Source organism: Crinia signifera, chromosome 1, assembly GCF_055691185.1.
Source record: "Crinia signifera chromosome 1, ASM5569118v1, whole genome shotgun sequence".
Taxonomy (NCBI): domain Eukaryota; kingdom Metazoa; phylum Chordata; class Amphibia; order Anura; family Myobatrachidae; genus Crinia; species Crinia signifera.
The window spans coordinates 251,941,241-252,083,219 of NC_139217.1; the positions used below are offsets into that span (position 1 = coordinate 251,941,241).

Consider the following 141,979-nt stretch of genomic DNA (forward strand, 5'->3'; position numbering starts at 1 on the left):
AGCGGCGCGCGTCCTCCGACCTTTTCATTCCCCTACTATCCACGTCGGCGTGGAGTTGAGAATAGAATAGTGTGGCGAGCGCAGCGAGCCACCGAGCCCGAAGCGTGGCGAGCGCACGCGTATACCTGTGAAGTTATACGCGTCCCCTCGCGGGGGACCTCGCGCGGATTTTAAGATCGGGTCGGAAAATTGCATTCAATTGCATGCGAGATCGCATGCAATCCGATGCGATTCGATGCGATTTTTCATAGGATTCAATGTTAAGGTCCTGTTCTTTTCCCCACTATCCAAGTGGCCATAGAGTTGATTTTATATAGTGTGGCGAGCGGCCGCGGATTACTTAAAATGTTTTCCGCTGCGCTCGCCACGCTTCGGGCTCGGTGGCTCGCTGCGCTCGCCACACTATATAAAATCAACTCTATGCCTACTTGGATAGTGGGGAAATGAACAGGACCTTGTTAACATTGAATCCTATGAAAAATTGCATCGGATTGCATGCGATCTCGCATGCAATTTCGATGCGATTTTGCTGAAAAATCGCGTCGAATCGCATCTGATTGTATGCTTTAAGGTAAGGCATACAATCAGGGCCGGTGCTAGGGTGTCCAGCGCCCTCCTGCCAAACTCTATATTTGCGTCCTCCCTCTCAAAGGGGGGAACAGTCACTGTGAGGGGCAGATGGGTATTTGCTGGGCAGAAAGAGGGGAACAGATGTGGGGAGAGGGGAGATAGATCCTGAGAAGTGAGCATGGGGCAGAGGGTGGTACAGATGTTGGGCAGGAAGAGGGGTCAGGTGATGGGAAGAGAGGGAGAGAGATGCTGGGCATAGAGAGGGGAAGAGGATGGGCAGAGAGAGGGGGACAGATGGTGGCAGAGAGAGGGGGACAGATGGTGGCAGAGAGAGGGGGACAGATGGTGGCAGAGAGAGGGTGGACAGATGCTGGCAGAGAGAGGGTGGACAGATGCTGGGGATGGGAGGGACAGACGTTGGGCAGAGAGAGGAGGACAGGTGCTGGGAAGAGGGAGGGGGGGATGAATGGTGGGCAGGGAGTGGGGGGGACGGATGGTTGACAGGGACAGGGGGATGGATAGTTGGCAGGGGGAACGGATGGTGGGCAGGGAGAGGGGAGGACAGATGCTGGGCAGGGAGAGAGTGGGGATGGATGGTGTGCAGACAGAAGGGGGATGGACGGTTGGCATGGAGAGGGGGGACAGGTGCTGGGCATGGATAGTGGGGAGGCAGATTATTGCTAGTCAGCGGAAGATACTTGAAAGGGCGAAGGGGTCAGATACTGGGCAGGTAGTGGGGGTACTGGGATGGAATGAAGGACTCGGGGGCAGGCATAGATGGACTACCTCATACATACATACATACATACATACATACACTGCCTCCACTATACATACAGTACATACATACATACACTGTGTCCCTCATACATACAATACATACATCCATACACTGCCTCCCTTATACATACATACATACATACATACATACATACATACACTGCCTCCCTCATAGAAACATACATACGTCCCCAAAATGACATCCATACATATATATCCCCAAGGTATTATTAATAATGTCAACATACCACTGGTGCTGGGTGGGGGGCTTGCCAGCAGCAGGAGAAGCACTGCGGTGACCAGCAGCAGGTCTTTGCCAGGTCCAGGGTAAGAGGAGGAAGCAGCTCAGGCTCTGGGAATGCAGAATCAGTGCTAGCGCCGGAGGCCTCTACTCAGGCGGGCTCAGCACTGCAGCGTGTAAAGGAAAGGGACTTCCCCCGCTGCTGCCCTCCTGTAAGCCCCGGCTTCTGCTGCTGCTGCTTTAATCCTGGCCGGCACTGCTGCGTGCTGCCTATCACACACTATGATGTGACAGACGCACCGCACATCCCTCCCTGCACACAGTGGCAGAGCCGCAGAGCAGGGAGCGCCTATACAGCATGGCACCGCTGAGCGGGTAGCGTCGGCCCTGCATACAATCACAAAATCGGGCGCCCAGATACTACATAAGTACCGACATTTTTTAGTCTTTCTGGGAAAGATTTGTGATTGGCAGCATGTATGACTTTGCAGATGAATGGACAGAAGCCTATCCCTGCAATGCATCATAAGGTAGAGATAGACATGTGTGGTCAGCCAGACTGCAGAGCCCGGGTGACCAATCCCTGGTTCAACGAGATCCTGGGATTTGGCCCCAAAATTGGCAGGATTTGAATCCAGGGATTGGAGTTTACAATCCTGGTATTTCAGGATTAGACATGTGCATGCATAGTCTAATGCTGGGCAGCATCTGAGCAATTGACCGGCTGTGCAGCTCTGCTGTGCATCACACTGCGCAGCCAGCCAACCATGCGCAACGCACCGCCACTCTCTACTCCCAGATGCCAATTCCTGGAACTTCTCGCCACTCTCGGACACTATGCCACTCTCACCCGCCCTGTTCCCGGTGCACTACCCGAGTAAATGAATGTGTGAGGGTGGGGCTTTTTTTTAATTAGGGAGACCAATCCCAGGATTGAGCATTTCTCAATCCCAAATCCCGGGATTGAAAAAAATGCCCCGAGATTGTGCATAGGGCACAGCACAGTGGTCACTTCTGGGTGGGGGTTCTTAGGGAACCCTCTACCCAGCTATTTACACAGTTCTTTTTTTCCTGTATGGTACTAAAAGCCTTAACTTGGTAGCACCTCTCATTATGTTTAAAAATATGGTGTGCAGTCCAGTCCCCCCCTCTTTCCCACAGTTCGTAGTCCATCAGCTTCTGGGTGGGATGCGCTAAACCAAAAATGCGGTAACAACACAGTTGTGGGGGTTTTATCGCACTTTCGAATGCAATAAAGCCCATACGTATATATTCACTGACGGCGAGCAGTGCCTATTGCTCGCCGTCAAAGTTTGCAGGTCAGTATTCAACTGACCCCCCTGCACTTACCGATTCCACCTCCAGCGAGGTGGAAACAGAGAGTGTGGCTGTCAAAACGGTGAGGGTCGCCACTATATGCAGCGAGATTGTTACATTAGCGGCGTCCCTCGCTGTTCGGGGGAATCCTCGCTGTCTCTGAAGGTGACAATTCCCCCAGAACATAGAATAGGGTGAGCGGACGGCAAGGGGGTTAGTCACAAGGATGGCTTGTTTTTCGTCAATCCCTGCCAAAAATATGCCACCCTCGCCGCAGAAACCCCCTTGCCAACGCCATTGAATACTGCCCATAGGGGTATACGGTCATTAGGTCGACAAGCATTGGGTCAACACCACTAGGTCGACAGGCAACAATGTCGACATGGGTTTGGGTCTGCATGGGTCTAGGTCATTAGGTCGACGCAAGCATTAAGCAGAATGATCATTTGCTTTAAGAAGTCAGAAGGACACAGATAAAAAAAATGCACTGTGTGTTATGTAGAATAAGTAGCATAACATATTACACATTTCCCTGACTACACACAATATAAACTGCCACAGGCAGTACAACCACCTCTACCCGGTGGTGAGCACCGTACATGAAGCAGTGTGCCACAGTGCCAGTTAGCAGGGCAGAGCTCTGGCCGTGTCACTGCCCCCCGGCACTCCCCTCTACCTTTTGCTCTCGGACTCGGAAGTAGTGAAGTCACGGAAGGTGCGGGGTGGAGCGCACGGTGCCAGGCAGCATTGTTTACTTTTATTTACGTGTACATCGAGTCTTCGTACATAGCGCAGGCCCCAGCACCACGCAGCTCCGCCAGTTGGACCAAGTTTCAGGCTGAGCAGCGCATGGAAGCACTAGAGCAGTGTGCGCGGTGCTAGCGGTCACTGCGGGACGATGTCTTCCCTTCAGGGAATCGGTCTGGCAGCAGCTCTCCTAGCGGCCTCCGGAGGGGTGGCCATTGCTTCATGGAGCTACATCTCTTCTAGGAGACAAAGGAGAGCAGCAGCCGCGGACATCGCACCGGTGCAGCAGGGGGACAACAGGGAACAGCTACTCCCGGATGGGGACAGTGGGGAAGACCCGGTCCTGGACATTGCACCCGTGCAGCAGCAGCAGGGGAACAAGAGGGAATATCTAGTCCCTGATGGGGACAGGAGGGGGGAAGACCCGGTCCCGGACATTGCACCTGTGCAGCAGCAGCAGGGGGACAAGAGGGAACATCTAGTCCCTGATGGGGACAGGAGGGGGGAAGACCCGGTCCCGGACATTGCACCTGTGCAGCAGCAGGGGGACAAGAGAGAAGAGCCAGTCTGTATACCTGTCTCGGATGGGGACGAGGTGGAAGACCCAGACGTTGCACCAGTGCAAATGGGGGACAAGGAAGAAGAATTGGGCCACACACCTGCTATGGATGGAGGGAGAGGGGCAGAGGTACACCAGGACATTACACCGGTGCAGGAGGAGGGCCAGGTGACTACCGATAACAGCGAATTGGTCTCTATACCAGTATTGCAGGAAGACGAACCTGCAGCCCCAGGTGCCGCACACCTGTATGGGGAAAACAGGAGGACAAACCAAGACTTCAGCCCAGAGCAGAAGGAAGGAGAGAGAACAGGCCCCACACCACTACTACATACGGGAGACCAGAGAACAGCACCTGTAGAGTCTCCTGTGGAAAGGGAAATTATTGTCAATAAATCATCTGATGAAATACAGCTTAAGGTAAGAATACTCTGACATCAGAATAGTCACAATGAGGGGTATGGGCCATTGGGTCGACTCTATTTAGGTCGACATGCACTGGGTCCACCACTGAAGGTTGACAACTGAAATAGGTCGATATGGCTGAGGTTGACACAAGCATTAGGTTGACAAAAGAAAAGTCGACAGTTAGAAGGTCGACGTGAGTTTTGTTTTTTACTTTTTTCCCCTGAAAGTCGACATGGATAATTAAAGTGTACCACGGACCCTCTGATGGCTCGCCATGCTGTGGGCATGCTATTTTATACTCCCATCTCACCACATTGGATGGCAGGGCATGATATACCGCCTGTCAGCATATGTTGCCTCCTGTACGGGGGCAGCCATTTTGTCGTGTCATTTTTCATTACTGCAGGAGACGGAGCCCGGAGGCTATCTGTGGGGGCGGCGGCATGCGGAGGGGTAAGGTAATTTTTTGGCGGGGGGGGGGGGGGCGCCACAATATTAGTTATGCCTCTGTTATCAAAGCTTGGAGAGAGAAAAAAGTACCAATCAATTTTGAAAGCCTGTAACATGACCATTAGGAGCTGATTGGATGGTACTTTGTTTCTCTTTACCTTTGATAAATCTGCTTGCTTCCCTTGTGTCATGTAGGGTTGGCCATCGATGGTTTAATTCCGGTATTAGTTTTGCCATCTGTGGCAGAGAACCATTATTGTTGATTCACTATTCATTCGCCATCCTATCTGTTCTTAAACTGTTCCTTGATATTTGCAAGACAGTCACAATTTTCTGTGACTGTTTCACTTGCAGGCAGCAGTGTCCCTTGGTGTGGGTTGGGGGCATGGCCAGCAGCGAAAAAACGGGTGCGTGGGAAGTGTAGACATTGTAACATGTGTCCAGTAACTTTGAGGCCACGCCCCTTAATTTAACTTGTCCAAATTGTGCAGAATCAAATGTTGGAAGGTATGAAGGCCACTTCTTGAACTTACTGATATAACCATGCAGTGACTTAGTTACAGCAAAGCTGGGGCTGCAAGTGTGCCAAGAGGGAGGGACTGGACTGCACACCATATTTTTAAACATAATGGGGGTTATTCTAGTCCATTCTTTCTGACAAAATCCTTCTTAGATGGACAAAACCATGTGCACTGCGGGTGGGGCAGATGTAACTTGTGCAGAGAGAATTAGATTTGGGTGGGGTTTTTCTTCAAAGTGAGATCTATATTGAAGTGTAAAATCATGCAGTCAGTATTTTCCCTGCACAGAAACAAAATAACTCACCCAAATCTAATTCTCTCTGCACATGTTACATCTGTCCCCTGCAGTGAACATGGTTTTGTCCATCTAAGAAGGATTTTGTCAGAAAGAATGAACTAGAATAAACCCCAATGTGAGGTGCTACCAAGTTAAGGCTTCTAGTACCATACAGGAAAACAGAGAACAATACTGATGCACACTCTAGGTGTTAAGACTGATAGTAAAAATTATTTTGATAAACTCTAACAATTAACATAAGTATTCAGGTTTTTTAGTGCTGCGCTCTGCCTAAGTACTAGGGTGTGTGTAGTCTAAATAACAGTCTGTCATTAAATTGAAAAAACACACTTTACTTGTAAATTGGAAATCAAGGTACAAATATACATAAACATGCAGGATATAAAATAAAAGGTAAATATCAAACTTAAGCATAAACATAGACTGCAAGAAATGTTACGGAGCTGCTGTTTTTTGTGGTAAATTTCACGTCAGAGATTAGGTATATCCTTAAGTTGTTAACCCCTTCCCGACATTTGACGTACATTTACGTCATGGCCGGGATGTACTTCCCGACACATGGCGTAAATGTACGTCATGGCTTTAAACTGTCACCGCGTCTATAGACGCGGTGACAGTTTAAACATGTCTGCTGTCCCTGACAGCAGACATGTCCCTGCATGCCCAGGGGGGGCTGCGATGCCGCCCCCCCGTCGGCGATCGCTGTGATTGGCTGTTCAGTGTGAACAGCCAATTACAGCGTTTTCTGTGTCACCGGCGAATAACGTTCGCCGGTGACACAGGGATCGGTGGTGATTGGTGCTGTAAAGTACAGCACCAATCACCACGGGGTGTAAGGGTGACACTGGTGTCACCCCACCTCACCCAACCCGCCCCCAAAGGCCGTGATTGGTTCGTCGGACCGACGGACCAATCACAGCCATGGAGGGGGATTTAAACTAACGGTGACTGCACTGCAGACGCCATTCCGGTCTGGAATTGCGTGCAGTGCGGTCACCGTGCCAATCTGCCGTTTTACTGACCTGATCCTTGCAAAATACTTACCTGATCACAGCTTGTAGCGTTCCTGGAGCTTGTGACTTCCTGTGTTGTGCTGTGCTGTGTTGTGCTGCTGTGCTGCTGCAGTGTGTTCCAGTTATAGATAGAGAGAGAGAGATAGAGAGAGATAGAGAGGGCTAGTGACAGAGAGTGCTACATTTTGTGCTGCTGCAGTGTGATAGTTATAGATAGAGAGAGATAGAGAGATAGTGACAGATTGTGCTATATATTTTTTATATATATATACAGCTGTACTGCGTGTGCAACTGACTGCTGCCCCCCCCTTTTGTGCTGATCAGTATAAATTAACTGATCAGCAACTTTTTGGGGGCACAGGTTTTTTTTTTATATATATACCAGTGCTGCTGCAGTGTCATAGAGTGGTAGATAGTGAGAGATAGAGAGAGATAGTGATAGAAAGTGCTATATTTTGTGTCTGCTGCCCCCTTTTTGTGCACCCCCAGCAACTTTTTGGGGGTGCAGGGGTTATTTTTTATATATATAACTGTCAGTGCTGCTGCTGCAGTGTCATAGAGTGAGAGATAGTGAGAGATAGTGAGAGATAGTGAGAGATAGAGAGAGACAGAGAGTGATAGAGAGTGCTATATTTTGTGTCTGCTGCCCCCCCCCCTTTTGTGCTGATCACTATATCTGAGGTGATCAGCAACTTTTTGGGGGTGCAGAGGTTTTTTTTTTATATATACCTGCCAGTTGCACTGTCAGTTGCACCAAAGGTTGTGCACCTGCTGCCCCTCACTGGTAATCAGTGTCGCATCACTGATCACCTTTTTTTTTTTTTTGTGAGGGTGCTGTGGGGTCTTTTTTTAATTTTTTTTTATCAAATTTTTTTGATCAAATTCCTGTTGCCTTTGAGCGCTGTTCAGTGACGGACGTTACTGACCAACATCTGTGCTCAATTTTTGGCGCAGGACCTTTTTTTTTTTTTTTTTTTTTTTTTCTGCACTACATACACACTACACACTACATACTACATTGAAATAAAGTTTGTACCCCCCCTACACTATACACGTGTTGAAACATTTCACTACCAGAAACACAAAAATAAAAATGGCATCCCAAATGTCATCCCAAATGTCATCCCAGTCATCCAGAAGAATGTATTCAGCGGAGGAGGCATATGCCATGCTTGCCTCTGACTCTGACACAGCCAGTGAGGCAAGCGGGGAATTTGAAGGATTCATCTTAAGCTCCTCTTCCTCCTCTAGTGATGAGGGACGCCCCCGTAGAGCAGCTGAGACCCCCCCCCCCCAATAATTGATCTCGTATGGACCCCACCACCAGACAATTTTGAGCCCCAGGTTCCTGAGTTTTTGGCCATCCCAGGAATCCAATTTGATTCAACAGGTCTCAGAGAAATTGACTTTTTCAAATTATTTTTCTCTGATGATTTTATAAATTTAATGGTGGACCAAACTAATTTATATGCCCAGCAGTTTATTGCTCAAAACCCCACGTCATCATTTGCTAGGTGGATGCCTGTAGATGCAGTAGAGATGATGACGTTTTGGGGTCTGGTGTTTCATATGGGCATAGTAAAAAAGCCAGAAATTAGGCAATATTGGAGTACAGATGTTCTGTACAGCACCCCACTTTACCGTATGGCCATGACCCGGAATCGTTTTGAGTTAATCCTTAAATTTTTGCATTACAACGATAATGCACAGTGCCCACCCAGAGATGATCCCACCTTTGACCGGCTATTCAAAGTCAGGACGGTCATTGATCACTTCAGTGCCAAATTTGAAGAGATGTACATCCCAGATAAATTCATTTGCATAGACGCGTCCCTTATACATTTTAAAGGAAGGGTTAAATTCCGCCAGTACCTTCCCAGTAAGAGGGCAAGGTATGGCATAAAAATGTATAAGCTGTGTGAAAGCACCTCAGGGTACACCCACAGGTTTAGGGTATATGAAGGGAAGGATTCAAGAATTGAACCGCCAGAATGCCCCCCCTCCCTCGTAGGTGTTAGTGGAAAAATTGTCTGGGATTTAGTGCACCCCTTCCTGGATAAAGGTTATCACCTCTATGTGGATAACTTTTACACTAGCATCCCCCTGTTTAAGGCCCTTGGTTCAAGAGGTACAGCAGCTTGCGGTACTGTGCGCAAGAACCAAAGAGGCCTCCCAAAAACGCACATTGCCCAAGTAATGAGAAGGGGTGAAAGCAGGGGAATATGCACCGAAAATATGTTGTTGGTCAAATATAAGGACAAGAGGGATGTCCTTATACTGACAACAATTCACGGAGACAGTACCACCTCCATCCCTGTACGAGGTACCAGTACCCACACCTCAAAACCTAATTGTATCCTGGATTACAATAGGTACATGGGCGGAGTGGATCTTTCAGATCAGGTACTGAAGCCGTACAGTGCCCTGCGGAAAACAAAAATCTGGTACAAGAAGCTGGCCGTGTATATCATCCAGATGGCACTGTATAACGCTTACGTGCTATTCCGTTCTCCCAGCCAGAGGGGGACATTTATGCACTTTCAAGAGGAAGTCATAAAGGGCCTAATATTTGGGAACCAGCAGGCAGAGGGCCCCAGTACTTCTAGTACTGGCCCCCGTATTGTACCAGGGCAGCATTTTCCTGATGAAATCCCCTCCACTGGAAAAAAGGGCAGGACACAAAAAAAGGTGCAAAGTTTGCTATAAAAAGGGAATAAGAAAGCAAACTATTTTCCAGTGTGACACTTGCCCCGACAAACCCGGCCTATGTATAAAGGAGTGTTTTAAAATATACCACACATCTATGGATTATTAGGTTCATCATTTCACCGTGCTTCGGGGGTATTGCTAATGCCACATAGCACCCACCATTCATTCCACCAGAATCTGAGCCGCAAAATCCAAAAATCACTACTTCCCTTCTGAGTCCTGCCATGCACCCAACTGGTATTTTTTGGTCACATGTGAGGCATTGCCGTACTCGGGAGAAATTGGGGCACAGATTTTAGGGTGCTTTTTCTCCTTCATACCTTATGAAAATGAAAAATTTTGAGCCAGAACTGCATTTTTGTGTAAAAAAATGTAACTTTTCATTTTCACTGCCCAGTTGTATCAAAATTGGTGAAACCCCTAGGGGTTTGAAATGTACACTATACCCCTAGATGAATTCCCTGAGGGGTGTAGTTTGCAAAATGGGGTCACTTGTGGGGGGGTTCCACTGTATTGGTGCTTCGGGGGTCTTGCTAATGCGACATAGCACCCACCAAAATTCCACCAGAATCTGAGCTGCAAAATCCAAATATCACTCCTTCCCTTCTGAGTCCTGCCATTTTTTGGTCACACATGAAGCATTGCCGTACTCGGGAGAAATTGGGGCACAGATTTTGGGGTGCTTTTTCTCCTTCATACCTTCTGAAAATGAAAAATTTTGAGCCAGAACTGCATTTTTGTGTAAAAATTTTAATTTTTCATTTTCACTGCCCAGTTGTACCACAATTGGTGAAACCCCTGGGGGTTTGAAATGTACATTATACCCTAGATGAATTCCCAGAGGGGTGTAGTTTGCAAAATGGGGTCACTTGTGGGGGGGTTCCACTGTATTGGTGCTTCGGGGGTCTTGCTAATGCGACATAGCACCCACCAACATTCCACCAGAATCTGAGCTGCAAAATCCAAAAATCACTCCTTCCCTTCTGAGTCCTGCCATGCACCCAACTGGTATTTTTTGGTCACATGTGAGGCATTGCCGTACTCGGGAGAAATCGGGGCACAGATTTTGGGGTGCTTTGTCTCCTTCATTCCTTGTGAAAATGAAAAATTTTGAGCCAGAACTGCATTTTTGTGTAAAAAATGTAATTTTTCAGTTGCACAGCCCAGTTGTATCAAAATTGGTGAAACCCCTGGGGGTTTGAAATGTACACTATACCCCTAGATGAATTCCCTGAGGGGTGTAGTTTGCAAAATGGGGTCACTTGTGGGGGGGTTCCACTGTATTGGTGCTTCGGGGGTCTTGCTAATGCGACATAGCACCCACCAACATTCCACCAGAATCTGAGCTGCAAAATCCAAAAATCACTCCTTCCCTTCTGAGTCCTGCCATGCACCCAACTGGTATTTTTTGGTCACATGTGAGGCATTGCCGTACTCGGGAGAAATCGGGGCACAGATTTTGGGGTGCTTTGTCTCCTTCATTCCTTGTGAAAATGAAAAATTTTGAGCCAGAACTGCATTTTTGTGTAAAAAATGTAATTTTTCAGTTGCACAGCACAGTTGTATCAAAATTGGTGAAACCCCTGGAGATTTGAAATGTACACTATACCCCTAGATGAATTCCCTGAGGGGTGTAGTTTGCAAAATGGGGTCACTTGTGGGGGGGTTCCACTGTATTGGTGCTTCGGGGGTCTTGCTAATGCGACATAGCACCCACCAACATTCCACCAGAATCTGAGCTGCAAAATCCAAAAATCACTCCTTCCCTTCTGAGTCCTGCCATGCACCCAACTGGTATTTTTTGGTCACATGTGAGGCATTGCCGTACTCGGGAGAAATTGGGGCACAGATTTTGGGGTGCTTTGTCTCCTTCATTCCTTGTGAAAATGAAAAATTTTGAGCCAGAACTGCATTTTTGTGTAAAAAATTTAATTTTTCAGTTGCACAGCCCAGTTGTATCAAAATTGGTGAAACCCCTGGGGGTTTGAAATGTACACTATACCCCTAGATGAATTCCCTGAGGGGTGTAGTTTGCAAAATGGGGTCACTTGTGGGGGGGTTCCACTGTATTGGTGCTTCGGGGGTCTTGCTAATGCGACATAGCACCCACCAACATTCCACCAGAATCTGAGCTGCAAAATCCAAAAATCACTCCTTCCCTTCTGAGTCCTGCCATGCACCCAACTGGTATTTTTTGGTCACATGTGAGGCATTGCCGTACTCGGGAGAAATCGGGGCACAGATTTTGGGGTGCTTTGTCTCCTTCATTCCTTGTGAAAATGACAAATTTGGAGCCAGAACTGCATTTTTGTGTAAAAAAATGTAATTTTTCATTTTCACTGCCCAGTTGTATCAAAATTGGTGAAACCCCTGGGGGTTTGAAATGTACACTATACCCCTAGATGAATTCCCTGAGGGGTGTAGTTTGCAAAATGGGGTCACTTGTGGGGGGGTTCCACTGTATTGGTGCTTCGGGGGTCTTGCTAATGCGACATAGCACCCACCAACATTCCACCAAAATCTGTGCTGCAAAATCCAAATATCACTCCTTCCCTTCTGAGTCCTGCTATGCACCCAACTGGTATTTTTTGGTCACATGTGAGGCATTGCCATACTCGGGAGAAATTGGGGCACAGATTTTGGGGTGCTTTGTCTCCTTCATTCCTTGTGAAAATGAAAAATTTTGAGCCAGAACTGCATTTTTGTGTAAAAAATGTAAATTTTTCATTTGCACAGCCCAGTTGTATCAAAATTGGTGAAACCCCTGGGGGTTTGAAATGTACACTATACCCCTAGATGAATTCCCTGAGGGGTGTAGTTTGCAAAATGGGGTCACTTGTGGGGGGTTCCACTGTATTGGTGCTTCGGGGGTCTTGCTAATGCGACATAGCACCCACCAACATTCCACCAGAATCTGAGCTGCAAAATCCAAAAATCACTCCTTCCCTTCCGAGTCCTGCCATGCACCCAACTGGTATTTTTTGGTCACATGTGAGGCATTGCCGTACTCGGGAGAAATTGGGGCACAGATTTTGGGGTGCTTTGTCTCCTTCATTCCTTGTGAAAATGACAAATTTTGAGCCAGAACTGCATTTTTGTGTAAAAAAATTAATTTTTCATTTTCACTGCCCAGTTGTACCACAATTGGGGAAACCCCTGGGGGTTTGAAATGTACACTATACCCCTAGATGAATTCCCTGAGGGGTGTAGTTTGCAAAATGGGGTCACTTGTGGGGGGGTTCCTAACTTTTAGCATCTTATGGTGCCTAGAAACCTACATGGTGCCTAAAAAATAATCTCATAAAAAGGAGGCTCCAAAATCAAGTAGGTGCTCCTTCTATTATGAAGCCTGTGGTTTGGTCAACGTGCACACTAGGGCCACATATAGGATATTTATGAAAACAAAAGAATTGGGGGAATCAATTTTTAGTCACATTTCTCTAGTAAAATGTACTGTGTTCCTTAGAAAAATGTATTAAAATTGCAAATCTGCAAAAAAAATGAAATTTTGAAATTTCACCTACACTTTGTTTTAATTCCTGTGAAACACCTAAAGGGTTAACAAACTTCCAAAATGCTGTTTTGAATACTGTGAGGGGTGCAGTTTTTGAAATGGCATCATTTATGGGGGTGTCTCACATACAAGTCCCTCAAAGTCACATCAGAACTGAACTGGTCCCTAAAAAAATCAGTGTTTGAAATTTTCTTGAAAATTTGAAAATTTGCTATTCATATTGTAAGCCTCCTAGTGTCCAAAAAAATTAAAAGGAAGTTGAAATAATGATGGAAACATAAAGTAGACATATGGTCTATGTTAGTTATTAACTATTTTGAGTGGTATGATTATTTGTCTCACAAGCAGAAAATTTAACATTTTGCAAATTGCTAAATTTTCCATTTTTTTACGACATTTTGGTATTTTTCACAAAAAAACACAGACTGTATCGACGAAAATTTACCACTAACTTGAAGTACAATGTGTCACGAAAAAACAATCTCAAAATCACTGGGATAAGTAAAAGCAAAAAAAAGTTATCCCCACTTAAGTGATACATGTCAGATTTGAAAAAAAGGGCTCTGTCAGGAAGGCAAAAACATGCTGTGTCAGGAAGGGGTTAATAACAACGGGGGATGGTGGGTTGCAGGTGGAAAATATGCAGTCTCGGGTTGGCAGTGAGCGCGGCGTCCCGCTAACTCAGATGTATTGGACAGATCTTCAGGTACCCCTTTTACTGTTGTGAGTGTGTTGGTAGTGGTTTTCGGAGGAGCTGTGGATGGTGCATGTAGGTACGCCAGGTGAGCTAGTGCACCCACCGATGGCTGCTGTGCGTGTGTGGAGACACAGCGCTCAGCACCTTGGTCCTCTGGTGACTGCGTGTTCCAAGTTCCTTCGGTAACTTGTGCGCCGCGTTCCGACCTCCTTGCCTGGGAGCCCTCCTGCCTCTCGTCGCACTAAACTGCCTCCTACTTACCCGTCCTCACAGCTCCTCCGAAAACCACTACCAACACACTCACAACAGTAAAAGGGGTACCTGAAGATCTGTCCAATACATCTGAGTTAGCGGGACGCCGCGCTCACTGCCAACCCGAGACTGCATATTTTCCACCTGCAACCCACCATCCCCCGTTGTTATTAACAACTTAAGGATATACCTAATCTCTGACGTGAAATTTACCACAAAAAACAGCAGCTCCGTAAGAGCATACACACTGCCCAACCAGGACAGACCACCAATCTGACTCCTTGGGAGTTTGTACACACATCGGCAACTGTTGTACATTTAAACAATCTATTCATTTGTGCTGCAACATTTGTTGCAGTCTAGGTTTATGCTTAAATTTGATATTTACCTTTTATTTTAAATCCTGCATGTTTATGTATATTTGTACCTTGGGTACTTATGTAGTATCTGGGCGCCCGATTTTTTGATTGTATGCCTTAAGTTAAGGCATACAATCAGATGCGATGCGATTTTTCCATAGGAATCAATGTGGTACTCTTTACCTAGCACGGCGCCCACGATGTCCATCGCGGTCATCGGGGGCAAAAAATCGCGGCCATCGCATGCACTAAAAAAACGGGTGCGACGCGATGCCCGCAATTTCCCGTAGGGATCAATGTTAAAAGTGTGATTGGACGCGATTTTACTGTTCAACGCCTCAATGCCCGCGATTTTTCCATAGGAAACAATGTTAAATGGGCCACAGAGCCCTAATAGTCCCCCTGAAGTCTTAAATGGCCCACACAATTGTTAACGCCACCCCACGATTAACGTGAACCCGAAGCGTGGCGAGCGGCGGCGGTACGCGTCCTCCGACCTTTTCATACCCCCACTATCCACGTCGGCGTGGAGTTGAGAATAGAATAGTGTGGCGAGCGCAGCGAGCCACCGAGCCCGAAGCGTGGCGAGCGGACGCGGATACCTGTGAAGCCCGCGAAGGGACGCGTTTACCTGTGAAGGTATCCGCGGCCCCTCGCAGGGCTCGCTGCGCTCGCCACGCTTCGGGCTCGGTGGCTCGCTGCGCTCGCCACACTATTCTATTCTCAACTCCACGCCGACGTGGATAGTGGGGGTATGAAAAGGTCGGAGGACGCGTACCGCCGCCCCTCGCGGGCTCGCTGCGCTCGCCACGCTTCGGGTTCACGTTGATCGTGGGGTGGCGTTAACAATTGTGGGGGCCATTTCAGACTTCAGGGGGACTATTTGGGCTCTGTGGCCCATTTAACATTGTTTCCTATGGAAAAATCGCGGGCATTGAGGCATTGAACAGTAAAATCGCGTCCAATCACACTTTTAACATTGTTCCCTATGGGAAATCGCGGGCATCGCGTCGCACCCGTTTTTTAGTGCATTTGATGGCCGCGATGCCCGCGATGGGCGCCGTGCTAGGTAAAGAGTACCATCAATGTTAAAATGGACTGAGTCCATTTTAACATGGAATTTAATGGGAAAAAGGGGTCCTTTTCATACCCCTACTATCCAAGTGGGCATGGAGTTGGCTATAAACCTGTAGCGAGCCACCGAGCCCGAAGCGTGGCGAGCGGACGGTATTCTGTGTCCCCTCGCGGGGCTCGCCACGCTCGCCACGCACGCTATGAAAAGGACCCCTTTTTCCCATTGAATTCCATGTTAAAATGGACTCAGTCCATTTTAACATTGATTCCTATGGAAAAATCGGGTCATCGCATCGCATCCGATGGTCGCATGCGATGCAATGTGCCCGACACAATTTCTAAATTGGACGCCCAGATACTACATAAGTACCGTACCTTGATTTCCAATTTACCAGTAAAGTGTGTTTTTTCAATTTAATGACAGACTTATTTAGACTACACACACCCTAGTACTTAGGCAGAGCGCAGCACTAAAAAACCTGAATACTTTTGTACAACCAAAGGACTAGTCATCCTTAAGTGCAGCTGCTAGCCGAACACGATTCGGTGCGCTGATAACAAACCCATTTTTTTCTAACAATTAACATGGAGTATAATTGAAGTTCTTAGCACACATTTGCACAAATATAAATGTATCTAGGTCTTACCTTCAAATAGAGCCCATATTAACATGTAGTCAGCTATGTAGGAACCTGTGCTAATTAAAACACCTGAGGGTAGATGGGAGGGGTGCCAGTGCCAGAATGAAGGAGCTTTACCTTCAAGTGTACAATATACACACAAATATTGGGGAAAGAGGGAGGGGACTGGATGTGTGCCCACAGACTGACACGAGCACCATAGGAATACATGGCCATAGGAATACATGGGGCTGCAACTAGTATTAAGTCACACCCATGGCAACCAGTGTGTGCCTGCCACATGTGCGACGAATGTGGCTACATCTATATCTTTGACTCCGGCCTCTCCTTCAAACCCGACATTCTGTTACTCTCATATGGGCCCATTTATCAAAGATTGCATATTTAATGCATTTTGAATGTGATATTAGCACCAAGGATTGCATTGCAATATGTGATATTCTCACCTGAGCTCCCACCGGGACAGGGGTTCCGAAAGGAGCCCATCCCTGCGATGTGAGCTGTGGGGTGATCTGTGCATACACAATAAGCCAGACCGCACTGCACAGTGGTCACTTCCAGGGAGGGTTCCGGGGAACCCTCTGCCCATCCAGCTATGTGATGTGTAACCCATAGGCTACAATGGATTTCCACTATTTTCAGATGGCGGTATTGGTAAATCGGGCAGCACCTTCATAAATTCAGGAAACACTTCATATTTGTGTCAAACTATAAAAACACATGTGAAATAGCCAAAAATATACAATTATAGAGAGGCCCCACATTCTCTTCCACTATCCACATATATCCAGGATCAGACCCTTAGGCATGGACCATCATCGACTTATTGGTCATCTTTATATTGAACTACTGTAACCTACTACTCCTATCTGGGTGTGGTTTATTACATCAACTCAAAGTCCAACTTGCACAAGGTCGGGGGTGAGGCTGCGAGGTCACCCCCTTTTTTTAGTAGCACATGCATGGAATATTTTCCCTGCACCTGATGTCACCAACCTTAGTGACGCCCCTGTCTGTCCCCACTCCATTATGTTCTGAATGCTGCTGAATCTTCCAAATGAACTGCTTCTAATGCTGTGTACACGCGCTGCAATTCAGGGTAATTTTCCACTTGATTTGGACTGTATAGTCCAAATCGAATTTAAAATGACCCTGAATCAAACAGTGTTTAGCTGCGTATGATGCAGATTTGATCCTGATGCACGGCAAGTCTATTTCTGCTTTGGTGTAGCAGATCGAACGCAGTCCCATGCTCCTCAATGCAGCATCCCGCTGTCCTCGACCTGTCTGTTCCTTCTTGTTGATGTTGGCACCCAGCGGCCACCGGATCGAAGCGTGTGTACATGCCTTAGGTCCCCTTCTGATGAAACCGCTACCGATTCACAGCGGAGAAACGCGTCAAGGATAACCACAAGGCACAGACTACCCTGCCAGTTCTCTGCCCGGACTGCCTGTCACCATTTGCGAGCAGCCGCTCTGAAACCTCACTACCGTGATCCAGTGTAGTTGGACCTCCCACCTGCCAATTTGGAAGCCACAACAACGGAGCACCTGAAACCACATCTCAGGTCAGTGCGGGCTCACTCCCTGCTCAATCTCCATCGGCGGCCCGCCGTTCACGGCTGACCGCCTAGCGGGTTGTAGTTTGAGCCGCACGGAAGAATTAACATCCTCCTGGCGACCGCAGGCTAACGAGAGTAAATCCAGCTTAACTACAGAGGTAGTATAAACAAATCTTTTGAGGGTCCCTCACTACATAATATCATTATTGAAAAACCCCTTTGTCATTGGACTGACACTTATTTGAAGGAACTCATTCAACTTGATGTCACTTTATAGAGATTTTTCTCTTCAATAATTCAGGCATTCATTCGGAGCTGAGTCTGGCCTTTCAACAAAAAATCTTGATTATCCCCCTTTCTCACATGGAGCTTAATATAGTATATTGTTGTTATTGTTGATATTGTTTTTATATGTACTGCATTTTTTATATTCTAGTAAAAAAGATTTTTTTATTAATCAAAAATTCCTCAGGTGTGTGGCGCTCTCTCTTTTTCACTTATATATATACATGAATATAGATTTGTTTTATTCAAATAATTACTGTGAAACATTCTCTTCCCTCATGCCTTTGGTCCCCTTTAGAACATTGGGGCAGATGTATGACAGATCGTTATGGGGGAGAAGGGGTATCAGCGCACGTTATGTGCACTGATACCATTTCTCCCCCATGTATGATGGAGCCAGCTTGCGGTAAAGGACAGGGGTAGGGTCAACAGCCAAAAGATCAACCTGAGCTTTTCTCTTGTGTTTTTTTGTTTTTTTTATCCGACATGTGCCGTCAGGCGGTATTTCATGCCCTACCATCCACTAGGGCGTGGTGGGAGAAAAAAATAGTGTGCCGAGCTCAGCGAGACATCTTACCTGAAACATGGTGAATGCAATGGTACACTTTGACGGTGTCCATGTCGACTATTATTTTTAGTTGTACAACATAGTTATGTATGCTTTTCTTCAAATATTTATATTCTAACTAGAATAATATTGGCACTTTTATGGATAAGCAGCAATAATTATCATTCTTGTGTGCTTAAGTGACCATGGAGAACCTGGAATGAGGAAAGAGGCAGGGTAGGGGAAGTACAGCTAGCCAAGGAGGAGCAGACACAAACTAGAATGTGGATGACCTTGCTTTAGACACAAACCTCTAGTGTTATGGAAATTAAGGGGTCAAAGGGCAGAAATACAAGTTAGGTAATTTTCAGAATTGTAACTATGTATTAAATTGAAATACCTTACATTTCTTATATTTACTGTTCTACAGACCTGTTCTTCTGTATTCATTCTGAAAAAGTAGGCCACATTACAGAAACTACTTGTGGCATCATAATAGCTATGCTCTGCAGACGTTTTTGTGTCATCCAGAATTGTTAGAATACCATTTCCCTGTAAGCCTGGACTTCCACTTCCTTCAGCATGCCAACACAACCAACATGGCAGCTCCTACTTATAATTGATTTGTTATGGCAAATGATTAGTGAATGAGACTGAAATGTCGGCACATAATATTTGTAGCTGGTTTTCTGTACAGTAGTGTTGATCAGATATATATATTTTTTTATTTCTTTAGGTGCGAAACATTCAAAACTAAAATTCTCTGAACAATCTCGAGTTCCACCACAATGGCAACATATACACTGATCAGCCATAACAATAAAACCACTGGCATAATATAGTGTGCATTCATCTGATGCCAGAATAATAGCTATGACCCTTTGCGGTATTGGAGGTTCTTTATGAAGAGCCAGGTTGAAAAACCCTTCACTTTGGTTTGTGTTTCTGCCCAATGCTTAAAAGGGCAATGCATCTACTAGACATATCTTGCTAGTAGAAGCATTGCCTTTTTAAAATGTTGATCTGAAACCCGATCCGAAGTGACAGGTTTTTAAACTGACTCTTCATAAAATAACCCCTCCCCCCTCAAGACTTTTGAAGGTGTCCTGTAGCATAAGCCCCATACGTTGTGAGGTGGGGTCTTTATGGCTGGGTCTTGTTTTTCTATCACAGCTCTCAGATGCTCTGTTGGAATTAGATCTTGGGAATTGGGAGGTCTACACCGTAAACTTTGTCTTGTTCCTCAAACCTTTCTTGAACAATGTTGACAGTGTGACAGGACACATTATCCTGCAGAAAGATGACACTGCCATCAGGGAATACCACCATAAGGGGATGTACTTGGTCCGCTCCATTTTTAGATGGTGGTACATTTCAAAGTAACATCCATCTGAATGGCAGGACCTAAGATTTCCCAGCAGAACATTGGGGGTTATTCAGACCTGATCATTTCTCTGCTAAATTGCAGAGCCCTGCAATCAGGTATACGCCTCCCTGCCGAGTGAAATCCCATCCCTTGCAAGCCTGCACGTTGCTTAGCATGACTTGTGAAAATTGCTTGGGTTGGCGATTAGCTGCAAATCTATTTGCAAGCTGCTCACCATCTAATGACTTTCCCACTGTGTGCAGTATTTGTGTAGCCCAGGACTTACTCGCCCAGTGTGATAGAATCAGGCTAATCATAGCCAGAGCCTCCCTTCAAATTCTTCCTGACACTCCCAGAAAATGTTCGGGTTACCACCCACAAACACCAATAAAAATCTGCAGGATTTTATTGCAGGACAGCCTTGCACATGCATACTATGGGCCGTAAGCGTGAGCAGTTTATCGATTATTTTCCAGCATGTGAAATCACAGCCATGCTGTCAGGTCTGAACGACCCTCATTGCCCAGAAGATGCCATCTTACCTTCTTTTTACAGTGCAGTGGTTCCTCAACTCTGTGCATAGGCACCCCGAGGTGCCTCAGGACAGTTGCAGTGCCAATTCAAATGATGTATGGTCAATATAATTACGCAAAACCAGTGATTGTGGCTGCCAATCATAACATATTTGGACAAATCCTTTCCCTCCCCATAAGACACCACGTGACATTAAAACACATTTAATATTTGCTTCAGAATTTCTCAATAAGAAACATGTTGCCTTGGGGCATCTTAAGAAAATGTTGATGCTCTAGGGCATGGGTCTTCAACCTGTGGCCCTCCAGATGTTGTAAAACTACAGGTACTTGTTTCCTAGCACGGCCACAATCTTAAGTAATCGTGTCCCTTAATTAAGGGACACGATTACCCCCGATGGACCCGATTTCTTTTGAAATCAGGTCCATTTTGCCGGCTAGGAGACAATATCGGGGGCATCGCGTCGGTCGGGACCATTAACATTGGTCCCGACGCGACCGACGCGATGCCCCCGATATTTCCATAGGCTTCAATGTTAACCCCTTCCCGACATATGACGTACATTTACGTCATATGTCGGGTGCGGGGGAATCAAGCCAGCTCACGGAGTGAGCTGGCTTGACAGAGAGCAGGTAATGGCTGTATATTACAGCCAGGTCCCTGCTCTCACGGCCACGAGCGGCGAGTTCGCCGATCGTGGCCGTTTAACCCTTTAAGCACCGCGGGCAAAGCGACCGCAGTGCTTAAATAGCTGATCGGAGGGGGGGCGCCCCCCTCCGGCGCCGATCGGGGCCCCCCGCAGCGAGATCGGAGGGTGCCGATCGGTTGCCATGGTAGCCAGGGGTCTAATGTAGACCCCTGTGCTGGCCGTGTATGCATACCTATTACATCCTGCCTCAGGCAGGATGTAATAGGAAGTGCATAAAATCACTACGTTCAGCCATAGAGCTCTATGGCTGAACCTAGTACAGGCGATCGCGCCCCCTAGTGGTCAAGTACACTAGGGGGCCTTGTAGTAAAAGTAAAAAAAAAAAAAAAAAAAGTTTAAAAATAAAAAAAAAAATAAAAAAATATTAAAAGTTCAAATCACCCCCCTTTCCCCATTTCACAAATAAAAATAAATAAAAAATAAAAAAAAAAAACATATTTGGTATCGCCGCGTTCCTAAAAGTCCGATCTATTAAAATATAACATTAGTTATCCCGCACGGTTAAAGGCGTAAACGGAAAATAATTCCAAACGCCAAAACTACGTTTTTTGGTCGCATCGCGTACCCAAAAAAAAATAACTAAAAGAGATCAGAAAGTCGCCCATATCCCATAATTAAATTAATTAAAAAGTACACTTCAGCCCGCAAAAAATGAGCCCTCACCCAGGTCCGTAGGTGGAAAAATAAAAAAGTTATAAGCCGCAGAACATGGCGACGCAACGCAAATTAGAAAAACCGTAAAAGTTGCGATTTTTTTTTTTTAGTGGTAAAACATAACGAAAACTATATAAGTTTGGTATCACCAGAATCGTAACGACCCATAGAATAAAGATAATCCATCATTTTAAACGAACTATGAACTCCAAAAAAACCGTAACCAGCGCAAAATTGTGGAATGGCGTTTTTTTTTTTTTTTACCCCACATTGAATTATTTCCTGATTCCCCAGAATATTATACGGTATAGTAAATGGTACCATTACAAAGTACAACTTGTCCCGCAAAAAAAAAGCCCTCATGTGTCTATATAGCCGGAAAATTAAAAAAGTTACGCTTATTTGAACGCAAGGAGGAAAAAAAAAAAAAAATTTGCATAAAAGGCAATGTCGGGAAGGGGTTAAAAAATATTTTAACATTGAAATCTTGTCGGGAAAGGTAAAATATCGGGGGCATCGCGTCGGTCGGGACCATTAACATTGGTCCCGACGCGATGCGACGCGATGCACCCGATTTTTGCATAGGCTTAAATGTTAAAAAAAATTTTAACATTGAAATGCTGTAAAAATGTGAAATGGGCCAATATGACCCATTTCACATTATAGATGTCCCCGTCGTCACCCCACGATAGACGCCAACCCGAAGCGTGGCGAGCGGCGGCGGTACGCGTCCTCCGACCTTTTCATGCCCTACTATCCACGTCGGCGTGGAGTGAGAATAGAATAGTGTGGCGAGCGCAGCGAGCCACCGAGCCCGAAGCGTGGCGAGCGGACGCGGATACCTTCACAGTTATACGCGTCCCCTTGCGGGCTTCACAGGTGTCCGTGGCGACGCGGACACCTGTGAAGCCCGCAAAGGGACGCGTTTACCTGTGAAGGTATCCGCGGGGCTCGCTGCGCTCGCCACGCTTCGGGCTCGGTGGCTCGCTGCGCTCGCCACACTATTCTTTTCTCACTCCACGCCGACGTGGATAGTAGGGCATGAAAATGTCGGGGGACGCGTACCGCTGCGCTCGCCACGCTTCGGGTTGGCGTCTATCGTGGCCTGGGGTTAACGCGCTTAAATTTGGGGGGGTTGGGAATTTTTTTCATTGAATCCAATGTAAAATTGGGTCCCAGGGACCCAATTTACATTGGATTCAATGAAAAAAATCGGGTCAAAAATCGGTCGGTCGCGTCGATCGCATCGCATGCGACCAAATCGCATGCGATGCGATCGACCCGATTTTTCCGACACGACCACCCCGATCTGAATCGGTGTGGCCGTGCTAGGAAACAAGTACCAAACTACATGTTCCAACATGCATTGCCACATTCTTTCCTATAAGAGCATGCCAAAACTGTCAGGGCATGCTGGGACATGTAGTTCCACAACATCTGGAGGGCCACAGGTTGAAGACCTGTGCTCTAGGGTGCCATTATTAAAAGATTATTTTAAACTCAGCTATAGTGCATCCTGGTTCCATATCCTCCCCAGGTAAATCACGCAAATCCATTGGGCCCCATTGTAAGCACTATTAATGGTGGACATGAGTCAGCATGGGCACTCTTACCAGCAGTGGCGTAACTATAAAACGTCCCCGTCCCCCCAACCCTGCCTTACCACTCAAATCTGCCGCCGGGACCTGCAAAGCTCCTTTCCTATGGTATCGGCGCTCCTCCTGGCTGCTGGTAATAAAAGTGACCATCACAAAATGGCTGTCCCCTTACAACAGACACTTTTTGAGGATGCTATGAGGTTTGCGGGTCCCGGCGGGACCTGCACATTGTACAAGGAGTTTTGCGGGTCCCGGCAGCATATTTGAGGGGTAAGGCAGGGTGGTTCTGAAGGGATTCAGTATTGAATCCCGGCGGTCGGGATCCCGGCGTTCAGAATCCCGACGCCGGAATCCCGACAGCCGAAATGCTGACAAGGGGGGGACGTGGATCGCCCCCCCTTGCGGGCTCGCTGCGCTCGCCACGCAGCGGGCCCGGTGCCTCGCTACGCTCGGCACGCTAATTTATTCTCCCTCCAGGGGTGTCGTGGACACCCCAGGAGGGAGAATGTGTCGGTATTTCGGCGGTCGGGATTCCGGCGTCGGGATTCTGAACGCCGGGATCCCGACCGCCGGGATTTTAACTGCATCCCGTTCTGAAGTGCTGCTTATCCATTGCCCCGCCGATCGCCGGCGCCCACACAACTTAGCGCCTCCCCGTGACTGCGGGGTCTGAGGGGCTATTGTTACGCCACTGCTTACCAGTCTGTAGATGCACACGGACTAGCCTTCACTCCCCACATGCATCTATAACTCATTATTCCCCATGTGCCAGGCACTCTTCCAAATCATTTGTCTCTGAGATTGATCACTTTGCAAGAGTAGAAACCAAAAAGAGTTGTGGAAAATGACAAAAAAAGGAAAAAGGTGCAAAGTTGTATTGTCTCTGTCAGACTGATCTGTGTGACTGTAAGTAACACATGTTATTATGCTAATGTTTGAAGTAGTACAGTGCATGCCAACAGAGGCGTAACTCTGGGAGGCAATGTAGTCATCTGCCGCCGGGCTCCTGCTCCCAAGGGGGCACCTCTCTTCCCCTGCAAATTTAAATCCGTTAATTGAAAGCCTAAAATATCGCTTCTGTGGCTGACTTCCCCTCCTAGTAGGACCATAGATATCACAATCTCTTTATTTTAAACATAACATACATACATAATTACACACATGTATGCATATATTTATATAAGTTGCTGTGTGTGTTGAGGGGGGCACCAATATTTATCTTGCCTCCAGGCAACTGGGGCGAACTTACGTCACTGCATGCCAAGGATAGATTAGGAGTACTAAAGTAATGTTGGTACAGCAGGAGTAGTGGCATATCTAGAATGGGTGCAGGTTGTGCAGTGCTTATGAATCCAGGAGGGTTCATGACACTCACCCTGCACTCAGAAAATAGCTAGTGTCATGTGGCTGCCTCTTCCTTATTCTATTTCACATTGGTTCTGCTGTCTATCTATGTATGTATCTGGAAAAATGGCACTGCACAGCAATTCCCCTGGAAAGATGGCTGCTCTGTCACTGTCAGCTTGAATAGAGAAGGGTCAGTCAGGTGTGCTTAACCACCCCCCAGTCGCTACTACCACAGGTATGGGAAGAGGGGTCTTACTTCATGGTGAAGCGGTGCACTGCATTTCAATCCCCATTTCTTAAAATACCTTTGAGCAGGAGTGCTGATTAGCAGCATTGCACATTATTTATTGGAGAATAGATCAGATGAACTCATATATTGCTTTTATTTAATTACAATTCTGTCCTATACAGTACTGTACACAGTAACTAAAAAGAAAGTAATCAATTACCTTTACCAACAATTATTCGGCGGAGGTGGTCGTTATAATTTTTTACAAGGAATGAAACTGTTCCTCTTAACATCTTAAAGGCTACCGATGTTCACAGAAAAATAATACTATTTTTTAGAAGCACCACAACAGAGGGGGACACCCCAGGCAGGAAAGAGGTAGTGCACAGGTTTTTGAAAGATGCAGGGGGCTAGAATGAACTGTTATATATATTTATTATGCAAGAAGGGGATATGTCTTTACAGTGCCACAGAAAACAACAAAGCATCTACAGTTAGGTGTTGTATATTAGGCCGGCAATGTGTAGGTTGACCCCTAAAAAATAGCAGGTGAGATGAGGCAGTGGACGACTTTCCATAGCATCCTGCTATGGGAAGTCATCCACCCAGGGGTAAATTGCAGGGAAGGGCAAAAACCGCTCAGTGTATATACACTGTGGGTTGGAGCTTGTTTGACATATAATTTCCTTAGAGTACAGTATCTTGGGAAAATTACATGTTATTGGATTATTTCAGCCATGATACTCTGCTTCTGCACTTTTGCTGACACGTGACGCCCAGTTTACGTCAAGCTACGTAAAGGTGTTGCTTTTAGGTCAAAGCTGGATTAGATTTAACTGCCTTAGACAAATCTTATTAATAACGGCTCCAATTAAATTCATGGTCACATATATTCACTGCCTGTTTCTGCTTGAGGATCATTCCAAACACAAATATATACCAAAGACAGTAAGCATATTTGCTGATGAATGCCTATGAAGAATGGATAAAAGAATAAAGAAGGTAATGTTTTTTTTTCCCCTGGTATAATTAGTGATGACTGTGTAGTTTTAGTGTCTTGCACAGTTTTGGTTTTATACTGTACGTGTTTGTATATACTGAAGAGTAGCGCTTTAGTGACAATAACTGGAGGTCTCTTTTGTTGCCTACACTATACTTCAGCTAGCATGCTACCATCACATCGACCAATCATTTCCAAGTAATCGTTGCTCGAGTCAGTGCTGACAAGTTTCCACAATAGTTTTGTAGCTACTGAAATGCAAGTACACCAAACAGTTATCACTTTTTACATAAGTATTATTGGGAAAAAGTGATTAGAATTGTCTATTACTTTGGCAAAATGCCAGTTTTTTAGCCATTCTGAATCTTCTAAAGTGGACATTGAATGGTAGGAGAGACGGGTGCCAAATGGGGGCTTTGTTGCGCTCGCCATGCTGTCTGGGTCCGGCCAGTCGGGATCCCGACATTGGTATAATGACTGTCGGGATCCCAACTGTCGGACCCCTATACCACACCCGGAGAGACAGTGGTGCGTCGGTGCAGCAGACAGACTGAGATGACATGGCTTTGACATATACCTGGTTCTTTACTAGAAAATAAATTGATTAATTGGTTATTTTATTTTCATTGCAATCTAATGTGTATTGAACCTAGCAAAAGATGTATTCAATATAGGCCCTTATTACTTATGACTTTGGCTAATAATCCATGGTGTGATGAAAGTGTCAGGTTGAGCAGCAGAACAGTCTAATATGAGACCGAGATACAGTAGGATGCCAGGAAAGCAAATACTTGCTGACAGTCGTTCATTTTACATATATGTGTGTTGTGTAATATTATTTTTATGTAAACTAATTTGATGGTGATAGTTTTCACATTTTGATAATTGTGGGTGTAGTTTATAATATTATTTTCTAGATCCATATATTCAACTTCTGTGTATCAACATCTGAAGCAAAACATTTAAAGTTCTTTTCATATGTTCAGGTATATTGATTGTATTCCACCTAGTTGGGTGCAGCTGCCTGGTAACACACTGCAAACGCAACTGCAATATTGGTGCAATAGATGGTGGTAGGTGAAGTTTTAGTTTCTCTAAAGAAGGATTTCTCTGAGACGGACTGCTTTATGCCTATGCACAGGGCTATTTCTATGGGCCGACGAGCTGAAAGGCACACGGCTCTTCGACCCCTGCTGGCTGCTAGTGCTCAGAGTTCCCAAAACAATATCATGTTCCAGAGCTGCAAAGTATATAGGGCCGCTGGGACGCCAATGAGGATGTACTGTACAAAGCACAATGTACAGTTTCTCAGTTCACTGAGGGGTAGATTTATTATCAGCTATTTTTCGTTCTTTACGTCCCCTGTTCAGCTTCACCACTTTATCGTGGTGCAGCGGCCCCGCACATCTCCTGAATGTATTAACTGTAAACTATACGTTATGGGAGTGCACTATACTCACCCGACGGGGATACGCATCCTCCCATAATGATTGTGCACTCCTCCCCGGCTGTGTGTTCTATGTTCGGCGCCGCTTGTTGATCTTCGTCGTCTTCAAATTTAAAACTGCGCATGTGCCGGCTAATGTTAGCAGGGGATGCTGGGATGCTCTATACCCGGCGCATGCGTAGTTTTAATTTGAAGAAGTCCGAAACCAACAATCCGCGCTGAACATCACAAACAGGAGACACACAGCACCAGAAAATTATGGCGATATGAACAGGGGAAAAGAGAAGGCGCGCGTGGCCACAAGGATAAATAATACATAAGGTAGGAGGAAGGCACACACACATAAAATAACGCACGTGCGTTAACCCTCCTGCCCCGCACCGCCGCCCGTTGAACACCCGCATCATGGGTGTGATAGATTAAGGAAGCGCTATCCCCTTCCTTAACGCACGGGGATAGCGCATATTCCCCTTAATGACTGATAATAAATCTACCCCTGAGGGTTAGATTTATTTAGCTCTGTGAATTGATAAGGTGTCTGGTTTTTATCACCAGCCAATCAGCTCCTACCTGTCATTTTTTTCAAACCAAGCCTGTAACTTCACAGTTAGGAGCTGATTGGCCGGTGATAAAAACCAGACACAATGGGGCAGATGTATTAAGCCTGGCGAAGAGATAAACTGGAGATAAAGTGGAAGGAGTTAACGCACCAGCCAATCAGCAGTGTTTGAAATATGACAGTTGGAAGTTGATTGGCTGGTGCGTTATCTCCTACCACTTTTTCTCCAGTTTATCTCCAGTTTATCTCTTCGCCAGGTTTAATACATCTGCCCAAATCACTTCACCGAGCTTAATAAATCTGCTCCTGACTCCCTGAGAGAAGGTATAAACGGAAGAGGGAACAGACAATGCTGCAGTCTGCACTCCTCCTATTGGGACTGATGGACTGCCAGGTCCTAGGTGAGTCCATGGCTTCGCCCACACCAAAGCCACCTGGCAGCAATTACTTATTTTTTTTATTAGACATGTGTAAAGTTCAGCAAGTCAGATTGCAGTGTATTTGCTATAGAGCACAAGTTGGGTATAAGGTATATCTTTTCCCATCAGGCCACACCCCTTTTAGGGTGGGATGTACTAACGGGAAAATGCGGTAAAACACCCGTTTTACCGCATTTCCCTATGTATTAAAACCCCGCCGCCCTGTCAATGCATTGTAGAAGCGTATGGGCTTCTTTCGCCGTCCGCGAACCCCCCCCCCGTCCTCCTTTGATCTCCTCCTCCCCCAGGTGTCACAGCCGGCAGGACATCCGGCTTCAGGGGGGAGGAGGAGACGCTGGCAGCCGCCAGGAGGTGACAGAGACCCCCGCAGACCACATCACAGGTATAGCGGGGGTCTCCGTTACCGCAGCCCGATGCTAGCCGCATATGTTAGTACGAATGCGGCAGCTGTTACGCGAAGGGTGGCGATGTATATTAATACATCCCGCCCTTAGTGAGGAGCCATATTGCGTAGAAACAGCCCCGCCTAAGCAACACTTTGATGACAGAGCGTTTGAAGGCTAGATTACAGGGTTAAAGTACATGCTGTATATGTAATACACATACTAAATGTTTTGGATGACACTGAATGATTAACCTGTTCTACTACTTTCACAAAATTAATAGGACATTGCTTCCAGTAATAATTCTGTTTTCTGGCAATGCTATATCTTGGCCTCCTTACACACTGCATTACATTTCAAGTATAAGTGGTCATAAATATAACTTCAATTTATATTGTCCAAAGGGGTTCCATTGTGAAATACATAGTGGATACACAAAATCTTAAAAATATATAATGTGCTAACTTTTTATGATATAATTACAGGCTGTAAATTACATAGGACCTGATTTTAAAATGGACACAGCTCACTTAGGGGGGGGGGGGGATGCTCTAACATCCGTGCCCCCTTACCACCCCCTATCGCCGGCTACCGCATTCATAATTATCGCATATGCACTAACATATGCGATAATTATGGCAAAGGAAAGGTCTTGCGTTAAGAGCTGTCCTTTGCGGTGGGTGACAGCGGTGCTGCTGCTGCTGCGCCGGGCTCTCCTCCCTGCACCCGGAAGAGGATCATAGTGCAGGGAGGAGGAGGTCACAGCTCTGTGCTGCCAGGACACAGGTGAGGGGGGGGTTGGTGCGGGGCGGCGGGGGTTCGCATTAGAAGCCCATAGGCTCCATTGTTCTGGCGATGCCCACCGCCGCGGTAACCCGCCGGGGATGCTTAGAGCATCCCAAAATGCCGTAAAAACCCAGATAATGAGGTTTTTACTGCATTTTTAGTTTACAGAATCTCCCCCATAGCCACATCATCTCTGATCCGGAACCAGATCATACAGCTATTCCATCTTCTCTGATCCACTGCTGCATTCCAAGATGCAGCATCAGATCATCTGTGAGCACAATGGATATCTTAGTAACCCGCAGGTTGCTCAGGAAACGCAATCACACTGAAGAGTCAAGTAAATCTCTGCCAGAAAATAGGACTGAGAAGCCCCCTTTTGACCTACGCTCCTTATTGTCGTCCCCATGAACATTTCAGAATCAAGCTGAGTACACACTATGTGATGTAACATACTACAGTATGGACTTGCAATAAATCCCAGAACACAACATTGTGTGCTATATTATGTCGAACCATTGAATTACAATTATTTCTTCTGTACAGTATGTGGGCATGCGTGTATTCACTAAACGATATGCTCAACATCGATCATTCCATCGTCTCAGTTTTCAGCATGCTGATTGGTGGGTGACTGGACTAATACTGACAGCCATTCACTGTATAAAATAATGTAATGAGATGGGTCAGGAGGGGCAAGTTTTAATGATTTTTTTATTATTATTTCTCCTGTATATTAATATGCATCCTACTTTTTAATTTTTCAATAGGCGAAAACTTCACAAGTTTTGGTTTTGGGACTCGATGGATCTGGAAAGACTAGCGTCCTAAATTCCATTGCAGCTAACAGAGGGAAGATCATTACAACACCTACAGAAGGAGTTAATGCAATGTGTCTCAGCAATGGGAGTTATAAAATGGAGTTTTTGGAAAGTAAGTTTGTAGTGTTTTGTTTTTAACAGTTTATTGTTATATTTCTTGCATGCATTAAAGACCATTTTATAAATAATCCAGTAATCGAAAAAATAATAATAAAACCGTTCTACATTGTCCTTTTCCCTGTTGTTTTGACATAAAATCATCTAAAGTATCGATTTCCAACATGGGGTATGTGTACCCCTGGGGGTACACTGCAGACCATTCGTGGGCACTTTAAAGTAATATTGGTAATGGTGAAAGAAGTCTCAGGGTGGCAGAAAAAGTCTCTATATTCCATCAGCAGCGTCATCAGCTTCCCCTTGTGCTTTTGCCCGACCAGCAATCCACTGGGAGATACACGCATTGACACGGGTAAAGGAAAAAGCAGCATTAATCCTACAGGCGTTAGTGGAAACCTCGTTACACTTTCAGTGGCAGCGGCCAGACACCGGGGGAAGCGATTCTTGACCGCACACTGCTCCTCCACTACTCCTTAATATAAGGACACGCATACTGCTCACTTTCCCTTTTCTACTCGTAAGTCCTGTGGATATTTCAAATTAAAAAGGAGGGGGTACTCATAAATTAAAAGCCTACTCAAGGGGTACGGGAGGTAAAAAAAAGTTGGGAAGCGCTGATCTAAAGCTTACGTTACAATTGGCTATTTTTTTGTCCATTTATCGTATTAGGTCCTGTGCATAGTGTTGTATAGAAGACTTAGGGAGGGAATTCAATTAAATGTGATATTGAATGAGTGCCCAAAGCTTTCAATTAATCTGCATCTCCCAACTTAAGTTGCAAGATGCAGGTTAATGCTGCAGAAGAATGCCATTTAGTAATGATAAATGGTATTCTCTGTCAGGTGCATATTGTGGCACTAGTTTTGTCAGATGTCGATCGCACCTGAGAAGGGTACCAGCAGAAATCCTCTAGTCGTGACTTTAATAGAATAGCTCCAGGCACTGATTCCCAGTGCTATTCAGTATCATATTTAATTGAATTCCCTCATATAACTCAATGATTCCAAAAGTATCTGGTTGCCTTCTAAATTTAGGCTGTGCCAAATGCCAGGCTGAACTTATTTTATTTTATTTTTTCAAATGGCAATCACTTAAAAGGCATGGTTTTCCCTTGTAAGTGATGGCCCCTTTAAAAAACATCAGAGTTCGTCCGGCATCCTGCATGGCCACAAAACTCGGGCATCATTACATCTGGCCCCTAATGTGTTTCAGCCCAAGTGGGCAATATCTTATAGAGCTTTACAAAATTATATCATCTTGTTAGCAAGGGACTGATTTTTGATGTTATAAATTATAAAATACAGCACTCCAATTGCGTTTGTTGTAAATCTTTCATTCTGAGGACCAGCACCTCAGCGTTTTGGATAACATTTCAATTGAGTCACCTTCTTTGTTTGTTTGTTTTTTTGTTTGTTGTTAAAATATAAGGATGAGACAGTGGCAGGGTGCAGGTACTTAGAGCTATAAGGAGTAAAGTGAAAATAATTACAAAGAGTGTATAGTGAATTCTGAGAAAACAGAAAGGAGGATATAAATAATGTTAAAACCATCAATGATTTTAACAAATCAAGTATAAGAAGTATAGACATTTTCTTGGCAAATGGCTGTTGTTGTTGTTGTTGTAATTATTATTTATATTTTTTTATTATTTAAACAATTATTCACACCATGTATATGTAGTGCTACACACTCCACCTGTCAGTCTGCTTCCAACTTCACCCTCTTTTTAGGAAGGACCCTTTCCTTCAGCTCTGGTAACCCTATGATCAGTAACTTTTTATTGTGTATAAACTTCATATATTAGGGATTCCATTCAACAGATCAAACTTGACTATGTTTCTTTTTTGCCTACAGTTGGTGGCAGCGAGCAGCTACGTCCCTATTGGAAAATGTACCTCCCCAGGGCATTTGCAGTTATTTTTGTTGTGGATGCTGCAGATCACAGTCGCCTTCCTTTGGCTAAAAGACACCTTCATCAGTTGATTCACCAAGACTCTGTCCTTCCACTTATAGTCCTTGCTAATAAACAGGTATTGTCAATGATTGATCTTGTAGATCTATTTAAAGGTGAGGTAAGTTGGCATAGAGGCAGGCAAAGACAATAGCTTTTTGAGGCACTGTATTTTGAAACCCCCCCCCCCCCCCCCCCCCCCCCAAAAAAAAATCATTGAAGCTAAGAGCAGCACCAACCCACACACCGCCAATACCAGGAAATGTAGAACAAATATTGGTCTTAATTATCTCATTTCTTGCGATTATTGAAGTCTGTACAAATCCACCTTCTATTTCTTTGAATTAAGATTTATTTAAAGGAGGCTAATGCATGCATTTTTACAAAATTTACTTTTATCACTCTCTGGGGGGGATTCTCTAAAACTAAACTAAAAATGCGGTAAAAACCCTGTTATCGGCGGCAGCAGCGCCAGGTAAGGGAGGGAGGGGAGAGCTGCCGGATCCCGGCGGGACCCGCTGACTCTCACTGCAAAGGACAGCTCTTAACGCAAGAGCTGTCCTTTACCATAATTATCGCATATGTTAGAGCATATGCGATGAATGGCGAAGGGGGGCGGAGCTGGGCTGCGGATGTTTGAACATCCTGGCCTCTATCACTCTCCTCTATTAATGTTACACCTTACTTGTACAGAAAAACAACATTCGTGAACTCACAGCTTAACCTTATATGGGCCACATGTTGCTCCTGTTGCCGCTTACCCAGTTAAAGACCAAAAGGAAGAAAAGGGGGTTGTTTGGGTGCAAGGGAAGATAACCCCAGGACCCTGCACATGGAGTTCTACAGTGATAGGATAGCACTTACAAACCATGCAATGCTATTGTATTGCTGCAGGAGTCCATCTGAGTAGTTTGGTTGCACCGTTGCCTTGTTACATTCTACCTCTGCCAGTCTTCCTGATATACAATAAGTGGAGTGGCCAGCTGTAAAATCTTGAATGGCTGGTTGAGCAGAAGATAGTGAAGGTCTGAAATTCTGGGTCCTTGTTTAGATGGGATATCAAATGCAATTTGAGATCTTGGGCGGGATGTACTAAAGGGAAAATGCGGTAAAACGGGGGTTTTACCGCATTTTCCCATTTACCATCACCCGTCCGCCCCGTTTTTGCTTGGCAGGGTATCGCCACCCAGAGGGTAGCGATACCCTATAGAAGCCTATGGGCTTCTATCGCCGACCGCTGTCCGCGCCCCCTCCCGTCCTCCTGATCTCCTCCTCCCCCAGCAGGTGTCACAGCCGGCAGGACATCCGGCTTCAGGGGGGAGGAGGAGACGCAGGGGGACGCTGGCAGCCGCCGGGAGGTGACGGAGACCCCCGCAGACCACATCACAGGTATCGCGGGGGGTCTCCGTCACCGCAACCCGATGCTAGCCACATACGTTAGTACATATGCGGCAGCATCGCGGCGGCTGCCATGCGAAGGGTGGCGATGTATATTAATACATCCCGCCCCTTATCTCAAGTTGCAACTTTTCGCAATCCAGCCTTAAGCTTAGGTATTACATAGGAGCCAAGACTAGGATGGGAATGGCTTGCAGTCTCTGGAAGTGGATGAACCCATGTTTACTGTGAGCCTGCAGCCAAAGTACTCCTAAGGGTGCCCAAAGTACTCCTAAGGGTGTGGAGTCACGAAGTGCAGCTAAAATGGTAATCAGACCCTTCAGGAGATTACATTTGAGACTCCAAGTGTAGTCTACAGGGTTTTCCTAAATTATCTGGTTATAATTTATTAGGGCCGGATGTGTCAAGTTGCAAATAGTGATAAAGGGAAGAGTGATTAACAACCAACCAACTTTTACCTGTCATTTTTCAAACCCAGACTATAACCTAACAAATAGGAGCTGATTGGCTGGCTGTTTATCACTCTCCACTTTTTCAATTTTGAAGATTGATACATCGCCGCCCTTAGTGTTTTATAGAATAGAGATGGATTTGGTTTCCATAAAGGTGATTAAGGAACAAAAGTAAAATATTGTATGTGTAGTGGACACATGAGTGTATGAGTAAAGACTTATCCTGTAAACGTGTGGATAGATCAATGTTATCACGCAAAACATATCTCAGTTTTCAGTGTGTCTTTCTAATTCTAAACAAGAGTTTTGCTTTTTCTTGCTGACTTCACAGTTTTGCATGTTGTGGATACATTTGCCCCTTTCTCAGGTTTCTCTCTTATAAATGATCGTAGGTACTTGTCTAGTTTCACGGCGCTACTTCCGGGTTGCGCTCGCCACACTTTTTAAAGGAAACTCCATGCCAACGTGGATAGTTCATATCCCCACTATCCACGTTGGCATGGAGTTGATTTTAGATAGTGTAGCGAGCCACCGTGCCCGCAGCGTGGGCGAGCGCAGCGTGGGCGAACGCAGCGAGACCCGGAAGTAGTGCGCTGCCATGCTGCCGCCGTGAAACTAAACAAGTACCTGATCATAAAATAAACATTCTTCCACAAATGCTTTAAATGATAAAGTCAATTTGATATGCTCCCTATACACTTAGCAATGTTGCCAATATGTTTTCTACTGGAAAATAAGGTTTTGTGGTTTGCTGTAATGTGGTACCATGCTTTTGTCCTTCCAAACTTTTAGAGCTTGTAAGCAATGTATTCTTTTATTTCACAGTGTCACTAGTCCGACCGTTATTCCTGAAGGATGTTATTTGGATCAAAATTTGGCATCTGTTCCTTCCACAGTGGCATTTTGGGGTTGTATGGGAGTGATGTACTCTAGAGCCAAATACAGCCTATATTTACAATTGATACAGGGCCCTTTATTTTTAATAAGATCTAAGATTTTAGAATAAATTAAAGAATAAATATACTGTATCCACAACCTTGTTGTTTTGCCATGTAAATGATGGGTATATATAAAATTGAACATTATCCAGTACAAATGTTACCATATATACTCGAGTATAAGCCTACTTTTTCGGGAATATTTTTTATGCTGAAAAGGCCCCCCTCGGCTTATACTCGAGTGAGGGTCCCACTTGAGTCAATAAGTTTTTCCAGTTTTTTGTTGTAAAATTAGGTGCCTCGGCTTATATTCGGGTCGACTTATACTCGAGTATATACGGTAAGTGTTAACCTTCGTACTTAGGTGTTGGACATGTTGAGCTACTCACTCTGCTTTTTTCGACAGGATCTGAAAGATGCGTACCACATCCCTGAAATCCACGATGCCCTGGCATTGTCAGAGATTTGTGAAAATAGGAAGCTGTTTCTAATTGGGACCCATGTGACAAAGGATGGTCATGAGATTTCTTCTGGGATCCAAGATGCAAAGGAATTCCTTGCACAGCTGCTCTCCGAAAAGTCTTCTACAATAACATAATTCTGTTTGTCCTAAGCTATAGACTGCATAATGATTTTACTGAGAAAATTGTCTAGCTTTAAAAAGCGCTGACTTATTTTGCATAAGCAAGCCACTATTTCTGTATGCTAATAGGCGAGGTCTGTTGGAATGGAGCCTTGAAATAATTGTTCTACATAGTATATTTTTAAAGGTCATGGGTGTACTATTTATTTGATGTTTGCAACCTGTTCTTGGGGAAACTGTAAATCTTTTTTACACAATATACATTTGACAGAACTTGAACTTGAATTAAACTTGAGCTATTTAGTTCTGCTACCAGTAAGTACGGTTTAAAAATATACGGTAGGTTTTTCAGTTCTGATTGAAGTCACAGTACTTACAGTATATGTAACTACCTGTATAAATGTCATAAACATTTATAAAGTGCAATTAGTTTTATTTTAGATTGTCTTTTTCCTTGCACTGCAACATAATGTACAAATATTATGTTACATTTACAAATATTTTTTATTGTTGAAGTCATTTAGACCTTCCCAGCATTTCGGTGTGATTTATCAAAGGTTGGAGAGAGTTAAAATGCCAACCAATCCGCTTCTGTGTTTGAAAAATGATACTGAAAGCTGATTGGTTGGTACTTTCTGTCTCTCCACTTTACTGTATCTCTCTCCAAGCTGAGGTTTTAAATTTGAAAGGTATTCAATTATCCACAGTGCTATTGACCCCCCTCTGGGACGTTTAATTGTCCCCAATGTCAGTAGTTATCCCGGAGGGTTAGGTGTGTGTGTGGGGGGGGGGGGGGTGTTTAAGGTTAGGCTGCAGTATGGGAGTATTAGGGTTTTGGGGGTACAGGTATATAGGGAGAGGGTTAGGGTACTTACAGGGCACCTGTTGTGATCAGTCTTTTTGAATGGTGCTATTACAACCTCTGGCCAAGCATATGTTTTTTGAAGCAAATGTACATTTCTACCCTTGTACATTTGGGGTTATAGGATGTAATGCATCTGGAAAGTTTACATACTACAGTATAGCAGGTCTCATTACTGATGACAACAATACCACTCTGGGAGAAAGACATAACATTATGTAAATAAGGTACACTCGTCACCTTCCTCCTTTCACCAAGTAAGTGCGGGTAAGTTTGGATAATCACATCCGTTTCAGGCATTCTGAAATTTTGACTGTAGTTAGCAACTAAAGTGTGTATTTTATTTTATTAAACCGAATAATAAGAGGTAAATGTAATCAAGTCTGCCTTCTGGGATTTCAGCCGAGAATGGCTGTATTTTTAAAACGGCAATCATTTACAAGGCAACACCAGGTTAGGTTTACTTTGTAAATGATTGCTGCTTTAAAAATACAGCTATTTTCAAGACAAAATCCCTAACCTCTGTCAACTCGGACCCTATTCCATTTACCCCTTAAACTCAATAATACAGTAGGTCAATGCTTTTTTAGCCCGTATAGCACCTTTTACATCAAATAAATATCATCTATATTTTGTATCTTAACTATTGTATGACTTTATATTATTTCTCTTTTCCTTACTGTAACATATTTTATATGAGCTTATATTTAAACCCCTTAATGCAATAAGTTAAAGGTAGTTGTGGGGGGGGGGGGGGGGGGGGGATTTGTATAGTTTACTGCCTAAGATTTTATTATAGTATACCTTTTTAAAAGCGGCACTGTAAAAGACCTTTATTTTAGTTGTAATTTCTCATGGGATTTGAATACATAATTAATAACATCACAGCCTACAGGCTATAAATGTTTGGCAAGTTTGTTGAAATTGCCTCCAGTAGTATAAACATTGCAAACAAATGTTATTCCTATTCATAGCACCTCACGCAATGTACTGACTGTGGGAAATAGCTGGATGCCAAATACATCGCTGCATTACACTGGGATTTCCTAACAAAAATCACCATGTGGAGTGTCTCTCAGCAGCATCCAGAATATATACTATGAATGCACCTTACAGCTTGTTTTATAAAAAATTAACTCTGATATCAAGTATGTCCTAATCAGAAAAAGATAACGAGAGGCACTGAAAATAAAGCACATTGCACTGTTATTTCATCTTATTGTAAACCCCCAGAGTGGAGGGTTTTGCTGGGGCAGGACAAACCTATCAGGGCAGGTTTGTCCTGCCACAGCAAAACCAACCGCAGAGCGGTGGTTCACCCCCCCCCCCCCCATTTGAAATATAATTCCGTCTTAGTAAATTTACCCCTATGTTTGCATGATAACACCCCCCCCCCCCCTTTTTCAGCATCATACCACTGGGATATTCAATTTGATAGCATAGGTAAAATTAGACAAACTATGTTTGTTCCATAGGGTTATTCCTACATTTGCTATTTTCTCTATTTCAATTACTTCTGCCATAATAGAAAAGGCTATTTAATTGACTAAAAATTTTATTGAGAGTTTCGGAGTGATGTTTCTAATTTTTTACTGCGTTATTTAAAAATAAGTTCTCTTTTTTTATGGATTTTATTTACAACAAAAAAGTCCACTACAAAATGTAAGTGAAGCAGAGAAAAACACATGAAAATATAGATGGAATTAAATTAAAAACTTAATGTAAAAAATTTAAACCAATAGAAGTATTGTGAACAGAGGCAGAGATGTGGTAGAAGAGGGGCAATAGACAGAACTGCCTCTACCATTAGGCAGCTTTAGGTAGCTGCCAAAGGCAGTGGTTCCCAACCCTGGTCCTCAAGTACCCCCAACAGTGCACGTTTTCCAGGTCACCAGCAGGTGCACAGATTATTCAGGCACATTTTAAAAGATCCTCAGGTGGAGCTAATTATGTCACTTGTGATTCTGTGTGGAAACCTGGAAAACGTGCATTGTTGGGGGTACTTGAGGACCAGGGTTGGGAACCACTGGTCTAAGGCATCGGGATCTAGAGGGGCGCAAATAAGTATATTTATGACAAAATGAAGGATGTGTATGAGCGAAATATCCTTTTTGTAGTGTTCACTCTAGGAGTGACACCGGGCAGGGCGCTGGGGGGCGGACCGGGCACACCGACGTCACAGCTGGGGGCGTACCCGGGCCGCCGCGTCACCAGAGGAGGCGTGCCCGGGCCGCCGCATCACCAAAGCGGGCGTGCCCGGGCTTCCTCCGTAGTCCGTGAGCTGCCGGGGAAGCCTAGCGCCGCCGAGATTGCGGTGCCTGGAGCTTCCCCGGGCACAACATTAGACAGGCAGCAGGCTCTTTTAGCGGGGCGCTGCTGGAGGGGCAGGGTGCATTTTGCCCTTAAGAAATCGGGCAGGACGCAGCGCCCCGCTAAAACAGCCTAGCGGGAACACTATTTTTCTAATTAATGCAGGTGGCGGTTGTGGAGCTTCTAAGACTCCACCGCCACACTTTCACTTGTGGGGTTGGAAAATGGGTATTGATGGCAGTGTGGGGTTGAGGAGATGGCAGTAGTTTGAAGTTTTGCCTAGGGTGCTAAGAAGCCTTCCACTGTCCCTTAAGTCAGGATCCTTAGGCTGGACTTATGAGGCCATCAAGAGCATGGGAGGTTGTTTATTGTTAAAGGAACAATTCCTTCCTTCTTAAATGCATTGCAAAGTTCAATGAAATGCACCAAAAAAACTTTTACATTTGACAGTGTGCACTTTATTTCCCTAGTTTTTATATTTTTCAGCATTAGGCAAAGAAATTTCTCTTGCCACATTTTATGAAGTCCTTACCTTAAGCTGTGTCTGCTATAACAGTTTTCTATTAGACTGTTTTTTTTTATACTGCTTAATTTTAGTTTAGTTTAGTTTTATTTTTCTGTTTTCTGCACCATGTATATGGTACCACCAGTTTATTTGGTAGTTACTTTAAGGCTTGGTGCACACCAGAACCATGGCCTGTCTGTACACTGGAAACAACAACTTCCCTTCATCCTGGACAAAGCAAGATTAACTGTACATACTCAATTCTATGAATGACGGAACATAATCTCATTCTGCCCTTCATTAACTGCATCAATTACAGTAGTACACAGTTTACTGTGCACAGTGTGTCCAAACAATATGCCAATTAATTTTGCCCAGAGCTTACCTCTTGTGCCAGTACCCAGCGCCATCTGTACCAAAAAGCCTTGTGTGCCGAGATCTGAAGGGTGTCACTGAGTCTGCCTTTTTACAAAATGAAGAATGTCTATTAGGGTTATAGCATAGGGGTCTGACAAGGTCTTGGTCGACAGCCACTAGGTTGCCAGCGACTAGGTCGACAACTAAAAATGATCGACATACCAACGGTCGACACAAACTTAAGGTCACACTCAAAAGGTCGACATGGGTTTTTCACATTTATTGGTATCTATGTTGCAATGGACACCATATAAGTGTCCAGCGTCCTTTAGCCATGCGCTGCACACGCCATGCTTTGGGAACGGTGTCTCGCTGAGCTCAGACCACTATTGCTGCCATCTTGATGCCAATGGGCAGCGTATTGTGCAGAGATATGAGGGTCCATTTTTGAAGGCAGACCTGTCAGAGAGAACATTTGCAGCAATGATAGAAAGCATATGGGCAACTGGAAACCCCTGTTGTGTGTCCTAAAGCAATCCATTCAACTCAATTGGTAATTAAGCACATTCAGCTGCAGATATAAATCCACTAACAGAAATTAGTAGCAGAAAATAATTATGTGTGTTTTATTCTGTTTTTGAGAACAATATTAAATCATGATGATAAAATCAATGTGTTGATAGTCAGCAAAGCATTTTTTTAGCCCAGATAAATGTAATTTACATTTTTGCTTTAACATTTGTATGAATTTAGTGGCAGATGACTTTTTCTTTTCTGTAACATTTTATATGATTGAGATTTTAAAACTATATCTTGTGGATTTTGGGTCATAGGTAATAGGGCAGCCAATTAGAAGCATCTAGCTTAATGCAGCTGTCCATCATCATAATCAATAAGGACCACTCCTTGCAAGAGAGATGCCTATGCATTTATGATACACAACCATTACTGTAAGTGGCCTTTGTTTGCACTCAACTACCCCAGTCCCAACCCCCATGTACAGGAAGACCGAGATTTTAAGGTAGGTACACACTTATACAATCTTATATTGGATGCAATTCTACTTTAGATTTTACTTATGTTTAGAAGACCTGATCAAAGTACACACCTTTACCAGCTAAATTGTGAACTGTGAAACCTGGGAAACTCTATCTTTGCTGCAGACACACTGCTGCTGAGGCACATGGGCAGAAGAATCAGACAGAATGTTCAGTGTCCAGTATTGTACCTATAAAATCAGTTCTTCATATGTGCCCAGTGTGTTTCAGGTAAAACAAAATCGAAGTTGGCGTCTTAAGATATCTAATAAATGGTTCAGTTATTGAAACAACTGTCCAGCCATTGTAAATGTGTGTACTAAGCATAGCGGTGTAATAGTGCTGTATGCTGGCCCTGGCACCTCAGCGCATGATGTTGTGCAAACAGAGGGTTGCTGCCAGCACTGGGAAGTTCAGCATGGCTCTATAGACATTAGTCTGCCTGGCTTTCAACAGATGCTTCAGTGTAAGGGTGGCTACCATTGTAGCCACCCTATTAGCCAAAAGCAAGGGCTGTTGGGCAGTGAGTGTGGCAACGACACAGCCCTGCCATCTGTGTGATGGAACTGCTTGCACATTAATAGTTACGACCCTGACCTAGCTTAAGATGAATGGACACGTGCATCTTTTTGATTTTCTGTATATACATATATGCAGGGCTATTTTTGTGCAGGCTCTAGCAGGAACTGTGGCCCTTATTCTAGTTCACTCTTTCTGACAAAATATTTGTTAGATGGACAAAACCATGTGCACTGCAGGTGAGGCAGGTGTTACTTGTGCAGAAATAATTAGATTTGGGTGGGGTTTTACACTTGCCTCACCTGCAGTGCAAATGGTTTTGTCCATCTAACAAATATTTTGTCAGAAAGAGTGAACTAGAATAAGGGCCACAGTTCCTGCTGGAGCCTGCACAAAAATAGCCCTGCATATATGATTGTGAGTACTCTGCACAAAGGGAAAATATATATCCAACTCTTCAAGAACCAAAATGTGCTTTTAGTAAGAGGTGCAGGAGGCATGTACTGTATGAGAATATAAATTATTTTAAGATATAATGATCGTATAAAAAATTTGAATAGGTCTACTATCTACTGCAGAGGTTCTCAAACTATTTTGCTCTGGCACCTCTTCAGACAATACTTATGATTACAGGACCCCAGAAAGTTACAGCAGAATAGTTGTGACACAAGTGTGGTCAGCCGACAGCACACACATGGCAGCAGTGTGGAGGCACAAAATTATGCAAGGAGTCTGAAGTAACACATCGCAACTGATTTTCACTCCTTTGATCACTGACTGAGTTGTCAGCCTGATAGAAAGCATCATGAATTCGTAACCCCATGCTGAGATGGATGCGACCCACTTTGGGGTTAGAACCCACAGCTTGAGAGCCGCTTATCTACTGTATGTATTTATTTTTTTCCATTCATTTGTTCTAGGTGTTATATAATATATGTTCAAATTAAGTAGTGTCCTTTCTGTTTAATACTAATAAACAAGGATATAGATCAGGGTCATGCAAGACCCGCCATCTGGGGCGGACCATTGGTACTTTTGACATGGACCCTAGCAGACAGGGGGCCTGGGTGACAGCCTTGTTCATATGTGTTGGTAGCATTTAAAATGTGGTGCTGCCTGCCAGCAAATTAGACCAGAAGCCATTCAAGGAAGCCTAGGCTTGCCGCTAACGACCAGGTCCCCAGCATTGCCAGACCCAGTAGGAGCACACCGCTGGCCAGCGTACAGTGACATCCTGCAGTAGATAGTGAGTATACATATATGTAGTTGGCTGGTGGGGGAAGGGGTGGTCCTGCTTATTTTACTATTTCTAGACCCCATCATTTCTGAAAATAGCCCTTGATAGAATATACCTAAAATGTTGCGTTACAAATTGGCACAAAGGGGAAATGCTTATGAAATGTGCCAAATATCAAAAATGTTGCCTTAACCCCTTCCCGACATTTGACGTACATTTACGTCATGGTCGGGAAGCACTTCCCGACACATGGCGTAAATGTACGTCATGGATTTAAACTGTCACCGCGTCTATAGACGCGGTGACAGTTTCAACATGTCTGCTGTCCCTGACAGCAGACATGTCCGTGCATGCCCAGGGGGGGCTGCGATGCCGCCCCCCCGTCGGCGATCGCTGTGATTGGCTGTTCAGTGTGAACAGCCATTCACAGCGTTTTCCTGTGTCACCGGCGAATAACGTTCGCCGGTGACACGGGATCAGAGGTGATTGGTGCTGTAAAGTACAGCACCAATCACCGCGGGGTGTAAGGGTGACACTGGTGTCACCCCACCTCACCCCGCCCGCCCCCAAAGGCCGTGATTGGTCCGTCGGACCGACGGACCAATCACAGCCAAGGAGGGGGATTTAAACTAACGGTGACTGCACTGCAGACGCCATTCCGGTCTGGAATAGCGTGCAGTGCGGTCACCGTACCCCCCTGCCGCCATACTGACCAGAACCTTGCTCCATACTTGCTCCATACTTACCTGATCGCTGCTTCATCACTGCTTCCTGGATCCTGTTGCTACTTGTGCCTTCCTGTGAAATTGTGCTGCTGCAGTGTACTAGCTAGATAGAGAGATAGATAGAGAGATAGAGAGAGATAGAGAGAGAGATAGTGTCAGAGAGTGCTATATTTTGTGCTGCTGCAGTGTGATATAGTTATAGATAGAGAGAGAGAGATAGAGAGAGAGAGATAGATAGAGAGGCCTAGTGACAGAGTGCTATATTTTGTGCTGCTGCAGTGTGATAGTTATAGAGAGATAGAGAGAGATAGAGAGAGAGAGATAGAGAGAGATAGTGACAGATTGTGCTATATATTTTTTATATAACTGACTGCTGCCCCCTCCTTTTGTGCTGATCAGTATAAATTAACTGATCAGCAACTTTTTGGGGGCGCAGGTTTTTTTTTATATATAGATATACCTGTCAGTGCTGCTGCTGCAGTGTCATAGAGTGATAGATAGTGAGAGATAGAGAGATAGTGACAGAGAGTGATAGAGAGTGCTAAATTTTGTGTCTGCTGCCCCCGCCTTTTGTGCTGATCACTATATCTGAGGTGATCAGCAACTTTTTTGGGGGTACAGAGGTTTTTTTTTTTTTATATATACCTGTCAGTTGCACCAAAGGTTGTGCACCTGCTGCACCTCACTGGTAATCAGTGTCGCATCACTGATCACCTTTTTTTTTTGTGTGTGTGCTGTGGGGTCTTTTTTTAATTTTTTTTTTACACACACTGTGATTTTGTGGGTGTCCTGTGGCCGCTGTGCGCTGATCAGTGACGTACATCACTGATCATCTTTTTCGGCACAGGGTTGATCTATTATTTTTTTTTTTTGATCAAATTCCTGTTGCCTTTGAGCGCTGTTCAGTGACAGACGTTACTGACCAACATCTGTGCTCAATTTTTGGCGCAGGACCTTTTTTTTTTTTTTTAACCCCTTAAATTTTTTATTTTTAACCCCTTCATTTTTTTTTTTTTTATTGGTATAAAGTATTTTTTTTTTCTGCACCACATACACACTACACACTACATACCCCCCGGATTGAAATAAAATTTGTACCCCCCCCTACACTATACACGTGTTGAAACATTTCACTACCAGTAACACAAAAATAAAAATGGCATCCCAAATGTCCTCCCAAATGTCCTCCCAGTCATCCAGGAGAATGTATTCAGTGGAGGAGGCATATGCCATGCTTGCTTCTGACTCTGACACAGCCAGTGATGCAAGCGGGGAATTTGAAGGATTCGCCTTAAGCTCCTCTTCCTCCTCTGGTGATGAGGGACCCCCTCAAAGACGCCCCCGTAGAGCAGCTGAGACCCCCCCCCCAATAATTGATCTCGTATGGACCCCACCACCAGACAATTTTGAGCCCCAGGTTCCTGAGTTTTTGGCCATGCCAGGAATCCAATTTGATTCCACAGGTCTCAGAGAAATTGACTTTTTCAAATTATTTTTCTCTGATGATTTTATAAATTTAATGGTGGACCAAACTAATTTATATGCCCAGCAGTTTATTGCTCAAAACCCCACGTCATCATTTGCTAGGTGGACCCCTGTAGATGCAGTAGAGATGATGACGTTTTGGGGTCTGGTGTTTCATATGGGCATAGTAAAAAAGCCAGAAATTAGGCAATATTGGAGTACAGATGTTCTGTACAGTACTCCATTTTACCGTATGGCCATGACCCGGACTCGATTTGAGACAATTCTTAAATTTATACATTACACCGATAATGCACAGTGCCCACCCAGAGATGATCCCACCTTTGACCGGCTATTCAAAGTCAGGCCGGTCATTGATCATTTCAGTGCCAAATTTGAAGAGGTGTACATCCCTGAAAAATTTATTTGTATCGACGAGTCCCTTATACATTTTAAAGGAAGGGTTAAATTCCGCCAGTACCTTCCCAGTAAGAGGGCAAGGTATGGCATAAAAATGTATAAACTGTGTGAAAGCACCTCAGGGTACACCCACAGGTTTAGGGTTTATGAAGGGAAGGATTCAAGAATTGAACCGCCAGAATGCCCCCCCTCCCTCGTAGGTGTTAGTGGGAAAATTGTCTGGGATTTAGTGCACCCCTTCCTGGATAAAGGTTATCACCTCTATGTGGATAACTTTTACACCAGCATCCCCCTGTTTAAGGCCCTTGGTTCAAGAGGTACAGCAGCTTGCGGTACTGTGCGCAAGAACCAAAGAGGCCTCCCAAAAACGCACATTGCCCAAGTAATGAGAAGGGGTGAAAGCAGGGGAATATGCAACGAAAATATGTTGTTGGTCAAATATAAGGACAAGAGGGATGTCCTTATACTGACAACAATTCACGGAGACAGTACCACCTCCGTCCCTGTACGAGGTACCAGTACCCACACCTCAAAACCTAATTGTATCCTGGATTACAATAGGTACATGGGCGGAGTGGATCTTTCAGATCAGGTACTGAAGCCGTACAGTGCCCTGCGGAAAACAAAAATCTGGTACAAGAAGGTGGCCGTGTATATCATCCAGATGGCACTGTATAACGCTTACGTGCTATTCCGTTCTACCGGCCAGAGGGGGACATTTATGCACTTTCAAGAGGAAGTCATAAAGGGCCTAATATTTGGGAACCAGCAGGCAGAGGGCCCCAGTACTTCTAGTACTGGCCCCCGTATTGTACCAGGGCAGCATTTTCCTGATGAAATCCCCTCCACTGGAAAAAAGGGCAGGACACAAAAAAGGTGCAAAGTTTGCTATAAAAAGGGAATAAGAAAGCAAACTATTTTCCAGTGTGACACTTGCCCCGACAAACCCGGCCTATGTATAAAGGAGTGTTTTAAAATATACCACACATCTATGGAATATTAGGTTCATAATTTCACCGTGCTTCGGGGGTCTTGCTAATGCCACATAGCACCCACCATTCATTCCACCAGAATCTGAGCCGCAAAATCCAAAAATCACTCCTTCCCTTCTGAGTCCTGCCATGCACCCAACTGGTATTTTTTGGTCACATGTGAGGCATTGCCGTACTCGGGAGAAATTGGGGCACAGATTTTGGGGTGCTTTGTCTCCTTCATTCCTTCTGAAAATGAAAAATTTTGAGCCAGAACTGCATTTTTGTGTAAAAAAATGTAATTTTTCATGTTCACTGCCCACTTGTATCAAAATTGGTGAAACCCCTGGGGGTTTGAAATGTACACTATACCCCTAGATGAATTCCCTGAGGGGTGTAGTTTGCAAAATGGGGTCACTTGTGGGGGGGTTCCACTGTATTGGTGCTTTGGGGGTCTTGCTAATGCGACATAGCACCCACCATCATTCCACCAGAATTTGTGCTGCAAAATCCAAATATCACTCCTTCCCTTCTGAGTCCTGCCACTTTTTGGTCACACATGAGGCATTGCCGTACTCGGGAGAAATTGGGGCACAGATTTTGGGGTGCTTTGTCTCCTTCATTCCTTCTGAAAATGAAAAATTTTGAGCCAGAACTGCATTTTTGTGTAAAAAAATGTAATTTTTCATTTTCACTGCCCACTTGTATCAAAATTGGTGAAACCCCTGGGGGTTTGAAATGTACACTATACCCCTAGATGAATTCCCTGAGGGGTGTAGTTTGCAAAATGGGGTGACTTGTGGGGGGGTTCCACTGTATTGGTGCAACATAGCACCCACCATTCATTCCACCAGAATCTGTGCTGCAAAATCCAAAAATCACTCCTTCCCTTCTGAGTCCTGCCATGCACCCAACTGGTATTTTTTGGTCACATGTGAGGCATTGCCGTACTCGGGAGAAATTGGGGCACAGATTTTGGGGTGCTTTTTCTCCTTCATACCTTCTGAAAATGAAAAATTTTGAGCCAGAACTGCATTTTTGTGTAAAAAATGTAATTTTTCTTTTTCACTGCCCACTTGTATCAAAATTGGTGAAACCCCTGGGGGTTTTAAATGTACACTATACCCCTAGATGAATTCCCTGAGGGGTGTAGTTTGCAAAATGGGGTCACTTGTGGGGGGGTTCCACTGTATTGGTGCTTGGGGGGTCTTGCTAATGCGACATAGCACCCACCAAAATTCCACCAGAATCTGAGCTGCAAAATCCAAAAATCACTCCTTCCCTTTTGAGTCCTGCCATGCACCCAACTGGTATTTTTTGGTCACATATGAGGCATTGCCGTACTCGGGAGAAATTAGGGCACAGATTTTGGGGTGCTTTTTCTCCTTCATACCTTCTGAAAATGAAAAATTTTGAGCCAGAACTGCATTTTTGTGTAAAAAATGTAATTTTTCATGTTCACTGCCCACTTGTATCAAAATTGGTGAAACCCCTGGGGGTTTGAAATGTACACTATACCCCTAGATGAATTCCCTGAGGGGTGTAGTTTGCAAAATGGGGTCACTTGTGGGGGGGTTCCACTGTATTGGTGCTTGGGGGGTCTTGCTAATGCAACATAGCACCCACCAAAATTCCACCAGAATCTGAGCTGCAAAATCCAAAAATCACTCCTTCCCTTCTGAGTCCTGCCATGCACCCAACTGGTATTTTTTGGTCACATGTGAGGCATTGCCGTACTCGGGAGAAATTGGGGCACAGATTTTGGGGTGCTTTGTCTCCTTCATACCTTCTGAAAATGAAAAATTTTGAGCCAGAACTGCATTTTTGTGTAAAAAAATGTAATTTTTCATTTTCACTGCCCACTTGTATCAAAATTGGTGAAACCCCTGGGGGTTTGAAATGTACACTATACCCCTAGATGAATTCCCTGAGGGGTGTACTTTGCAAAATGGGGTGACTTGTGGGGGGGTTCCACTGTATTGGTGCAACATAGCACCCACCATTCATTCCACCAAAATCTGTGCTGCAAAATCCAAAAATCACTCCTTCCGTTCTGAGTCCTGCCATGCACCCAACTGGTATTTTTTGGTCACATGTGAGGCATTGCCGTACTCGGGAGAAATTGGGGCACAGATTTTGGGGTGCTTTTTCTCCTTCATACCTTCTGAAAATGAAAAATTTTGAGCCAGAACTGCATTTTTGTGTAAAAAAATGTAATTTTTCATTTTCACTGCCCAGTTGTATCAAAATTGGTGAAACCCCTGGGGGTTTGAAATGTACACTATACCCCTAGATGAATTCCCTGAGGGGTGTAGTTTTCAAAATGGGGTGACTTGTGGGGGGGTTCCACTGTATTGGTGCTTGGGGGGTCTTGCTAATGCGACATAGCACCCACCAAAATTCCACCAGAATCTGAGCTGCAAAATCCAAAAATCACTCCTTCCGTTCTGAGTCCTGCCATGCACCCAACTGGTATTTTTTGGTCACATGTGAGGCATTGCCGTACTCGGGAGAAATTGGGGCACAGATTTTGGGGTGCTTTTTCTCCTTCATACCTTCTGAAAATGAAAAATTTTGAGCCAGAACTGCATTTTTGTGTAAAAAATGTAATTTTTCTTTTTCACTGCCCACTTGTATCAAAATTGGTGAAACCCCTGGGGGTTTTAAATGTACACTATACCCCTAGATGAATTCCCTGAGGGGTGTAGTTTGCAAAATGGGGTCACTTGTGGGGGGGTTCCACTGTATTGGTGCTTGGGGGGTCTTGCTAATGCGACATAGCACCCACCAAAATTCCACCAGAATCTGAGCTGCAAAATCCAAAAATCACTCCTTCCCTTTTGAGTCCTGCCATGCACCCAACTGGTATTTTTTGGTCACATGTGAGGCATTGCCGTACTCGGGAGAAATTGGGGCACAGATTTTGGGGTGCTTTTTCTCCTTCATACCTTCTGAAAATGAAAAATTTTGAGCCAGAACTGCATTTTTGTGTAAAAAATGTAATTTTTCATGTTCACTGCCCACTTGTATCAAAATTGGTGAAACCCCTGGGGGTTTGAAATGTACACTATACCCCTAGATGAATTCCCTGAGGGGTGTAGTTTTCAAAATGGGGTGACTTGTGGGGGGGTTCCACTGTATTGGTGCTTGGGGGGTCTTGCTAATGCGACATAGCACCCACCAAAATTCCACCAGAATCTGAGCCGCAAAATCCAAAAATCACTCCTTCCGTTCTGAGTCCTGCCATGCACCCAACTGGTATTTTTTGGTCACATGTGAGGCATTTCCGTACTCGGGAGAAATTGGGGCACATATTTTGGGGTGCTTTTTCTCCTTCATACCTTCTGAAAATGAAAAATTTTGAGCCAGAACTGCATTTTTGTGTAAAAAAATGTAATTTTTCATTTTCACTGCCCACTTGTATCAAAATTGGTGAAACCCCTGGGGGTTTGAAATGTACACTATACCCCTAGATGAATTCCCTGAGGGGTGTACTTTGCAAAATGGGGTGACTTGTGGGGGGGTTCCACTGTATTGGTGCAACATAGCACCCACCATTCATTCCACCAGAATCTGTGCTGCAAAATCCAAAAATCACTCCTTCCCTTCTGAGTCCTGCCATGCACCCAACTGGTATTTTTTGGTCACATGTGAGGCATTGCCGTACTCGGGAGAAATTGGGGCACAGATTTTGGGGTGCTTTTTCTCCTTCATACCTTCTGAAAATGAAAAATTTTGAGCCAGAACTGCATTTTTGTGTAAAAAAATGTAATTTTTCATTTTCACTGCCCAGTTGTATCAAAATTGGTGAAACCCCTGGGGGTTTGAAATGTACACTATACCCCTAGATGAATTCCCTGAGGGGTGTAGTTTGCAAAATGGGGTGACTTGTGGGGGGGTTCCACTGTATTGGTGCTTGGGGGGTCTTGCTAATGCGACATAGCACCCACCAAAATTCCACCAGAATCTGAGCTGCAAAATCCAAAAATCACTCCTTCCCTTCTGAGTCCTGCCATGCACCCAACTGGTATTTTTTGGTCACATGTGAGGCATTGCCGTACTCGGGAGAAATTGGGGCACAGATTTTGGGGTGCTTTTTCTCCTTCATACCTTCTGAAAATGAAAAATTTCGAGCCAGAACTGCATTTTTGTGTAAAAAATGTAATTTTTCATTTTCACTGCCCACTTGTATCAAAATTGGTGAAACCCCTGGGGGTTTGAAATGTACACTATACCCCTAGATGAATTCCCTGAGGGGTGTAGTTTTCAAAATGGGGTGACTTGTGGGGGGGTTCCACTGTATTGGTGCTTGGGGGGTCTTGCTAATGCGACATAGCACCCACCAAAATTCCACCAGAATCTGAGCCGCAAAATCCAAAAATCACTCCTTCCGTTCTGAGTCCTGCCATGCACCCAACTGGTATTTTTTGGTCACATGTGAGGCATTTCCGTACTCGGGAGAAATTGGGGCACATATTTTGGGGTGCTTTTTCTCCTTCATACCTTCTGAAAATGAAAAATTTTGAGCCAGAACTGCATTTTTGTGTAAAAAAATGTAATTTTTCATTTTCACTGCCCACTTGTATCAAAATTGGTGAAACCCCTGGGGGTTTGAAATGTACACTATACCCCTAGATGAATTCCCTGAGGGGTGTACTTTGCAAAATGGGGTGACTTGTGGGGGGGTTCCACTGTATTGGTGCAACATAGCACCCACCATTCATTCCACCAGAATCTGTGCTGCAAAATCCAAAAATCACTCCTTCCCTTCTGAGTCCTGCCATGCACCCAACTGGTATTTTTTGGTCACATGTGAGGCATTGCCGTACTCGGGAGAAATTGGGGCACAGATTTTGGGGTGCTTTTTCTCCTTCATACCTTCTGAAAATGAAAAATTTTGAGCCAGAACTGCATTTTTGTGTAAAAAAATGTAATTTTTCATTTTCACTGCCCACTTGTATCAAAATTGGTGAAACCCCTGGGGGTTTGAAATGTACACTATACCCCTAGATGAATTCCCTGAGGGGTGTAGTTTGCAAAATGGGGTGACTTGTGGGGGGGTTCCACTGTATTGGTGCTTGGGGGGTCTTGCTAATGCGACATAGCACCCACCAAAATTCCACCAGAATCTGAGCTGCAAAATCCAAAAATCACTCCTTCCCTTCTGAGTCCTGCCATGCACCCAACTGGTATTTTTTGGTCACATGTGAGGCATTGCCGTACTCGGGAGAAATTGGGGCACAGATTTTGGGGTGCTTTGTCTCCTTCATACCTTCTGAAAATGACAAATTTGGAGCCAGAACTGCATTTTTGTGTAAAAAAAATAATTTTTCATTTTCACTGCCCAGTTGTACCACAATTGGTGAAACCCCTGGGGGTTTGAAATGTACACTATACCCCTAGATGAATTCCCTGAGGGGTGTAGTTTGCAAAATGGGGTCACTTGTGGGGGGGTTCCTAACTTTTAGCATCTTATGGTGCCTTGAAACCTACATGGTGCCTAAAAAATAATCTCATAAAAAGGAGGCTCCAAAATCAAGTAGGTGCTCCTTCTATTATGAAGCCTGTGGTTTGGTCACCGTGCACACTAGGGCCACATATAGGATATTTATGAAAACAAAAGAATTGGGGGAATCAATTTTTAGTCACATTTCTCTAGTAAAATGTACTGTGTTCCTTATAAAAATGTATTAAAATTGCAAATCTGCAAAAAAAAAGAAATTTTGAAATTTCACCTACACTTTGTTTTAATTCCTGTGAAACACCTAAAGGGTTAACAAACTTCCAAAATGCTGTTTTGAATACTGTGAGGGGTGCAGTTTTTGAAATGGCATCATTTATGGGGGTGTCTCACATACAAGTCCCTCAAAGTCACATCAGAACTGAACTGGTCCCTAAAAAAATCAGTGTTTGAAATTTTCTTGAAAATTTGAGAATTTGCTATTCATATTGTAAGCCTCCTAGTGTCCCAAAAAATTAAAAGGAAGTTGAAATAATGATGTCAACATAAAGTAGACATATGGTCTATGTTAGTTATTCACTATTTTGAGTGGTAAGATTATTTGTCTCACAAGCAGAAAATTTAACATTTTGCAAATCGCTAAATTTTCCATTTTTTCACGATATTTTGGTATTTTTCACAAAAAAACACAGACTGTATCGACCCAAATTTACCACTAATTTGAAGTACAATGTGTCACGAAAAAACAATCTCAAAACCACTGGGATAAGTAAAAGCAAAAAAAAGTTATCCCCACTTACTGTAAGTGAGACATGTCAGATTTGAAAAAAAGGGCTCTGTCAGGAACGCAAAAACTGGCTCTGTCAGGAAGGGGTTAATACCAAAAAAAAAACATTTTTAAGATCTAATGTAGAAAAACAATCCTGGAGTGCTGTGTCTAGTTTGAAATAAACCAATTATTTGAACTCATTTGTTGTATGTTTTTCCACAATGAGAAGTAAAAGTTTTTTTGGTGTTTAAAAAAAAAAAACATTAAGTTGTGTTTTCACATCTTCAACACATTTCAGCAATAAGAAATGTCACAAGCAATTCCCCCAAAGCAACTAAAATAGTATACAGTAGATATCAATTTGAGATACAAACTCCACCCAAATCTAACTCTCCCTGCACATGTTACATCAGCCCCACCTGCAGTGCATATGGTTTTGTCCATTAAAGAGGAAATATGCTTTTGTGAGTGAACCAGAATAGACCCTTTGTGCCTTGTCCTACTCCAGTAATTTTAATATCCCATAGTGAGCTCAGTGCATGCATACAGAAGGTTAGTCTGTGATTGGATAGAGAAATCAACTCACCAGTGTACTCCGCAATAGGTGTCCCTAATGAAACATAGAAAAACATAGAATGTGATGGCCGATCAGGACTGTTTGGCCCATCTAGTCTGTTTTATCCATATTGTTACCTCAAACCTTATTTCTTGCTAAAAATATAATAATAATGCTTAAATGGATAAACCGTTTATGCCTCTGTTCTCTCATCTGTGCGGGTTCCATTGGTCCTTTATGTCCATGTGGGAGACACCTATTACCCTTGGATTTTCTAGTCTGGATTTACTGTTAAATTCTTCAAGGAATATAATGTTAAAATAGCAGTCAAATAAAGTGTTAATGTTTCTGATGTGTTCTAAATATAAATATAGACAAATGTTATGCAGATTTTTTTTATTTTTGTTTGTTTGGGGGTTTTTTTTTTTGGTGGTAGGGTTTGACTATAGGGAATACAACCTTAATGACACCAGGATATATATATATATATTTTTCCTATCTGCTCTATGTATAATTTTTTATGTTTGCTAACTTGTCTTTTTTTTTTCCAAATGTAATGCTCATGAAAACTTATATGTAAACTAATAGTGTCTTACTGTTATAGTCTGGTGTAATTAGCTTGGAAGACTGGTGTAGATGCTTAAAACAGGGTCACACAGCTTTTCAGGTTCAAACAACACAAATGGAACTTTTATTAGAAATCAGCATTACAATCATGAAAATGGTGGTGAAGTCCTGACCTTATTACCTCTAGTTGAGCATCTACTCCAACATACCTCTCATTCAGACCTATTTGCCAGGCTGCAAATTCGAAGCCCAAGTGGGGATCGAAAGACCGTGCACTTGCGTGTGCCGTTCGACCAAAGGCAGCGAGCGAAAGCTAGCATGCACTCTCTGCTCGTGAGTGATTGACACCTTGCTGACGTTTGAGGGCATGCCACTGGTGTTTTCTGGGCGTCCCCTAGTAAAAGCAGGCGTTCCAGGCCATTGAGAGGAAGAGCCGCTGATGCGAAATTAGCAGGTTTGCATGTCATCTATGTGACGCCAGCACGAATGCCCTCCCCACCCCCCGCATGTACATGAATAGAATATAGGACATAAATGCAGGCTTCAATGCAAGTTGGACGTAATTACACCCGCATCATGTGCACAATACTAAATGGAGATTTGCTCGTACTGTATGCTGAGTTCCATGTGTACATCTGTCCACACCACCTATATCTATATGCTTAATTCCTAGCCGTCATCATCAGACTAAGGGGTTTCAGGCTTAGATCAGCTTGAATTCCCCCATTGCAGCATTGCTGAGGGCCGTCAACACCCCTAAGTGTGAAAATTGTTTTGGAGATGTGGCCATGACGCCGCCGGTTTGGCCTATGCGCCCTGGTAGTCACTTCAACATATAAAAGAAAAGCCCCTGTAAAATGAATTGCCCCCCTGGAGAGAAGAGAAAAGGAAGCAATGTAAATTAGGGTCGTAAGTAGAAGGAATACTACCCAATGTATCGGCTAACCAGTCTGCAGTGAGAGAGACACCCCCCCCCCTCCCCCCATTGCACTGGGGGGAGTGTTATTTGGCTGCCGCAGTGAGGGAGGAGTTTGCAGTGGGGCTTCTGTACAGTGTGGACCTGATTCTTGTTCACTCGCAAAAGCTAATTTTCTCTCTAATGGACAAAACCATGTGCACTGCAGGTGGGGCAGATGTAATATGTGAAAAGAGAGTTGGGTGGGGTTCATACTTCAAACTATATCTATATTACAGTGTAAAAATAAAGCCGCCAGTATTTACTCTGCACCAAAACAAAATAACTCACCCAAATCTAAAGGTGCCCATACACGCACCGATCCCGGCGTGCATTCTGGGCTAAAATAGCATTGCATCGCATTGAATGCGTTGTGCATGCAATGCGATGAAAAGCAAGTACAAAAAGTATGTGCAGCACATACTTTTTGTACTGTGCGATGAGATACCACGGGAGCGCGCCGCTCAAAGCACAGATCGCACCGCCGGGATCGGTGTGTGTATGGGCACCTTTACACTCTGCACATGTTACATCTGCCTCACCTGCAGTGCACATGGTTTTGTCCATTAGAGAGAGAGAGATTGCTTTTGTGAGTGAACCAGAATCAGGCCATATGACCTTTGTAGCAGACCAGTGGAGGAACCCTGTTACCACAGTGGAAGATTAGTGAGAGATCTCCTTTTGAAGAGACACCCATGTGAGAGGATGAGGGCCTTCAGGTGATGTATATTGCTGTACCCCTGTATGGTAGAAGTGCTCCTACAGTGATGGAGTAATTGTTGCAACATGATAGTGTAACTAGAGGGGAGTCCTGTTAAAGTGTTCTGAATGCTAAAAGACAATAGTGGGATATAAGCATCAGAGTTCCTGAACATAGAGAGAATTGGGATGTCTGTCTGAATAAGGTGTCTGTGGGGTGATGGAAGGATAGAGCACATAAGGGGTGAGATTTAATAGGATGAGAGATTCAGAAAGTGAGAGATTTGGTGAGAAATCTCCAGGGTTTTTTTAAAGCAGCAATCATTTACACTGCAAAATCATATTGGTTTTGCAGTGTAAGTGATTGCCGCTTTAAAAAAACCTGGAGATTTCTCACCAAATCTCTCACTTTCTGAATCTCTCATCCTATTAAATCTCACCCTAGGAGTCTACCAAAGAGCTGAGACAAAGTGCAATGAACTCTGAACAAATATAAATACATATAAATCGTTATGCTATATAGTGTAGTTGATGGACTGGCATGCAGTAGAACAGCTGTGCCAAGTAAACACTGAGTATTTGCAGTACAAATCTTATTATGTGCATCCAATTCTAAATATACAAATATAAATAATAATAATAAATGAACTCCTTATTAACCAATCTATAATTTATCAGAATATTTGATGTGTACAGGTTTCATTTGTCCAGTACAAGAGTATACATTTTAAATATATTATATTTGCATTTATATACAAAATGTTTAGATTATTATTTTTACACCTAGTGCATAGACCAAAAAATAGACTATGTTAAGCTTAAAGTGAGTTTTCTTCTAAATTTAACATAATGCTCATATCTGTATAAAAGAGATACTGTGAAACAGGTTTAAATGTAAAGCATTGCGTAAAATCTGCTTGGTGACATATGAAGAAAACTCCTCTAGTCCATGACTGATCCACATTCTGAAGGTAGTCCCTCTGACCTTCTCCATTTGGATAATCGAAATCTGAACCATTTCTAGGAGAAAACAACACAAAATGAAATGTCAAACATAGTACAGTTGTTTTAAAAGAAGCAAATAAACATATATGCACTAATGCAGCATGGGTACATAGAGGGTAACTCGGAGCTGATCGTATGGCCACAAAATTCACAGAGTGGACTATTATCAATACACTGCGCATTCATACGGCCTGTAGTATGCATGCTCAAGACCTGCTACAATGATTAACAGGAAGTAGGCGACTGAGGGTGCAAAACCAGCCTTTTAGTCGGAGTGGTCAGAAAAATGCAGACGTGCCTAGGCTAGGAGTCGTCCGGAAAATGCTAGGCGTGCCTGGGCATTTTAGAGGAGGGTATGCCAGGTCAGCTGTAGAACGAATATGCCCATCACACCACCAAGTAAGTCTCTGGCTACTCTGCGAGTAACAAGTGTAATCATTGTTAGATAGTGAGCCTGTTGTGAAGGGTTTTTGACATATTTGCTCGCCTGCAAATAGATTAGTAGCCGTACACCTTCCATTTGCACAGCAATCACATTGGCTGTATTTCACTCTAGCCGAGTGGTGGCTTGACTGAACGCTGGGTGCTGCAAATACGATTGGCCCCATAGTTGGCATATTGTATTTTGCGTGAATTCATACCGCTGTTTGCCAGAACAGGGGGCACACACATGTGTCATGCGGATTCTGTAAGTTATGCCTGCCTGCACCTGGATTGGTATAATGGACATACTAGCATACAATGGTATTTCCAGCAGATAACAATGGCTACTGGTTACCACTGCTTTCCGATTGACTGGTTGACCAGCTATACTATTAGGCAGTTTTAGGTAGCTGCCTAGGGCACTGGGAGTGGGAGGGCACCACAGAGTCTGCCTATCACAAAAGGATGTCTATTTTTTTTAATAAATCTTTTTATTATACATATACACGTTTAAAGACAATACATTAAAGAAAAATTCACATTAAAATTAACAAAAATAGACAGACACAAAGTAACAATGTCATGTTATGAGCCATGAATATAACAGTAAAACACTAGAAAAACTTTAGTACATAGATAAAGAAACACTCAACCTATAGAGTAACATGTATACAGGGCATGGCGAGATAGATTCAGGTCCCTCCTAAAATAAGGTTACTATTTTAGATTTTTCCCTTATTAATCTCTCTTCACTTGGCTGACATTTATCAATAGGTACGCTTAAAGGTGGCCATACACACGCAGATTTATCTGCAGATCTGTCTGGTTGGAACAAGAACATGGTTATGGATGAGAGCAAATGACAGTTGACCATTTGCTTGGAAATGCTGGAAAACTGTCACTCAGCTATTACCATGTTTTTGTTCCAACCAGCCAGATCTGAAGATAAATCTTACTAGTGTATGGGCACCTTATCCCAATATTTAATTCACAGCTAATCCCATCTCCTTTTGCTTCCATTCTACAAGAGAAAAAGACAATGGACTAGGTCTGCTCCACTAATTACACATTTCAGGCAATTGCTGTTGTTTGATAACCCCATCTTGTTCCTCCTGTTTGCGGAGAGATACGCTCTAACTCTGTATAAGTTGGCATAGGCAACATCTTACATATACTGTCCAACTGAGTGTATAGATCTTCTCCTTCACCCCTGGGAATAACTCCAACCATCTTCTCATACCCGTTTTTGCTACGTTACCATCAGGTATAGTTCTAAAAAAGTTACAGTGCGGGCTTTTTTTGAAGAGTAGGTCTGTAAAGCTCTGCGGAATATGTATGCGCTATATAAGAAACTGTTAATAAATAAATAAATAGCAGAAGCCTGTCTAAGTCATTAACCCAATCCTCTTCATTGAAGATCTGGGTTACCCGATATACATAATGTTGGGCTTGGATAAATGCAAGATCTAATGGAAAAGTCACCCCGTATTTCTCAACACACTGTCTATAGGTCATAGGCTATCTGTTCACAACATCCATTAATTGGCCAACTCTTGATATGCCCTTATCTTTTCCAGTGATTAAATAGGTGTTAGCTTTCCCTTCTTGGAAATCCAGGTTATCAAGAAAGTTTAGTGATATAGAGACTTTGGAGCTGATTCACAGTCTGTGACGGACAAATACCACGCTCTTCTTGTGGACATTAATAGAGGATTCTTTTTCTTTGTAGAACTACAAGTCCTACGACGATAGCACCTCTTGATGCATGTGTGTGTAATTAGGGTGTGCATTCCAAGACTCTTTACCCCCTTAAACTTTTTGTCTATGTTGACCTAGACACTGTCACACTATCATCCAGTAGATACTATAAACAGGGTGGTGGTGGCAGTAAAATTGGACTGGAAAGCTCAGAGTCCAAATCTTAGCCCCGTTGAAAACATCTTTGAAGAAGTACAGCGACAAGTGCATTTGAGGCCAACTCATCCTTCTCCTGTGTCACTGTACTTAAGGCAGAATGGCAAAACATGCCACCTGCTGCTGTACAGGAAACTGTGGACAGTTTGACAAGAAGGGTGTCTGCAGTAATCACTGCATGGTATACAGTCACTATGTCGACAGTCAAAAGGTTCACATGCATTAAGTCGACCTCTCAAGGTTGACAGGCCTTGGGTCGACAGGGCATTATATCGGCATTGGGAATGTCAACAGTCAAAAGGTTGACATGTTTTTCACAGGTTTTTTTTTTTTAACCGACATATGCCGACAGGCAGTATTTCATGCCATACCATCCACTAGGGCATGGAGGGAGGGAACCTGAAGCATGGTGAGAGTAGAGAGCCATGGGAGGGGACACGGTGCACTCCTTCTGTGTCCATGTCCACTGTGTCAACATTCAGGACAAATAAAAGACCTTTTGACTGCCGACCTTCCCAATGTCGTCCTAATGTTTGTGTCAACCTAATGACCCTGTCGACCTAAGGCCTGTTGACCTTCAGTGGTCGACCCATTGCATATGGGGGCCCTTCAAAGTAATGATATCAATACACTCTTGATGATCTATTTGCTACATGGTGTATAATATCTACCAAGTTTGAAGATGAGATTTACGCATTCAATATTTATTATAACTTTATTATATTGCAATTGACAAACTAAATATACCAAAAAAGCACCTGCAATATTGGACAAAGAGGAAAGTATATCAGAAATGTCCACTAGAGGTCAGCAGAGTATGAAATATCATCCAGTTTTTATGAACTCTATGGGTGAGATTTAATAGGATGAGAGATTCAGAAAGTTAGAGATTTGGTTAGAAATCTCCAGTTTTTTAAAACGGCAATCATTTACACTGCAAAATCAAACCGGTTTTGTAGTGTAAATGATTGCAGCTTTAAAAAAACTGGAGATTTCTTACCAAATCTCTAACTTTCTGAATCTTTCATCCTATTAAATCTCACCCTAGATGTATTGCTCTCCTTTATGGGGACCCAAAGCAAATGCAGCATACTACAGCGTACTAACAAAGCAAGTCATTAAGCTATGTACCAAGTGGATCGAAAGGTAAAACATAATTGTATATTCCAAAACGTAACAAAGCTGCACAAGCCAATGGTGGTTCAGAGAGCAACTGGTCAAATGGCTGTAAATCTCTGTATAGAGATCACTTTATCTGCAGATATATCTATAGGTGTATACCCAGCCTTATTTCCTGATTGGGATACAGGGTTATCTTTTTGTATGGGCTCAATGGTCAGTTAGGCCCAATGATTCTAGGGGCCCATGCTGCAAAAGTGAATGACAGGCAGCTGACACAGTTGTCATCCCCACCCTTGATCAGCACTAGCAGGGCACCTGGTGGCATGATCTGGTCAGGATATTTCAGGGAATTGGTATGGAATTCCAGCGGTCAAAATCCGACGCTGGAATCCCGACCGCCGAAATCCCGACAAGGGGGGGGGGGGCGTGGATCGCCCCCCCTTGCGGGCTCACTGCGCTTGCCACTAATTTACTCTCCCTCTATGGGTGGCGTGGACACCCACAGAGGGACAAAGTGCCGGGATTTCGTCAGTTGGGATTCCGGCGTCAGGATTTTGATCATCGGGATTCCGACCGCCGGGAAAGTGACTGCATACCTATTTCAGCATCTACAGCACTGCCCCAGGCCACAGGTGGATTGGGCCTAGGGGATACTTCTTTGATCGCTCACCCGAAAGTACGCATGTGCACTTTCTCCGCTCCAAGGACATCTAGCCACCGGCAACCAGTAGTCAGGAGCAGAGTGGAGCGGGTGAGGATGGACACACCATACAGAATCTGCAAGATGCAAACATGTCTTTGGCTGCCAGGACAGACCTGATGCACTACATTAAGCTTATTTTAACAATATTTTTTATTACGCTTCACATTAGAAATATAAAGGGGAGGATAATGGGGAATAAGTTATGTCATATCCAGTGGCGGCTCCTGCTATAGGGATACAGAACTGCAGCCCCTCCAGTTAAAATCACAACACTAGAGACACAGACAGACAGCACCAGAGTTCTGGCTGTCTGTGTCTCTGACACGCTGGTAACCTCCTCTCACCAGGCTCCATGAAGCAGAAGGGCAGGCCAGCCCAACAGCATGTACAGATGGGGCAGGTCCCATCTTGGCAGGGGATGGCGCTGGCGTCACCAGCCGCCATCCCCCGCCAGCGCCATGGCGATGGTGAGAAGGGGACACGCGCGCACGAGAGGCGCGCGCGTCCCCTTCCGACGGCGCTTCCATCCGTGAGACGCACGCGCGTCTCAGTATATTCGCTGGCGAGGCTGCTGGCGGGTCGCCAGCGGGGACGTTCTGGCGATCCGCCAGCCAGGATGGGAAGTGCCCCATCTGTAGTAGATTCCTATCGGATGCTGCTACTGCTCATCATACACAGAGCTGGAAACTCCTGCCCCTCTTGGTCTGCCAGTTCATGGAGCGATGACAGCAATAGCTTCCAACAGGAAGCCATTCTGAGCAAATCGGCAGAGCTACAGTGCTTTTATGGGCTGCTGTCTGTTCAGCCCAGAAGCAATTCCTCTGCAGTGAGCATGCCCAGACTGCAGTGAGTCACTCAGTGTAATGCAGCTGAAGGAAGGTATGCATTGCACCAGAGAGGTACATGGAAGTTTATTTTATTTTAATAATATTTGTGTGTAGATCTTTATTAAGAGAATAATTTTGTGTACTTTAATTAATATTAATGTTAGTAAAAGTGTGTATTTTGCTTTGTAACTGTGTTTGTGTGCATATGAGTACATCATTTATTTACAGTAAATGCATACAAACACAGGTACAGCGCAAATCAAACTAAATAACTAACCTGCAAATAATTAATGACTATTTGCAACGAGCAGTACCCAGGAAAGCTCCCCTTAAGTCTAAAGGCAGGAGCCGCCACTGCAGGGACGTGCAGTCAGGGGAGGCAGTGCCTCCCCTGTCATTAATGATTAAAATAATACAAAGAAGATACATATGACACATTTTCTGTGTCATAAGTATCTTATTTATATTATTCTAATCATTCTAATTGTTTTAATTGTTGAAAATTGATTTTGGAGGCACCAAAAACGGTGCCTCCATCTTCCCCTTGGAAAACGCTTGAAGCAGGGAGCTGGCAGGGGGCAGGGACATACAGAGGGCTGTAATAACCCATTTAAAAAACTAGTGAAAGCGGCACCTTTACAAGTGCCTCTGTGACAGGGGCGTGCTTTCAACCACTATGAAAGCATGCCCCTGTCACTGAAGCCATTGGAAAGGCCAATCCGCCTTCCCCCCTGCTGTCGGCGCCCGCCCTGCACTCTCACCTAACTCTAGCAGCCGGCACCAGAAGCCGAGTCCCGGATGGAAGGGGGAGTGCATCGGTACTAGCGGGCCCGGAGTGTAAGGGTCCGGAAGCGGCTACCTATGACCAGAGACCTCACGATCGCCGGGCTCCTGGGCGCCGGGAAGCTGCGGCAAGTGCTGGAGAAGTGTGCCCTCTCCTTCCTTAACGCGCTCATCAATGAGTCCTGGCTGGGGCACAACAGCCTGCAGAGAGGCTGTTCAAGTGCATGCGGAGCTCCCGCTGAGTGGTGGAGGAGAGTAGTCTGAGCACCAGTATCAGCGTTGTCCTGAAGCCCTTTCCTCGCCTGGCCCGCTTCTTGGCTGTCCTGAGGGACATGATGGAGGTCGCATTCCGGGCTCCTTTGGAAGGTCTTTTATCAACCTGTCTGTCAGAGCCATGTCGGAGGAGCTGCAGGCTGAGGAGGACAGGGAAAGTGAGCACCCATGCCCCTTGTCATCCTACTCTACTTAGGCAGCCATAACCCCTGTGGCAACAAGCATGTAAACCCCAAGGTAGTGATCAAGTAACCCCCATGGCAATGTGCATATAACCCCCATGGCAATGTGCATGTAACCCCCATAGCAATGTACAGGTAACCCTTATGACATTGAGCATGTAACCCCCATAGCAATGTACAGGTAACCCCCATGACATTGAGCATGTAACCCCTATAGCAATGTGCAGGTAATCGCCATTACATTGAGCATATAACCCCATTGCAACAAGCCTGTGAACCCCCATGGTAATTAGCATATAACCCCCATGGCAACGTACATGTAACCCCCATGGCAAGAAGCATGTAACCCCATGGAAAGAAGCATGTAACCCCCATGGAAACAAGCATGTAGAATGGTAATTCCTACTAGAGTCATTCTTTTTAAGCAATACTAGTGGGTGCATTATGCGTCTGCGCCACACTGCTGGGGACATTATGCTTTTAAGCGACACTAAAATTCCATGAAGGGGCCCAAAATGTATTATTACACCTGTGTGTGTATAGCAATACCCGGAAGTGCCGGAGAGTTGGCGCCACTGCTGGGAGAAGATACACAAAGCTGCCTATTTTGCCAAGAAACCCCTGGCAGTGAGTAATTAGAAGCCTATTGTGGGGTTGTTAACTGGGCCCACGCACCCAGGCTGGCCGATTTCCCCATGGGAATGCTGGGCGTTCCCATGCATATCGTCCAGTGTCATGGGTGGAGGGGTGGGCAGCTGACATTACCGGATGTCAGCTGCCCACTCAATTCCTCCCGAGGGTGCACCTGAGAGTCACTTAGATTATGCGTTCACCTTCACCATCATTCGATTTTCGTCGGCCATCAAATGATGGGTATGGTTTCTCCCTTGCCTGCGAATGGATTTTTATGTTAAACGTCTATTCGCAGACAGTTTTGGGCGAACCCGGGCTGCGAGGGGAGGGGGGCAGACAGACCGGTATTCGACGGGCGGGGTTTGGTGGACTCGCAAAGCTGCGAATTCGCAGCCTTGCGTATCAACCAGAATAACCCCCCATACAGTATGTAATGGCCATTATGTTGCATTGTATAATACAGTATGTAATGAACATTACAGTTTATGGCCAATGTAACTACACCTCAATTGTTATGTAGCCACTCCCCAAGTTGCATGTGACCACACCAACTCATGGCACTTGACCACGACCATTTTTGGTACCTTGTAAGAATTTTTTTTTTTTGCTTGTACCACTTCGTGCAAACCAGTGCCTCACCAGCAACTGACCTCACCGCACGTCACTGTGCCACTGGTCATATCACAACTGCGTGGCTGCAGGAGGGGAAGTATTGATTGATTTCCTCACACAACAGCTATAATCTAGATAGCTTTCCAACACTGAAGTTTTTTTTTTATTCTATCCATTTGCATCCACTTAAAATGTTTAGGGCAGAAACAACTGTAATAAACATCTCACTAGGGGCCAGAATCACTAAGCTTCAAAAGTGATAAAATGGAGAGTGATAAACAGCCTACCGGACATTCTTCAAACACAGTCTGTGACATGTCAGGTAGAAGCTCATTGGCTGGCTGTTTATCACTCTCCGTTTTATCACTTTTGAAGCTTAGTGCATCTGGCCCATAGACCCATAATCATGCACTAATATGAATCATAAAGCTAATGGACAGTAGGATCCATATAGTGTATTATTATGCATCACTAATGGACCTTGATATAATGCTTTTAGCTACTTTACTGTAACATGACTCAATTTGATATCTTCTGATGTTCAATGCAGATAAAACTACTTTATGCTGTTAAATATTTATTTTCTGCACTAATAAATAATGACACATGGAAAAGTATTAGTTCAAATATATTATAATTAATCTAATTGGACAAATCATATAAAATGAAATAATTTGACTTTTACATTTAAGAAATCAGTATATAATCACAGTAGTATATTTTTTATATATTTATTTACCCTTCAAACACTTTATGGACCCTATCACACGCTCCGGCTCCTGCTGGGCGGTGAAACACCACACGGCCAAGAAGCTGTGCTGCACACAGAAGTTTAGAATGGTGGGATGGCCACGGGCCAGCAGCCGTCCCTTCCAGTGGTGACATTCGGCTGCAACCGGACGGCCGGGCCGTGGCCGTCCCATGTGAATGGACACAATCATGTCCATGATTAACTGCTGTGTGCGGCAGTGCTTTTGGCCGTGCAGGGTTTTGCCGCCTGGCAGGAGTCGGAGCGTGTGAAAGGGAGCAATCAGGAAAAAAAAATACAGTATATAAAGTTTTCCATTAAATAAACATTTGGTCCACTACTAACATGTAACATTCTGTCTTCATGCTTTGAACAAAGTCTGCTCTTGATAATTACTTTTACACCAAACTAGTAGCATTAACCCAGTGGCGTAACTATAAATTTAGCTTCCCCCTGCCAAAAAAAATGTGGTGCCCCCCCCCCCCCTCTTTAGTAAAACATGACAATGGTGCAGGCTGTTCACCTGGGCCACTGTGCTTTACCATATGTAGTGCTGCAGCTCCCCAGGAGTGACGTGTGCCCATGCGGCGTAACAGCGAGGACATCCCGTTCACTGACATACTGTAGCCTTCCGTCACCAGCCTCAGCTTCTAAGGACTGACCGGGGATACTAGTGTAAGTGTGTGCGGGTAATGACACTGGTCACCCCCAGGTGCAGAGGAGACTGGGGAGGGGGGGTGGGCTATCACCTAATTTACGCAGCTACAGTACACAGCCACCACCACCCACTACTACTGACAGCAAACTGTGTATTCGTACAGGATAGCAGGTATTTTTCATTGCACCCCGAAACCGCTGGCTCCCCCAAGCCACAGCTGGGGCTGCCACACCATAGTTACGCCACTGCATTAACCTCATTTAGCTGAAAGATATACAGTATGGAGGAATAATAACAGAGAGTGAGAGTTTGGTGGAAGGAGACAAGATAATAGCAGATCACTAAATAATTTATTTTTGCTACAGAAGGAGAGGGAAAGAGTCCACAGCTAACTTGCAAGACATTCATAAAAATAAGGTAGATGAAAATACATTTACAGAGGAGAATTTACTCTGAACAGAACTCAAACTTTAAAAACTGAAGGTAAATAAATCAATGGGGCCAGATGGGATAAATCCAAGGACATGAAAAGAGCTTAAATATGTTTTGGTAGCAACATTAATAGACTTATTTAGCCAGTCAGCAGCTCAGTAGCTACAGGAGCAATTCAAGAGGACTGGAAATGATTGAATGTGATACCACTTAACAAAACTGGAAGCAAGGAAGAGGCAAATAAATACAGAACAATTAGCCTATAGATTGTAAGCTTGTCTTCCTACCTCCAAGTCTGTCTGTTGTTACCCAGTTTGTTTTATCACTGTCTACTATTGTGAAGCGCAACGGAATCTGCTGCGCTATATAAGAAACTAAATGGGATTGGTACGAAATCCCGGCGGTCGGAATCCCGGCGGTCAAAATCCTGACACCAGAATCCCGACCGCCTAAATCCTGACAAGGGGGGGGGGGGGGGCGTGGATCGCTCGCCATGCAGCGGGCCCGGTGCCTCACTACGCTCAGCACACTAATTTGTTCTCCCTCTACTATGGGTGGCGTGGACATCCATAGAAGGAGAAAGTGTCGGGATTTCAGTGATCGGGATTCCAGCGTCGGGATTTTGACCGCCGGGATTCTAACTGCATCCCAAATAAATAACTAAATTAGCCTTGTATCAGTAGTAGGGACAGTAATGGAGAAACTATTAGAATAAAGAGTTTTGGAATATCTTAAATCAAACAACTTACAGGCTCCCAAACAGCATAGATTTACCGTGGGAGATCATGCCATTCAACTCTTATTGACTTTTTGGACTAAATAATAAATCAAGGGGCCATAGATGTATTATATAGGCTTTAGTAAAGCATTTGACACTACTAATAAAGTGAAAAGCGATGATGGTTTATAAATCAGTTAATTTTAAAAGACCTTGGTTGCAGGAGAGGAAATATTTGTAGCAAATTGAGTGTATTTTATTTGCGGAAATGTTACCATTGGATTATTCAATTGATCTGTGCATACTCCAGTGCTCTTTAATATCTCTGTTGGTGACATTGCAAATGGTATGGAAGGGAAAAAGGAAATAGTCTTGAGGAATGGTAAAGAATGCAGCACCTACAGTTTAATGCTATGACATGGTAAATCTTGCTCTTGGGTCTTAACCCCTTCCCGACATTTGACGTACATTTACGTCATGGTCGGGAAGTACTTCCCGACACATGGCGTAAATGTACGTCATGGCATTTAACTGTCACCGCGTCTATAGATGCGGTGACAGTTTCAACATGTCTGCTGTCCCTGACAGCAGACATGTCCGTGCATGCCCAGGGGGGGCTGCGATGCCGCCCCCCCGTCGGCGATCGCTGTGATTGGCTGTTCAGTGTGAACAGCCAATTACAGCGTTTTCCTGTGTCACCGGCGAATAACGTTCGCCGGTGACACGGGATCAGAGGTGATTGGTGCTGTAAAGTACAGCACCAATCACCGCGGGGTGTAAGGGTGACACTGGTGTCACCCCACCGCACCCCGCCCGCCCCCAAAGGCCGTGATTGGTTCGTCGGACCGACGGACCAATCACAGCCAAGGAGGGGGATTTAAACTAACGGTGACTGCACTGCAGACGCCATTCCGGTCTGGAATAGCGTGCAGTGCTGTCACCGTACCTCCCTGCCGCCATACTGACCAGAACCTTGCTCCATAGCTTGCTCCATACTTACCTGATCGCTGCTTCATCACTGCTTCCTGGATCCTGTTACTACTTGTGCCTTCCTGTGAAATTGTGCTGCTGCAGTGTACTAGCTAGATAGAGAGATAGATAGAGAGATAGAGAGAGATAGAGAGAGATAGAGAGAGAGATAGTGTCAGAGAGTGCTATATTTTGTGCTGCTGCAGTGTGATATAGTTATAGATAGAGAGAGAAAGATAGAGAGAGAGAGATAGATAGAGAGGCCTAGTGACAGAGTGCTATATTTTGTGCTGCTGCAGTGTGATAGTTATAGAGAGATAGAGAGAGATAGAGAGAGATAGTGTCAGAGAGTGCTATATTTTGTGCTGCTGCAGTGTGATATAGTTATAGATAGAGAGAGATAGAGAGAGAGAGATAGATAGAGAGGCCTAGTGACAGAGTGCTATATTTTGTGCTGCTGCAGTGTGATAGTTATAGAGAGATAGAGAGAGAGAGATAGAGAGAGATAGTGACAGATTGTGCTATATATTTTTGATATAACTGACTGCTGCCCCCTCCTTTTGTGCTGATCAGTATAAATTAACTGATCAGCAACTTTTTGGGGGCGCAGGTTTTTTTTTATATATAGATATACCTGTCAGTGCTGCTGCTGCAGTGTCATAGAGTGATAGATAGTGAGAGATAGAGAGATAGAGAGAGATAGTGACAGAGAGTGATAGAGAGTGCTAAATTTTTTGTCTGCTGCCCCCGCCTTTTGTGCTGATCACTATATCTGAGGTGATCAGCAACTTTTTTGGGGGTACAGAGGTTTTTTTTTTTTTATATATACCTGTCAGTTGCACCAAAGGTTGTGCACCTGCTGCACCTCACTGGTAATCAGTGTCGCATCACTGATCACCTTTTTTTTTTGTGTGTGTGTGCTGTGGGGTCTTTTTTTAATTTTTTTTTTACACACACTGTGATTTTGTGGGTGTCCTGTGGCCGCTGTGCGCTGATCAGTGACGTACATCACTGATCATCTTTTTCGGTACAGGGTTGATCTATATATTTTTTTTTTTGATCAAATTCCTGTTGCCTTTGAGCGCTGTTCAGTGACAGACGTTACTGACCAACATCTGTGCTCAATTTTTGGCGCAGGACCTTTTTTTTTTTTTAACCCCTTAAATTTTTTATTTTTAACCCCTTCATTTTAATTTTTTTTATTGGTATAAAGTATTTTTTTTTTTTCTGCACCACATACACACTACACACTACATACCCCCCGGATTGAAATAAAGTTTGTACCCCCCCCTACACTATACACGTGTTGAAACATTTCACTACCAGTAACACAAAAATAAAAATGGCATCCCAAATGTCCTCCCAAATGTCCTCCCAAATGTCCTCCCAGTCATCCAGGAGAATGTATTCAGCGGAGGAGGCATATGCCCTGCTTGCTTCTGACTCTGACACAGCCAGTGATGCAAGCGGGGAATTTGAAGGATTCGCCTTAAGCTCCTCTTCCTCCTCTGGTGATGAGGGACCCCCTCAAAGACGCCCCCGTAGAGCAGCTGAGACCCCCCCCCCAATAATTGATCTCGTATGGACCCCACCACCAGACAATTTTGAGCCCCAGGTTCCTGAGTTTTTGGCCATGCCAGGAATCCAATTTGATTCCACAGGTCTCAGAGAAATTGACTTTTTCAAATTATTTTTCTCTGATGATTTTATAAATTTAATGGTGGACCAAACTAATTTATATGCCCAGCAGTTTATTGCTCAAAACCCCACGTCATCATTTGCTAGGTGGACCCCTGTAGATGCAGTAGAGATGATGACGTTTTGGGGTCTGGTGTTTCATATGGGCATAGTAAAAAAGCCAGAAATTAGGCAATATTGGAGTACAGATGTTCTGTACAGTACTCCATTTTACCGTATGGCCATGCCCCGGACTCGATTTGAGACAATTCTTAAATTTATACATTACACCGATAATGCACAGTGCCCACCCAGAGATGATCCCACCTTTGACCGGCTATTCAAAGTCAGGCCGGTCATTGATCATTTCAGTGCCAAATTTGAAGAGGTGTACATCCCTGAAAAATTTATTTGTATCGACGAGTCCCTTATACATTTTAAAGGAAGGGTTAAATTCCGCCAGTACCTTCCCAGTAAGAGGGCAAGGTATGGCATAAAAATGTACAAACTGTGTGAAAGCACCTCAGGGTACACCCACAGGTTTAGGGTTTATGAAGGGAAGGATTCAAGAATTGAACCGCCAGAATGCCCCCCCTCCCTCGTAGGTGTTAGTGGGAAAATTGTCTGGGATTTAGTGCACCCCTTCCTGGATAAAGGTTATCACCTCTATGTGGATAACTTTTACACCAGCATCCCCCTGTTTAAGGCCCTTGGTTCAAGAGGTACAGCAGCTTGCGGTACTGTGCGCAAGAACCAAAGAGGCCTCCCAAAAACGCACATTGCCCAAGTAATGAGAAGGGGTGAAAGCAGGGGAATATGCACCGAAAATATGTTGTTGGTCAAATATAAGGACAAGAGGGATGTCCTTATACTGACAACAATTCACGGAGACAGTACCACCTCCGTCCCTGTACGAGGTACCAGTACCCACACCTCCAAACCTAATTGTATCCTGGATTACAATAGGTACATGGGCGGAGTGGATCTTTCAGATCAGGTACTGAAGCCGTACAGTGCCCTGCGGAAAACAAAAATCTGGTACAAGAAGGTGGCCGTGTATATCATCCAGATGGCACTGTATAACGCTTACGTGCTATTCCGTTCTACCGGCCAGAGGGGGACATTTATGCACTTTCAAGAGGAAGTCATAAAGGGCCTAATATTTGGGAACCAGCAGGCAGAGGGCCCCAGTACTTCTAGTACTGGCCCCCGTATTGTACCAGGGCAGCATTTTCCTGATGAAATCCCCTCCACTGGAAAAAAGGGCAGGACACAAAAAAGGTGCAAAGTTTGCTATAAAAAGGGAATAAGAAAGCAAACTATTTTCCAGTGTGACACTTGCCCCGACAAACCCGGCCTATGTATAAAGGAGTGTTTTAAAATATACCACACATCTATGGAATATTAGGTTCATAATTTCACCGTGCTTCGGGGGTCTTGCTAATGCCACATAGCACCCACCATTCATTCCACCAGAATCTGAGCCGCAAAATCCAAAAATCACTCCTTCCCTTCTGAGTCCTGCCATGCACCCAACTGGTATTTTTTGGTCACATGTGAGGCATTGCCGTACTCGGGAGAAATTGAGGCACATATTTTGGGGTGCTTTGTCTCCTTCATTACTTGTGAAAATGAAAAATTTTGAGCCAGAACTGCATTTTTGTGTAAAAAAATGTAATTTTTCATGTTCACTGCCCACTTGTATCAAAATTGGTGAAACCCCTGGGGGTTTGAAATGTACACTATACCCCTAGATGAATTCCCTGAGGGGTGTAGTTTGCAAAATGGGGTCACTTGTGGGGGGGTTCCACTGTATTGGTGCTTTGGGGGTCTTGCTAATGCGACATAGCACCCACCATCATTCCACCAGAATTTGTGCTGCAAAATCCAAATATCACTCCTTCCCTTCTGAGTCCTGCCACTTTTTGGTCACACATGAGGCATTGCCGTACTCGGGAGAAATTGGGGCACAGATTTTGGGGTGCTTTGTCTCCTTCATTCCTTCTGAAAATGAAAAATTTTGAGCCAGAACTGCATTTTTGTGTAAAAAAATGTAATTTTTCATTTTCACTGCCCACTTGTATCAAAATTGGTGAAACCCCTGGGGGTTTTAAATGTACACTATACCCCTAGATGAATTCCCTGAGGGGTGTAGTTTGCAAAATGGGGTGACTTGTGGGGGGGTTCCACTGTATTGGTGCAACATAGCACCCACCATTCATTCCACCAGAATATGTGCTGCAAAATCCAAAAATCACTCCTTCCCTTCTGAGTCCTGCCATGCACCCAACTGGTATTTTTTGGTCACATGTGAGGCATTGCCGTACTCGGGAGAAATTGGGGCACAGATTTTGGGGTGCTTTTTCTCCTTCATACCTTCTGAAAATGAAAAATTTTGAGCCAGAACTGCATTTTTGTGTAAAAAATGTAATTTTTCTTTTTCACTGCCCACTTGTATCAAAATTGGTGAAACCCCTGGGGGTTTGAAATGTACACTATACCCCTAGATGAATTCCCTGAGGGGTGTAGTTTGCAAAATGGGGTCACTTGTGGGGGGGTTCCACTGTATTGGTGCTTGGGGGGTCTTGCTAATGCGACATAGCACCCACCAAAATTCCACCAGAATCTGAGCTGCAAAATCCAAAAATCACTCCTTCCCTTTTGAGTCCTGCCATGCACCCAACTGGTATTTTTTGGTCACATGTGAGGCATTGCCGTACTCGGGAGAAATTGGGGCACAGATTTTGGGGTGCTTTTTCTCCTTCATACCTTCTGAAAATGAAAAATTTTGAGCCAGAACTGCATTTTTGTGTAAAAAATGTAATTTTTCTTTTTCACTGCCCACTTGTATCAAAATTGGTGAAACCCCTGGGGGTTTGAAATCTACACTATACCCCTAGATGAATTCCCTGAGGGGTGTAGTTTGCAAAATGGGGTCACTTGTGGGGGGGTTCCACTGTATTGGTGCTTGGGGGGTCTTGCTAATGCGACATAGCACCCACCAAAATTCCACCAGAATCTGAGCTGCAAAATCCAAAAATCACTCCTTCCCTTTTGAGTCCTGCCATGCACCCAACTGGTATTTTTTGGTCACATGTGAGGCATTGCCGTACTCGGGAGAAATTGGGGCACAGATTTTGGGGTGCTTTTTCTCCTTCATACCTTCTGAAAATGAAAAATTTTGAGCCAGAACTGCATTTTTGTGTAAAAAATGTAATTTTTCATGTTCACTGCCCACTTGTATCAAAATTGGTGAAACCCCTGGGGGTTTGAAATGTACACTATACCCCTAGATGAATTCCCTGAGGGGTGTAGTTTTCAAAATGGGGTGACTTGTGGGGGGGTTCCACTGTATTGGTGCTTGGGGGGTCTTGCTAATGCGACATAGCACCCACCAAAATTCCACCAGAATCTGAGCCGCAAAATCCAAAAATCACTCCTTCCGTTCTGAGTCCTGCCATGCACCCAACTGGTATTTTTTGGTCACATGTGAGGCATTGCCGTACTCAGGAGAAATTGGGGCACATATTTTGGGGTGCTTTTTCTCCTTCATACCTTCTGAAAATGAAAAATTTTGAGCCAGAACTGCATTTTTGTGTAAAAAAATGTAATTTTTCATTTTCACTGCCCGCTTGTATCAAAATTGGTGAAACCCCTGGGGGTTTGAAATGTACACTATACCCCTAGATGAATTCCCTGAGGGGTGTACTTTGCAAAATGGGGTGACTTGTGGGGGGGTTCCACTGTATTGGTGCAACATAGCACCCACCATTCATTCCACCAGAATCTGTGCTGCAAAATCCAAAAATCACTCCTTCCCTTCTGAGTCCTGCCATGCACCCAACTGGTATTTTTTGGTCACATGTGAGGCATTGCCGTACTCGGGAGAAATTGGGGCACAGATTTTGGGGTGCTTTTTCTCCTTCATACCTTCTGAAAATGAAAAATTTTGAGCCAGAACTGCATTTTTGTGTAAAAAAATGTAATTTTTCATTTTCACTGCCCACTTGTATCAAAATTGGTGAAACCCCTGGGGGTTTGAAATGTACACTATACCCCTAGATGAATTCCCTGAGGGGTGTAGTTTTCAAAATGGGGTGACTTGTGGGGGGGTTCCACTGTATTGGTGCTTGGGGGGTCTTGCTAATGCGACATAGCACCCACCAAAATTCCACCAGAATCTGAGCCGCAAAATCCAAAAATCACTCCTTCCGTTCTGAGTCCTGCCATGCACCCAACTGGTATTTTTTGGTCACATGTGAGGCATTGCCGTACTCGGGAGAAATTGGGGCACATATTTTGGGGTGCTTTTTCTCCTTCATACCTTCTGAAAATGAAAAATTTTGAGCCAGAACTGCATTTTTGTGTAAAAAAATTTAATTTTTCATTTTCACTGCCCACTTGTATCAAAATTGGTGAAACCCCTGGGGGTTTGAAATGTACACTATACCCCTAGATGAATTCCCTGAGGGGTGTAGTTTTCAAAATGGGGTGACTTGTGGGGGGGTTCCACTGTATTGGTGCTTGGGGGGTCTTGCTAATGCGACATAGCACCCACCAAAATTCCACCAGAATCTGAGCCGCAAAATCCAAAAATCACTCCTTCCGTTCTGAGTCCTGCCATGCACCCAACTGGTATTTTTTGGTCACATGTGAGGCATTGCCGTACTCGGGAGAAATTGGGGCACAGATTTTGGGGTGCTTTTTCTCCTTCATACCTTCTGAAAATGAAAAATTTTGAGCCAGAACTGCATTTTTGTGTAAAAAAATTTAATTTTTCATTTTCACTGCCCACTTGTATCAAAATTGGTGAAACCCCTGGGGGTTTGAAATGTACACTATACCCCTAGATGAATTCCCTGAGGGGTGTAGTTTTCAAAATGGGGTGACTTGTGGGGGGGTTCCACTGTATTGGTGCTTGGGGGGTCTTGCTAATGCGACATAGCACCCACCAAAATTCCACCAGAATCTGAGCTGCAAAATCCAAAAATCACTCCTTCCCTTCTGAGTCCTGCCATGCACCCAACTGGTATTTTTTGGTCACATGTGAGGCATTGCCGTACTCGGGAGAAATTGGGGCACAGATTTTGGGGTGCTTTGTCTCCTTCATACCTTCTGAAAATGACAAATTTGGAGCCAGAACTGCATTTTTGTGTAAAAAAAATAATTTTTCATTTTCACTGCCCAGTTGTACCACAATTGGTGAAACCCCTGGGGGTTTGAAATGTACACTATACCCCTAGATGAATTCCCTGAGGGGTGTAGTTTGCAAAATGGGGTCACTTGTGGGGGGGTTCCTAACTTTTAGCATCTTATGGTGCCTTGAAACCTACATGGTGCCTAAAAAATAATCTCATAAAAAGGAGGCTCCAAAATCAAGTAGGTGCTCCTTCTATTATGAAGCCTGTGGTTTGGTCACCGTGCACACTAGGGCCACATATAGGATATTTATGAAAACAAAAGAATTGGGGGAATCAATTTTTAGTCACATTTCTCTAGTAAAATGTACTGTGTTCCTTATAAAAATGTATTAAAATTGCAAATCTGCAAAAAAAAAGAAATTTTGAAATTTCACCTACACTTTGTTTTAATTCCTGTGAAACACCTAAAGGGTTAACAAACTTCCAAAATGCTGTTTTGAATACTGTGAGGGGTGCAGTTTTTGAAATGGCATCATTTATGGGGGTGTCTCACATACAAGTCCCTCAAAGTTACATCAGAACTGAACTGGTCCCTAAAAAAATCAGTGTTTGAAATTTTCTTGAAAATTTGAGAATTTGCTATTCATATTGTAAGCCTCCTAGTGTCCCAAAAAATTAAAAGGAAGTTGAAATAATGATGTCAACATAAAGTAGACATATGGCCTATGTTAGTTATTCACTATTTTGAGTGGTAAGATTATTTGTCTCACAAGCAGAAAATTTAACATTTTGCAAATCGCTAAATTTTCCATTTTTTCACGATATTTTGGTATTTTTCACAAAAAAACACAGACTGTATCGACCCAAATTTACCACTAATTTGAAGTACAATGTGTCACGAAAAAACAATCTCAAAATCACTGGGATAAGTAAAAGCAAAAAAAAGTTATCCCCACTTAAGTGAGACATGTCAGATTTGAAAAAAAGGGCTCTGTCAGGAACGCAAAAACTGGCTCTGTCAGGAAGGGGTTAAAAACACAAAGGCTAAAAACAGTATTAAGGGTACTATAATGGAAACTAATGAGGAAGAAAGAAATGTAAGTGTTATTATTTCAAGTGAATTAAAGGCTATGCAGCAAAGCTATGAGAAAGGCAAGTTAGATACTTGGTTGCATAGGGAGAGAAATCAATAACAGGGAAAAATAAGTATTAATTACACAGTATAGGTCATTGGTAGAGCCTAATATACTACTGACCTAATACTGTGCCCAGTTCTGCAGGCCATAGCTTATCCCTTTGAGTGCCAAGTGAATCTGTCAAAATTGGTGTGACAATTGCCATGCTAACATTTGTATTCATCATAATGACCTGTAATGTTTACCTTGTTTTTCGTACAACAAATGTATATTTGAATTTATATAACAAATATGAACAATGCTGGCTTTTTAGTGGAGATGTTGTGCATATCTCACAGAGATGTTGGCACTCAAAGGGTTAAAAAGGATATAAATACATTAGAGAGTTTACAAAGGTGGTCAAATATAATGGAGCATGGCCTACAGCACAAAATGTACCCAGAAAGACTAAACCTTTTTAACATGTATAGTCTGGAGCAGAGAAGGGAAAGAGGGCATGATAGAAGTATTATAACACAAGGACATGCACTGAAACTGGAGGGAGGTAGGTTCAGGGAAAATACTTCACCAAAAGGGTAGTAGATAAGTGGAATAGCCTCCCCTCAGAGGTGCTAGAGGCTTATGGTGTGTACACATGGTGACACCGGGTTTTCGATTCGATTTGGCCTATTTGATTTGTACTATTTGATTTCTCTAGTGCTTTTTCGATTTTCACTTTTTGACATTAGATTTTTACTATGTAGTCTTGCCTGCCAAGTCTACCTTTCTATTCGATTTACACAACACATGAGCACGCATTGATAGCGAATCTGCATTGAATGTTGTAAAAAAAACATTGTTGAATCAAGTTGAACTATATAGTCAAAATCAAAGGAAAAGTCTCACCGTGTGTACACACTATAAGACAGTAGCTCATTTTAAACATGCATTGGGATAGGCATGTGCATATCCTTAAAAGTAACTAAGAATCAAAAATGTTGGGGCGTGGCCTGGAGTAGCTGGTGGCTGGACGTGTTTGCCAGCTCTCCCACAGAAATCCTTATAAATGATGCTGTTTGAGGCACAGTTCGGGGTATAAAACTGGACAGGACTCTGGGGAAATCACTCCTGCAGCCCCCAGTCTATCCTGGCAACTTCTATTCTGGATGTGCACGTACTTGCAGCTCCTGAAGATCGTGCTCAACCTGAGGCCTATACTCCGGACTGCTGACGCGGTGATCCTGTCTCTGCGGGCTGCGGCACTCCAGTATGTCCGGTGGCGGTTCTCCTCTCCGGCTCCTGTCTTCATCCTACTGGTGCCTGGCGGTGATCCATCGGGTTCCGAATTGATCCCCCATCGGCTGCTGGCTGGTGATGCAGCTGATTTGCTCCGGCGGGCTTAGTGAGGTCACAGGGGAGTGATTCCTTTGCTCTTTATGCTACTGATGAGCTTATTGCTGGAAATATGAAAATCCTATCTCCTTTGACACCTGCAGCACCTGTACTTGCCTACACTTTAATGGGGCTTCCCATTATGGATTTCTTTGGTTGTGATTGTGCAGATCCTTTGGCTCCTAAGACAGCTGTTTATGTGGACTTATACTTTTCTGCGACTATGTCTGCAAATGTGGCCCCTATTACTTCTTGGCCTGGCTACCTCGTTGACAATGCCCTTTATTCGTTTACTCTAATGTGCCTCGCATATATGATTTATACCTATTGCTATACTGGATCGCACATGCTAGACGATATCCTGGCTATCTCCGTATGATACGGGCTGTGAATACTGATACCTGGGTGACATTCCTGGAACTTGAGATATGGCCGGACTGATGGTCCAAGATTCAAATCCTATTGCCGTTTGACATGCCACCTCTGATATGTTTTGTATCTATATATTTTGTTTTGCATTTTATTTCTTTATCCTGACTTATTTTCCTTGAGTGACATATACTATGTTAATTGCTATATTACTACATTCTATACAAATATGTTCACACTGGATCAATCACTTATAATATAATTGTGTATACAGGTTGCCTAATATCCTAACCCGATGGTTATATATACTTGCTTGTTGTGGGAGAGCTGGGGTTCACCTAGCTCAGGCCATTAGTCTTTTGCCTCCATTCCTATGGGGGGTGGGTTTGGGGGGGTAGTTTTAGTGGGATAGAATTAAAAGTTTAGGGAAGTATACCGAGGTTGGGGTAGGTTATTCAGGGTGGGGGTTATAGGGTAGGGTTGTTTTGGGGATAATTTTCCTTTTTTTTTCTTTATTTGGTGGTTCAATATACAATCTGAAGGACAGAATTATTTAGCTATTATAGTTGTTATTGGTATATAACTACTATACTACAAACCACATAGAAGAATGTGTTTTTTTGTTTTGTGTATCATTTCATTATTCACTCTGTGTTGTTTTACATAACGTTACCCGATTGGCGCCATCGGGTACCTAAACATTCTGTACTGCCTTACAGGTATTCGATCTCCTATATGTCATCTTGCTCAGTATCTCGTCTCTTAAACATCACTATATTGTACATGCCTTATTTTGTGTCTCTGTCCGATTTACTGTCCACCTATGTTATATGTGTGGGGTGTTTTTTGTTGTTTGTTATGCAAAAAACTAATAAAAACTATTGCATTTAAAAAAAAAAAAAAGAATCAAAAATGTTGGAAATCATACCTAAAGGATACAAAATAAAAACACAGACTAGATGGACCAAGTGGTTGTTATCTGTCTTCAATTTCTATGTTTCTAGAAGAAATAAAAAAATCCATACTGTGTGTCTTCTCCAATCAGCCCATTGAAATTATGCAAATTGCATCCTTATCCGTCATTTTAGCCACGCCCCGACTCGTGAATCACAGTGTTTGCTTGGATTGGGGGTGGGGTTTTGAGTCGTCAGCCCTGTTCCCGCCCCCGACCAGGAGATTCGTTTGTCCTCTCCAGAGCCCATTCAAAAGTCGGCAAGTATGATGTGGAGGGGTGTGGCCTAACACAGTAACTCTCTTTTTCATCATTTTGGGGGCATGCCTAACACTCTTCGAGCAGCTGGGCAGCCCCCAGCTTGCACAAGTGCACAGCATCTGTCCAATGATCAACGCTGTTTTACAGAGCAGCAATTTCACAGACTCCACCATCTGCCCACGGGATACTTCAGCACATGGGGGTATGACAGTGTGACAGTGTCCAATTAGCGGGACTGTCCCTGTAATCAGGGCAGTTGAGAGGCATGTGCATGACTGCAAAGTCACTATTTGTTCTGGAAAGTCACATGTGTCACAAATGCAAAAGTGCAACAACTGCACAAATGTGATTAGCCTTTGCTGCACTGTGATGTAGCTGAATCATAGCTGCCTACCCTCCTGCATTCTGCAGGAGACTCCCTGAAATAGCAGCAATCTCCCTCTCTCCTGCATTAGTCTAGCAATCTCCCTCTCTCCCGCATTAGTCTAGCAATCTCCCTCATTTCACCTAGCCTACATTACACTGTTACATTTTGGGGGAAAAAAGGAATGAGAGATAGATACATTTACATTGAATCATCAGCACCATTTCCCAGCACTTTACCAAGTATAGTAGCTCTTACTAACTGCTTTGGGGCTCATCTACATTTGGATATAAGTCATTTTAAAAGATTCTTCTCAGATGTAGTAGTACACACCCACGATTCTAAGTGCCACGTTTACAATCTCTTTTCACAATCTCTCCATATATTGAACTAGACACGCCCTTTGGGTGGAGCATGACACGTCCCCTCAATGGGGCACTGTGCAAAATTCTATTTCCAACCATAATCTCCCTGAAACTAGTTTTCAAAAGTAGGCAAGTATGAGCTGAATACAATATGGTGAAACCTATATATATTTTAACAGCTCTGCACCATGTGATTACCAGTTAGGTCTGGTTTTATATTGTATTAATTTGTTGTAGAAATGTTAAAGCCAGACACAGACTTTAACAGAGACATTTTCGATCAGCATGAGAACAAACAGCTCAGTGGCCCTTATTCTGATTGATGCGGACTTTACCGCGTTCTTACGGATAGCGTCTTTACGGCGTCTGCGCATGCGTGGAGAACGCTACGCGCATGTGCCACGCCTTGACTCGGTACCAGTTCGGACAAAGCCCGTCCAAAACTGGTCCCCGCAATCAGTCGGGAAATAGGGGCGTATTATGGGCGTCATGCGGAATGACACATGGGCGTAGTTTCAAAGTGGGCAAAACGGGGCGGAAACATGGGCGGACACGGGGGAGTACACTTATGTTGGGGGGCGTACATTCGGAAACCACTCCGAATGCACGCGAGCAAAAAGGGCTGAAATGTGCGGTGTCCACAAGTGTACTATTGCTTTGCGGACACCACTCGTTCATGCGGTAGGCGAACGTACGCCTAATGACTACAACCATTAACACCTGAACCCAATACAATCTACTCCTTTACTCATTACTCACTAATAGGACGCTTGTCAGTGCTTTAATTGAAACCATTGCTGCTTCAAGGAAACCTTAGTAATCCCCCACATATGCTGTACTTGTCCCACACTTAAAAACTGCTAACAATTGACATGACAGAATATTAATCTTTTACACAGGGTGTAATACAAAGCATTGCACTTACATTGCTGTAAGGGTTAATGTGTGCAATGCATGTGTTAGGCATGCTTGTAAGGATATATTGGAATCTAATTGATTCCATTTCCAAATAAGCAGTTTTTTATGAGGATAGGTAATTGAATAAGTGGGTCATGTGATGTCTTGCAGAAGATACTTCATAGTGGGTTGTTTGGCGTAAATACTCCGCTTACGTGCGGTAGCACCGCTTGGCTCCCGGTCGGATGCGGTATTCCCGAGCATACTCTGTAATACTCTGTAATACCGTGCCGAATCGGAGTGTTTCTCCCGCACACGCATGGTTTGTATGTCGTCCGTAAACACGCCCTGTTCTTAAAGAGTGAGTCCGTCCGAATGCGGAGGACACGTGGGCGTTTCTACGGACGATGGCCGCACGCGGCAAAACACCGTGGCGTGCGGACCGCTCCGTAAGAATGCGGGAATTTCCGCACAGATCAGAATAAGGGCCAGTGTGAGGACAGACAAGGTTGATGTTCTGCATTACCCATTAATGTATCAGTTTCACATGCTACTGTGAGAATAGGCACAATTGATGCCATTCTGTACCACAAGGTCAGTCTGGGAAAAGCAGGAGGAACTAACAGCAGGCTGATAATACAACCAAACAAAGACTGTTTAGTTTGACTGTAAATTTACTGTTTATCTGAGTTTGTCATCTGTTTATGCATTTTATGTAGCCCCTTTGATGAACAGGATATTACCAGTGGGTCATATGACAAACTAAAACAAGTGTCATAAAATAGTTATTTATAAAACCAGTGAATGTTAGTGTCATATCGCTTTCTTCTAGAGCGCCTGCAATGAGACACATTTTACTTTTGCAACATTTTATGAGATACACTATAGTAGAGGAATGTAATAACAGGCCTAAAAATAATAATTAGAAGAAAAAAACAAGTAATGTAATTGTTCATACAGTATATTAGAATTAGGTATTTTCTAGTAATACCAGATGGGCGCTTAAATCACCCTAAATCTAGGGTCCAACCCATGTTCTACCTCTTTTCCATCCAAATCACAGGTCAGACCCAGGTTTTGGAACATGGACCTCGGTTGGAGTCAGAGCTCGTTTCCACTGCACCTACCATCTGGGTTATTCCCGGGTTTGTCCATTTCACATATTCATTTCATATTGCCCACGTGTGCAATGTTTCTGTTTTGCATGCCTTTGGAGATGACATTGTCTTCAAGCATCGGAGATCCAGGTCTACCTATGCTGTTCGCTACCCAGGTCAGATTTTTGGGTTATTAGAGCCAGGCAGTGGCAGCTCCTACTTATGTTGGCAGGCCGTCTACAAACTTCCTCGGGTCCCAGCACCTGTGGGACCCAATGGGACTGCTTTGTGTTTCTGTGAATGACAGGTGGGACATCCAGTCAAACTGCACCTGCCTTCACTGGTACTGAGCTGGGTAGTGGAGTTTACCTGGAAACCACTGGGGCCAATCAGTTATTAGCATCATCAGCAAATAACAGCCTGGGAAATATATTATGTAACTATTGGGAGCCCTGGGTGGTTAATGGGATCCCTGGGTGGCAAGAGAGAGACATCAGTGGGTGCTCCGGCCAGCAGCAGAGGATGCGGTCAGTATCCCGGTGGTCAGAATGCCAGCGTTTAGTATACTGATGCCAGCATCCTGACTGCCGTCAGAACACTGACACTGGAACTCCAAAAATATCAGGATGCAATGCCAGAATACCAACAGTTGACATCCCAAATGTAAGTATGCCAGGGTGAATTAGGCTATGGGGAGAGGGGTTAGGATTAGGAACATACAAGCTTAGGGTCAGGCTGTAGAAGGGGGGGGGGTTTAGGCTGTTGCAAGAGGGGGTAGGGGGAGAGGGTTAAGGTATGTATGGAAGGAGCTCATATCGGGATTATACGTATCAGGATCCTGGGTTAGTATTTTGACCGCTGGCATCTCCACCATTGGGATATCATGACACAGCCAGTGTCAACAGTGACCTTATACAGTAGATATATATATAGAGAGAGCTATCAGCAGGAATTCTGGCCAGCAGGAGACTGTGACATTGAGCCCCTCATAGTGGGAGCTATGATCTGTGGGAGCCAAAGCCAGCATGTGCCCTGAGTGGTTTTTCCTTGTGCTAGTAATAAACTTTATCTCCTCAGAATCATGAAGGATTATGAGAGATCGATGGCAAGATATATTATAAATGGTGCTTCTACCAATATTTGTGTGGACCTGCATGGCGAACCAGGTCCATACACCCGCAGCATTTGATATTGGCAGTTTTGATAAAGAGGGAGAACGTTAACTAACCCCTTTTCTGAAGTGTACTCTGCCCTCCGGCTGCTATGACTGGCACTGGCATAGATTAAGCGCATGTGCCGATCAGAGTACCCCAGCGGCTCCTGCAGTCATATTGAACAAATATTGTTTTTGTGAGTACAATCTATGAATATTAGAGTAAACAGCCAGGGATAGCGTTGTGCGCTGGGCAACAACAGCTACTGAAAACGATGTGCAGTCGTTGGAATGGTGAGTGCTACTGTCATTCGTACATGGGCCTAATTCAGCATGGCAACTGCGCAAGCATTCTGTATGCATTGCACATGCATGAGGGAATTAGAAACTAAAAATGCAAATGGATGGTAAACACAATGTGGCTGGAGCTTGACTGACCGGAAGGCGACTTTTGGAGGTAGAAATCTGACATTTTCTGGGTGTAATTGAAAAAAATGCCTGAGAAATTTCGGCCTGTCTCAGTCACACATTATTGAAGGCCTTAGAGTTACTCACATTTGTACAGGTAGCAAAAACTCTTCAATGATTCAAGTATTGCGTATGAATTTGTGAATGGATCGCTGTTAAGGATCCTTTCGCAATTCTCTCACAGTTTAGCAAGGGGTGTCTTCTCTTTCTGTCTGGGCGGCACTGCACTGAGAATTCTCACATTAGCAAGCCATACTGAATTAGGCCCATTAGCTGACACATTGGCAAAATAGCAGCACTGATAATCACAGGGTTGCATAGTGCCCCTGGGCCCTGCCATTTATCACAAAACCCCACATTAATACATGGTGGAGAAACTGTAACTCCTGCATATAGTGTGTACAATTACTAGAACACCCCATAGCACCCGGTGGTAAATGGGTTGACCTGCAGATAAATCTTTCAGGCGTGTACCCAGCTTTACTGTGAATGCTGGATAGGGGAGAGGGGGGTGTAGTCTTTAGGTGGACAATGACAACATCAATATGCATAACTGTAGTCAGTTATGATGTTATCATTGCACACTAGGTAATTTGGGAGTAGAAAACAATAAGGCAGATGTATTAAGCCTTAACAAGAGATAAATTCAAGTGTGATAAGGAGAGATAAACATCCAGCCAATCACCTGCTAACTGACTTTTTTCAAACACAGCCTGTAACATGGTAGTTTGGAGATGATTGGCTGGACGTTTATGTCTCTTTATCACACTTGCATTTATCTCTTGTTAAGGTTTAATACATCTGCCCCAATGAATTTGATGTTTTTAGTGACATGGTGTCAAAAATTATTTGGTGATTATTTTGCCCTATTGTACTTAGATGGCCACCATATGCCTGGGCTTGCAGAATATAGATAGCAGCATCTTATTGAACAACAGGCATTTTAGCAGCCTGGTGGAGGAGTTTGGTGGAGTGAGAACATCCCTTGGTACTTATGTAGTTTCACGGCGGCAGTTACATAGTCAGCGTAGTGTCCATGTTAGAATAAGGGTAGTGTTCCCGCTGCCAGTGTAGTTAGCATAGTCAGCGTCCCTGTCAGAATCAGCGTAGTGTTCCCGTGGCCAGCGTAGTTATCGTCGTCAGCGTCCCTGTCAGTATCAGCATCATGTTCCCACAGCCAGTGTAGTCAGTACGTTCGCGGCTAGCCGGAGCTTACGTAGTTAGTGTAGTCAATCAGCGCTACGCAGTTAGTGTGTAGTCAGCATAGTCAGTATGTTCGAGGCTAGCCGGAGCATACGTAGTTAGCGTAGTCAGTCAGCGTTACGCAGTTAGCGTGTAGTCAGCATAGTCAGTACTGTTTCAGATGGATGATATGCCAGGTGTGAATGTTTTCTTTAAACACCCCCACTATCCACAACAGCCCGAAGCGTGTTGAGTGGACGCGTTATGCATCCTCACAATCTGTTCATACCTCCACGTCAGCGTGGAGTTGATTTTATAAAGTGTGGCGAGCGCGGCAAGCCCCCAAGCCTGAAGTGTGGCAAGCCCAAGTGTATAGAGTTTCAATCCTGGTCATAAGCTGCCAAACTGTCGAGTCTACTTGGTTTTGTTTTGCTTGCCTGTTGAGTCTTAACTCAACAGTCAAGTCTTCGCCCTATTCACAGTTTGAAACTGCCATAATGCTGTCGAGTTTGGACCATGTGGTGAAAAATATGGATTCCTAACTTGCCTTTTCGCCTGAACAGTTTCCATATAAATCCCTGCTTCATATGGTTTGGTGCCATTTTGTCTAACTGCAGAGCTGTAATATGATCTATGGGAGGACCAGAACCGGGACTAGAACTGGGACCAAATCCTGGACCAGAACCAGATTCAGAACCAGTAGCAGAAACAGATTCAGAACTAGTACCAGAAACAGATTCAGGATCAGAACCAGGACCAGAACTGGGACCAGGTTTGGGATCCGGGGTAGGACTGTGGAGAGGTCGGAGAATACAAATCAATCAACATTTTGACATTTGCTCCTGACAGAAGACAAACTGTATAGTTAAAATTGTCGTAAAAATGACTAAAAACTGTCACATGTAGTCAAATTTTGACTATATCACCAAAAACTTGACGTTACTAAAATATATCTTCTAGGAGCTCCACCAATATCATTAACAGTATTGGCGGTAGAAAGTATTGGATAGTGTATACCCAGCTGTACAGTGCAGAGTAATTGTTTAGCTTTATATGCATTTGGATTTCCTTCTAGGCATGATATGTTACATAAAAATGATTTGCAGTGCCCACACAATACAGTAAACAAGGTCCAAGTAAATTGTATGTACTAAGGAAAATTCATTGAAGACTGATGTTCTGGATTATGATAGCTCTAATTAGACTCTACATTAAGTATACACAGTGAGTATTACTCACCATTGTCTCCTGCTCTGTAAGTCCGGCCTCAGCAGCAATTAACATCACATCGGCCCAGTCAGGCTGCTTGCACTTTTTAAAATTACTTTCCAGAATCTCTATCTGGTCTTGGGTCAGGTTTTCTTCTTCATTTTGATAGATTTCCTTTTTACATGAACTCATTTTTACCACCACTGTTTATGTCCTAACCGAGCTGTAATACAAATTGACACAAAGATGTTGTTTTTAACGTATTTTCAAGCATTTTATGCTAAACTACTTTTTTCCAATTCATTGAAGGTTTACACATATTAAATCATACAGCAAACAATTTCCACTGACATAAATAACAACTACAAGGTACTTTTATTTACAGCATACAGTAGTTTTTACAAAACACTTACATAGTACTTACATAGTAAGGTTGAAAATAAGATTAATAATAAGGTCAACAAATGTCAGCATTCAGTAAGTTTAATACACCAGTTGTCCGTTTAACCTCACAGAGTAAGAATAAATTCTCCTGACCCCAGATTCAATCAATAACATGGTGCGGCAGCCATTTTCTTCCAGCAAATTACACAGTGTTGCTGCTATCATTGAGGGACTCTGGAGGGGTAAGTATGCAGCATGTGTGCCACTGCCACTGACGCAATGTGTACTATGTCATTGCTTTATAAATACCCTGTTGCAATAAAGTACAATGTCATGATAATGATGAAATGATGGAGTCCCTGATGATGGAGTCCCTGAATCTACGTGTTCTTGGATTGTGGACTTTCTGACTGATAGAAAACAAGTTCTGAAAGCGGGGAAATTCACCTCTCAAGTGCGGTCCATCAGCACAGGAGCCCCCCAGGACTGTGTACTCTCATCCCTGCTCTTCTCCCTGTACACCAATTACTGCACCTCAGAGGCGCAATCAGTAAAGATAATCACATTCGCAGATGACACTACTGTCATTGGCCTTTTCAAGGACAGGGATGAACCGGCCTACAGACAAGAAGTGGACCTATTGGCCCAGTGGTGCAGCAGCAACCATCTAGAGCTCAACCCACTGATACTATTGTTGAAGAAGCGCAGCAGAGCCTTAGGCTACTGAGGAAGTTCAACATCCCACAGAAGCTTCTGCTCCTCTTCTACTCTGCAATTGTGGAGTCTGTACTGTGCTCCTCAATACTGGTCTGGTATGGCTCCGCCAGCGGGAGAGACAAATGCAGACTCCAAAAGGTAGTCAGAACTGCAGAGAAGATAATCGGGACGGACCTTCCCTCTGTCCATGACCTGTAACTGTCCAGAGCAAAAAAGCAGGCAACAAAGATAGTCAAGGACCAACTGCTTTCTGGCCATGGCTTGTTTAACCTGCTGCCATCAGGCAGACGCTACAGGGCTATTCCCACCTGGTCCACCAGAAGCCTAAAAAGTTTATTCCCTCAAGCGGTTCACCAGTTGACACATGAACACCTCACTGTCTAGTCGCGCCATAACCCTTTGCACATAATCTAACACGGTGTCCCCTCGGAATAACTTTCTGTATGACTAACCATGTTCCCCCACCTGTTTATATTGTTTATTGTTTATACTGTATCCTGTTTACTTGTTACCCACCTGGCTGCTGCACAGCAAACCGAAAACAAATTCCTAGTATACGCAAGTATACCTGGCCAATAAAGCTGATTCTGATTCTGAAATCTTACATTTACAACTGATAACATCTTGTCATTTCAAAGTATGAACTGTATATTGGCTAGCACTACTGCCACAGAGCATTGAGTTCATTCATGGGTTTGATTCCCACCATGACCTTAACTTGATGGAGTTTGAATATTGTCCGCATGCGTGCGTGTTTTTTTTTTTTTTATTGGGACACTCCATTTCCTCCCACACTCCAAAAATATACTGGTAGGTTAATTGACTCAAAAGTTAACCCTAGTCTGTAATTTAGTGTACCTAGGCAGACTAGATGGACCAAGTGGTTCTTGCCATCAGATTCTGGGCCAGATGTATCAAGCTTCAAAAAAGTGATAAAGTGGAGAGTGATAAACAGCCAGCCAATCAGCTCCTAACTGTCATATTACAGGCTGGGTTTGACAGGTAGGAGCTGATTGGCAGGTTGTTTATCACTCTCCACTTTATCACTTTTTGAAGCTTGATACATCTGTCCCTCTATGTTTTTATGTTAAATTGCTGTGGGGTGTTACTATTTGACTATAAATAACCCTAAATTAGGAAATACAGTATGTCAATATATCTGGGCAAACCATACGCATGTCCCCATATCTATTTCATTAACCATAAGAACAATGGTTCTGAAGACTTTGGAGTACATTTTAACTTTCACTCTGTGTCCATCGCCTATCTTATATGTCCAAACGTACTAAACCTTGGAGATTAACAAAGTGGAGAGAGATAAAGTGCCAAACAATCAGCTCTTAACTGATACACTATAGACTATTCGGTACTTGTTTCCTAGCACGGCGCCCATCGCATAGCATACTTAGTGGTATGCGATGTGATGCAATGCAATATTCATGCTAAATTAACAGGAGTGCTTGTACAATGAAATATCGCATAGCATTGTATGCCAGCAAATGGCATGCAATGCGATGCGATTTTTTATTTTACAAGCTTACAATGTTAAATGCACCCCCATTGTCAACGCCACCCCCAATATCAACGCCAGCCCGAAGCATGGAGAGCGCAGCGAGCCCGCAAAGGGTGGCGGTACGCGTCCTCCGACATTTTCATGCCCTCGCGGGGCTCGTTGCGCTCGCTACGCTTCGGGCTTGGTGGCTTGCTGCGCTCGCCACACTATGTAAAGTCAACTCCACGCCGACGTGGATAGTGGGGGTATGAAAAGGTCAGAGGACGCGTACCACCGCCCCTCGGGGGCTCGCTGCGCTCGCCACACTTCGGGTTGCCGTTGATAGTGGGGGTGGCGTTACCAATGGGGGTGCATTTAACATTAAAAGCAGCCATCAGGGTGCTTGTACAATAAAAAATCGGATCGCATTGCCAGAATTATGCTTGATAGTCAAATTGCATGTGTTACTGTGTGCCAAGCAGACCATAAAAAGGCACTATAGGCTGACAATGTGAGCCTTACCCTGACCAACCCGTGAATTTACCCTTCTAAATTTATTAATAAAAAGACCTTTATGGGAAACTCTTGTACTATATAATTAATATAGATAAATCTGATATTTTCATTCTAAATAATTCCCCTATATATTTAGCCTTTCATCAGACATTAATATCTGTCAGTCTTTGTAGGGTAATGTGCACAGTAGAATTGCCAGAGATAACAGTATTTAGGATTGAACTACTTGATTTAAGCCTTTGGCCAGTATTCAATGCTCCCGATTCACCATTTTTTTTTTCCGGCGAATCGGGCTGTTTTCACTCCTTGCAGTGAATCTTTTTCACTGAAAATGTGATTCACCATCTTCAATGTTCACTGTTCGCCGAAATCCTAAACAGGATTCGCTGCACATGGAGAATGAAAACATTGAATACTCCCCTTTGAGTACCAAGTGAATTTGTGAAAATAGTTTTGAAATATGTCAATTAAACATTTTTAGTCATCATAATGACCTGTAGGGGGACATTTACCAATATGAAAAACCTAGTTTTTCGTATTGGTATTTCCCCTACGGCTGCATACGACTGTTTTAGTCGTATGCAAAGTCGTGTTCCGGAGGGGAAATTACAAAGCAGTCATATACGACTGCTTTGTAACCCTCCGATGGTGTAACAATTCGTATTAGCGGCACATATATACGGCCGCTAATACGAATGTTTCTAGCAGTCTGCACGGATCAGTCAGATCCGTGCAGGCTGCAAGGTGTAAAAAAAATAGAAAAATAAATAAATTTAAAAAAAAATCTGCGTGGGGTCCCCCCCACAGCCGAAACCAGCACCAGGCTGACGGAGCCTGGAGCCGGTAATTAAAAATCAGGGAACCCGACAAATAGGGGTTCCCCGATTTTTAACAACCAGCCCCAGGCTCCTGCTCTGGGGCTGGTTCCCAAAATACGGGGGACAAAATGACTAGGGGTCCCCCGTATTTTAAGAACCAGCCCCAGGCAAAACCAGCCAGCAGGGTAATGCCACAGTCGGGGGGAGACTTTTTATACAAGTCCCCCCGGCCAAAGCATTCATCCCTACCGACCAGTCAGCCTGGCCAGGGGCCCTGGGGGAGTGGGGACCCCCCCAATGAAGGGGTCCCCCCCCCTCCAGGACTTACCTGACCAGGCTGAAGCCTGGTACTGTCCCCGATGCCCCTGGGCGGTGGGCATCGGGCTGATTCAAGTGTAAAAAAAAGATGAAACTATTGTTTTTTACTGTGGCACTACAAGTGCCAGCAAGCTGGGACTTGGAGAACCACAAGTCCCAGCCTGCTGGGCATTAAAGGGCCCGCTGGCACTTGTAGTTCCACAGTTAAAAAAATAGTACAATAAACACACACTGACACAATGAAAATAAAAGTTTAATACATACATTACATACATACTGATACTTACCTTTCTTGATCCCCTAGGTAGCCCTGGTTCTGATGTCCTGTGTCGTCCTCCAGGTCCATGTCGGCGGTCCGTGTCCTCCTCCAGGTCCATGTCGGCGGTCCATGTCGTCCTCCAGGTCCATGGCGGTGTCCGGGTCCGAAGAAATCCATGTTGGAGCTGTGGAAGGAAATCCTACTCACCTGGTCCTGTGCTGAAGAAGTCTTCTCTTTGTCCGCCGTAATCCAGGTAATGTTCAAGCTGCCGGCGCTCCCCGCTGTCTCCGCATCGCACTGAGGAGAGATGCTGAGATATTTCATACTCAGCGCCTCTCCTCAGAATGAATTCTATTGGCCGCCTAGCGGCCAATCTGGAGCCAAGAAAGTCGGCTCCTGATTGGCCGCTAGGCGGCCAATAGAATTCATTCTGAGGAGAGGCGCCGAGTATGAAATATCTCAGCATCTCTCCTCAGTGCGATGCGGAGACAGCGGGGAGCGCCGGCAGCTTGAACATTACCTGGATTATGGCGGACCAAGAGAAGACTTCTTCAGCACAGGACCAGGTGAGTAGGATTTCCTTCCACAGCTCCAACATGGATTTCTTCGGACCCGGACACCGCCATGGACCTGGAGGACGACACGGACCGCCGACACGGACCGCCGACATGGACCTGGAGGACGACACAGGACATCAGGACCAGGGCTACCTACGGGATCAAGAAAGGTAAGTATCAGTATGTATGTAATGTATGTATTAAACTTTTATTTTCATTGAGTCAGTGTGTTTATTGTACTATTTTTTTAACTGTGGAACTACAAGTGCCAGCGGGCCCTTTAAGTCCGAGCTTGCTGGGGAGGCTTGCTGGCACTTGTAGTGCCACAGTAAAAAACAATAGTTTTGTCTTTTTTTTTACACTTGAATCAGCCCGATGCCCACCGCCCAGGGGCATCGGGGACAGTACCAGGCTTCAGCCTATTTGTCGGGTTCCCTGATTTTTAATTACCGGCTCCAGGCTCCGTCATCCTGGTGCTGGTTTCGGCTGTGGGGGGGACCCCACGCCGATTTTTTTATTTATTTATTTAATTTTTCTATTTTTTTTACACTGAAGCCTGCACGGATCTGACTGATCCATGCAGGCTTAAAGCAAATACGACAGGGAAAGCAAGGTGTATTTTCCTGTCGTATTTGCGTGGGTGTTTTACACCACATAGCAGCCGTATTATCAGTACGGCTGCTTAGTAAATCAGGAATCACCATTCTTTTGAATGGTGATTTCTGTCGTATCCTATCGATGGTGTAGACATTCGTATTTGTAAATACAAATACGAATGTTCAATCTTTAGGAATACGAATTGTTGTATTTTCGGGATTGTAAATCCCGAAAATACAAATTCGTAAAAAAAAGGTGTATTTCTGCCTACGAATACACCTTTTTTCTACGAATCCATTTTGGTAAATTTCCCCCATAATGTTTACCTTATATAGGAAATATAATCCTTTTTTAATAATAAAAACTTTTTTTATTTGAATTTATACAACAAATGTGAGCAACGTTAGCAATTTTATTGGATATTTTGCACATCTCTCACAGAAATGTTGGCACTCAAAGGGTCAAGGGGGCAAACACTTAATTTGACATATATCAAACTATGGGACAACTATGGATAAAACCAACAGGACACCCTGATCAGTAGGATTTAACGTTGGTAACACTGTGTAAAAACACACACCCCATTGAGGGAATATTGATTGGTAGTTGGCTGTTATATTAATCATATTATGCATGCATGTTCCTTGAGTGAGCTCTGATATACTTATTGGGACATACAGAGTCATTTATCACAGTAAGGTCACCTGACCAGTGTATAGTAATACTTATATTTCTGCAGTATTTTGATTGCAGGACTCTGTTACACACTGTAAATTGAGGCACACGTCCATGTGATTATAAGACACATCTAGTGCACAATCTGCCTGCCACCTTCGTTTTAATTATTGTGTTAATTCCACTGTATGTCTATGTGTGTTTTTTTAAATATTTTCGCAGCTCTTTAATTATTGTGTAATAAAAGTTATATTTTATATTTTCCTTGGTGCATCTACACACTAGGACATTTCTTTCTCTTTAAGGGCCAGATTCTCTAAGCTTCAAAAGTGATAAAATGGAGAGTGATACACGAAACAGCCAGCCAATCAGCTCCTACCTGCCATGTCACAGAAAAAAATTGAAAAATGTTAGGCAGGAGCTGATTGGCTGGCTGTTTATCACTCTCTATTTTATCACTTTTGAAGCTTAGAGAATCTGTCTTAGAAATCTTTTTCCAATTTTTATATGTCCGTTGGTTGCACACCCCAGTTCCAATCATTATTACAGATTTGAAGGATATATAAGGGGGTCCACCAGTGTTAATAAGGCTTGTGCAACTGGCATCCCTCTCTTTTTTCTTGCATATGGATAAAACCATCTACCTGGATTTAACTATCTACCTCATGGCAGCCCATCCAAAATATAAAAAAAATATCAATTTGGAATTTATCTGGTCAGTCATAATCAGTGGATAAACTCTGTAAACATTAATAAAATAAACATTTTACATTCCTAATTCTCGTAAATTAATTTCCCATTTCAATTAGTGTTTGACCTAAAACAGAAAGCTAAAGTTTACAGGGAGGAAAATCCTCCCTTATGAGATCCTGTAAACAGAAGCATAAAAGAGGTGCTTAAAAGATGTATGTACAATTTCCCTCTTAAGTAAGCAATTGACCTCTATAGTACCCAGTATGTGCCTTAAAGACATGTAGATCAGAAACTGGCTTAGAAAGGTCTAGAATGGGAAGAAAGAAGTGTAAGGTCTTGAGTCAATTTTAGCAGTAATACCAAAGCTGCAAGGGTAGCAGAACTGATATTAAAGTAAAACTTATGTGGTATCTCATAGTGTTAGTAACCCATAACAATTACTCATTGGGAATGGGTGTTTGAGCTGTTTTTAACTCATGGCACCAAGCAGGTTTTTTCACTGCAGGAAAGCTAAAAATAATACCAGAAGGTCCAGTATCTTATCCACAGTGTAATTAATGTCAATAAGCTTCTCGACCAATTCAATGACAGCTTTGAATAAGTTTTAATTGGAACTTGGCCCAGGGGGCATTTGTTTTTGTTTCCTTCTGGCATCTATCACATAACACATGCCAAACATGTTTGCTGAAGACAAATATCAATTTATTTATCTCCCTGGAGTAACCAAAATAAAACAAATCATGGGGGTCTCTCTTCCATGAACTGGCAGTACGGGGATAAATGTAATCAAGATGATAGTCCTCCTGAGATCTCTCTACCTAGTCAGGGCCGCCGAGAGGGGGGGGGATAGGTACTAATTACTCGGGCACGGGCTTGCTGGAGGGGCACAGCGAGGGCCCTGGTCCGACTCCCCCCATACCTTCCCCCTCCGTCTATCCTGGGCAGCAGCAGCAGCACACACCTACAGCATGTGCTATGCTGTCAGCATAGCACATGCTGTAGGTGTGTGCTGCTGCTGCTGAGGTGTGGAGGGTGGGCAATAACACACCCCCCTCAACTTTGGAGTGTTTTTTCACCCACTGTAAACATTTTTTAGGGTGTGGGCCTAAAGGAGACCACACCTACCGCGATTAGGCCACGCCCTCAAAATTTTACCAGGGCCCGGCATACCTCTCAGCTGCCCTGTACCTAGTACAAATGCTACCAGGTCATATACACCCTCAGTTTTTCAGTAATCAGCATCTTTGTGTGGAATACAAAACACTGCACATTCAAATATGATATATTACATTGTCACAAAAATGAACCTAGGGATTGCCATTGATGGGTTAACTATCAAGGGTAATCATTCATGATACCATTTGTTCCTAACATTAATGTTGGTTTCAATAGTATGGCTTTACATGCAGGCAGCGCATAATAGCAGCTGTGATTGGTGATGATCCGGTGTGTTTGGAAGAAATTGGATTTCCATATTGATATCTGTGGTGTGACAACAGGCGTAAGCATAGAGCACTCTTATCCTACATACTGAATGCATGTAAGTATTTCTGGTACTTGTTTAGTTTCACGGCAGGTGATATATCGGATGCAATATCTTCTTTCCTCCTCTGATGCATTAAGCCTGGGGAAGGCAATTGACTAACTTCATGTAGAACACACAGACACATACTGGGTCTGGAATGCCGCAATGTCCCATTACACATTTGGTGGGAATGTCCAGACATAATGGACTACTGGAGAGATATTTCATCTGTGATTCTAGCTGTGGAAGTTTCTGGAGATCCCTCTAATCAAAACATATATCCCAATATCTAAGTATGAAGTATCTGCTAAGACATCTATAAACTGGGTAATACATTCATTTTTGCTTATCAAATAGGCAAAATTCAAAAACAAATGTTACATACTGTAAGTCAATGTTATTGTGATTCTTCCCTTAGTTATGGCATGTATGCAAGTAATAACTGTGAGGAATAGGTTCTGGCTGTCACTTTGTTAGTTCCTAGTTGCAGAGTTTGCATTGTCCCAATGTGATAATAATTATGCACAGCACATGTCTTGGGGAAACATATGGAAATAGTTGGTCCAGACCACATGCCATAAGGGGAATTGGATTATTGAATATGTATCCATCACAGAAGGATGCATGGGTTTAGGTTTTCATCCTAAAATGTCCATGTTCTAGGCTGCTTCTCTATGTCACGTACAAACACACACACACACTGTGACATGCTGGTGCAATCACATGGAATAACTTGTTATTCAAAATGCTTTCATATGTGCTCAGCCAGAAAGATAAGGTTAGCTGGATACTCCGTGCTTATTGAGCAACCAAAGTGTTTATACATGCACATTAGATAATTGTAAACAGCTGGCCATTCTTCCAATTTATAAAAGTATTTCTCTGATGATTACAAATATCTTAAGCAGAAGTTCATTTTTAATGGACCTAGGTTTTACGTTCCAAATGCCAGCAGTATTCCTAATATTGACACCGGCATCCTGACATCAATGAGGTTAACAGCACCAGAATGTTGACTGCTGGAATGGTAAATAACTGAGGAGCGCCAGCGTGGGTCCGGGGAGGGGGGGGTGTTAGGTTGAGGCAGTAGGAGGAGATATAGGGTTAGGCTTCGGTACTGGAAGGTTGTGGAGGTTAAGGTCAGGCTGCAGTGAGGGAAGGTTTGGGTTAGGTACTTAGAAGGGGGGTTAGGATTAGGCACTAGCGGGGAGGGTTTCAGTCAGCCTGCGGTGAGGGGTAAGAGTAGGCTGAGGAGCGGGACAGTTTAGAGGGTGGGCAGGGGGAGGGTAAGTGATGTACAAATACATAATCCAGGTGGGTATAGAGCACAGCAATATAGACAACAATAGCTTGAGCAGTATAACAGTCCAACAATGAAGAAGAAATGGGTATAAGTAAAATCATTATAAAGGTAACTGTCATTGCTCGAAAATAACAGCTGTCACCACTGTTATCAGTGAAGTAATTACAGGGCATAATATCGCCTAGCCCGCATATGAGATAAAACAACATTTGCATACACGTATATATATATAAGGAGAGGGCAATGGGGTTGAAAAGGGACAAGGGGGGAGGAGGGTCCTCAAGCCATACATTTCTACAAAGTCAAGGTAAACAAAGGCCAGGTCCAAGAGTACTGGGTAAACAATCCTACAATAACAATCTCATTAAGAGTATGGTGATATCTTGTTTAAGATGCCTGTATCTAGAGTCCAGGTAGTACGACAGTGGTGTAATTATGTTGATCACTCAACCAACAAGGGTCCCTAGCGTTCACGCAGCTTAGTTAATGATTTTGATTGCAGTTGAGCATCGTATATTTTATAGTTCATTGTGCGCCTTAAGAATTGAGTAAGTGAATCCAATGAGGGTGCTGATTTAAGTAGACAACATTTCATTGTGAGTTTTTTGGCCACTTTGGCCACTATGGTCAAGAGAGGAATATTTTTGGTATTGTGCGGTTGTAACTCCCACATATCAAAGTTGGCGAAGAAGAGTGGGAAGGGATGTATACGTACTCTGGTATCCAGTATGGTGGAGATATAGTTTATCACCAGAATTTTCTTATGTGTCCGCAGGACCATACATTGTGAATGAAGGTTGCTGAAGACATACCAAACTTTGCGCAAGATCCCGATTCCTCAGGGACAAAATGTTTTCTCTGGGCGGGGGATATACATGCCGTTGCAGTATTTTTACATGTGTCTCCTGTAGTAGGGAGGACCTCAGGATTTGAAGTGTGGTGTCATAGTATTTGAAAAGCGTGTCACTTGAAATCAATAAAGGTATATCTCCAAGCCATTGTGTCATTATTTATTCCGCCATCTTGGGGGCAGTGAGAAGGATAAGTTCACTATATACAGATTTAATTTAATTTAAAGGAGTACCATGCCTCTAGCTGCTTTAGTAATGCCTCATGTTTAGTTTGGGCCATATTATACTGGGATTTAGATGTGGGTGTAATTTTAATTTGTTGGAAGGAGTCTGTAAGATTGCGTTGAGATTCTCGTGTGAGCCTGCGCTTTTGAGACATAGAGAAGGAAATCATTTCTCCTCATATTGTGGCCTTTGAGGGTTGCCAGAATAATACTGGATCTGATTCTAGAGTGGCACTATTGTCTCCATGGTATAATTCCCATGCTTTCAGGATTTTCTTCTTGAGTTTCGGGGAAAGGGACAAGGAGGATGGGCAGCACCAGGAAATGTACGAGGATTGTTCTCTTGATAGTTTAAGTTTAGGCCACACCACAGCATGATCAGATAATGTAATTGGTTCCATTGTAACCTCGCCAATCATCGGGAGAAGAATAGGGGACATTAGGACTAAATTTGTTTCTGTTTTTATTTGGAATTTCCCTTTCAAGGACTGGGGATGAAACTAAATTTAGGTCACCTCCTAAATATACCGGTGTATTTAAATGTGGGGAGCACCGAATTTATTTTAAGGAAAAATGGCTTGGAGAATACATTAGGTGCATACACTGTCATGCACATGAAAGATTGTGACCCATAAGACATGTGGCATAGCAGGTACCGTCTTGCTGGGTTCGCCACCACACTGGATACCGTAATGGGAAAATGCGATTTCACTAGAATTGCTAAACCTTGAGCCTTAGATGTGTAGGGGGCTGAGGCCACCAATTTCTAGCCCATGATATTAAGATTTGAGGGTTTCAGACGCGGTTAGATGTGTCTCCTGTAAGAGAGACACATCTAAATGTAGTTTGTTCAGGTATAACAGGGCATTCTTGCATTTTTTAAGAGAATTAATTCCCCCAATATTCCAGCTTTCTAGTTTAAGAGACATCTTACATTACATATATTGACTAAATCGGACCGGTGCTTTTTAATATCTTTATTGGTGATATTGCAAATGGAATTGAGGGTAAAATGTGCCTTTTTGCAGATGCCACAAAGATATGCAACAGGGTAGACACACCAGGAGGGGTAAAACAAATGATTGATGATCTAGGTAGATTAGAGGAATGGTCAAGAGCATGGCACCTAATAGATTGTAAGCTTGCAGCAGGGCCCTCTAACCTCCAATTCTGTCTGTTACCCAGTTTGTTTTATCACTGTCTACTATTGTAAAGCGCAACGGAATCTGCTGCGCTATATAAGAAACTGCAAATAAATAAATAAATGGCAACTACAGTTTAATGCCAAAAAATGCAAAATCAGGCACTTGGGTCTCAAAAATCCAAAGACTAAATAGAGGTATAAATGGCACTATAATGGAAACTACTGAGGAAGAGAGGGATCTAGGTGTCACTATTTCAGGGGACTTAAAGGCAAGTAGTCAATGTAACAAAGCAATGAAGAAGGCAAGTCAGATGCTTGGTTGCATAGGGAGAGGTATCAGCTGTAGAAAGAAAGAAGTAATAATGCCACTGTATAGGTCATTGGTATGACCTCATCTAGAATACTGTGTTCAGTTCTGAAGGCCAAATCTCCAGAAGGATATAAATACATTAGAGACCGTACAAAGAAGGGCAACTAAAATGGTGCATGGCCTACATCACAAAACGTACCAGGAAAGACTAAAAGATCTTAATATGTATACTTTAGAGCAGAGAAGGGAAAGGGGGGACATGATAGAAACTTTCAAATATATCAAGGGTTTTAACAAGGTACAGGTGGGAGACATTCTTCACAAGAAGAGGAGCAGCAGAACACAAGGACATGCACTGAAACTAGAGGGAGGAAGATTCGGGGGAAATTTGAGGAAGAATTACTTCACAGAAAGAGCAGGGATTCAGTATTGAATCCCGGCGGTCGGGATCCCGGCGTTCAGAATCCCGACGCCGGAATCCCGACAGCCGAAATGCCGACAAGGGGGGGACGTGGATCGCCCCCCCTTGCGGGCCCAGTGCCTCGCTACGCTCGGCACGCTATTTTATTCTCCCTCCAGGGGTGTCGTGGACACCCCAGGAGGGAGAAAGTGTCTGCATTTCGGCGGTCGGGATTCCGGCGTCGGGATTCTGAACGCCGGGATCCCGACCGCCGGGATCTTAACTGCATCCCAAGAGTAGTAGATAAGTGGAATAGCCTCCCATCAAAGGTGGTAGAGGCAAATACAGTAGTACAATTTAAACATGCTTGGGATAGGCATATTGATATCCTTACAAAAAATAAGGATCAAATATGGTTTGAGGTAACATGTTTAAAAAAGGGGCAGACTAGATGGGCCAAGTGGTTCTTATCTGCCGCCAAATTCTATGTTTCTATGTTTCAAATTCAAATTCTAACTAGTAGGGCAATACCTGGTAGATGTGCAATAATATATATGGGAATTGTAGGATATGCATACACTTGAAAGATAAATATATACCTGACCACTATTCTAATGCTTATCTCAAATGATATGGCAATTAGGTAGGGGAAGTCAGAGGGGAAAGAAGGAAAGGGAAGGGAAAACATAGATAACGGTGAATTGCATAACTTCCGGGATATTTCAAAATGGTATTCAAACATAGAATTAAGTTATCTAATGAGAGGCCTAGCCCCTAAGGCTGGCCGCCCTTGCATCAGTAGAATAATTGAACGAAAAACAACAAGTGTTAGTATAAACATAGCAATTAACAGATTCATAGCAATAACCTGTGTCGTAAACCATATAAATGGTATATATATATATATATATATATATATAAAATACTTATGTGTGATTCCTCTGCACTGTAGTGGCACTCAATATCAAATGGTAGTATGGGTAAGTGCGCGCCAGGTATTTCTAGGAACGAGGGAAATATTCATGGTAGGTATATGTCTCTGCGAGTAAAAGTCAGCATGTGGCACTAGATGTACAATTCTCACTAAGCAGGTTTTGACATTAGTATGGGTCCATCTTGTGGCAGAGCCGAGAACAGCAAGGAGTGCACATGGTATATAGTGGATCAGTCACAGTAAGACATATGTCGGGGGCTGCGAGGGTTGGTTGCAGATTCTTTTAAATAAGCTTCAGCGTCACAGACATTCAGGAAGTCCTTGTAGGACGAACCCTCGAAGATTCAGTAAGGCGAACTTGCGTCCGTCGCGGATTAGGGCAGAGCACACAGGAGAAAAATCTTTCCTGGCTTTGGTTAATTCAGCAGAGTAATCCTGGAACAATAGGATTTTATGTCCCTCCCAGGAAATATATCTTAGCTTGAGGGAGGCAGTCCAAAATAATTCATTGTGCAAGTAATTTAGTGCCTTGAAACTCACTGCGCGTGGTCTGGCTCCCTCTTGTGGCTTCTGGGGTCCCAATCTGTGTGCCCTCTCAATCACTAAGTCCTCACATCTGTTCTGGATGTTATGTAGTGTTGGCAGAGTGATTTTAATTAAGTCAAACAGGTCTTGCCCACTTACAGACTCAGGGAGTCCTATTATGCGGAGGTTATTACGTCGTGACCTGTTTTCACGGTCTTCTTAAGTTGCTGTATACTTACCTGACCCTTGCTGGGATTCCATCCTTCCAGCATCAGTATTTTGAATGCTGACATCCCAAACACTCATCATCCATATCTATTCCAGACCTGAACCACAGTATTTCCTTCATATAAAAATCTATTACTATAAAAGCAACACGTTAATTTGGATTACAATAGCTATATTTGTATCTGGAAAATACAGCAGTATAAATGTCATGTTCTACTAATATGACATTTATGGGCAAATTTATGTAGGAGAGAAAAAGCTCTTTCTCAAGTACAAACCTATGCTGAATGTTTTTCCCTAGCTATCAAAGAGAGCCCCTGAATAGAACATGAAATGGGATGGTGACTCTCTTATAGCTCTTCGGGTATAGAAAGGCACCCTAAAAACACTATCTGGGTTTTACCCAAAATAAACCAACAACAGAATGCATGCATAAACAGTAGTAAACACAAGGTGGTGCTAGTCAAAGTGGTTAGAAAAAAAGGTGAAAAGTGGCAAGACAGATTAATATATCAAAAATAATATAAGGAGAGAGAGTGTGTTGTGGACAAATATATGTTTTCAATAGACTATTAAGCAGATATCTATAGTTATATATTTATCATTGTGTTAATTAGCATCCAGTGAATCGTACAACTGTCTATTCATGTATCCTGTTGGAAAAGAGTTTCACCAGGTTTCCCTGGCAAAATCTTTCCCATGTTTTTCCTAGTTAACAAAAGCCGTGGTGGTAGAAGCATAGTCAAAGTTATCTCTCCTCTGTTGCCATCTCAAAATGGCTATAATAACAACCAGAAGTCAAACTGGGAGCCAAAGTCTGATCATCTCGGTCCACTGAACAGACAAGGACAGATCATGTAAGCTCTGACCCGTCAACACTGCCTGGGGAAGCAATAAGAGAGTTCCTCACACATCCCATATTGCTGAGGATGGTATCACTCCGTTGCTTGAACAATAAATTGTGTAATGATAGATTATCCATTACTACGTAAGCTAGAATAATAGTTTTTGCTGCATAAATAGACCCAAAATTGAAATATTATGCTGTGTTAGGTTTAAAAGTGATAACTAGAGACAGGATTATATGCATTTGCATATTTGCATATGCATTCGCATATTTTGCGCATTCTCACTTGTTATTGCATATTTTACCTAAAATCTAGTGATGGTGCATATATTAGGACCCACCACCTTTCCACCCACGAATCACAGCACTGATTTGCCCTCCTGCTGGCCAGGTAGTGGTAGAGTGTGCAGGCCGAGCCAATATGTGCGCAGTGTGGGGGACATTGCTCTAGGCTGCCAATCTATTTTAATAAAAGTCAGTCGGGGAGGGTTATGCCACAAAGCTCCTGAACCTTTGCCTGCCCCTGGCCTGGGACTTTGCACCAAGAGAGAGACTTCTGCAGCAGAGGAGGTGGGCGGAAGGATTGTAACATCACGCGGTGCAGAGAAAACTCCGGGTCACAGGGAGAAAGCTTTCCACTGCGCCGCTTTCACATGCTATGCTGACATTTGATCCATCTGCGCTGGAGATGAGGGTCTGTGTAGTTGATAACAGAAGAGCCTAGGATGCTGCAGTCTGCTGTAGCAGCCTGGAGGAAAAAAAATCCTGTGTACAGCCTTAAACATCTGCAGGTGCTGTGTGCCTATTTTTGAGGTTTATTTGCAACTAATAGGATGCTGATTTTTAAATAAATAAGTTAAAAATGACTTTTTTTTCATTATTCAATGTAGCATATTTTAACACTTTTCATGCATATTTTAAGTCTTTTTCATGCATATTTGCATGCATATTTAAAGCTTTTTATATTGCATATAATCCTGTCTCTAGTGATAACCAATAATAAGGATTTTGAGAACTGTATTATTCTAAAGCAGAGTTGTAAGTATTAATATGGCACTTTGTAAGAAAAATACTTATAAATATAGCTAGATACAGTATTACTAAGACAGGGTAGATACCTTGGTAATGTCAAAAACCACAGTATTTGTATGTAGAATGTTGCATTATGGGCTATAATTCACTTGCGGTTCTTGCTGCTGATGCTGCTATCTTTCGCCGAATGCATTTTTGATTATATTTATTATGCAGAAGCTAACCTGAGCATAGGGACTAGGGTTGGCCATCGACCATCAATGATTCATACTCATTGATGGTTTATGTTCGATGTAGAATACTTTTGCCATCGATGTGGAAGAAAAAGATCCTACATCGAAGGCACAGCATAACCGAATAGGTTGGGTTTTTTCCCATCCCCAACACCTGCGAAGCCATGCTCCCAAGTTCTGATTGGCCCACGGGCCAGTTAGTAAAAGAGAAGGAATGGACATGAATTGGTGAAACCATCGATGGTCATCCATTGCATAGTATGCTGACCATCGATGGGAAATTGCAATATCAGAATCAAAGTTTACCATTGATGGTAACTGCATCAATGGTCATCTCTAATAGGGATGCCCACTGCTGTCTGCATTCCATCCAACAGAAGTATAATTGCAGAACCATCATTACCATTGTTGAAAATCAGGTCATGTCACATGGTCTGAGTGCCTCTGTAGGTGCGCAATATTCCTTGCATTTAAATTGTTTAAAATATGTTATGATACAAAGACGATTTATCCTCACTAATATATATAATCTTTGACAACACAGCAAATGTAAAATAATGTATAACAAGTCACACATTCATGCCTTTAACGAAGGCACCAACATACCAATACACTTACTATTCTTTTAACATGCTATCATTAACCAACTTTAGACATGAATGCAATCTATAGAGCCATGAAAACATCACCAGCCCTTGGATTATGGAGAAACTTGTCTTCACTCGTCTCAATGTCAGAATTTCATTGATGAGTTGGGTGCAGTGATACAAATTGCCTCCAATAGGTGTGTCTACCACATGAAGTTTTCAGTACAGGGAAATCTGCCAGGGAGGCTTTCTGACTTTACAGATCTTGTAGCAACCCATCTATGCTGCAGCTAAAACAAACACAGCTCACTCAATAGGAAACAGCTATGGTCTTTCTAGTAAACCCTACACATAGGGGTGATCTAAAATGTTACCTGTTTTCCTCCACAAGTACTAAACATGACCCGGAATGACCTTTTGAACATAGTTTTGTAAAATGTTGCTAAGTTGCCAAGCCCTGTATGTCTACCAGATAGTGGTAAGGAGAACACGTGTGAGCACACTTCTCCATTGCAATACACAATTTTAGAGACAAATCATAATTGTCTCTAAAATTGTGGCAGTACGGATGGTGTAATGGTTAGCAGTACTGCCTCACAGCTCTGAGGTCATGGGTTCCATTCCCACCATGGCTCTAACTGTGCGGAGTTTGTATATTTTCCCCGAACTTGCGTGGATTTCCTCCCACAATCCAAGAATATACAGGTAGGTTAATTGGCTCCCAACAAAATTAACCCTAGAATGACTGTGTGTGCGTGTACATGTGGTAGGGAATATAGATTGTAAGCTCCACTGGGGCAGGGACTGATGTGAATGTTCAACTATAATCTGTAAAGCGCTGCGCAATATGTATGTGCTATATAAGAAACTGTTAATAAATAATAATTAATAATATTTGTACATAATGACTTCATAATTATAAATGATGTTATGAAAGGGTGGAACAGAATAAGTTATTAAAATTATCCTTATAGTAATATAATAGAAAGGCTTTATATTACTTTACTATGTAAGACATAATAACATTCTTTACACTTCACTCAGTATACTTGCAGTGAATTTCTGTGTTACATTAGCTTCATGTCTAAAGGTGCCCATACACTGCCTGCGACGTCTTGCAGCAGTGTACGGACACCCGATGGACTGCAAGCCGCCGGGACCTTCCGGCGGCAGGGACACATGCGATCCGTTGTCAGGGGCGGATTGGGGACTAAAAGTGGCCCTGGAAAATATCTGAAAGTGGCCTCATGTGGCGGAGCCAGCATAACAATAGGCGGCGCCACAACCAGCAGCACTGGGCCGAATATTTACTGCAGTTTATTGGGCGAAGGAGGTGGGGTGGGAGGAGGTGGGGCCGCATCCATCAGCAGGGCCCTGTGCGGCATTGCTGCCACTGATACATTGCCTTCAGGGGTGGCTCCAGAAAAAAATTACAGGGGGACACCATAACAGGGAAGGGAGGAGAGGGGGGGGGGTATTTATGCATGTTCCCAGAACAGTTGGCAAAGGGTGGCTACAGGGAGAGACATAGGGAGCTAGGGAAGGTAAGGTGGACGGAGGGATGGGAGTGAGAGTGGGTGAGAGGTACAGGAGATGGGGAGAGGGAAGAGGAGTCAGTGAGGCACAGAGAGCGAGGGGAGAGTGAGATGGAGGGGAGAGAAGAGGTTAGTGGAAGAGAGAGAGGGGGAGAGAAATAGGCCGGGAGAGAGGGGACGGGGATGGTGTGAGAGACAAAGAATAAGTGAGAGACATAAAAATAGGGGAGAGATAGGGAAGACAGAGAGAATGTAAAGAACGAGAGGGTGCATGAGAGAGGAGAGTAAGTGAGATTTGGTGAGAGAGGTTACAAGAGAAGAGGGGGTAGGTGAAAGGAGGAGAGAAGGGGGCAGAGGGACTGAGTGAGGGGAAAATGAGTCACAGGTATAATAGGGGGAGGGGAAGTCAGAGAGAGGAGGGATAGTGAGAAAAGGAAGAGAGAGAGAAAGTGAGAGGGGGTGCATGAGAGGGGTAAGTAATGGAGAGGGGGTAAGAATGGTGGAAAAAGAAAGAGAGGTAGAGAAGGAAAGGGGGTGGTAGAGAAGGCAGAGCAGAAGCAGGCAGGTCTTTGAAAGTTACAAAAAATTACTCCTAATCCTTCCTCCCCCTCAAAGTGGCGAGTGTACCTCAGGTAGCTTTACCTCTCTTCAGCGTCGGGCCTCTTGTCTGCGGTCCCCTGGTGCAGAGCCTCAACCTCCTATCTGCGGTGCCGGGCTTTTTCTTGTGATGCCTGGCGCTGGGCCTCCTCTGTCCAATCCACGCTGACAGGCTTCCTCTCCGCCATCCACAGCAACAGGCCTCCTCCTGATCCACGGTGCTGGTAAAAGAGGGCTGCATCTCCTTGTTAGAGGAGGAGACTGGGTTGTAGAGGAGGAGACGGGGGTTAGAGGAGGAGAGGGGGTGGTAAAAGAGGAGAGGAGATGGTAAAAGAGGAGGAGAGGGGGTTGTATAGGAGAGGGGTAGAGAGGGGGTGTAGGGGAGGAAACAGGGGTTAGAGGAGAATACATGGGGTGGTAGAGGAGAGGGGGTTTAGAAGAGGAGGAGAAGGGGGGTGGTAGAGGAGGAGAGGTGTGGTGTAGGGAGATGGGATGGTGTAGGGGGAGTGGCGATGATATGAGGAGATGGGGTGGTAAAGGAGGATGAGAAGGGGGTGGTAGAGTAGGAGGAGAAGGGGGTGGTAAAGGAGGAGGAGAAGGGAGTGGTAGAGTAGGAGGAGAGGGGGGTGGTAGAGAAAGGAGAGTATGCAGGTGTTACATAAATTACTTTGCGTCTCCTAATCCTTCCGAGTGAAAAGATGGGTCGATTCAGACACGTTATTTTGGATCCAAATTCGGCCCTATCCCTGATGGTCGGAGTCTGCACATGTGCAAGGCGCGAGCATGCGCAGACCCTGGGAGCCTATGAGAGGGGGGGGGGCTGCAACAGGCATCACTGTATCTCTACACACGCCCAGCAGAGGTATACATGTGCTGAACCAAACCTCTCTACCTCCCCTCACAATGCGGGGTACCCCTGTCACTAATGCTTTCGGAAGCTGGAGTATCTGTAATTAGCATCAACGGCAGTGTCTCCCATAATCAGTGCAGCAACGACAGCGGGTCCCTGTCATTAGCGCCGGCGGCAGCGGGGGTTCCTTAATAAGCAACGGCAGTAAGTACCTGTCACAAGCGCAGACCCGTTATTAATGCAGGTGGCAGTGTGTCCTATCTTTAGCACTGCAGCCGCAGGTACCAGTCATTAGCGGCAGTGGGGGTACCTGTCATCAGGGGCATAAGTAGCACTTTTTGGACCCCATGGCAAAATTTTCAAGGGGCCCCCCTTACACTTAATAGGCATTCTCTACATACATACACTACTGCTCTCATTCATATATACATGCACTGCCGTTCTCATTCATACATACATACACTGCCACTTTCATTCATACATACATGAGCTTATACATACATACACTACTGCTCTCATTCATACACACATGCACTATCCCTATCATTCATACATGCACTGCCATTCTCATTCATACATACAATGCTGCTCTCATTCATACACACATGCACTGTGCTCTTATACATACATACATACACTACTGCTCTCATTCATACATACATGCACTGCCATTCTCATTCATGCATACATGCACTGTCGCTCTTATACATACATACACTACTGCTCTCATTCATACATACACGCACTGCCGCTCTCATTCATACATACATGAATTTAAACATACATACATACACTACTGCTCTCATTCATACACACATGCACTGCCCCTATCATTCATACATACATGCACTGCCATTCTCATTCATACATACATGCACTGCCCCTATCATTCATACATACATGCACTGCCATTCTCATTCATACACACATGCACTGCCCCTATCATTCCTACATACACTGCTGTTCTCATTCGTACAAACATGCACTGTTGCTCTTATACATACATACATGCACTGCCCCTATCATGCATACATACATGCACTGCCGCTCTTATACATACATACATACATACATACATACACTACTGCTCTCATTCATACATACATGCACTGTCGTTCTCATTCATACATATATACACTCGATCTCTCATTCATACATACACTACCGCTCTCATTCATATATACATGCACTGCCCCTATCATTCATATTGTACATACACTGACCCATTCATACAGACATACATTCTGACTCTCTCTCTCTCTCTCTCATTCATACATACATACATACACTACCATGCTCAATCATACAAATATGTACTGATGCTCTCATTCATTCGTACATGTACTGCCGCACTCCTTCATACATATTTGCACTGCCGCTCTGATTCATACATACATACTTAAACCGCCACCTCATTCATGCATACAGGTACTGCCGCTCTGATTCATACATACATACTTACACCGCCACTCACATTCATGCATACATGTACTGCTGCTCTGATTCATACATACTTACACCGCCACTCTCATTCATGCATACATGTACTGCCGCTCTGATTCATACATACATGCTTACACCGCCACTCTCATTCATGCATACATGTACTGCCGCTCTGATTCATACATACATGCTTACACCACCACTCTCATTCATGCATACATGTACTGCCGCTCTGATACAGACATAAATACATGCAGGGACAGCCTCATTCATACAAGCACTGTCACTCTCATTCAACTATACATACACGCACTGACTGCCTCATTCATACATACAATGAGATTTTTTTTTCTTATCCAACTTTGTGACTTTATTGATGGGTCGGCCACTTTATACTCCTAGATATCACTAAACTGTGTACAATTAGGAACTGAACATTATAGGAGAGCGAGACAGAAAAATTAAACAAAGCAGACCTGTCTGGAATAGCAAATGTCATAGTTAGCATAGTGTTCTCTCGGCGCTCATAACGTAGTAGGGATGGCCATCGGCACATCCCCCATCGATGGCTTCTAGAGCAGGAACCATCGATGGCTATAAACCATTCTACCTCACACCATCGATAGTTCCTGCCATTGCTTAGCCGCGCAGAGCAACGGGAAGGGTTGCTGCGGGCAGCATGCCCGGCCAGGATCCGCACGCATGCGCAGAAGAAACTTTAGCCATCAATCCAGTTTCATTTTCTTTTTCGGCAGGGCGGGCCGCCTGCAGCGATGCAGCTGGATGCAATGAAGCTGCGCTCGCAGTGCGCATGTGCCCCCAACTTTTATCATCGGAAGCCATCCATCGATGGCATAAAACTATTCGACCATCCACTATCGATGCCCAAAACATCGAGCACTAGGTCCCAACCATCGATGTTTTTGGAACATTGATAGTCGATGGCCATCCTTACGCGGTGTACACAAGAGCATAATCTTCAGGTGGATCGAGTTAGAAGTTACATCTATACAGACTAACCTTTAAAAGTTTAATTTTCCCTCCTCGTCTGTGAATCTGTTTTAGGGGCCCATTTATCAAGCAATATTTGCGGTTAAATCCCCGAAAACTGATGTTTTCGGGGGTTAATCGCAAATATTAAGTATCCCCTAAATGTATGAAAGGGGGACCGCAGCAAGAATATCTCATCCCTGCTGCGATCCCCCCCTGCACTGCTGCCGGCTGCATCCCCCATAGGTTTGTATGGGGGATGCGAAGCTGCCCGATGTATCAACATCGGGCAGCCTGGTATCGCACCCCTGGGCTATCGCCATTCTGATATGGCGATAACCCATTATAGCCTATGGCTGCGGGATCGCAGTGCTGAGCGGGGCAGTGTGGTCAGAGGGGTCGGCGGGGGTCAGCGCATTCCGGGTCAGGGCTTCGCAGGGACGGGCTCCTTTCGGAGCCCTGTCCCTGCGCCCTGGTAATAATACATCCAGGCGGTATAATTCAACACCGCAATGCGATGCCCGGCGATGTCATCACGCCGGCATCGCTGTATATTGATAAATCCGCCCCTTAAAGCCTTTCAGTTGCTGGAGAGGGCGAGACTATATATATATATATATATATATATATATATATATATATATATATATATATATATATATATATATACACACACACATATATATATATATATATATATATATATACATATATAATATATACATATGTACATATATACATACATATATATACATATATAATATATACATACATATATATATATATATACATATATAATATATACATACATATATATATACATATAAAATATATACATACATATATATATACATATATATTATATACATACATATATATATACATATATATATACATATATATATATATATATATATATATATATATATATACACATATATATATATACATATATGTATATCTCTTGTCCAGCAGGAAAGGAAATCTAATACCTCGCAATCACTCTGAGGCACCCAGCAACATTGAAAAAGCCTTCGGTATTTACCGCTGAGTGGGTGGGTTGATGTGCTGCTGGCTGCTGCTGATATCCACGGCCGGCCCCAGCACATGATGTAGATGAGTTGCTGACATCCCCGGAACCGCTGCTGACAATCCCGGCCAGCGCTGCAGCTGAGCCTGACATCCCCACGAGACCGCGCTGCTGCTAGAGGAGGGGGCGGGGCAGCGACGACTCTTGAAAGCGGGCGGGAGGAGGCTGGGACTCATTCAGCAGCAGGGCTGCTGCTGAATTAAAAATTACACGGGGGGTACTGTATTTCGGCGGCGGCCTCACTATGATCGGCCTCCCGGGAATCTTCCCGGTAGACATAATGGCCAATCCGCCCCTGTCCGTTGTGATGGATCGCATGCGTCACTGCTTAGCGCCCGTCCCAGAACGGGTGGTCGGACGGCCAGCCGGTCCGACCACCTAGTCGGGTCCGATGCTCACGGGACCGCGCATTGGACCCGACTACCTGTCAGGGAGAGGCGATTTGGTCCGATTTAACGGCCCGATTGGTCGCAATCGGCCGAAATTGGACCAAATCGCCTTGATGTATGCCCAGCATTACAGGATAAACAAGCAATGGAATAGATTCACTTATATTAACTGTAACTTTATAAACAGTAACTTTTGTCCACAGCATCTCTCATATACTATAGCTTGTGGAAGAGGAAGTACAAACACCCTCAAGGATATACTTGCACCTTTGACAGATGCCTTTGCTATGCACACACCCTAGGACAGTGTTTTTCAACCTTGGTTTTTAAGGCACACTAAGGGTTAAATTAACTAAAATGGGAGTTCTATTGAAGATGGAAGGTTGCCCATGGTAACCAATCATATTCTACTTATTTAGAATCTTCTAGAACAGGAATGGGGAAGCTTCGGCCCTCCAGCTGTTGCTGAACTACACATCCCAACATGCCTTGCAACAGATTTATCATGGGCAAATAGCAAAACTGTAGCAGGGCATGTTAGAATGTGTAGTTCAACAACAGCTGGAGGGCCAAAGGTTCCCCATTCCTGTTCTAGAAGATAATTTATATAATCTGATTGGTTGCTATGGGCAACATCCCATCTTCAATAGAACTCCCATTTTAGTACATTGTTCCCCAACAGTCCAAGTTTTATGGATAGCCATACTGGGCTTAGTTGGTTTAATATGACCATCTGTATTTAAAATTTGGATCAGGTTCTCAAACTCAGTCCTCAGGACCCCACACAGTTCATAATTTTTAGATAACCTATGGATTTTTAAAATGTGACAGTTGGTGATGCACAGTGCTCCTGCTGGGTGACCTTTAAAATGTGACCTGTGTGGGGTCCTGAGGACCGGGTTTGAGATCCACTGGTCTAGTATGTAGTAGCTTAATATGTATATAAAAATACAATGCTTTATGAGCTACAGATGAGCAAGTCTATACTGTACAGAATATGTCCATGGGGATATTGCAGATTGTAGAGACCCTGTATATCAGGTGAACAGCGCATCAAAACTAAGGAGAACACTGGATGTAATAGTAGCACAAGTAAGTTATGGGTTTTGGTCTGGAGACTTCCTTTAAGAAAAGACTATGCTAACTCTCACCCATCCCCCCTGCCAGTTCATGCATAAACTATTTTCTATTTTCAGCCAAGAAAACAGCAATGTTTTTACATTGAGCATAATGCATTATTGTGTTTATAAATACACAAACATTTCTATTCCATATACGAGCACATTTTGGAAAGCGCTTATAAATATGTTTATATGCAAAGGAGGGTGGTGCATCAAACTGTGGAGAGTAATAAAGTGATGAGAGATAAAGTACCATTGAATCAATGTCTAACTGACAGTTTACAGGCAGTGTTTAAAAATTAACAGATGCTGATTGGTTGGTACTCATATCTCTCCAAGGTTTGATACATCTCCATCAATGGTCACTTGTTTAGTCACACAGCAACTTCTCCCTAAATATAAAATCTCGAACTGAGTAAAATTCATTTGACAATATATTAACATTAAATCCTGTCTTCATTGGGGAAGGGAGAAGGAGGGGGGGGAGTTACACATGGAATTTACTCTTACCTGATCCATTCATAAGTCCCCTATCATATTTCTGCTGCTTAGGGGGGTATTTAACTTCAGTCTGGGATTCCGACTGTGGTAACATCCCAACAGTCGGAATCCTGGGCCATTTTTGTTTCTTCTGAATGTAACTCAATGGCCGGAATTCAATGTTCCAGCTGTTGAGTGTCGGAAAATGTGCGGATCGGTGAAAACGGATTGCTGAAAAAAATCTGTGAATTCGACAATCTGTGGCCGCATACAACATAACAGATCCAACTTTTTTAAAGTCGGATCTGACACCCTTAACGACAGCATTGAATAGGTGAGTGGTGATATTACCTTTGTCGGGAAATATTGGCACAGAATGAATACCTCCCTTAGAGCTCTTATTTATTTATTAACAGTTTCATATATAGCGCATACATATTCTGCAGCGCTTTACAGAGAATATTTGAACATTCACATCAGTCCCTGTGAGCTTACAATGTTTATTCCCTATCACATTTACTGTACATGCAGACACAGACATTCTAGGGTTAATTTTTGTTGGAAGCCAATTGACCTACCAGTGTATTTTATACCCTAATAACATCGGAGTAAACCCACGCAAGCACGGAGAGAATATACAAACTCTGCACAGTTAGGGCCATGGTCGACTCAGCGCTGTGAGGCAGTAATGCTAACCATTACACCATCCGTACTGACTTTATCAATATATTACATGGGCCAGCATGGCAAGGTGCAGTGCTATAACTGTAATTTTATACATCAGTGTAAATGTCTGCTGGAGACGCCACTGAAATGTGTGCTCTAGTCTGCTCATACTTGCATATAAAACACACAAAAAATATGCTCCACAAACAGAAGATCATCCAAATCTGCAACACCCCAAGGTTCTTTAATTAAATGTCCCTGTCCTTTATCTGTTTCTGATGTGCTGCTTGCCTGGTCCTGCCACTCACATGCATACACTGTGGGAGGGAAATCAGAACACACATGCTTGTTTGCATCCATACATTGAGATTAATGTACAGAGGAGCAGCGTGGGGTAAGAGTCAGGATAATATGCTGCATATTACATTTTCTAGAATTACATTAAAAATAAATACAGTATACCTAAATGACTGTACTAACAAGTGGTCCTTTGGCCACAACATGCCAGATTGCAAAACTTTTTGACTTGTGTTATACTTAAACACACACTCAGTAGACTCATTACCCAACAGATAACAATGGTCATATGATACGCAATTCCCACGGCAGTTTCAGGAATGAGAAGGAAAAAAAATAAAGAAAGATATTGTTTTCAAATGTGATTGCATGTTACACATATTGTGGCTGATTCTGTGGGGTCAATGGAATTATATACAGTGGGTGCAAGTTGCCACTGTCACATTGTTTCAGTGCCAGCAACTTTACCCGAAATTGCACCCCCCACGTCCTGATTTCTGCCCAAATTTGCACAAAATTGCTTACAGTTGTATGGGGCTGTGAGCACATATTGGGCAAGTTCTGGCTGCCGCAAAAGTGTCTCGCGGGTGTGAGGGACTTGCACACAAATGGATTAACCCAATAAATTGGCAGATATGCAAAAGAAAACAAGTAACATTACACCTGGCGATAAACCATGATGCAGTGCAAGAGGCGCAAGCGCTGCATTTGCATGTACATTGTTATTTAGGAATCATACCAGCCAATTACAGATGGAGCAGGCTACATCTTTGCAGGGTCTGGCGATTCTACCGCCATCCACCGCTAGTGGCCGGCTACCACCAGGGGCGCTCACGCATGAGACGCACGCGCGCCCCGTGGCAACGGAGCATGGTACACACGCGCGACCTAGTCTCTATCGCCGGCGCTCGCCAGTGAAAGGCATCTGGCGAGCGCCGGCCAAAGATGGAGCCTGCTCCATCTGTACCTCCTGTCATTTTTCAAACACAGTCTGTAACATGCCAGTTAGGAGCTGTATACTTGGTACTTTGGGGGAAATTTACTAAAGGAAATTTGTAAAAAATAGGTGTATTTGTATCCAGAAATACACTTATTTTTGACATGTACTATCCCGAAAATATGGCAATTCGTATTCGTATTGATAGCACATCAATACGAATACGAATTGCCGTATTTTCGGGATAGTAAATGTCAAAAAGGAGTGTATTTCTGGATACAAATACACCTATTTTTTTTACAAATTTCCTTTAGTAAATTTCCCCCTTTATCTCCATCCAAGTCTTAGTAAATAGACCCCTTATATTAAAGCCCTCCCAAATTGAAATCTCCCTGCACATTTAGGTCTCTCTCACCTGCAGTGCAACGTGGTTTTGACAAGTTGCAAAGTTACTTGCGTTTCCATTCTCTACTCCCAACTCAGAATCAACCCCTTAGCATTTAACACTTCCCTCCAACAATTCTACAACTTACCTTATTTGTTCCAGGATAGAAAGCAATTATTTACTCACACAATAAGTGAAGACGTTGCTTGGAAAAGATCACACTCAGACAGCTTGTCTTCAGCACATGAAGAGCATCAGCATACTAATAGGCTATTTAGCTGTTGTGCCGTGTTGTGGGATGACGCCTACTTGTTTGTCGCACGTTGTTGTGTTATAAGTGAGCAAACACAATTACCTGAAAAACCTGCAGTACAGGCCCAGCCAATTGAGATGCTTGCTGTTCCGATATCACTTGTCAGCTGAGGGATCAGACACTGCCGCTTCCACTGACAGACACTGCAAGTTTCTATGGAGCTGTTGTTTCTGTCACAGCCTTAGTTTTCCATACGCTGCTCAATGGGTGTTTCATATTTCACACACAGCACACGCCTATTGAAGGTTATGTAAGCTATGAAGGAGCTGCGAAAATCTTTTTTCACTTAAGTGACAGAATGTGCTTATAAGTGGTGTTAAGTGGCGTGCGTTCAACTGATGAGCTCATGTAGCAGCCTGAGCTTTTCTTTTCATCCATTGTTTGGCTAAGCCAATCATGCGTCTAAATTGTCACTGTGTCTTAGCTGGGTTTTCATTCTATGTAAAGAATGGAATGTGCAGCAGAGAGGAGTCTGAGATAGCAAGTTCAGTGTCCGATGCTGGAGACATACTGTTCCCCCATACTAATAAACGCTGACAGGAATTTATGTAGAAGCTTAGCGATTGTTTACTAATTATCCACAAAAATAAACAGTATTTAGCCTTTGACTGCCTGCAGAACAGCGAAGTGAATGGACAAGTTTAGTCTTATATATTTACACATGTACGAGTAGAGTTCCAGGTAGGTACTTTTTGGGGACTATGGTCAATAGCCTGCAATTGTTATTGCCACATAAATATGGCGTTAACTTCAAGGATCAAGCATGGTAAATTTCCAATCAAAGGAGTCCTCATAGAGCAGAGCTAAGAGCTGCAATAGGGGACAGTTTTGATCCCGGTTGGTACTACTGAGTCTGCATTGCAGCAATTGACCGTTTACTTGTCGTTGTTTCAATGAATGTGAGCCCAGCCCAATTAAACACCTGCTTGATTCATTATCCAGTCCCTGGAGCTTAGAGTCGATGCATCTGCCTGTGACTGCTGATTCTGCTTCATAGCAGGTCCTTACCCATAGTCTCCTTTTCCTTTGTTGCTGGAGCCCAGCCATGGTCCATCCTCTGCCAAGAGCATGGCAGATACTGGACACACAATTTTTTTTCCCATGGCGGGTAAATGGCAAGACTCAAACTTGCCACCATGGATTTGGAATGAACATATGCCTTTGGTTTAGGCAATGGGATGGAGGTTTAGTGTTTGGCACTAAATGGGGAGTGTTAGAGTTAGGCTATGAGGGAGGAGGGTTGGGCACTAACATGAAAGGGGGGGAGGTATAGGCATCTGGTAAAGAGGGTTAGGGGGAACAGGGGATAAGGAAAGTATACTTACCAAGCCCATGTCGGGATTGCGATTATCGGGAAGCCACTGTGAATTTTCGGACTTATGTCATCCTTATCGAAAGCACATGACATTTACCAATATTTATTAAATAGTGATTTATTTATTTTTTTACAAAAAGATAGTTATGAAGGTGAATGTCAACATTAAATGATAGGGGACCATGCAGGATTAAAAACTTGGTACCAGCTTATAAGTAGTAATTTAAGATGTGACGAAGTATCAGAAATACACACAAACTGTCTTTGTCCATGTACAATTATCTCAATTATCACATCCGAGTTGTATTTTAGTAGATCTTAGTGATGTAATGATATGTACTTATAGGCAGGTAGAGGGTGTACTCATGTAGAAAGTAAATGATGTAATTTTAGCTGCTTCCATATAAATTACCTTATCATCCCACCCCCACACTGACACACCTAAAAGTAAAAAAAAAACAATAAAAAATCTTAATATTTTAGGTATACAGTAGTGTTGTATGATAAAAAAAATGCATTGATTAATAGGATCTCTCTAACATAGATGGACAGGGCTCTTAAACAGCCCTGGCGTACAGTCCTTACCTTATGGGGTTTGGCACGAGTCATAAGGAACTGGCCTTGCGGCACGCCCCAATCTCTCTGTGTGCCAGGTGGCAGAGAACTAAGTTGCGGAACTGCTTGTCCAGCCCAAATCTCTCTGTGGGCGGGCGGTACATTCTGCCACCCATCGCGTTGATGCTCATCACATATGTACTGTCATAGTATTTGAACTATGCAATGCCGCTGATCGGCTTCCGTTTGCGTAAACGGAAGCCGATCAGCGTCATTGCATAGTTCAAATACCCAGGAATTAGGATTGTATAAAAGTCCTTATATATATTTATACCTGTATGCAGGTTACACAGATGGAGGAGCATTTAAAGCACAAATTGTATGCCCATATAAGGACTTCCGGGTGGAAGTCATAAAAAGTGTAGCATATATTTATATAACATAAAAAAAGCTTTTCTGCAATGATTTATAATGTGTTTGTATATATATATATATATATATATGTTTAAACAAATTGCCTGATATAAAAGAACACTGTACATATATGGATTATGAGGTTTTTATTGTATGTGAGCACGCTTGTTTTAACCCTCATTAAGGGTGAGGAGGAGGAAAGCGGTATATAAACTCAGTCAGTTTAGGATCAGCACCACCTTGTTAAAGACCCTCCAGTCGAAGCGCGTTGGTGCAGTGCTGTTTTTTATCTGTGCAAAAAGACTAAGACTACATTTTGGTTATTCTGTTTGCTGTTGAGTTACTCAGGCATTTTTCCACTCTTTCTCCCAGCAGCAGAGGCAATCGTGACATGTATGTAAACACCTAGTCTTTGCACACTCTTTCTTGATGTTTTTATAAATAAAAGTGTCGGATTTATCGCTGTGAGACAGAAAACTTTTTTCCGCTGAAAAAAACCCTTATGTAAGGAACACCATTCGTTTTAATTTAGGCATACATGTGAGCATCTGTAATATCATAACGAGTGTTTTTGAGAATTGCTGTCCTTTGTTGAGGTATTATCCTCTTATCAAAGATACCTTTATGTGCACATCCAACATCTTCCACATGTAAGCAAGCATACATGTGAGCTTCTTCATGGTATTTGGTGACACAAGGTGAACCCATAAAAAAACTTGCCCTAGACACCACCAATGGAAGGGATCCACTGTGGAAGAGGAGTCCAAACCAATATACCCCTAATTTATAGTGCTGGACTTAAACTGTACTACACATTTTTGTTTACATTTCTTCTCTCTCTTCTATCTGCATGTTGATTCGTGGATCTCATTTGACGGACACATCTTTGGTTGGAGAGAGTAGATCCACCTTAGACTGCATGTAATAAGTCATACTTTTTTACTAATTAAGCAAGACGAAAGAATTCTAACAGCAGGTTGCCACTCTTTCTTTTCTTTTTTTTGTATCCTTGGTATATTTCCATATATATTATATATATATTGGCTGATATCACCTGGCGAAGAGTTGGCTGTCCTCTTCTACGCAGTAAGTTTTATCATCCTTTCCTTATTGTATCAATGATGCAGTGGCAGCGAAGACACAATACACTGCAGGTAAGTAGTAGTTGTTCGGAGCAGGTACCAAATTCGATTTAGGAATGTTGAATGTCAATACAACTTGAGAAATGCAATGCACTGTCCATCGGGCACCCACTATCACATCCATTTTAAATTCCGATAATTGCTATGAGCAACCTAACCAGTGTTCAAATTGACTCAGATTACAACTGATGCAGGTTTGGTCATTTCAAAGATGTCACCGTATGGTGTTGCCACCTGCTATTGCATTAAGATAATGCTATTCCATGACTTTTGGCCCTTCAGTGTAGTTGCCAAGGACAAAATAAAAACACTTTCATAAATAAACAAACAGACAAATAAAGTACCTTACTTTCAGTGATATTTTATTTTTATTCTTACCTGTTCTAAAGAAGCCAACTTGCCAAGGACAGCAGCAGAGCAGCGAGATATGTGGAGGAGACCACAGCAGTCATCGGAGCAGCAGAGACAGTGGGGGAAGAAGGGAAGCATGGATACAACTGGATCATATAAACATAGTACAACAACAATTGCATGGCTGAAATAAAAACCTGATAGTTCTGCTAAGCCAAAATGTAATACATAAAAACACACATACAACCAATAAAGTAAAACAACATATATTATACTAGATACTCAAGAGAGGCATACAGTATATTAAATAGGCAGATAAGTGAAAATGTTGAGCTACTGTACATTGATTGTGTCATTTCCTTGGTATAAGCTAAACTAGTGTATAAGATTGAGTCAAGATGTAATGAGTGCAAGCTATATATATATATATATATATATATATATATATATACACACTGGAGGAGGCACCGCACTCAGTCCATTTAATGAAGATACAGGGTGGTGCTCCACTTTAAAGGATTGTCCATCCCAATAATAATACTTGCAAAGAGAAGTAGGCACTCACCAGCACTGAGAATTGTGCAAATAGCAGACAAAGTTTTATTTTCAATTCATCAGGACATCAATATGGTCAAATGACCATATTGATGTCCTGATGAATTGAAAATAAAACTTTGTCTGCTATTTGACCATATTGATGTCCTGATGAATTGAAAATAAAACTTTGTCTGCTATTTGCACAATTCTCAGTGCTGGTGAGTGCCTACTTCTCTTTGCAAGTATTATATATATATATATATATATATATATATATATATATATATAAATATAAGTAATACAGGTAGAGGGCACTCGTAAGATTTATATCAAGACATTTCTTGATAAAGGGCTATGTGCCCGAAACGTTGACTCACAACTACTTGTGTCTTCTATCTTCATTACCATTATCTGCCGCCGTGCAGATTAAGAATTTTTCACGAGTGCCCTCTACCTGTATTACTTACATATTCCGGTGAGGAATGAGTGGCACCAGAGTTGTTGTATTCTCCTGTAATGAGTGCCGGGACCCATCTGAACTATATAAAAAAAATATATATTACATTTTATTTAATTGCTAATGCTGTGTTTTACATTAGTAATTGCAGGTGTGGATCATCATTACCAGTAGGTCTGTATAAAGTAATGTTGCTGAAGACCAATGCCTAAAGTAATTTATAATACTTGGGGACTTGAGGTTGCTTGCTTTGAAGAACCTCTCCGGACAAGCAAACTTGCAGCAGGTAATATGAGTCCCACAAGATGGGGTCCATAGTTACACACTGGGCGACTATGCCCAGCGTGTATAGACAGCGATGATGTCAATCACCGCTGCAGGGAAAGCCGCTCAGTGCATACACACTGAGCGGCTTTCCCCCTGCCCGACGCCGACTGAGGGGGGAGAGCGGTGTTGCATAGCACAGAGCTATGCAACGCCGTCCTCAACGCCGCTCATCTGCTGATAATACCAGCAGATGAATGGCTTTCCCGTCAATGATGCGGGAGCGCGCAGCAGTGCTCACCGCTCATCGCCGGGCCATACACACTGGGCGGCTTTGACCTGAAAGCTGCTCAAACAGGCTGTTTTGAGCGGCTTTCAGCTCAAAGTCACCCAGTGTGTATGGGCCTTTAGTCCTTCATCGCATTCACGTGACTTTACTTTTTGAGAAAGTCACGTGAAAAAGAGAAACTGCATTATTTGATATTACTAAATAAAGCTCCTTCTACGTCCAATGGACAAAATAAATCTCTGACATGATTTCTTTCTGTCTGGATATTAATTGGTGCCCCTTAAAGAAGCAGTTATTACAGCCATGGCCCAGCTTTTGCAGCACTCTAAGGGCTAAATGTAATAACTTGAAGTTGCCGAAGTTTCTGGGTTTGTGTGAGTTGGACCATTTTTTAAAGCAGCAATCATTTACAAGGTTTTGCCTTGTAAATGATTTCTGCTTTAACAAAAAAAAAAAAAAAACAATAAAAAAAACAGGCAGATTCACAGAAAATACTGAACCTTTGGCAACTCAGAGGCGATTACATTTAGGGCCTTATTCTGGCCCACAAGCAAAGCTGCGAGTGGATGTTTAGCTGACATCAGCTGCCTGCCCTCAGCACCCATGTCACAGGTCCATTTACATGGGAATGCCCAGCGTTTTCATGGGGACGCCCATGAAATGCTGGGCGTTCCCATGGGTGCACACTGATGCCACCCCCCACACCCTATACTGGTCTATTTTTTCCCCACAGCTGCAGGATTTACTATTCAATTACAGCATCTAAAAAAAAAAAGAGAAAAAAAAGACACGGAACTTGCTGTGGCAAAAACTAAAGATAAATGAAGCAATTAGAAGTTTCCAATTAGCTTAAATAATAATTAATGATCTTTTGCAGTGGTGTCATTTCCTCTACTGTCAAGTGTCTGGCCTCCTGCAGAAGCGTTAGTGTGACCTAATGCCCCTCCTCCTCCTCTGTTATTCCCCCTAGAGGCAGTAGTTGGGAGAACTACATCACCCAGAAGCCCCCAAGCTTCTTAGCAGCCCCATCCCTAGTGGGAAGCTAAAGGAGAAACTATTAACCCCTTCCCGCCGCAGCCTGTTTTTGCCTTCCTGACAGAGCCCTTTTTTTCAAATCTGACAGGTATCACTTAAGTGGGGATAACTTTTTTTTGCTTTTACTTATCCCAGTGATTTTGAGATTGTTTTTTCGTGACACATTGTACTTCAAGTTAGTGGTAAATTTGGGTCGATACAGTCTGTGTTTTTTTGTGAAAAATACCAAAATGTCGTAAAAAAATGGAAAATTTAGCAATTTTGCAAAATGTTAAATTTTCTGCTTGTGAGACAAATAATCATACCACTCAAAATAGTTATTAACTAACATAGACCATATGTCTACTTTATGTTGCCATCATTATTTCAACCTCCTTTTAATTTTTTTGGACACTAGGAGGCTTAAAATATGAATAGCAAATTCTCAAATTTTCAAGAAAATTTCAAACACTGATTTTTTTAGGGACCAGTTCAGTTCTGATGTGACTTTGAGGGACTTGTATGTGAGACACCCCCATAAATGATGCCATTTCAAAAACTGCACCCCTCACAGTATTCAAAACAGCATTTTGGAAGTTTGTTAACCCTTTAGGTGTTTCACAGGAATTAAAACAAAGTGTAGGTGAAATTTCAAAATTTCATTTTTTTTGCAGATTTGCAATTTTAATACATTTTTCTAAGGAACACAGTAGATTTTACTAGAGAAATGTGACTAAAAATTGATTCCCCCAATTCTTTTGTTTTCATAAATATCCTATATGTGGCCCTAGTGTGCACGTTGACCAAACCACAGGCTTCATAATAGAAGGAGCACCTACTTGATTTTGGAGCCTCCATTTTATGAGATTATTTTTTAGGCACCATGTAGGTTTCTAGGTACCATAAGATGCTAAAAGTTAGGAACCCCCCCACAAGTGACCCCATTTTGCAAACTACACCCCTCAGGGAATTCATCTAGGGGTATAATGTACATTTCAAACCCCCCGGGGTTTCACCAATTGTGGTACAACTGGGCAGTGAAAATGAAAAATTAAATTTTTTACACAAAAATGCAGTTCTGGCTCAAAATTTTTCATTTTCATAAGGTATGAAGGAGAAAAAGCACCCCAAAATCTGTGCCCCAATTTCTCCCGAGTACGGCAATGCCTCACATGTGACCAAAAAATACCATTTGGGTGCATGGCAGGACTCAGAAGGGAAGGAGTGATTTTTGTATTTTGCAGCTCAGATTCTGGTGGAATTTTGGAGGGTGCTATGTCGCATTAGCAAGACCCCCAAAGCATCAATACAGTGGAAGCCCCCCACAAGTGACCCCATTTTGCAAACTACACCCCTCAGGGAATTCATCTAGGGGTATAGTGTACATTTCAAACCCCCAGGGGTTTCACCAATTTTGATACAACTGGGCTGTGCAAATGAAAAATTACATTTTTTTACACAAAAATGCAGTTCTGGCTCAAAATTTTTCATTTTCATAAGGTATGAAGGAGAAAAAGCACCCCAAAATCTGTGCACCAATTTCTCCCGAGTATGGCAATGCCTCACATGTGACCAAAAAATACCAGTTGGGTGCATGGCAGGACTCAGAAGGGAAGGAGTGATTTTTGTATTTTGCAGCTCAGATTCTGGTGGAATTTTGGTGGGTGCTATGTCGCATTAGCAAGACCCCCAAAGCACCAATACAGTGGAAGCCCCCCACAAGTGACCCCATTTTGCAAACTACACCCCTCAGGGAATTCATCTAGGGGTATAGTGTACATTTCAAACCCCCCGGGGTTTCACCAATTGTGGTACAACTGGGCAGTGAAAATGAAAAATTAAATTTTTTACACAAAAATGCAGTTCTGGCTCAAAAATTTTCATTTTCATAAGGTATGAAGGAGAAAAAAGCACCCCAAAATCTGTGCCCCAATTTCTCCCGAGTACGGCAATGCCTCACATGTGACCAAAAAATACCATTTGGGTGCATGGCAGGACTCAGAAGGGAAGGAGTGATTTTTGTATTTTGCAGCTCAGATTCTGGTGGAATTTTGGTGGGTGCTAAGACCCCCAAAGCACCAATACAGTGGAAGCCCCCCACAAGTGACCCCATTTTGCAAACTACACCCCTCAGGGAATTCATCTAGGGGTATAGTGTACATTTCTAACCCCCAGGGGTTTCACCAATTTTGATACAACTGGGCTGTGCAAATGAAAAAATTACATTTTTTTACACAAAAATGCAGTTCTGGCTCAAAATTTTTCATTTTCATAAGGTATGAAGGAGAAAAAGCACCCCAAAATCTGTGCACCAATTTCTCCCGAGTATGGCAATGCCTCACATGTGACCAAAAAATACCAGTTGGGTGCATGGCAGGACTCAGAAGGGAAGGAGTGATTTTTGTATTTTGCAGCTCAGATTCTGGTGGAATTTTGGTGGGTGCTATGTCGCATTAGCAAGACCCCCAAAGCACCAATACAGTGGAAGCCCCCCACAAGTGACCCCATTTTGCAAACTACACCCCTCAGGGAATTCATCTAGGGGTATAGTGTACATTTCAAACCCCCAGGGGTTTCACCAATTTTGATACAACTGGACTGTGCAAATGAAAAATTACATTTTTTTACACAAAAATGCAGTTCTGGCTCAAAATTTTTCATTTTCATAAGGTATGAAGGAGAAAAAGCACCCCAAAATCTGTGCACCAATTTCTCCCGAGTATGGCAATGCCTCACATGTGACCAAAAAATACCAGTTGGGTGCATGGCAGGACTCAGAAGGGAAGGAGTGATTTTTGGATTTTGCAACTCAGATTCTGGTGGAATTTTGGTGGGTGCTATGTCGCATTAGCAAGACCCCCAAAGCACCAATACAGTGGAAGCCCCCCACAAGTGACCCCATTTTGCAAACTACACCCCTCAGGGAATTCATCTAGGGGTATAGTGTACATTTCAAACCCCCCGGGGTTTCACCAATTGTGGTACAACTGGGCAGTGAAAATGAAAAATTAAATTTTTTACACAAAAATGCAGTTCTGGCTCAAAATTTTTCATTTTCACAAGGAATGAAGGAGACAAAGCACCCCAAAATCTGTGCCCCAATTTCTCCCGAGTACGGCAATGCTTCATGTGTGACCAAAAAATGGCAGGACTCAGAAGGGAAGGAGTGATATTTGGATTTTGCAGCACAGATTCTGGTGGAATGTTGGTGGGTGCTATGTCGCATTAGCAAGACCCCCAAAGCACCAATACAGTGGAACCCCCCCACAAGTGACCCCATTTTGCAAACTACACCCCTCAGGGAATTCATCTAGGGGTATAGTGTACATTTCAAACCCCCAGGGGTTTCACCAATTTTGATACAACTGGGCTGTGCAAATGAAAAATTACATTTTTTTACACAAAAATGCAGTTCTGGCTCAAAATTTTTCATTTTCATAAGGTATGAAGGAGAAAAAGCACCCCAAAATCTGTGCCCCAATTTCTCCCGAGTACGGCAATGCCTCACATGTGACCAAAAAATACCAGTTGGGTGCATGGCAGGACTCAGAAGGGAAGGAGTGATTTTTAGATTTTGCGGCTCAGATTCTGGTGGAATGAATGGTGGGTGCTATGTGGCATTAGCAAGACCCCCGAAGCACGGTGAAATGATGAACCTAATAATCCATAGATGTGTGGTATATTTTAAAACACTCCTTTATACATAGGCCGGGTTTGTCGGGGCAAGTGTCACACTGGAAAATAGTTTGCTTTCTTATTCCCTTTTTATAGCAAACTTTGCACCTTTTTTGTGTCCTGCCCTTTTTTCCAGTGGAGGGGATTTCATCAGGAAAATGCTGCCCTGGTACAATACGGGGGCCAGTACTAGAAGTACTGGGGCCCTCTGCCTGCTGGTTCCCAAATATTAGGCTCTTTATGACTTCCTCTTGAAAGTGCATAAATGTCCCCCTCTGGCTGGTAGAACGGAATAGCACGTAAGCGTTATACAGTGCCATCTGGATGATATACACGGCCAGCTTCTTGTACCAGATTTTTGTTTTCCGCAGGGCACTGTACGGCTTCAGTACCTGATCTGAAAGATCCACTCCGCCCATGTACTTATTGTAATCCAGGATACAATTAGGTTTTGAGGTGTGGGTACTGGTACCTCGTACAGGGACGGATGTGGTACTGTCTCCGTGAATTGTTGTCAGTATAAGGACATCCCTCTTGTCCTTATATTTGACCAACAACATATTTTCGGTGGATTGTGCCCTGCTTTCACCCCTTCTCATTACTTGGGCAATGTGCGTTTTTGGGAGGCCTCTTTGGTTCTTGCGCACAGTACCGCAAGCTGCTGTACCTCTTGAACCAAGGGCCTTAAACAGGGGGATGCTAGTGTAAAAGTTATCCACATAGAGGTGATAACCTTTATCCAGGAAGGGGTGCACTAAATCCCAGACAATTTTTCCACTAACACCTACGAGGGAGGGGGGGCATTCTGGCGGTTCAATTCTTGAATCCTTCCCTTCATATACCCTAAACCTGTGAGTGTACCCTGAGGTGCTTTCACACAGCTTATACATTTTTATGCCATACCTTGCCCTCTTATTGGGAAGGTACTGGCGGAATTTAACCCTTCCTTTAAAATGTATAAGGGACTCGTCTATGCAAATGAATTTATCTGGGATGTACATCTCTTCAAATTTGGCACTGAAATGATCAATGACCGGCCTGACTTTGAATAGCCGGTCAAAGGTGGGATCATCTCTGGGTGGGCACTGTGCATTATCGTTGTAATGCAAAAATTTAAGGATTAACTCAAAACGAGTCCGGGTCATGGCCATACGGTAAAGTGGGGTGCTGTACAGAACATCTGTACTCCAATATTGCCTAATTTCTGGCTTTTTTACTATGCCCATATGAAACACCAGACCCCAAAACGTCATCATCTCTACTGCATCTACAGGGGTCCACCTAGCAAATGATGACGTGGGGTTTTGAGCAATAAACTGCTGGGCATATAAATTAGTTTGGTCCACCATTAAATTTATAAAATCATCAGAGAAAAATAATTTGAAAAAGTCAATTTCTCTGAGACCTGTGGAATCAAATTGGATTCCTGGGATGGCCAAAAACTCAGGAACCTGGGGCTCAAAATTGTCTGGTGGTGGGGTCCATACGAGATCAATTATTGGGGGGGGGTCTCAGCTGCTCTACGGGGGCGTCTTTGAGGGGGTCCCTCATCACTAGAGGAGGAAGAGGAGCTTAAGATGAATCCTTCAAATTCCCCGCTTGCCTCACTGGCTGTGTCAGAGTCAGAGGCAAGCATGGCATATGCCTCCTCCGCTGAATACATTCTTCTGGATGACATTTGGGATGACATTTGGGATGCCATTTTTATTTTTGTGTTTCTGGTAGTGAAATGTTTCAACACGTGTATAGTGTAGGGGGGGTACAAACTTTATTTCAACACGGGGGGTATGTAGTGTGTAGTGTGTATGTAGTGCAGAAAAAAAAAATACTTTATACAGGAATTTGATCCCAAAAAAAAAAAAAAAAATTGAAGGGGTTAAAAAAAAAAAAAAAAAAAGGTCCTGCGCCAAAAATTGAGCACAGATGTTGGTCAGTAACGTCCGTCACTGAACAGCGCTCAAAGGCAACAGGAATTTGATCAAAAAAAAAAAAAATCAACCCTGTGCCGAAAAAGCTGATCAGTGATGTACGTCACTGATCAGCGCACAGTGGCCACAGGACACCCACAAAATCACAGTGTGTGTAAAAAAAAAAATTAAAAAAAGACCCCACAGCACCCTCAAAAAAAAAAAAAAAGGTGATCAGTGATGCGACACTGATTACCAGTGAGGGGCAGCAGGTGCACAACCTTTGGTGCAACTGACAGTGCAACTGGCAGCAACTGACAGGTATATATAAAAAAAAAAAACCCTGCACCCCCAAAAAGTTGCTGATCAGCACAGATATACTGATCAGCACAAAAGGGGGGGTAGCAGACACAAAATATAGCACTCTCTGTCACTATCTCTCTCTATCTCTCTATCTCTCACTATCTATCACTATCTATCACTCTATGACACTGCAGCAGCAGCACTGACAGTTATATATATAAAAAAAAACCTGCACCCCCAAAAAGGGGGGGGTAGCAGACACAAAATATAGCACTCTCTATCACTCTCTGTCACTATCTCTCTCTATCTCTCTATCTCTCACTATCTATCACTCTATGACACTGCAGCAGCAGCAGCACTGACAGTTATATATATATATATATATATATATATATAAAAAAAAACCTGCACCCCCAAAAAGGGGGGGTAGCAGACACAAAATATAGCACACTCTGTCACTATCTCTCTCTATCTCTCTCTATCTCTCTCTATCTCTCTCTATCTCTCTCTATCTCTCTATCTATAACTCTATCACACTGCAGCAGCAGCAGGAAGTCACAAGAAGTCAGATCCAGGAATCATCCAGCACGCTACAAGCAGTGATCAGGTGATCAGGTGATCAGGTAAGTATTTTGCAAGGATCAGGTCAGTATATCACGGCAGATAGGTACGGTGACCGCACTGCACGCAATTCCAGACCGGAATGGCGTCTGCAGTGCAGTCACCGTTAGTTTAAATCACCCTCCATGGCTGTGATTGGTCCGTCGGTCCGGCGAACCAATCACGGCCTTTGGGGGCGGGTGGGGTGAGGTGGGGTGACACCAGTGTCACCCTTACACCCCGTGGTGATTGGTGCTGTACTTTACAGCACCAATCACCACCGATCCCTGTGTCACCAGCGAACGTTATTCGCCGGTACACAGAAAACGCTGTAATTGGCTGTTCACATTTGAACAGCCAATCACAGCGATCGCCGACGGGGGGGAGGCATCGCCACCCCCCCTGGGCATGCAGGGACATGTCTGCTGTCAGGGAAAGCAGACATGTTTAAACTGTCACCGCGTACATTTATGCCATGTGTCGGGAAGTACATCCCGGCCATGACGTAAATGTACGTCAAATGTCGGGAAGGGGTTAAAGCCGCAGAGGCCACCAGAGGAAATAATATATATTTTTTGCTTTTTTTTACACACCTCAGGGTTTTCAGAGCGGGGTATTTAGAGCTGAAAACCAGGCATCCATTTTTTTTAAATTGGACACCTTGGTTATTGGGAGTACACACAGCCCTGGTTATCCAAATTGGGCATGATTGCTCTCAAGACCCATTTCTTCACCAAGCCCAGCCAATTCTCATCCCAACCTTCTCAACCTCCTCCATTTCTCCAACCTATATTAATACCTAAATCATGCAAGCCTCCTCTAACCGGTAAAAATGCTAATGCTATTGATTTTCAACAACTTTCTACATCTCTGCAACAACTGCTCTCACCCATTTCTACACTTGCCTGCCCTGAGACAGCTGTAACCCACCTGAACCACACTCTACAAACTGCCCTTGATAAAGCTGCTCCAGCTACTCCTCATAATCCACGTAGGCTTAGATGACAACCGTGGCACTAAATTAACAAGACACCTGCAAAAACTATCAAGTATATTTGAAGGTTGGTGGCGTAAATCTCAAAATCCAAGTGACTTTGTAACATTTAAGTCTACGTACCACTCCTATTGTAATGCTCTGGACATTGCTAAACAAACTTATTTTCAATCTCTCATCTCTTCTCATGGCACTAACCCCAAGCGACTATTTTATACATTTTTATCACATCTTCACCCTCCCCACCTTCTATTATCAGTGCGCAAGAGCTTGCTTCCTTCTTCACATCCTCCTAATCCACTAACTCTACTCTTGAATCTATACCCTTACAAGTCAGTAAAGCTCTGTCTCCTGTGCTTATCCCAAGCTTAACTAAAATCTGTAACCTCTCTTTTTCTACTGGTATATTTCCTTCTCAGTTCAAGCATGCACTTATTACTCATTATCATCATTCTAGAAAAACACAATTCTGATCCAAACTGTCTCTCTAACTACCGTCCTATCTCTCAGCTCCCATGCCTCTCCAAGCTACTTGAGAGACTTGCCTACACTCACCTCACACACTTTCTTAACCCCTACAACTTACTGGACCCACTTCAGTCAGGCTTTCGCTCTCAACACTCCACAGAGACAGCACTGACTAAAGTAGTCAATGATCTCTCCAATGCTAAATCTAAAGGCTATTTCTCACTACTTATTCTTCCAGATCTCTTAGCTGCCTTTGACATGTCGACCACTCTCTTCTCATACAAAAACTACAATCCCTAGGTCTTCAGGACACAGCCATTTCTTGAATCTCTTACTACCTAACTAATCGCTCTTTCAGTGTTTGCTTCTCTGATTCTACCTCCTCCTCACTACCACTGTCTATTCTCCCTGAAATTGTCACCTTCAGTATTGCTCCGTGTCTCTGAATGTCTTTCTGCCATTTCATCCTTGATATCATCTTGCCACCTCAAACTCAACATTTCCAAAATAGAATTAATTATATTCCCACCAGCCAAGAGTAGTTACCAACCTGATATCTCTATCACTGTTGAGAACACTACAATTAATCATACTCCACAAGCTCGCTGCCTAGGGGTCATCCTTGACTCTGAACTGTCCTTCATTCCTCACATGCAATCTGTCTGTAAATCATGTTATATGCATCTAAAAAACATATCCAAAATTCATCCATACCTTACACAAGACACTGCAAAAACTTTAATCCATGCACTTATTATATCACACATTGATTATTGCAATAGCCTCCTTACTGGTCTTCCTAAAAAAATAATCTCACTGCTACAATCCATTTTGAATGCAGCTGCGAGGCTGATCTTCCTGGCTAGACGTCCATCGTTTGCTGATCCGCTCTGTCAGTCCCTCCATTGGTTGCCTGTATATTACCACATTCAATATAAAATACTTGTACTTACATACAAAGCCATCACTCTGATTACACCAACTTATATCTCTTCACTTATCTCAAAATATATCCCAACACGACCTCTCCACTCTGCACAAGATCTGCGTCTCTCATCCACACTCATTACTTGCTCCCACTTACACTTGCAGGATTTTTGTCGGGCATCACCCACCCTATGGAATGCCCTTCCATGCATATTACGACTCTCCTCTAGCCTCCAAACTTCCAAGCATTCCCTGAAAAATAACCTCTTCAGTCTAGCTTATCATATTCAGGACCTCCACACAACCTCCAGTAGCATTCTTATCTAATTACATCCCATCAGGACTGTCCTGTAATGGGTGCCGGACGGCTCCCCGACAGTCGGGATTCTGACAGTCATTCCTCCGACATCGGAATCCCGACTGCTCCCCCCAAAGAGGGAGAATAAAATAAGTGGCAAGTGCAGCTTGCCACCGTGCCCGCAGCGTGGCGAGCGCAGCGAGCCCGCAAGGGGCTTCATTGCAGTCCCCACGCTGTGCAATCGGGATTTCGATGTCTGAGTAATGACTGTCGGAATCCCGACTGTCGGGAAATATACCACACCCCCTGTAATCTGGTGGGACTGCCATGCTATGGAATTATATCCTTATGTATCCTTCCTATTATCCCTATAGATTGTAAGCTTGTGAGCAGGGCCCTCCTACCTCCATGTCGGTTTGTATCTATCCAGTTTGTTTAATCACTGTTGTTTCCAATTGTAAAGCGGAATGGAATATGCTGCGCTATATAAGAAACTGTAAATAAATAATAACTAAATAAATAAACCTGCTACATGTTGAGTATCCCTTATCCAAATATCCTTTATCCAAATTATTCCGAAAACCATAGTCTCCAAAAGGTACTTTTTTTTTTTTCTAAAAACCTACTGGGGACATCTGTGACTGGCACTACCATGGAAATAACATGTAACTGGCACTAAATATGTACAAGGACATGATTGTTTGGCAATCAAATTCAGTGTCTGAGGTAGTACACAAACTTTGTTTCATGTTTTAAAACCTTGTTTTATACACAAATAAAATATATTTGTGTGCATTTCATGTGTTTGATGTGCTTATACAATATAAATGCAAGATACATCATTGAAATATAAAAGAATTCTGAAATACGGAATAATCCGTTATCCAAAATTCTTCTGGTCCCGACCATTTTGGATAAGGGATACCCAACCTGTATTACATGCTCATTTCTTAATTATAGGATGTTATAGGATGTTGCAATCACTGCCATCTTAATTTCAGATAACGCCTCACGTTTAGGCTGTGTCCCACATCTCTCTTTCTTTAATTGGAGGTTTCCTGACTACCTTGCATCTTTGGACAATTTCCAATAACAATTGGTTACTTAATTATAAAATTATTTAGATGATAACATTGCCTATAGCCAGGACAATAATTTATTCTGGCAAGCGCCTAAACTGGTTTAAGGGATCATATTATTGCATGTATCTCATAAAAAGAAAGGCCTGCAACAGAGGTTTGGACAAGTCAGTGGGGCGATATCATTGGCCTACTCAAATTATGGACTGACCCTTAAGATTCACAAATCGGTTAGTATAAAAAGGTAAATGCTCTCTCTGATGCTAAACGAACTAAAACTTTATTTTAAACAAGTATATGTTTCAGATAGGGTAGCCACACGTGCAAGCTCCTAGTGAAGCTAATGAGGGCTTCTACGTCCCTTAAATATATAACTTCTATAGCCTGTCTCAACATTAATCCACCATGCACATTATCAGGAGGTACTAGGTTGGGATGCCCATTTTAGTAACTCTTATTTATTTTCCCCTAGACCAGGGGTTCCCAATCTTTTTCTAATCACGGCACCCTAGAGCAGGGGTGGCCAAACCGCGGCTCTCGAGCTGCATGCGGCTCTCCCCCTGTTAATGTGCGGCTCCTGCTCCCTCTCAGCTGCCCGCCACCCACCGTCCGTCCCCTTCCCCCATCCCTCCATTACCCGCTGCTGCAGGACAGGAAGAGGGAGCTCGCTGTCAGGCCCGCTGCAGCGTCCCTCCTGACCCCATACTGATTGATGGCGCAGGAGCGCGGGGAGAGGTGACGTCAGGCGGTGCGGAGAGGCCGCGTGTATCGGCAGAGACAGGACCTCATGCAGGAGAGTGGTGGATCGGGTGCTGAGAGGGAGAGCTGAGGTGCCGCCAACCTCCCCAGTGTGAACCGCTCCCAGAACCTCAATACACAGCAGTGTAGGGAGCAGCCAGACGCCTACCTGACCCGGCAGTGCAGGAGCTTGACCCGCAGCGGACACCCAGCACCCGGCCGTGCATGAGCTGCTGAAAGAAGTGTCCGGCGCCTACCTCCTGCGCTGGGAGAGACAGCAGAGAAGAGGCCCCGGCCGCAGCCTTACTACCCGGCGGTGATTGACAGCATGAACCTGCAGACGGGGGAGCAGTACCCAGGACTGGGATTGCAGAGCGTGACCAGCAGGAGCCGGCAACTGACATGGGCTGTAAGGTAGATGCACCCTAGATAACCCGCCTGTCCATCACCCCCTAAACCCACCAATCTTGGCCTTGCACCCACCTAGGCCACACAGGGGCATCAGTAGGCCTTTAAGACCCCCTTCAGAAACACAGTCGCAGAACACACTGCACACACCCTGGGACACAGGTGATCAGCAGAAAGGGGCCTTGTGTAACTGGTATTACGGCATTTGCAATAATGTGTAACGGGCATTACGGCATGCAGAATAATGTTTAACGGGCATTATAAAGTACAAAATTATGTGTAACAGGCATTATGGCATTTTCTATAATGGGCATTACGGTGTGTGGTATAATGTGGCACCGTGGGGGTATACCCAGCACCGTGGGGGCATACCTGGCACTGTGGGAGCATATGTGTATCTGGCACTATTGGGGGCATATGTATATATGGTACTGCACTATTGGAGGCAAATGTGTATCACACCCACCCAAGGGGTCCAAATACACCATGTCCCTTTTTTGGCTTGCGCGCCGAAGGCGCGCGCATGTTGTTGGCTCTTTAGCTTGACTACAGATATTTTTCGGCTCTTTACCTCTGACCGGTTGGCCACCCCTGCCCTAGAGTATCAGATTTTTTCCAAGGCCCCCCTAGGCCCCAAAAAATATATATCAAATTAAGTAGATTGTGTTTATATGTGCTTCTTAGGTTCAGTTATGTGGTAAAGGGCAGGATTTGGTTCTGATTGTACACATTTTATGATTGGCATCAACTGACACTGGTTTTGTCCAGAAATAATTGATCATAAATATTTTGAATTGGTTCTGGACCACCAACCCGTGGCACCCCTGCAAGTATCCCGAGGCACCCCGGGGAGCCTAGGCGCACAGTTTGGGAACCACTGCCCTAGACCCTCCTTTAAGAACTTTGCAAATGAATATTGCTGGACAGGAATCATGTACTGTAAGCTCATACAGATATGCATTTTTCTGCTTTTACAGATGACCTGCTATATTTTGCCAATCAAAACAAAGTAATCCCTCTTCTGGATATCAACACTTGCTGATTTTGAAAGCATATCAGGATTCAGACACAATCAGTGAAGTCAGAACAGGGGTGTGGGCAGTGCAGGCCTGCCGAGGGCTGACAACAAAATGCCAGCTTTTGCTCAATGACAAGAGCTAGGTGCTGCACTGTAACATTACATGCAGCACCTGTCTCCTGTCAGTGGACATTATTCTGGTCTGTTCGCAGGCCTGCGTACATTCACATGGGGCCAATGTTTTTGTATTGCGCATGCGGGTGCACATTTTGCGCATGCGCTTGATGTGTGCGTCGACCAAACTGGTTTTTGGGTGCACCAATGCTTGTGAATGGAGGGCAGGGGGTGGGGATGGGCTGGCCATTAGCATTTCTTGGACATTCCCATGAGAACGCTGGGCATTCCCATGCTAATGGAGCCATGACGGACATGCAGGGGGCAGGCAGTTGACATCACTGGGTGTCAACTGCCTGCCCCCTTCCCCCCGAGCATGCACGCATAAGTAAGGTTGCTCAGAGCAACCTTATATATGCGTGCACCTTCCACATCTTTCGATGGTCGCCGACCATCGAAAGATGTGGAAGGCTCCCACTGGCATGCAAATGGATGTTTATGTAAAACATCCATTCGCATCCAGTACAAACGTGTGCACCCTGTAAATGATGGGCCGTGTACGAGGTGGGATCTGGGTCACTCGCAAGGATGCAAATTTGCATCCGAGTGAATGAAACAGAACCCCGCGCCCCCCCCCCTCCCCCAGTGTGTATTAGCCAGCACCTGCAACCACAGAACTCCCAGGGGCAGACCACTTAATTGTCAAAAACATAATTCTAAGTTATAAGAAGTGAATTACATCCTACTGCTGCTAAATACTATTTCAGACTGTAATAAATGTGCTAATCTTCCTTTATCTTACATCATTAAATGTCATCTTTATCTAAAATTATTTTCTTTTGAAAAATTTCTTTTTTTTTCTTATTAGTTTCTTATTTGTATTTGTATTATGTATTTTAAATGCAGCTGATGATACCACATAAGAGGAACTTATTAATAAATATGTGCATGGACTCCATTGTTTTAGTTGTGGTTATGTCAAAACCATCCCCAGGGTTTCACCCAGATCCACTAAGGTTGGAGCGGTTCCGTTTTCAGAAAAACTGAAGTGCACATCTCCAGGGGCGAATTTAGGGGTCAGGCCGCCCCCAGGCACAACATTTTTTGCCCCCCCCCCCCCCTATTTTAATGTTATCATTATTAAGGTAAAAGTCCTAACTAGTATTTTACAGATTTTATCAATAATTCTAAAAGTTATATTTTATTTTTCATTAAATGACTCTTAATGCACGCACATTATTGCTTTTTCTTTTTTGGTGTATATATGTTTATGTATATGTATGTATATATATTTATGCATATATATATATATATATATTTCATTTAAATTTAACTGTAGCCCACCTTATTATTTTTTTAAGCAGTGTGCACTGCTCACTGTACAGAGGACCCGGAGGGAGGGAGGCCAGCAGTTGGAGGATCTTTATTAGAGGTGTCTCAGTCAGTCTCTCTCACAGTCTCACACTGTGACTGACTGAGCGCAGGGAACTGTGCGCCGCTCAGCTCAGCTGCTGTACCCGCCCATTGGATACACAGCAGCCAATAGGCTGCATGTATAGGGTAGCCAATGGGCACAGGCGGCAGTGAGCCTGAGCCAATTACCAGACGCGCAGGAGGACCGTCGGACACTGCAGATAACCGGTGATGTAATGTGCATGGAAGAGCGGGTGGGCAGCGGTGGGTGACGAGTGGCGCTGCCGCCGACATATGATAAATCATGGCGGGGCGGCGCTGCTAGTAACTCGCCGCTGCCCACCCGCTCTGCCATGCTTCTATTTAACAGACTGTCAGCCTGTCTGCTGCCCTCAATTGGTGCCGCCCTGAGGCCCGTGCCTCACGGGCCTAGGCACAAATCCGGCACTGCACATCTCTACTTCTTAATAAGGCTAATAATTGATGGCTTGATATTAGAGATGTGCAGGCTCTGATTTACTCTGATTTTATTTCAAAGCTGGATCTTATTGGCTATCAACTGTCAACAACTGTCATGTGATTTGGCATAGCCAATAAGATCCTGCTTTGAAATCAGAGTAAATCAGAACCTGCACATCTCTACTTGATATATTGGGTGACATTCTATGGGATGAGATTTTTTCGCACTTTCAAAATCGCCCATTATCGCACTTTTTTAATATCGCATTTTTGCCGCGAATTCGCATATTTAATGAGGTGCGAATTCTGGAATGAAAAGTGCGATTAGGTGCGAAAATGTGCGAATTTTAGGCATGAAAATGTGCGAATTTTAGGCATGAAAATGTGCGAATTTAAGGAAATGTGCGATTTTTTGTTCATCAAAAAAAAAAAATTGGCAAGGGGTCCCCCCTCCTGAGCATAACCAGCCCCGGGCTCATTGAGCTGGGGCTGGTTCCAAAAATACGGGGGACAAAAAGCATAGGGGTCCCCCGTATTTCTGAAACCAGCCCCGGACTCTTGGACCGGTCCTGGTTCCAAAAATACGGGGGACAAAAAATCTGGGGGTCCCCCGTATTTTGAAACCAGCACCGGGCTCCAACAGCCCTCGGTGTCATGCCACAGCCGGGGGACACTTTTTACATAAGGTCCCCCGGCCGAAACATGAGCACCGTGGCTGGTCAGCCTTGGACGGGGTACCTGGAGGAGTGGGGACCCCCCCATAAAGGGGCCCCCCCCCCAGGCTTCACCCGTCCAGGGCTGAAGCCCGGGGCTGTCACCGGCGTCCCTGGCCATTGGACGCCGGCCTGATAGTGTTAAATCTTCCATACATAACATTGCTTGATACAGAAGAACTACAAGTGCCAGCAGACCTCCCCCGCATGCTGGGACTTGGCGAACCACAAGTCCCAGCATGCGGGGCATTAATGGGCCCGCTGGGACTTGTAGTCCACCTGTAAAAAGAATGTTAAAAAAACACACACAGAGAAGTAAAACTTTATTACACACAAACACACACACCTCACTTTTACACCCACATACTCACCGATCCAGGATCCAGCGCTGGTCTCCCTTCTGCTGCAGAGCCGGCTACCCCCCGCACTGACAGCGGGGACAACCGGCTCTCTCCGATGCCGCTAACAGCCTATGTAGCGCTGTCCCAGCGCTACAGAGGCTGAGAGCGTGATTGGCCGATGCGTCTCCATGGAGACGCATAGCTCAGCCCTGATTGGCTGAGCTATGCGTCTCCATGGAGACGCATAAGCCAAAGACGCTCTCAGCCTCTGTAGCGCTGGGACAGCGTGTGTGTGTGTGTGTGTTTGTGTGTCATAAAGTTTTACTTCTCTGTGTGTGTTTTTTTAACATTCTTTTTACAGGTGGACTACAAGTGCCAGCGGGCCCATTAATGCCCCGCATGCTGGGACTTGTGGTTCGCCAAGTCCCAGCATGCGGGGAGGTCTGCTGGCACTTGTAGTTCTTCTGTATCAAGCAATGTTATGTATGGAAGATTTAACACTATCAGGCCGGCGTCCAATGGCCAGGGACGCCGGTGACAGCCCCGGGCTTCAGCCCTGGATGGGTGAAGCCTGGGGGGGGGGACCCCTTTATGGGGGGGTCCCCACTCCTCCAGGTACCCCGTCCAAGGCTGACCAGCCACGGTGCTCATGTTTCGGCCGGGGGACCTTATGTAAAAAGTGTCCCCCGGCTGTGGCATGACACCGAGGGCTGTTGGAGCCCGGTGCTGGTTTCAAAATACGGGGGACCCCCAGATTTTTTGTCCCCCGTATTTTTGGAACCAGGACCGGTCCAAGAGTCCGGGGCTGGTTTCAGAAATACGGGGGACCCCTATGCTTTTTGTCCCCCGTATTTTTGGAACCAGCCCCAGCTCAATGAGCCCGGGGCTGGTTATGCTCAGGAGGGGGGACCCCACGCAATTTTTTTTGTCAAAAAACACTTTTCCACTTTTTTTAACACAGGGCCATGCACAGATCTCTATGATCTGTGCAGGGTTCTGGCCAATTCGCATATCAGAACCTGGTCTGATTTTTTTGAGATTTTTAGACACATTTTTCAAATTCGCATCTCATTAAATATGCGAATTGTATACTTTTCAATGTGAAAACATCTGGATGCGAGTTCTGGCGAAAACTAAAAATCGCACTTCTAAAAAGTGCGATTTCGTGGCAAAACCGCACTTTTTGCCGATTTTCGCATCTCATTAAATATGCGAATTAGGGAAAAAGTGCGAAAACGGCCGTTTTTGCGATAAAATTCGCCAAAGATTATCTCATCCCATAGAATCTCACCCATTATATTCACCATGAATAATGCAACAACCCTTTATCAAAAAGGTAGCAAATAAAAAAACAGCAGTATGTCATGAAGTAACTCATGAAAAGTACTAATCAAATTCCATAGCTGCTGTGAATTAACAGCTAAATCCCCATCGTCAGACAGCTGTTTCAGTTGCCAAACTACCTTTCTTAAGGGGAAAATTTACAATGAAAATAACATGCACTCATAGGCGAATCTAAGGGGTGGTCCAGGGGTGCACCGGACCACCCATTAGACTGCCCGGCGCCTGTACCTTTAAGTCAGTTTGTGGCATAATATGTAATGGGCATTATGGTGATTGGTTTGCCGTGTAATAGGCATTACGGTGTGTGGTATGTATAATGGGCATTATAGTGTGTGGTATAGTGTGCAATAGTTTTTACGGCCTGTGGCATAATGTGTAATGGGCATGTGGCAGCCTCCTCCCCGGCGTCCACACACAAGAAGCAGAGGGAGGGGAGGGGAACGCATCGCGCGTCTCTTCTTCCCCCTCGCTCAGTGTGTCACTGGGCTGTCAGCCTATCAGAGCTCGCGGGCTGGCAGCCAATAAGGAGCCAGCCCGCGGGGTATGAATGGCTGATGGGCGACGGCTCGTGAAGGGGAAGGAAAGAAGCGCGATGCGCTCCGCTCCCCTCCCCAAGGAAGCAGCGCTGCAGCAGCACTCCCCAAGGAAGCAGCAACAGAGGCAGAGGCGATGGCACAGGGGGAGACACAGTGAGTTTGGCACTGTGGGGGCATAGATCTATGGCACTGTGGGGGCATATTTGTGGTGCTGTGGGGGCATATGTGGCGCTGTGGGGGCATATGTGGCGCTGTGGGGGCATATGTGGCACTGTGGGGGCATATCTGGCACTGTGGGGGCATATCTGGCACTGTGGGGGCATATCTGGCACTGTGGGGGCATACATCTGTGGCACTGTGGGGGCATACATCTGTGGCACTGTGGGGGCATACATCTGTGGCACTGTGGGGGCATACATCTGTGGCACTGTGGGGGCATACATCTGTGGCACTGTGGGGGCATATTTGGCACTGTGGGGGCATATATCTGTGGCACTGTGGGGGCATATGTTTGGCACTATGGGGGCATATGTGGCGCTGTGGGGGCATATGTGGCACTGTGGGGGCATATGTGGTGCTGTGGGGGCATATCTGGCACTGTGGGGGCATATCTGGCACTGTGGGGGCATATATCTGTGGCACTGTGGGGGCATATGTGTGGCACTGTGGGGGGTATATATTTGTGGCGCTGTGGGGGCATATCAGGCACTGTGGGGGCATATTTGGCACTGGTGGCATATGTGTGGCGCTGTGGGGGCATATCTGGCACTGTGGGGGCATATTAGTAAACGGCATCAGTTGTGCGTCAGCGGCGCGTGGGGCATAATTTGTAATGGCCATTACGGTGTGGGGTCTAATAGGCATCACGGTGTGCGACATAATGTGTAATTGTCATCACGGTGTGTGCGACATAATGTGTAAATGTCATCACGGTGTGTGACATAATGTGTAATTGTCATCACGGTGTGCGGCGTAATGTGTAATTGTCATCACAGATAAATAGTGTATAATGATTTAAGTAGCCTGTCATTGTTTGGCCTTGATCTGTGAGGTGTACTAAGTCCCTGTGTGGCCTTCAGCCGGCCAACTTAAGTGCGGGAGGACAATGACAATTCCTGCGGTAACCAATGTCTGGTCATGCAGGATGCAAATGTGTGATGTAAAGTAATTGTTTTCCTGCTAGACCACGCCCTTATATTAAGCCACACCCTTTTTAAATTAAGCCACACCCCCTATTTCGGCGCGCGCAATTTCCGCAGTACCATGTTATGTATTTGGTTGGGGGGGGGGGGGCGCATTTTTTTTCTCTTCGCCCTGGGAGCTAAATTGTCTAGAAACGACCCTGCGCACTGTCCCTATTTTTTGTATTTCTGGCTCCTACACTTTTATCCTGGCTCCTAGATTTTTTTAAAATTTGTCAAGCCCTGCTTTAAGTGATTAATTTAACACCGCCACTGCCTGGATAATATTGTCCGCAGGACCCGCGAGGGCTCCCTCCTCCTGCGTCTGCTGCGGCTGTGCTAGCGCGCACACGTGTGTTTGTGTGGCGCAGCAGCCCAGCGCACAACAATAATACTGCTCCCCTGCAGACAGTGCCTGGCTTTGCAATTGCTTTATATTCTTGACCAGCGCCCTGCCCAGTGCCAGCCCAATGGTTTTTATTTAAAAAAAATAATGGCTGTAATCTTTCCCAGTGCCCTGCCCAGTGCCCTACAGGCCCTGTACTACAGGGCCTGTAGGGCACTGGGCAGGGCACTGGGAAAGATTAGCTTAGAGAATCTGTCCCAGAGCTATCTCATACTCTCAATTGTAGCGGGCATCAGGGGCGGATTGGGGACTAAAAGTGGCCCTGGAATATTTCTGGAAGTGGCCTCATGTGGGAGGCAACAAATCAATAATGGGTGGAGCCAACATAACAGTAGGCGGGATTACCACATCACTATACTTAGATACATTGTTGACAGGCAAAACTAAAGCATCAATAGTGTCTGAATATCAGATTCATCAATATCAACTTGTGTTTGTTGGTGAGACTGTAAAATGTGAATGGACCCATGGTTGTCTGGCACTAACCTGACTTTACACACTCTCAACTTCAGGCTGTTGATACTGTATGTTTATATTGCCTCTCTCTGGAAAGAGTCAGAAAACACTATATACACGTACCAGGATCACATCACCATAATGCCCAGTACGCATTACAGCACAGGCCACTATGCCCAGTACACATTACAGCACACGCCGCTATGCCCAGTATGCATTACAGCACAGGCCGCTATGCCCAGTACACATTACAGCACACGCCACTATGCCCAGTATGCATGACAGCACACGCCGCTATGCCCAGTACGCATGACAGCACACGCCGCTATGCCCAGTACGCATGACAGCACACTCCGCTATGCCCAGTACGCATGACAGCACACGCCGTTATGCCCAACACTTTACAGCACACGCCGTTATGCCCAACACATTACAGCACACGCCGTTATGCCCAGTACACATTACAGCACACGCCATTGTGCCCAGTATATATTATAACACATAAGTGCTGCTTACCTACATGCTTGTTGCCAGGCGTTATATGCCCCTTGCAAGGGTTACATGCTGGTTGCCATGAAGGGGGCATTTTATGGTCGTTGTCACAGTGGAGGGGGGGGGGGGGGGGGCATTTTATGCTCATTGCCACAGGGGGGTGGGGGGGGGTGGCATTTTAAGCTCATTGCCCAAGGGCTGGAAAGCTGACATGCTGCTCAGCAGAGTAAGTGAGCGGGTTGTCAGCACAACAGGGGACTGGATGTGGCTGGAATAAAGGTGTGGGGGGGGGGGGGCTTCCTATTTTGGTAGTCCTAGGCGGCTGGGCCCCACAATTTATGATTGCAGCCCTGCTGGCAGAGAGACAATAATTTTGCCTATTCAGTGGTGCTGGCAGTGCTTTTACTTACAGTTAACTGATGCCACTTTTGCTACACACAGCCACTGAACTGAGAGTAGTCTTCTGCTGCTGTGAGCAGACTCGGAGCAGAACAGCAGAAGCCATGACTGAGGACTCCAACATAGGCTTCAAGTTCTCCTCCTCTCACCCTGCCCCAGCATAGTTTGCGCCTCTTGTAATGTGCGCGGTGACGTCCCGACGCACATACAATCACAGACTCAGAGTGAGACTGTCTGCATTGTCTTACTTTTCTTAAGTGCTAGAACAGTTAATAAAAAAGAAAAAAAAATACAAAATTGTTCACTAATTATTGCCGAATGCTCCAGCTTTGCCACTGAAGTGAATGGGAGCCAGTGAGAGCATGTGCCCAAGTTAATATCACTTCAATGGGACCGGTTAGTGATGTGAAGAGATACAAGGGTACAGTGTTACCTCTAGCACAAAACCTTCTGATTTTATCACTATTAACACTTTATAAACCACCAAATAATGTGCACATCTCAACATAGCTTTTCTTTTATATTCTCTATGTTAATTATAAAGGACCGAGTTATGTCCTTTTTAGGAGAGCATGGTCAATCAAAGGGGTCGTGTCCTTCTAATGAAAGGGGTGGTGAAGCAGACTGGGGTGGTGATGCTGACACATATGTTGACAGAGACAGCCACTGACACACAAATGCTGAAACAGACACTAATTTGCAGACAGACTGACACACAGATACTGACAGATGCTAAGATACTGACACACAGCCATTGACACAGAAGCTGACACTCTGACACCACCACATGGACAGATGCTGACACACTGATACAGTACAAGGAGGCCGACACACAGAAATATGCTGACACAAAAATAGATGTTGACACTGACACACACAAACAGATGGACGCTGACAAACAGGAAGACGCTGACATGATGCAGTCACACAGTGATACTAGCACGCAAACAGACACTGACACATGGAAGCTGGTAGAGATACTGACAGACAGATGCTGACAAACAGACAATGACGGTGCTGACAAAGATGCCAACACTCTCACAGCACTACATGGACAGATGCGGACACACAGACATACAGACTCTGAAACATGGATGCTGAAACACAAAGACGCTGACACACACAAAGAGGCTACTACAAAGACACTGACATGCAGACAAACATTAACACATGGAAGCTTACACAATAAAAACTGGGACACTGACAGACAGATGTTGACACATACATACATGCAGAAAGATACTGACACAGACAGAAGCTAACACACAGATATAGGTTGTAAGTAAAGGCCCCATACATTAGGCCGAATTGTCCTTAGGACAAGTCGGACCCAATTCTCCTGTGAGCCACCCGGCAGCTCCCTGGGAGGCTCACATACAATTTGGCACTTGATGAGCCAGTTTTTACATGTGATAAATCGCTTGCGATTTTTTCACATGTAAAACAAATGGGGAGCTGCAGGGTGGTGAGGAGTAGTGGGGCGGGCAGCGGCGATGCCAATGAGGAGCAAGGCAGCGGCAGTAGTGGGGGTGGGAGGCGGCTCTCAAATGAGTTCCCGGCGTATGCCGGGTGCGGCGAGTGATGCTAACCTGGCCGGGCATGTTGTGATCACAAATAGCAGCGCTGCGGGACGGGCAGTGCAGTGGCGGCTATTACATTTTCAAAATACCTGTCAAATGACCGTCCGTTTTCTAATTGGCTGAGAGAGAACGGCCTATTTGTGATCACAACATGCCCGGACCCGCGGCCCGCCGTGCTGCTCCCGGTCAGTCTGCATGCATATGCATAGCATACAGAGAGGTCGGACGTGATCTTATGTGCTCACCATCCGACCTCCCTGATCCGGTCCGATGCGCACGGATCGGATCAGATGTCACACAACTGCGATTTTGGGCTGATTTCACTTGGTTATCGGCCCAAAGTGCCGAAATCGGATGAAATCGTCCCAAAATCGCATAGTGTATGGGGGCCTTAAGGGATTTGAACCCAAAGCAGGTTACAGGGTAATGCCTATGGTGTGTGCTTACTGTATATAAGTATACTGGAAAATGACGCATCCTGCCTGTGTGCAATAATAATAATACCCTGAAGGACAACACCCCATACGCGCACACACACACATCTATATCCAGGGGCTTAACTAGAACTTTATGGCCACCCCCCAGCCTTCGTCACTACAATGCCTCTTAGTGGGAG

General features: G+C 44.0%; 2 protein-coding genes across 4 annotated transcripts; one reads left to right on the top strand and one right to left on the bottom strand.

The window, feature by feature from the left end:
• Positions 1-3,487: 3,487 nt before the first annotated feature.
• Positions 3,488-36,291, top strand: ARL9 (ARF like GTPase 9). The gene is made up of 4 exons (XM_083180113.1): positions 3,488-4,634; positions 30,367-30,529; positions 32,389-32,564; positions 35,680-36,291. Exons 1-4 carry the CDS (start codon positions 3,807-3,809, stop codon positions 35,869-35,871), a joined length of 1,359 nt encoding a protein of 452 aa, XP_083036239.1. The 5' UTR covers positions 3,488-3,806; the 3' UTR covers positions 35,872-36,291.
• A 19,361-nt stretch (positions 36,292-55,652) lies between these two features.
• Positions 55,653-113,442, bottom strand: HOPX (HOP homeobox). Of its 3 annotated transcripts, none has more exons than XM_083180123.1 (3): positions 113,012-113,442; positions 84,945-85,137; positions 55,653-56,290 (listed from the first exon to the last, which is right to left on the bottom strand). In XM_083180123.1, the coding sequence occupies exons 2-3, from the start codon at positions 85,104-85,106 to the stop codon at positions 56,213-56,215; spliced, it is 240 nt and encodes a 79-aa protein (XP_083036249.1). In that variant the 5' UTR covers positions 85,107-85,137; positions 113,012-113,442; the 3' UTR covers positions 55,653-56,212. The 3 variants fall into 3 exon arrangements, with proteins under 3 accessions (XP_083036249.1, XP_083036246.1, XP_083036244.1); XM_083180120.1 differs by having other exon boundaries at positions 113,219-113,435; XM_083180118.1 differs by having other exon boundaries at positions 55,654-56,290; positions 113,050-113,434.
• Positions 113,443-141,979: the final 28,537 nt, after the last annotated feature.

Coding starts and splice junctions, on each gene's coding strand:
- HOPX (XM_083180123.1), bottom strand. CDS start 85,106: ATGAGTTCATGTAAAAAGGAAATCTATCAAAATGAAGAAGAAAACCTG. Junction 56,291..84,944: donor TTACAGAGCAGGAGACAATG/GTGAGTAATACT, acceptor GTTTTCTCCTAG/AAATGGTTCAGATTTCGATT.
- ARL9 (XM_083180113.1), top strand. CDS start 3,807: ATGTCTTCCCTTCAGGGAATCGGTCTGGCAGCAGCTCTCCTAGCGGCC. Junction 4,635..30,366: donor CTGATGAAATACAGCTTAAG/GTAAGAATACTC, acceptor ATTTTTCAATAG/GCGAAAACTTCACAAGTTTT. Junction 32,565..35,679: donor TAGTCCTTGCTAATAAACAG/GTATTGTCAATG, acceptor TTTTTTCGACAG/GATCTGAAAGATGCGTACCA.